Source organism: Microcaecilia unicolor, chromosome 10 (assembly GCF_901765095.1).
Source record: "Microcaecilia unicolor chromosome 10, aMicUni1.1, whole genome shotgun sequence".
Taxonomy (NCBI): Eukaryota; Metazoa; Chordata; class Amphibia; order Gymnophiona; family Siphonopidae; genus Microcaecilia; species Microcaecilia unicolor.
Window position 1 is genome coordinate 26,250,239 of NC_044040.1, and position 144,179 is coordinate 26,394,417.

The 144,179-nt window shown below is 43.7% G+C and overlaps 2 protein-coding genes across 3 annotated transcripts; one reads left to right on the plus strand and one right to left on the minus strand.

Annotated features, from left to right (window-relative positions):
* Nucleotides 1–1,422: 1,422 nt before the first annotated feature.
* On the minus strand, nt 1,423–83,409 carry GOLGB1 (golgin B1). 2 transcript variants are annotated; one of them, XM_030217061.1, is made up of 20 exons: nt 83,341–83,409; nt 81,906–82,002; nt 79,236–79,382; nt 78,371–78,514; nt 73,706–73,885; nt 72,332–72,454; nt 59,029–59,142; nt 54,055–54,753; nt 51,750–51,918; nt 51,538–51,611; nt 44,895–50,350; nt 38,469–40,410; nt 38,017–38,195; nt 32,376–32,541; nt 29,809–29,946; nt 22,516–22,671; nt 18,159–18,256; nt 12,198–12,332; nt 5,856–5,949; nt 1,423–3,701 (listed from the first exon to the last, which is right to left on the minus strand). In XM_030217061.1, the coding sequence occupies exons 2-20, from the start codon at nt 81,993–81,995 to the stop codon at nt 3,567–3,569; spliced, it is 10,239 nt and encodes a 3,412-aa protein (XP_030072921.1). In that variant the 5' UTR covers nt 81,996–82,002; nt 83,341–83,409; the 3' UTR covers nt 1,423–3,566. The 2 variants fall into 2 exon arrangements, with proteins under 2 accessions (XP_030072921.1, XP_030072923.1); XM_030217063.1 differs by lacking the exon at nt 12,198–12,332.
* A 24,587-nt stretch (nt 83,410–107,996) lies between these two features.
* On the plus strand, nt 107,997–117,642 carry GUCA1A (guanylate cyclase activator 1A). Its single transcript, XM_030216603.1, has 4 exons — nt 107,997–108,194; nt 109,308–109,457; nt 114,702–114,792; nt 117,515–117,642. Exons 1-4 carry the CDS (start codon nt 107,997–107,999, stop codon nt 117,640–117,642), a joined length of 567 nt encoding a protein of 188 aa, XP_030072463.1.
* Nucleotides 117,643–144,179: the final 26,537 nt, after the last annotated feature.

A 144,179-nucleotide genomic window follows, 5' to 3' on the forward strand; every position in this document is an offset into this window, starting at 1 on the left:
AGAGGCAAAGAGTCAGATTGCAGCAGTAGCATGGAGTGCCTTGGGACCCCTGGAAGTGCGAGACCCTATGCAACCACCCCTAAGACCGGCTGGGCATAAAGGACAAATGCTCGACTGAAAAGAGCATTTGTCCTTTATGCCCAGCCAACCAGGGTATAAATGTTTCTAAGATCAATCAAGGAATACACAGCATTTCACTTTAAAATATATATTTTATTTTATACAGTATACAATTTTTTTTAAAGAGTCTGTAAACATTAAAAATTTGGTCACTATATAAAGTAGAACAAAATAGAATACAAGGAATCCATTCGGTAATCTCTACAAACAATTTACAGGAAGGATGGTAGGACTGTGTATGGCTTTTAGTATTCCCAAATTCATTTGAGGCCGAAGCACTTCATTATCAGTATCAAACTGGTCACAATATTGTCAGATGCCTGACATACATAGCAGAATATTTAACAGGGGGTGAAACAGAGAAATTAGTTTGTTTGGCCGACATCCTCAGAAATGATCTGTCATTTCTGAAGCAATGAAATGTTACTAAATGACTTGTCTGATGCAGTGGACTGGATATGTCTCACAAGGTTTGCCAGCCAGAGCACACAAAGTGGGTTTCTGATACTCGCCAAACAGTCATTAAGGATTTACAATGAACTAAAGAATAGAGCCTGAACAATCCGGGACCATGGCTGTATCCTTGTTTTCCTTGTGGTTTTGCTCCATTCGTCCCTTTTGGGTTTGGATAATTTCAAGTGCCTACTGTTTGCAGAAATGGCATTTTCAATAACCTAGCCCTTCTGCAAATCACAGATAGTAGCCAATTATTATCATCCAAATGTGGAACCATACACAGGAAAGTCAGAAATGCACTGCAGTCCTGTAAAAATTCAAGACCACTCAATGCTCATAGCAGGGGCGTAGCCAGACTTCGGCGGGAGGGGGGTCCAGAGCCCGAGGTGAGGGGGCACATTTTAGCCCCCTGCCACTGCCGACCCACCCCTGCTGCCGCCGCCGCCACCAACAAAGGGCTGCGTCAGGGGCTACAATAAACAAACACATCAAATTATAAAATATGAACATCATAAAAACACAATAAATTGTGTATATAGATATACAAATATATGATTTATAAAATAAAAAAATATATAAAATTAAAAAATATAAAATATAAAATGTACATATAAAACAGACGTTTTATATGTACATTTGATAATTTTATATATTTTTAAATTTTATAAATCATATATTTGTATATCTATATACACAATTTATTGTGTTTTTATGATGTTCATATTTTATAATTTGATGTGTTTGTTTATTGTAGCCCCTGACGCAGCCCTTTGTGGGCGAAACACGGCCTGTGTCGGGCAACTGTTTTACATATGGTATCTTTAATAAACTCCTTTTGATGTTATACTGATCTGCTGGCTTATTTTCCACGTTGGACTTTGCAGATCACTTGCCTTGTTGTTTTTTTTGGGACCTTCTGTGTACCACTGACAGGCAGAGCAGCAGCTTCTCCTGGATAAAACATATACATATTAAGTGGAGGCAAGTTTCTGTCTTACAATTATGGCACCTTCTCCGCACCCATCTGAACACATGGTGCCCTATGATCGTGCGGGAAAGTGCACTAGGAAGTATGCTGCTGCTGCCAAGTGGTCATAGTCTTATACCCTGGTACTTCTCAAACCCTTTCCAAACCCATTAAAAAAAAATGTTTAGACCCAACCCATTTGCTTCTTCAGATTTTCATCAGATGGAAAACCTCGGTGCTCATTTCTGGTGCTACAGACAGCCCCTCCTATTTACCACCCCACCTTTTCTTGTCATAGATTGCTGGTTACAGGAAGAGGGTTTGAAGGCCGAGCCACAGTTCAAAAGGGAATTGCAAAAATACTGCCTGTTCGGCATCTTGCATTAAATTGATGTAAGAATGAACATGGTACCCATACTGGCAACTGGACCTACAGTAAAACAAATGTATTCCCGAATTACAAGGCCTTCTGGAAATCTTATCAAGGGCCTTAACAACCAAACACCTATGTCCATACCATCCACATACAAATACACACATAAAAACATTTAAACAGATATTTCCGTCCAAGTAGTTCAATTGCACTTTGATATGAAGAAAAGTAGTTTGAAACCTGTACTACAAAGAAAAGCCCCTGAATTTAGCTCCTTCACACGGAATCATCAGCATTATGTCACCATTAAATCTAATGAGCAGCACAAAAGGGTGTAGAGTCTTGAGTCCACGAAAATGTAAATATTGTACTCCCCACCCCCACAAGGAGGAAGGAGCATTTTCTCTTTTAAGGCTTTCATTATTTTGGGGAATCATCTCTACCTGGGAAGGCACATTATCTCTGCACGTACACACACCCTGCACACATTCAGAGGTGCACAAAATCTCCTCTGCTTGAATATATTCACATAGGAGCCACCGAAGGCTCCTCAGATCCAGGCCTGCAGAAGGTGGTAACAGGGGATCATCCTATCATAGTAAACACTAACATATTTTTGCACCTCAGTTCAAATTCCAGGTCTCGGGCTATGAAAAAGACTGGGCTTGATCCCACTCTTATACTCCCACAAACGTTTAAGACCTCTTTTGGAATTGCAGATCTACTCATTAAATGGTCTTGTTTAGCAGAAGTAAACGTTTCTGATCATAACTTTAAGGGTATAATGATTTGGTTCCAGGTTCCTCTGGTTCAGGTGCCTCCTTTCACTGCAATACTATCTTTCCTTTATAAGAACATTAAACACCACAGCAATCATGTCTCTGTAGATATAAACACCAGTGACGGCAAAACCCTTGTGCGTAATGAAAGCTACCTGCTTTCTATGAAAGACCCTCAAGATCAAAGAAAAACCTACATATTCCCCTCAGTAAACAGCTAAAGATAGACCGATTTCTTGTTTTAACTGGTACATTAAAGGACAAATAGAGAAGTTATATGTAGTGAGGCTGCTCTTATTGAGTCATGGCACCACATGACTTGTCTGTCTCTCCTTCTCCCGACAGGACCTAATCAAATTGTCTTCTGTTTACCGATGTCTGCCAGGAAAAGCAGCCAGTTATCTACAAGCATGTGTGTGAACAAACTCATGCTTAACCAGGGGCAGAAACTAGTGCCAAATCCACACTGCCCTCTATCTTCTAAGAATGAGAGGTCATACATTTTGTGACATTACACAGAAAGTGCCATTAACAGATGCAGGAGATTCCTTCAAGTGCAATTTTTTTTTTGTCAGTAAGGAATAAAATGGATGATCTCTGTCCTCAACATACGGACCGATAATTATCCCACAGTGGCCACTGCTTCAGCCCATCACGGAAAGGGGCAGCTTTTGGATAAAACACGGGACTATACACCATGTGTCTATGATTTTTGGATCTCTGGGTGTGACTGAATCTCCATCTGTTTTGCAGGAAGCAGCCATCACACCAGACTTCGGCGAGGCTGAGACTAGGAGATTGATGTTTCAGGCTGGAGAAGAATCAGATCAATAAATACACCAGATCATCCTGGCTGAGCAGATTTGGGCTCTCACAGGTGACCAGTGAAGCAGAGAAAGAGGAGGATGTGCACGACCAGGAAGTACACAGCCAGCAGCAGCGGTGTTCTTGTCCGGGAATAGAACATGTACTGCAGGAACCGTCTCAGGCCAGAGCTGCTCCGGGGCTGAAACAAGAGGGGGAAAAAAAAAAAACAAGAGAAATCATGTAGTGGCAGAAGTAATATTCTGTTCAGAGAGACAGGCATTCTTATCAGTAATGCAAAAATGAAAAACGCCTGTATGACGGGATTTTAAGCTCCAGAAGAGCATCTAGAAAATGGAATTTTAGGTCACAGTTCACACCTTATTAACTTGGGATTTATTACAACCCCTAAAAATGGAGTTTCTTTTCAAGCACAGGAGGAATTTTATTATTATTTAGACAATGACCTCCTAACTTCAAGAGACACCTTGATCTGAGCCCCACCGCAAAAGAACAGTAATGTACAATTTTGTACAAAATAGGAATTTCTTTTCTAAAATTGTTATTTTCTGTTTAGAGGACTACACTTCTGATGCTGTCATTGCTGCAACCATACGATATATAAGTTAGTGGGGATTCCTTTTTGGCAGGTTTCAGAGCCGCATAAAAGATCCCTACTACTTGCAATGCTGACTTGCTGATAAAGCATTCAAAAATCTTCAGGAAGAGCTGAAAGGCGTTATGGGAATTATAGTAGCGCAAAGTGAACCCTGATTGTCATTCCAAAGTGAGATATAAGGGGTGATTTTATAAAGGTTTCACATGTGGGAAAGGGCTTTTACAAAACTGCATGGCTGAACACACACTTACATGCACACAAGTATATGTGCTGCTAAGATCACGCCATTTGTGTTTCCAGGGATGCAGATTGGAAGGACCAGACATGGAGCAACAATGTACATGTGTATTTTATAAATAAACTAGCCATTAAGCCCGTAACAACGGGCTAGTTTTTTTGTTTTCCTATGGCCTCCCCCCGTCCACCAACCCTGCTCTCTCCCCTGCCTTCCCCCCAGCGTCTGTTTCCCTCAGTTCCGCCCCCTCCTTTCCCGATTTCCACGCCCATGTCCAAGCCCTCCTCCCTATTGGGCTGTACTTCTGGTGGAGGCGGGGCTTGGACTTCTACACTCTCAGCGTTCCGACTCTACTGCGCATTTGCAGGTGAGTCGGTCACTTGCCGTTTATATGTTTGATCAATCCAAAATTAGGCAAAAATAGTAATAATGCAAAATAAGAGCAGAAACAAAATAGTCAAAACATCAAAAAAAGAATTCCATATAGCTCACTCATTTAACCAACAAATTAGTTGTAAGATATGGTGCCTCAGTGATGCAAATCCCACAATCGTTCTTGTCAAGGGGATTTCTCGTGCATCCAGTTCTGCATCAGTACCATAATTTTACCGTCATCATTTTAAGAATTTGTTTGGAAATTTTCAGCTTTTTTATATTGTCTTTGACATTTTCAACTTTTTTATAACATTTAAATACTGTGAAAACAATAAATCAGAACAGTTATTTTCAAAAGGGGAATCAGTGTCGACACGTGTTTCGCCAATAGCTGTTTCAAGGTGCTCCTCTTTCCGCACTTCAGACTGAAGTTAGTGTCGGCACTACACCAGCGGTTTCCAAACCTGGTCCTGGGGGCACCCCAGCCAGTCAGGTTTTCAGGATACTCACAATAAATATTCAAGAGAGATTTGCATGCAGTGCACGCAAATCCCTCCATGAATATTCATCATGGAAATCCTGAACACCTGACTGGCTGGGGTGCCTCCAGGACCAGGTTTGGGAACCACTGCTCTACAGAAACATCTTTAAGGCTGCTCCAGAATTTACCACACACTGGTTCAGAGGTATGTTAATAAATGAAAAGCCTGACCTACAGTGTCCTCACCAAAATCCATAGAATTAAAGTTTGCCCCATGAAAAAGATTTGCTGAGCTGTTGCTATAAATGCTTAGAGTCTATTGGCCCTTGGTAGCATCTTTGTGACACTGATATACTGAACATCAATTTTTGAGAAACCTCTTGGAAATGGGAATACTCAGCAAGGTTCTGGAGGAATATTTAAATGATGGGCTTCCAACCAGATGCTCCATAGAAAGGTTTATAGGGTAGAGTTATTCACTAAAAGCTTCAAAACAACATTTACAGATAGGACATATTCCCTTGTTATGATCACAGCATTAAAAAATATGATGTATTATATATTTATTTTACTATGTGGAACAACTTGGGTTTTAAAATGCGTGACTTACTATTTCTTATCTTCTTTTCACAGTGGTTTTTCTTACCTTGCTAAAAGTGCCTTCCATAGGTTCAATCAGCAGCGAGTGCTCATGAGATGAAGATATCTCAGGATCCTGGTTGTCAGCCCACACATTTGACCTGCAAAACAAGGTCACACATACTAACCCATCAATCCCACATGTATAATCACAAAGGAGAAATGAAAGAAGACAAAGGGGCTCATTTTCACAGCACTTAGACTTACACAAAGGTCCATAGGCTACTAGGAAACTTTGTAAGTCTAAGTGCTTTGAAAATACACCTCACACTAACTTAAGACACAACCCACACCTGTTCAGTGATCCTACATCTGTAACCACATAAGTATTGCCATACTGGGAAAGAGCAAAGGCCCATCAAGCCCAGCATCCTGTTTCCAACAGTGGCCAATCCAGATCACAAATACCTGGCAAGATCCCAAAGAAGTACCAAACATTTTATACTGCTTATCCCAGAAATAGTGAATTTTTCCCAAGTCCATTTAATAAGGGTCTGTGGACTTTCCCTTTAGGAAGCCGTCCAAACCTTTTTTAAACTCCACTAAGCTAACCACCTTTACTACATTCTCTGGCAACAAATTCCAGAGTTTAATTACACAAGACATATGAGACATGACATTTTTGGTTACACCCCCTCCCCACGCTGCCCACCGACATATACAAGAGGCCTGTTCATTTAAATATTTCTATACACCGATCCCAAACCTATGACTAGAATTAATAAGTAGTCCATTGCATCAGTGCATGCAAAAGCTGTTTATGTATGCTATTAGTAAACAGGTGCAAAACAACGAAGATAAAAACCTCTGCAGATCCCATCAAGGTCAGCACAAAGCAGAGATGGCAAAAACAGAGATGAGATCACAGGTCCAAATAGCAGGAGCTTTATTAACGGACCCGGCACAGCCGTGTTTCGGCACAATGCCTGTGTCAGGGGTCGTTAGCTTTCTGAGGTCAGAATCCAACACAACACTCACGAAAGAGTAAATGCCTCACAAATTAATTCTTCATGAGTATCTGATTCCAGAAAGCTAATTGGTGAGGCATTTGTTGTTTTGCGAGTGCTGTTCCAGACTCATCACATGGCAGACTAGCATGAAGGGCGATGAAAACAATAAACAGGACGGGACAACTTCCTTATGAAGAAAATGCTAAAGTGGCTAGGGCTCTTCAGCTTGGAGAAGAGACGGCTGAGGTGAGATACGATAGAGGGCTATAAAATGAGTGGAGTAGAACAGGTAGACGTGAATCACGTGTTTACTCTTTCTAAAAATACTAGGACTACGGGGGCACACAACGAAGCTATTAAGCGGTAAAAGTAAAACAAACCAGAAAAAATATTTCTTCACTCAATGTGTAATTAAACCTGGGATTCATTGCTACAGAATGTTGTAAAAACAGTTAGCTTGACAGGGTTTAAAGGGTTTGGATAGTTTCCTAAAAGAAAACTCCGTAAGCCATTATTAAGATGGACTTGGGAAAACCCACTGCTTATTTCTAGGATAAACTAGGGTTTGTGGAAACATATACATCAAGCAATGCTATTTCTTACTAAGGGGACGTCTCATCCAGTCACTCAGGCAATTGCAATCACATAAGTGATGTGCCTGCAGCTGTGACGATTTTATAATCATAGACAGCCCCCAACCACCTATAGTGCAACAAACTATCCCTCAAAAAAAATCTTTCATTAGTGCTTTGTGAGACATCAATATCTATCCTAATTTCCTGTTATCATTTTACTTATCTTTTTCTACTGTTGCACCACTGTTGCACAATGAACTGCTGTTAAAGAAATGAGCCCGTACACGAAATATTTCCCTTGACAAAGCTGTCAATGTGAAACAGGCTCCTGTCGGGATCTAGTGTACATCAAGAACGCCTTGCAGGTAAGTGCCACAACTTTATATCTAGCACAATCACAGAAAAATATTCTGTTGGAAGCAGTGATATAGCAAGCCATAATTGTTTGGTACTTGATATGATACAATATGAACTGGGTTTAATACTGTGAAGTTTGTGGCGTCTTCACGTATTTTGTTACTGACACAAATTCAAGCAAGCGTGCTACTGAGAAGACATTTTTCTATAGAAGCAATGGTGCAACAGTAGAAAAAGATAAGCAAAATGATAATAGGAAATTAGGATAGATATTGATGTTTCACAAAGCACTAATGAAAGATTTTTTTGAGGGATAGTTTGCTGCACTATAGGTGGTTGGGGGCTATGATTATAAAATTGTCACAGCTGCAGGCACATCACTTATGTGATTGCAATTGCCTGAGTGACCTGATGAGACGTCCCCTCAGTAAAAAATAGCATTGCTTGATGTATATGTTTCCACAAACCCAGGCCCGTGCCAAGGGTCTATGCCGCCCCCCCCCCCCCCCCCCCGCAGACGAACTGTTGGCGCCCCCCCGCAGAAGAACAGTTGGCGCCCCCCCCCCCCCCGCAGAAGAACAGTTGGCGCGCGCGCGCCCCTCTCCTCCCCCCCGTGAAGATGATCGCTGCGCGCCCTGGGGGCCTTTAAATCTTTTACTTGCAGTCGCAGCAGCGTCTGTGAAAGCGGAGCGCTGCTGACGTCTCCCTTCCCTTCGCGCTCTTGGTTCCCTCAGTGTCCGCCTTCTTCTGACGTCAGAAGAAGGCGGGACACTGAGGGAACCAACGAGTGCAAGGGAAGGGAGATGTCGGCAGCGCTCCGTTTTCAGAGACGCTGCTGCGACTGCAAGTAAAAGATTTAAAGGCCTCGGCGGCGCGGGGCGAGGGTAAGCACTGCAGCGGCGCCCTCCAGAGGTGGGCGCCCTCCTGCGGTGCTTACCCCGCTTACCGCATCGGCATGGCCCTGCACAAACCCTAGTTTGTGCGAGTCACAGAATATAAAGGTGGAACATTGCCATATAGACTATTTTAATGTGAGCAAGTGCAAGGTGATGCATGTGGGAAAAAAGAACCCGAATTATAGCTACGTCATGCAAGGTTCCACGTTAGGAGTTACGGACCAAGAAAGGGATCTGGGTGTCGTCGTCGATAACACACTGAAACCTTCTGCTCAGTGTGCTGCTGCGGCTAAGAAAGCGAATAGAATGTTGGGTATTATTAGGAAAGGTATGGAAAACAGGTGTGAGGATGTTATAATGCCGTTGTATCGCTCCATGGTGCAACCGCACCTTGAGTATTGTGTTCAATTCTGGTCGCCGCATCTCAAGAAAGATATAGTAGAATTGGAAAAGGTGCAGCGAAGGGCGACTAAAATGATAGCGGGGATGGGACGACTTCCCTATGAAGAAAGACTAAGGAGGCTAGGGCTATACAGCTTGGAGAAGAGACGGTTGAGGGGAGACATGATAGAGGTATATAAAATAATGAGTGGAGTGGAACAGGTGGATGTGAAGCGTCTGTTCACGCTTTCCAAAAATACTAGGACTAGGGGGCATGTGATGAAACTACAGTGTAGTAAATTTAAAACAAATCGGAGAAAATTTTTCTTCACCCAACGTGTAATTAAACTCTGGAATTCGTTGCCGGAGAAAGTGGTGAAGGCGGTTAGCTTAGCAGAGTTTAAAAAGGGGTTGGACGGTTTCCTAAAGGACAAGTCCATAAACTGCTACTAAACGGACTTGGAAAAATCCAAAATTCCAGGAATAACATGTATAGAATGTTTGTACGTTTGGGAAGCTTGCCAGGTGCCCTTGGCCTGGATTGGCCGCTGTCGTGGACAGGATGCTGGGCTCGATGGACCCTTGGTCTTTTCCCAGTATGGCATTACTTATGTACTTATGTACTTATATTTCTAGGATAAACTGCATAAAATCTGTTTTTACTGTTCTGGGATCTTGCCAGGTACTTATATTGGAAACAGGATACTGGGCTTCATGGACCTTTGGTTTGTCCCAGTACAGCAATGCTTATGCTCTTATGTCACCTGCAATATGTAGAAAGCAGCATCATCATAGATGAGCATTTATTAGTCTCTCATTAGCATCTCTTGAAAAAGACAAGATTTCAGAGGCATACTTTTCACAAATTACACCCTAGCACCATGATGATGTGCTGAATGCATACAGGGCTTGATAAGGTATACTGCACGCTTACTAGTTCAAGGGATAAAAGGGATTTACAGATTTTCATCAGATCACAGCAAGGGTTTTCAACCCAGTCCTCGGGGACATACCCAGCCAGTCAGGTTTTCAGGATATCCACAAGGAATATCCAGGAGATAGATTTGCATAAAATGGTGGTAGTGCATGCAAATCTATCTGGTGCATATCCATTGTGGGTATCCTGAAAGCCTGAGACCAACAAAAAGAGGGTCCAAATCTCCCGCAAAAAATGCTGAACGCACAAAACAAACGGAAGAAACCCCAAAAGACCAGACTGAAACCACAGATGGTAAGAGCACCAAAAAAGGTTTTTTGGGACCCTACACGGTCCGTGTTTCGGCCAAAAAGGCCTTCCTCAGGGGTCTTCAAATTGACGCAGATGTTTCTCCGAAATTCTCATGAAGCAGAAAGACATGAACTCAGGCTTCAGTGTCTATGCTCCGTTTCAGATTGCACCAGAGTTCATGTCTTTCTACTTCATGAGAATTTCGGAGAAACATATCTGTCTACGTCAACTTGAAGACCCCTGAGGAAGGCCTTTTGGCCGAAACACGGACCGTGTAGGGTCCCAATAAACGTTTTTGATGCTCTTACCATCTGTGGTTTCAGTCTGGTCTTTTGGGGTTTCTTCCGTTTGTTTTGTTTTATCCTGAAAGCCTGATCAGCTAGGACTGTGTTGAGAACTACTGGATTACTGATACTAATCCAATTTTCTTCCCCAAGTGACCTCTCATGCCTCCCATGTGTTTTGTTCACTTGGTGCCTCCAGAACTCCCTTTCCTACCCAATTAATTCACTGCTTGTATAGTAGAGGCTACAGAGAGATAGGACATATCCTGGGTCTGGCTGAAAATAGATACAGCAGCATCTGAAGTGTTAAGCAAGATGGGGACTGATGTAGTTTTACTGTCCAGAGGAATATGAGAGAAAGAGAAAACACAAAACAAAAACCAGAAGTGCAAACTGGTTGAAACTTCCATTTATTGGCAAACTGGTCAAGTTGTTTTTTGTTTTTTTTAAACTGGGTAACCAAGGAATAAGATCAATTTAGTATGGTATAGTTGCTATTTAGTTAAGCTGTCGATACAGTCCCAAGCTGCAGGCTTATAAATAAACTGAGCAGCCTAGGAGTGGGACCTAAGGTGGCTGACTGGTAGACAACAGAAACAGTGGTAAATGGAGAAAGAAGGGATTATCAGCAGATTATCCTGGAGCTGATTCTGTTCAGTATTTTCATAAGTGATACTGTAGTGGGATTAAGAGCACAGGTCTGCTTTTTTGCAGTAGAACACTAAGATCTACAATACAGTATTGTAGAGCAGGGGAGTCCCAAAGCCTGTCTACAGGCTATACCTCCTTCAGCTTGGGACCCCCCAGGGAAGTAGCCCTGTTTCCCATCCCCTAACACCAGCCATGGGGCTAGACAGTAAGAGTCAGTGTGAAAAAGTGTAGGGCCAGATCCCTGTTGGGTGCATAAATCCAAGGGGAGATTAGGGGGGGGCGGGGAGAGAGGAGGGGCGAGTCATGGATGGACACCGAGGAAGAAAGGGGTCTTGGGGTCATCATATCTCATCTCGAGAGATTACTAAATTTCAAAAAGACAGCAGCTAAAGCTAGAAAAAAAAAATGTTTGTGTCATGCCAATTTTTTTTTTCCGAATATGCACAACTGCTACTAAATCCAAATTATGAGATCATTTGAACATTTAAATGCCTTGTATGCATTAATCCCAGATCTGAAAGAGATGCTGTCACACAGTAACATCTGAAACAAAAAAGCAACACTGGGCCTTCAGGATTGAGATGATCAAAGTCTCTTGTTTATTAATTGACGGATAGACCCGACACGGGCCGTGTTTCGGCGCACTGGCGCCTGCCTCAGGGGTCTTTGATGTGGAATGGAGTCTCAATTACTCCGAGAGCCTAATCAGCATGGACAACGCTGTCAGTCTAAAAAAAACCCGCCAAATAGCCTGACAACGTTGTCCATGCTGATTAGGCTCTCGGAGCAATTGAGACTCCATTCCACATCAAAGACCCCTGAGGCAGGCGCCAGTGCGCCGAAACACGACCCCTGTCGGGTCTATCCGCCAATTAATAAACAAGAGATTTTGATCATCTCAATCCTGAAGGCCCAGTGTTGCTTTTTTGTTTCTGTATTATTTTGTATGCTGTCTTACCCTCTCTTTTCTGTCTGTGGACACAGCAACATCTACCATCTGAAAACAGGCACAAGACATGTTCCCCACCTTCTCATTTGCTCTTCTGCTGCAAATAGAGCATCTTCAGTAGACAGTCTCAGGTTTCGTTCTTCAGCCAACTGCCCCTCCACACGTCTCAGCTCTTGTTCCATAATGCCTTGATACTGTTTAGCTTCTGATAATCTAACAGGAAGAGAAACTGAAATCTACCTTTACCCTCCCACAATCTCGTTCCAACATTTTATCTGCCCTCTCCCACTACTTCAAGAAAAACCAGCCACTAGGCAGATGCTCAGAAGCTACATATAATAATACCACTACCTCACTAATACCAGTACCTCACTTCACAGCCATATGTCTGGCAGTTCCAGCTGTTGTACCAAAAAATTGACACCCTTATGGCCATCGTCTTTTTTTCCCCGTTTGGGTGGGAAAGATCAGCTTTAAGACTGAAATCTCCTAAAATTAATTTATATTCTGGATATACTACTACTACTATTTAGCATTTCTATAGCGCTACAAGGCGTACGCAGCGCTGCACAAACATAGAAGAAAGACAGTCACTGCTCAAAGAGCTTACAATCTAATAGATATACTACCAGTAATGCTAGCAAATCAGAAAAGAATTTATGCTAGACACATTAGGTGCATAAATGTTGCAAAATAAATGAGTTTAAATCCTTATAGCTCACATTGGATCTGTTTATGTAATTGGAAAGGAAACTGTTTAGCCAATAGAACAGCTGCATCTTTTTGTCTGCCACTAAAGGTGGAATAACTCCACTCCTCTCTTCAGCCTTTCATGCTGCGAAGCTGTTAAATGGGTTTCCTACAGACAGGCAACAACATTCCACCTGTTCTTTTTGTACGAATGAGGGTCACCTCCAGCTAGACCCTCTGATATTTCACAGAGAGGACCGTTCCGGTTCGGACTGTAGTTCTGCCTCATGGATAACAGAAACTGCACACCACGTTCCAAAGCCTTTCTCCGCTCAAACACACTCATTCCTTCCCAGTCATCCTGGCCCATACACGCCCCTCCCTCCCCGTCCATATTCTTCCAATCAACTCCCTCCAAATCTACTACTAACAGACAACCCATGAACCCACCAGCGACATCTTTTTCAGTTTGTAGCTCTTCTGCCTCTTTCCCCAGTAAGGCCAGGTACAGGTACGGGTTAGCAGAGCAATGGTTTATCAGTCACAATTCACCATCCTCAACTTGCTTAATTATCAGCTTTAGCTGGCTTCTTAAGGTGTACCGCAGCCTAGACTTATACAGCAAAGCTGTCTATATCATCAGTGATCTCCAGCAGGAAAATTTCCTTGTAATGCCATCAAATTTCCACAATCGAACCCACTCCTGTTTGCAGTGCCCGGTTGATTTAGAACACGAACCATTGATGAAACATTAAACAAAGTCAACAATCATGCATGGCAAAGCCATATTATTATTCCAATTTCTCAGTTCCATTCTAATTGTTATTATACATGTATGACTATAAATTGTTACATTTTTACGCCTATATTACATATTGTAATACTCAATCCTCATTTATGTTAATACTACTTAACGTATACTATCCTGCATCACTTCTTGTACTGTTATTATTTACAATAAGTTGATAGCCACATTGAACCTGATCTATTGGGATATAAATGAAATAAATAACATTATAGGTATCTTTTCCATCCTCTTCACAGTAAGATATAATCCTGAGTGCTGCGAAAGGTCCCGGGGGGGGGGGGGGGGGGGGGGGGTAAAACATGAGCACAATTCCATAACACAGTCCTTGCTGGTTGTACAGTTCCATTATTACAAATAGCCCAAGCTGTCTATTGGCTGTTATACTAAGCAGAAACTCCCCACCCTGATATCTATAACTACCATTGCTGTATCCCAGTATATAACTGGGTTAAATGGCTTGTGTGTTATTTTGCTGCTAGTCCTGCCACCAATTAGAGGTTTAAAAGAAAAAGCATGAAAAAGTCAGAGGCTGGTACTATGCAGAAATCAACTCAGTTCAGCCATGACCAAGTATTGCAATGCCTGTGCAGTTGGGTATGCTGCGCTTCTTGATGGTTTGTTCAAGCCATCCATTAAGGTCCTGGCATCATCATTATTCACCAGTGTTACTAACTTTCCCGCAAGCCAAACTTGAAGCTTCGCTCTATGATGTAGCTCTGTGCAGTAAGGTTCTAGGTCTTTTCTTTGGGCTGCAACTTGGATAGAGTAATCATTAAATAATAAGATCTTATTACCTTTGTATTCCAAAGAGCCTGATACAGCTTTTAATATCCGCTCCTTACTGAGCCAGCTGACATAGCAGGTGATAGCCGTTTTGTGTCTGCAGTCCACATCTCCCTTAGGGCCACACCTACTTGTCTGCTCACAACAGAACGCCAAGCCTGACTGTCGTAGTCCAAGTTGCTCTGGTAGCCAAGTATTGAAAAATGTGGAAAGGTCCGGGTCAAGTACACTTTCTGGCAGATCTACCAATCTTAAATTGTTTCTCTGATTCCTGCTTTCTTGCTCTTCAAATCACTCCTGCAATGCCTCAGCTTCCTTGTGTAGTGCTTCCAGTTGTGCCATGCAGTGACCATCGTCCTCTTGAATGGACAACCTTTGTTCCACATCTAGCAGCCACTCGTTACAAGAGTCAAACTATTCTTTTATTTCCTCTACTGCCAACTGTAGTACATTTAACTTGTCTTCGGGGGTCAAAGTAACATTGTGTGAAATTTCTTATGCCTACTCTCCCGCTGGTAAAGTGATCCCTGTAGGCCCTTCCACCATCTTGCTTCCAACTTGGTCGCAATTTTTCACAGGCACCATTTTCGACTTTGGTGGTCATTATCTCCAGCTTTGTGGTCAATATATTTCACAATTGAACGCCCAAGGGCTCCGATTGCATCGGGACTGAAGGGCCATCTGGATCAGGGTAGAAAGAGCACATATTTTCCAAATAAGGGCGGAGTAGTCTAATGGTTAGTGCAGCAGGCTATGATCCTGGTGACCTGGGTTCAACTCGCACTGCAGCTCTTTGTGACCTTGGGCAAGTCACTTAACCCTCCGTTGCCCCAGGTACAAAAACTTAGATTGTGAGCTATCTAGGGACAGAGAAAGTACCTTCATATAATGTATATAGTGCTGCGTACATCTAGTAGCGCTATAGAAATGATTAGTAGTAGTAGTAGTAATCGATGCTTCTGCAGGAGCTCTGATTGCCTGCATCTGCTTAGGCAATGTGTATCACAAGACACTCCTCTTCCCATTTTAGTGTTGTGGTCTCCACTTTATGGAATAGTTTACCAATTGGTATTTGCACTAACAATTCATTCAGAAAATTCAGAGAGACTAAAAACCTATTACTTTACTCTTGTCTATCACAGTTCTTCGACTTCTCTGTCTTAATTTCTATTATGTCACCTGCTGAGTTCACCGACAACCCCGATACACTCTTCAAGGCACAGTCACAGCTTCCTTTTGGGGGGGGGGGGGGGGGGGGAGAGTGAGTGTCAAGGAACTGAAGGATAACCAGTGTTCCTGCCCTGAGCTACTCTTCCACCTCTCAGTCAATGAGAGAGAGCTCCTCTGGTGGTGATCTGTGCCACTCATGTGATGGGAAGAAATACGAAGGATCTCTCCTTGAGAAGCTCTCTGGCTCTTCATCAATCCCATGAGCACTCTGACTGACTTTGACTCATAGAGAAATCAGTTGATGAAGTCAGTCTCCGCTTGTTTTGCATCACTGACTGCTAGATCAACAAGGATTCCCAGTGCATCGGTGAAGTTTTCTCTCCAAAAGCCCTGGAAATGGACACCAACCAACACGGGCGACCTCGACTCCGAGTCCCCTCCGGGCCTTAGTGTTGATGCATCCCTTTCAGGCAGAGCATGGGTCTCCAGTATCTCCTTCACCCTCAACATTGACAATATCGAAGCCGCACCATTGCATCAAGTGAAGAAGTGCTCCATCTACTCCTCAAATTTATGCATGAACTACTCCTTGAAGCTTGCCATTAACAAAGAAGTGGGCATCACCTTAGGACTGACAAATGTCCTCCTGAATCACTTAAGATGTATTGGAATTGGGGATCTCTGGTCTGTGAAGGCTGTCATGCCCTCTCCAAAGACATGGAGGATGAGTGGTCCTTCAAGGACACTGGTGACATCAGTGCCTCAGTGCTCTTGGTATCACGCTTCGATGTGGAGAAATGCTGAGACACCTTAGCCTCCACTCAATGTCCTGCATTGTGCTTCCTTGGCAGATGAGATCAAATCTTTCTTCTTTGGATAGGAATCAGATGACTGTTCCCAATGTGCTACACTGATGGTTGATGTTGAGGGTGATTGAGGCACTCTTGATGTTTGTGAATCCCCAGTGTCTGATGCAGCTCTTAGCCTCACGGAGACTGATGCCAATGTACCAGTATTACTGAAAAACTTTTCTTGCAGCTTTTTTTCTTTGCCACAAATCCATGTCTTTGACATCTTCAGATACAATGAGAGCTCGTGGTCAGGTTCCAGGCACTGTAGGCACTAGAATGGCTATCCATAATGCATATGGTCCTGTTGAAGTAGGAACACTTCTTGAAGTCACAGAGGTCTTGTTTTGGGATATACCATCTGGAAAAATAGCTGCAGTGAAATCAAATGAGTCAATGGTGATAAACATTCCCTGGCTGTGAGCTCGAAGCCTATAAACAACCTGTATTAAGCTAATGTAAAAAAAAAGAAAAAAAGAAAAATTAAAATAAAAACTTGAAATTCTATGAAAAAAACCTAACTGAAGAACTACCAGGGAGCTAAAAAATACAAAGAACCAAGTAACAGTGATAGGACTTACAGACAGAAAAAGTGAAAAAGAAATCCCCACCTTTTAAAAGCATGACAAAAAGGGTAAAACACAGCTCTGTGGAACAGACGAGACTAAGGAGGTCCCATGCAACAGCGGCAGCAACTTTCCTTAGGCAGCTTGCAAACAAAGTATGTTCATGTTTCCACTGAGAACTGATGCAAAATTCACATGGTAAAATTATTCCCTTTCATAAGTATCTTGCATACAGTGTCATAAATCTGGTTAGTTTTAGTTATTTAGAGCAGCATTTTTAAAAAGCTGAATTTTAAGAACTCTGCAAACATTTAAAATCAAACTCTGTTTGCGTCTATTACTCGTGCTTTATGACTTCCCACGTGGGTTACTACAATATTTTGTACATTTTAGCTACTGCATAATTCAGCTGCACAGATGTTGGTAGCTGGTCTTGTGATGAATCACATTATTCCTATATTTAAAGCTTTCCACTGGTGGCCAGTAACCTACTGCTGAACATTTAAGCCACTCTCTTCAGTCTGGTCTTATATGTTCCTGACCCAAACTATTTGCATATTTTGCAACCCTATCTTCCCTTATGCGACCTGATTTCTGAACTGGTGTCTTCATTTAGTGATATGGAGGCAGGCTTTTTCTTATGCAGATTCTTCTTATCCGGGTTAAGCTTGGGTGGATCCTAAACTCATGGATATTTGGAAGGGCTTTTTCAGCTTAGCCACTTTTTTTTGCTGGATGCAGGAATTCAGTCTATTACTGAATAGGATTTTCATTTTTGAGTTGATTGTTAATTCCAGTTAATTGTGGGGAATTATTTGTACGGTCGTTATATGTTGTTATTTTTATTGCTATTTGTATTATAATACTTTTCTTTTACATTTTTATAAAAGTTACTTTACATATAATTCCGCATTATTGTCTTGGGAGTATTTTTGAGAAGGTGTTTTTGATCTCTGCCAGTTACAAGAAAAGGTTTACCGATGGCATTGACGGAGAATATTCAAGAAAAGGGATTGAACTGCTCAGAATAAATGGAATGACCGGAATAACATTCACATTAGGATTTTAGCAGGGTCTCTGGAACAGCAATCCAAACAATTTCAAAGTCAAGAACAGAGAAAGCAGGTCATCTTTGCAGGGAGCCACCACACTCTGTATTAGGAGCAGACCCTACCTTAGCTGAAGTTCCTTCAGGTCCATGGGGCAGGTCTCAGCTTGTGATTCATTTTTCTCCTGAGGTGCTCCTGGAGCAGAATCTGTCATAATAGTTACCTTAAAAAAAAAAAAGGGTTTCTTTAACATAAAATGTACTAATTGGTCAAGGCAATGCAGAATCAAGGGAACTGGATGATTCAAGGAATAGTCCATAACGAATGGCAGAAAAGTATTTTCTTCAAAGTGAAAGAATTAAGATACCATATACCCAGAGACGGATCACAAGTTTGCAGGCCCCTGGGCCGACTAGCATATAGGGTCCCCCCTTCCCCTTTCCCAGCCTCAACTCCCAAATACATAGTTTTACTATCCATCACACAAGGAACATAATATACACGCAACTGTGCAAGTATTTTAATTTTACACACTTATGCATATAACATCAAGTTGTGATTTATTTATTAAATTATTATTTTATGAAGCAACAACAACAAAAATAAAACATTCAACACTGGAAGTCCCCCCCCCCCCCCACATATCTCACTGATCAACCAACAAGACATATTGTGGTTCTTCAGTACGTGACCCATTTAAACAGCGAGTCATATCCCTTCCCTAACCCCACCACCCCCACTCTAACCAACATGATTTAAAGTTAAACAAATGCATTTAACATCAAGGATATAGCTCACTGGCTGTTGTACATGTAATTAGTAATTGCTGTCTAACAGATTAACACTAGGATTAGTGCTCACGTAGACATAGGGGCCTACAGTACAGTATCTTCACAGGTGTTGACATCTTGCTTTTCTCTATGAAAACTTAACCACCATGCTGCACAGAGTACATAAGTACATAAGTAGTGCCATACTGGGAAAGACCAAAGGTCCATCTAGCCCAGCATCCTGTCACCGACAGTGGCCAATCCAGGTCAAGGGTACCTGGCACGCTCCCTAAACGTAAAAACATTCCAGACAAGTTATACCTAAAAATGCGGAATTTTTCCAAGTCCATTTAATAGCGGTCTATGGACTTGTCCTTTAGGAATCTATCTAACCCCTTTTTAAACTCCGTCAAGCTAACCGCCCGTACCACGTTCTCCAGCAACGAATTCCAGAGTCTAATTACACGTTGGGTGAAGAAAAATTTTCTCCGATTCGTTTTAAATTTACCACACTGTAGCTTCAACTCATGCCCTCTAGTCCTAGTATTTTTGGATAGCGTGAACAGTCGCTTCACATCCACCCGATCCATTCCACTCATTATTTTATACACTTCTATCATATCTCCCCTCAGCCGTCTCTTCTCCAAGCTGAAAAGCCCTAGCCTTCTCAGCCTCTCTTCATAGGAAAGTCGTCCCATCCCCACTATCATTTTCGTCGCCCTTCGCTGTACCTTTTCCAATTCTACTATATCTTTTTTGAGATACGGAGACCAGTACTGAACACAATACTCCAGGTGCGGTCGCACCATGGAGCGATACAACGGCATTATAACATCCGCACACCTGGACTCCATACCCTTCCTAATAACACCCAACATTCTATTCGCTTTCCTAGCCGCAGCAGCACACTGAGCAGAAGGTTTCAGCGTATCATCGACGACGACACCCAGATCCCTTTCTTGATCCGTAACTCCTAACGTGGAACCTTGCAAGACGTAGCTATAATTCGGGTTCCTCTTACCCACATGCATCACTTTGCACTTGTCAACATTGAACTTCATCTGCCACTTGCACGCCCATTCTCCCAGTCTCGCAAGGTCCTCCTGTAATCGTTCACATTCCTCCTGCGACTTGACGACCCTGAATAATTTTGTGTCATCGGCGAATTTAATTACCTCACTAGTTATTCCCATCTCTAGGTCATTTATAAATACATTAAAAAGCAACGGACCCAGCACAGACCCCTGCGGGACCCCACTAACTACCCTCCTCCACTGAGAATACTGGCCACGCAAAAGGTAGTCTACGTAGATATTGGTAAATGGAAGAAAAGCAAATATATTGCTTAATTATTTACTACTAGTAAAAAAGGCCCGTTTCTGACACAAATGAAACGGGCGCTAGCAAGGTTTTCCTCTATGTTTGAGAGAGTGTATGTGAGAGTGACTGTGTGTGAGACAGAGAGTGAATGTGCGAGTGTGTGTGTGTGTGAGAGAGAGAGTGAGTCTGGGTGCGAGTGTGTCTGTGAGAGAGAGTGTGTGTGTGTGTGAGAATGAGAGTGTGTGCAAGTGCATATGTGAGAGAGTGTGTGTTTCACACAGATACAGTGTTTGCGAGACAGAGAGTGTGTGTGAGACAGACTCTCTGTGAGACTGAGTGTATGAGACCAAGAGAGTGTGTGAGTGACTGTGTGACACAGAGAGTGAATGTGATACAGTGTGAGATGTAGAGCGTGTGAGAGACAGTGTGTGTGAGAGAGAGAATGGCACTGACTGTGAGAGAGAGAGAGTGTGTGTGAGAGAGAGTGTGTGTGTGACAGAGATACCTCCCCCTCTCTGGTGTCTGAGCGTTACTGTGCAGGACGCTGAACTCTGGCTGTGCTTCAAGGAACTGACCAATCCTATTTAATAGAATGCACCTCCAACATTCTGAAGCCGAGAAACCTCGTGTGGTTGGTCACTTCTGCTTGTGACGAACCCGGAAGTACGTGATGTCAATTCAGGAGATGGATACAGAGAGCAGGAATGCCTCAGCCATGCAAGTCAGCTTCAGAATGTTGGAGGTGCATTTTATTATATAGGATTAGTGTTATAGGGTACTGACATAAGCATTGATAAATGGTAAATGTCAGGGTTTCAGCAGAGTTTATAAACTGATTTCTTACATTCATGAAAAACACAACTACCGGACTGTACAGATAGGCTACTACATACAGCCCACTTTGATAGTGAGAAGAGATCCCAAGGCATTTGAGCACCTGGGCTCAGCGGGTCCATGTGGGGATCTGTCCCTGCATACACCATATATACTTTCACTTCAATATGACTAAAAAAAAAATGTACGTCGGATCTTCATAAGGTAACACTGACTTTTCCTTCGTGCATCGATTCTGTTACCATAATTCCTCAGTGATCCACATACCTATAATTGTATATCTTTATTTAATTTTTGTTAAACCTTTTTGAAACTTATAACTTTATCTGAAAAGGTTGCTTATCTGACCTAAATGTGTTATTTCCCTCCCTTAACCCATATCCATTCCTGGGAATGTTTCTTCTAAATGTACCTATAAGTATTTGTGTTGTGAAAAGAAGAGGGCAATTTTCAGACAGCCAATTTACATATGTAAATTGTTATGTAAATCTTTTGAAAAAAAAAAAAGTCCTCCCTGTTCATATCCCTGCCTCTGCTCACAGTCCAGTATAACCACATTATTGAACAGCGACTAATCTAAAAGTTTTCAATGAAAACAATTCCACTATTTTAATAGGAAACTTGTTCCAGTAGGTAGCTACCCTTGGCTGGGAAATTCTTCTAGCATCAATCTCTACTATTGTGATATAAATTCTATTATTATTTAGATTAAGCTCACATTTTTTTTTCATTGGTAATTCAAGGTAAGTTACAGTCAAGTATAGCAGGTATTTCCAGAAGGCTTAAAATCTAGGGACTTGATATACTAAAATGCACTAAACATTAATTAGGGCTGCCGGACAATTCAAAGTTTTAATAATGAATCATCTCACAATTAAAATTTTTAATCTTGAGTTAACTGGTCGAGAATCGCTGACCTCGCCTGGGTTGCGGGCAAAACCTGCAATGCAAACAGGCTTCCTCTGTTGGCTTTGAAAGCCCTTCTGCAGTCATGTCCTTCCTTCTCTGATGTGGCTTCCTGTTTTCATGGCTGCAAGAAGGCTCTCAGGGCCAGCAGAGAAAGCCTGCCTGCATTATAGATGCTGCCTGCAACCCAGGCAAGTATAGTGATACTGGACCAAGACTGTTATTAAAATTGCTTAATTATGCAAAATAATTAACTAGTTAATCGCATTAGTTAACTCAATCCACAGCCCTAATGTTAATATACACTAACATGCACTAATGTGCATTACTTAGTGCAGGTCCCATTTTTGGCAATGGGATCTATTTACTAATAATATAGTGTTATTATGTGCTAAAATGCGCAAAGTTTGAAGGCCCTTAGAAACTTATCCAACAAAATGAGGATTTTATTCCTGTAGTAGGATGGTGAAAATTCTCCTCTCATGTTACAGTATATTTTCTGTATTCTATACCCATTGTCCAGATTTATTCCCACTGCTACACAAGCAACGGAGGGAGGGCACTGGCTAGGGTTTATGCTCCCTGTATTTTTGATTAGGTGTAAGATGACTAGTATTTACTATTTGGTTTTCTCTGTCTAGATTTCTCTCACCATATCCTTGTTCTGAGGCTGTTCCTGCAGTTGTCTTTCAAGAGCAGCGCAATGGGCCAAAACTTCACTGTAGCGCTGATTGCTCTCCCGGAGGTTCTGGCTGCTGCCCCGCAGTTGAATGATGAGTGAATTCTTTTCCTCATAAATATGAGAAAGCTACAGAGAAAACACGTCCATTAGATTATACACAATTGTCTCGATTGGAAGAGAGTGTGCAATTACAGGAGCTGCATTATAAATTTCTCATGCGTATATACATTCACCTTTCGAGAGCAAAAAAGATGGGCTTACCCATGGATGGGAAGACCTGATTTATGATTTTTCTTTTCCCTGGCTTCTTTATTCCTCCTGCGTGCTGGTCTACCTTAAAGGTGGTCTTCTGTTGGTTCCCAGCAGCATCAGCATTGCACATATGCTGCCTATGGCCTGCTCCAAAGCTTTTCATAAGACCTGTCCTACCCAGGCAGAAACAGGATGTGATGTCAAAGGAGGTGGGATGGGCCTGAGGGAAAGCTTGGGAGCAGGCAGCTAATGTGCAATGCTGCTGGAGACCAAGAGAAGACCACCTTTAAGGTAGACCATCATGGGTGGAGGGATTGAGAGGGGCGGAAGGTGCTGAACCCTGGGTGGAGGCAGAGAAGTGAGCTGCAGACCTGTGATTAGAACTAGAGAGGTCACTCATAGAAGCTATGACAAAGGCAGTGAGCTCCAGCAGTCACAAGAAGAGCTTGGTACTGCTCATGGGGGAGGGGGGAGGGGGGGGAGAAGAAAGAAAGAGAATGATAATGGACCTCAGGAAGAAAGAGCTAATGAACCCGGGCAAAGATGAGAGAGAGAGGGAAGGAAGAGAAATAGAGAATCTCCCTCCCAACTCCCAGATCCAACATCAGTCCTTTAGGGAAGGGAAAGGGGATGGGATTTGATATATCACCTTTCTGTGGATACAATCAAAGTAGTTTACATATTATGAGCAAGTACTTATTCTGTACCTGGGGCAATGGACGGTTAAGTGACTTGCCCAGAGTCACAAGGAGATGCAGTGGGAATTAAATAATTTCAACTGAAATGAAAAAAAAAAAATATATATATATATATATATATATATACACACACACACACACACATATACACACACAGTGAGCACTTAGCACATGCAGTTGGCAAAACTAACATGGGACGCTTCAATGTGCTTTGCATTAGGCTATTTTTGCTGTGTTAGGTGTGTTACCACCCGATGCAGCTTAGTAAAAGGGCCCCAGAGGGATTTGATACAGAACAGCTAAAGGGAGGAAAAGCAGAGGGAGAGAAAAAACCTCTAAGGGGCCCTTTTACAAAGTTGCGCTGAAAAATGGCCTGCAGTAGTGTTTAGAAATGCAGTTTTTATTTTTGCCATGGATTTGTACTTTTACATAAAGTTTTTTTTTCCAGTGACGTCACAAAAAAATCTACTTCCGTTTTTTATCGGAAAACTACTGGTGCCTACATAAGCTACAGCAGTGTACCTCTGAAGTGACCAACATTTGGTTTCAAAATTGACGACAGCTTTAACCCGAGTCCCTGAGGAAAGCCATTTGAAACCCGCAGTGTTGGGCGATTCCAGGGGACAGCAGTCTGTTACTTTTGCTCTTTGATAGCCCTGAGCGTCAAGACAGCGAGGACGCGGGCTCAAAAGATAAGTTCCGTTCTAATCATTGATTTTGTAACTTTAGAAAAATGGCAGTTGACCACAGCTGGTGAAGGTTTCACAGAGGCACAATCACAAGAGACACTAATAGCACTTAATATGGTGTTAAAGGAACAGTAGCCCAATGAATGAAGTGCTATACCACTTGGCAATAGTTATTATAACTGTCAAAGATACTGGATATTTCTGAGGATACTTTTCTCAAAAATATTTCTGAAAGAAAAAAAGAAACAAGATTTGGTAGCAATTGTCCTGGTTTTGACAGTATTATCTCCAGTAGTGTAGACATGTGTTTTGGGCGCACGTAGAATCATTTTTCAGCGCACCTGTAAAAAAATACCTTTTTAAAAAATTGTTGCCAAAAATGGACGTGCGGCAAAAATGAAAATTGCCGCGCGTCCATTTTGGGTCTGAGACCTTACCGCTAAGGTCTCATGTGGTAACCGGGCGGTAACTGTCTATGCGTGAAAATGCCGAATACCGCCTGTGTGCCAGAAAAAAAGAAAAATTACTGGAATGCTTAGTGGACGTGTCAAAAATGAAATTACCGCAAGGGCCACGCGGTAGCCGGGCAGTAACTCAAAATTGACGCGTGTTGGGCCCTTAAGCTTGTTGTTTTATAATTTGGGAGAAAGGAGGTAAAATCTGAATCAGGAAATGGGATTACATAATAAAAGACAAGTCAGGGACCAACTAGGGGATACAGGAAGGAAAGAAGTGGATAAGTTCAGTGTTTGTCTATACAGTGCTGCTAGCTGCTTATTGGACTGCTGTTAATTATCACTCCCTGTCCTATTTGCCATAATCGTTCTCTCTCTAACACTATACACTGCCATTAAACATCCACAATGTTCACACGTTTTGGGGACGGTTTTACGGAAATTGAAACTGGTGAGAAACTTATGATCTTTGTCGTCCCCCTTCTCCCCCACTGCTAACTCCCGGCTCCGTTCCTTCTATCTCGCTGCTCCCTATGCCTGGAATAGACTCCCTGAGCCAGTACGTCAGGCTCAGTCTCTGGCTGTCTTCAAGTGTAGGCTTAAAGCCCACCTCTTTGCTACTGCTTTCGACTCTCTTACTCAACACCCTCACTTATCACCCCTACCACTGCAATTTCCCCACCCCTAGCTGTCTGTTCATTTGTCCAATTTAGATTGTAAGCTCTGTTGAGCAGGGACTGTCTTTTCATGTTAATTTGTACAGCGCTGCGTAAGTCTAGTAGCGCTATAGAAATGTTTAGTAGTAGTAGATCTTTCCGAATTTCAAAATAATTAGAGAATATTAGTGCAAGCATTAATCAAGCCACACTCGGACCTATTGTGATGGACACAAATGTGGCATTAGCTAAACAGCATTTACAAAACGTATTACCACTACTTATTTCTTGCTGCAGCAAGAGTGAATTGACGAGTCCCATAGAAATGTTCCACTAGACCACTTCTGACCCAGTTGCCATTAGTTTCCAATACTGGCACAGTTGTATTTTAAGTTCACGACATTAAATTTTCATATTTAATGTGAGAAGGGACTTCAGAAGTTACAGGAGAAGATAGAATGGTATTCTCAGGAGATGACAGGTCAAGAATGGGGAACAGAATCATAACAGAGCTTTTCCTGAGGGAGATTAATATTAGGGGGTAAATATTGTTAACGGTGTTTAGGATTCCAATGGATGCTGAAAAATCAACGAAAGAAAGGGGTGAACGTCTGAGCTCTTCTTGTCTGGTTTTACTTTTTTTTTTTATTTTTATTTGTACCCCGCACTTTTTCCCACTCATGGCAGGCTCAATGCGGCAGGCAATGGAGGGTTAAGTGACTTGCCCAAAGTCACAAGGAGCTACCTGGGCCGGGAATCGAACTCAGCTCCTCAGGACCAAAGTCCACCACCCTAACCACTAGGCCACTCCTCCACTCCACTCGCGACTGTTCTCGTTTCTAAAAAAAATTCTATAATGTTTATTATACAGCACAATTCTATAAATGAGGCCACAATTTAGGTGCCTAGAAACTGTGTGCTGAGTGCTAATTTTATAATGGAATCTTTGTGCCAAGACTCTGTTAAGATATTAGCGTAAATCGGCATCAACGTGGCTACATTTAGGCTCATCCACTAATGCCATGTCAATAACTGGTGTAAGTGGGCATGCCTAAATGTAGAAATTTAGCATTTAACTTATAGAATTCGGTAAGATGTGTGTGTAAATTTATTATTTATTAGGATTTATTTACCGCCCTTTTGAAGGAATTCACTCAAAGCGGTGTACAGTTAATAATAGATCAAACTTGAGCAATTAACCATCTCTCTGACCTCATGTGCAGCTTTCTTCAAATCAGTCACCTTACTTTCTTACCCATCTATATGTTACAACTTTGCCTTACCCTTCACTATCAATTATAATGCTATAACATATTGTGTTGACATTGCCATACTTTGTATTAATTGAATAATTTTACTGCTGCAATTGCCTAATATTATCTCAGCTAGGGTAGGAGTGGATAAACATGTCCCGCTGCAGTGTGTGCAGCCCGAGTCACTTCTTGTGTGTGTGAGTGAGTCTAACAAGTTAGTTTCTTCTTCCATTAAAGGCCTGCTTGAAAAGCCAAGCTTTCACCTGCTTCCTGAAGTAGAGATAGTCTTGTGTTGATCACAGCCTTTCAGGCAGTGCATTCCAGAGTGTGGGGGCTACTCCGGAGCAGGGGCGTATCTGCGTGGGGCCACAGGGGCCTGGGCCCCCGCAGATTTCGCCCTGGCCCCCCTCCCCGCCGTCAACCCTCCCCCGCTGCTTACTTTTGCTGGCGCCGAGGTCCACCCGCAATCTCCGTTTTTCGTCTTCCTCCGTGGCCATGCTTCCAGGAAGTAACGCTGCAGTGCTGATTCGTTGAATCCAGTTCGACGTCTGACGTCAGACGTCGAACTGGAGTCAACGAATCAGCACTGCAGCGTTACTTCCTGGAAGCATGGCCACGGAGGAAGACGAAAAACGGAGATTGCGGGTCGGGACCTCGGCGCCAGCAAAAGTAAGCAGCGGGGGAGGGTTGATGGCGGGGAGGGGGTGGAGAGAGGCGGCGGCGGCGGCGGGGGGGGGGAGGGAGGCAAAAATGTGCCCCCCCTCTCTGGCTCCCCCTACCGCCGGATTCCAGATACGCCCCTGCTCCGGAGAAGGCTCGCTTGGGGGTATCACATCGTGTAATGTCTTTTGGAGAGGGTGTGGTTAGTGACAGTCCTTGGGAGGACCTTAGTGTCCTTGGCATTGTGTGGAGGATCATCCTATTCTTCAAATACTCGGGGCCAATTCATTTCAGGGCCTTGAAGATCAGTAAATGTTGGCTCTGCCCATGTTCTTCCCCTGTGAACACTCCCTTACATTTACGCACTGAGGAGATTCTAAATATGGCGCCTAAAAAAATCCACGCATAAAACATTGTTGACTAAGCATATTCTATAAGAGACGCCTAGACTTAGGCACGGTATATAAAATACACTTAGCTGATATTACAGTGCCTCCATTCACACCAACAAAAACATGGCACTATAACTAAGCGCTTAAATTTCGGAACGCTCATGAAATGCCCATTTCCATGCCCATAATCACGCCTTTTGCCTGCATGCATTAAAATTTAGGCGCAGTGCGTTACAGAATACGCTTAGGGAGCTGTGTGCGAAAATTCTATTACTGCCAATTAGTGCTTGTTAAGCCAATTAACTTACACACACTGTTACAGAACACGCTTGGATTTTGCTGCGGATCTCTAGGCACGCTATATAGAATCCGGGGGTAAGCGAGTCTCATGCGTCATTTATAGACTAGTGCTGAGTGCTCAGCTAGAACTTATGTGCATAAGAAAATGGGGATCTATTAATTATGTGCCCAATTGGCACCTAAACTTAGATGCCGTATGTTGGACTTATCTTTTCTCTTGTCCATTCAACTCAAGACTACATCTAGTAGCGCTATAGAAATAATAAGTAGTAGTATTGGTAGTACTTTCCTATTTGAAATGAACTTTATTCTTGCCTCTGAATTTGGGAAGCTCAATTTTCAAAAGACTTTTCTTTGGTTAAGATGTAATTATTGCAAAAGTTTGGAAAATTGCCTCGTCAATGTAGATAAAAATGACATTTCTGGTTGAAGGGGAAGGTGGGGGGAATGGGAGCTCTGGAGTTAAAGTACATGCAGAGATTCAATTTTCAAATCTCAGCATGTACTCTCGCCCCCGCCCCCCAAGACTTGACCCGCACATGTAACAGGTGCCAAGCCCATAAGTATGCTTGCACCCACAGATTTTTGCAGATCCAGTTTTGAAAGGGAAAGTCCGCAGGGTGGTCCCACTGAAACGGTTCTTCCAAGTCCACGTGAATTCTGGAAACGGGCCCCTTAACATTTTTGATATAGTGGTTGATGGAAAGGGAAAAGAAGGTCCAGCTTTCCTTTTAGAAATACGTATTTTTCTTTGGGAAGTGCAGGGTGCTGATGAAGGAATTTGTTTGTAGCAGCTGCAAACTTGCTAACTGTTGACTGTAAATGCGTCAGGGATAAACAGCAGCTGTCTCCATACGTGAACCATATTACTATGAAGTTCTTGCGTTTCTCAGTGCAATGCCATACTGACATATATACCTGCATTGTAATATTTTGGTTTTATTTTATTTATCTAAATAAAGGTAACATAACTCACAAAGGGTATCATTATCACACAGAACTCTGAGTCTTATGAGAAGACTTTACCAGTCATGGTAACAACGACTGATACCAGGGACTTAAAGAAATGCCACTATGGTGGCACTGAAGTCATTAAAACAGAGAAAGGTTAATAACTGTTTATCCAAACTACTTTATAATTTACTTTAACATTTATGAACTTTAATGTAACACTACTTTGCATTTCTCATTCCGGAAATGGCGATCGCCATTACGCATAATGTAAGCCACATTGAGCCTGTAAAAAGGTGGGATAATGTGGGATTACAAATGCAAAAAATAAATAAATAAACGTATGAAGACACATATAAACTGAACTCACTACAAAAATTAAATATCACAGCAGGTGTGGTTGCTGCTTTAATTTCTGATGGTAATAGAAAACTTACAGGCCAAGGTCTCGGTATAGCATAGGACCCAGGAAATGAAGGGCACGAGCTAGTATGGTTTGTAAAACATTGGTTTTAGAACTCAAAACAGTGTGTAAAACCTCAGACCATGCTTCACTGAGGGTTAAGTAAAGCTTTGAACGGAGGATGCTAAAAGATATGGTGCCAATATGCTGAATTATAGAACTGCTAATTAACTCCAAACTCCAAAATAAACTTTAATCCTTTTCTTTTTACCATTCTGTGTATTAATTTACTTTGGCAACACATGCACAAACTGTTGTACCAATAGAATTGCTTGAATCTGAACCACTTTGATCCAGTCTTCATTACTTTTCTCTCTAATTCTCTAGCTTTTAAAAAATATAGGCCTGGCTTAAAATACTCTTCATGGATTAGACCTGGTAGAAGTAAGGTTACTTGTGTGGGACAGATGTGACAGCAGCCAATCCTAGTGCAGAATTCTTCCTAGATAGAATGTGACTTGGTAGGAAGCTGCAATACAGAGCAATTGAAGTACCTTGCTGTTCAACTGCTGGATTCTCAGCTCTTTCTGGTGTAACTGATTCAGGGAGTCACTGAGCTGGGATCGAAGATGGCCAGTCTCAGCGTAATCCCCCTGATGGGCATCTGTGCAGCTGGCTGTCTCGGAAGAAGCCTGAATAGAAACACAAGAAAAATAAAATAAAGCTTTTTCAATCGGTCACATTATGGGGCCAGTTTTTAAAATTGTGCACACACGTAAACAATTAGTTTTGACTCCCAGTTTTGACTCCCTAAATTAGTGGAGGAGTGGCCTAGTGGTTAGGGTGGTGGACTTTGGTCCTGGGGAACTGAGGAACTGAGTTTGATTCCGCCTCGCCTCACCCCATGCTTGGAACAAACTCCCTGAGCCCATACGCCAGGCCCCCTCCCTACCCATCTTCAAATCATTGCTCAAAGCCCACCTCTTCAATGTCACTTTCGGCAGCTAATCACAACACCTCTACTCAGGAAATCTAGACTACCCCAATTTGACATTTCGTCCTTTAGATTGTAAGCTCTTCTGAGCAGGGACCGTCCTTAGTTGTTAATTTGTACAGCGCTGCGTAACCCTAGTAGCGCTCTAGAAATGTTAAGTAAGCAGCTCCTTGTGACTCTGGGCAAGTCACTTAACCCTCCATTGCCCCGTGTAAGCCGCATTGAGCCTGCCATGAGTGGGAAAGCGCGGGGTACAAATGTAACAAAAAAAAAAAAAAAACAATACTCTTACTCAAATAGAGCAGACTACTGAAGTAGGCCCCAGGCCGAAACACAAATTCGTGTAGAGTCGAGTTTTTTATTCAACAAAATAATACATTTTACACCATTAAAGATTCAACTTTTGGGACTCCCCTGTCACCTTTACTTTTGTTTTTCTGCTTTCGGAAAACGGGGAACACCAACAGCAGTAACACCATGCTCAAACTCTGTTTCTATGGTGATCCAAAGAAAATAATGTTATTAACAGTAGAAGAATTAGCTTCATGACCTCAAAATGGGATTCTCCATAGACCAGCAACTAAAATTTACATATCCAGATATCTACCGGTTTATTTTAATAATCAGAAACCTTATCCAAATGCCTTTAAAATGTCTCAGTTCAGGAAGCTAGGGCATATACTATACAAACGAGAGCCATAGTGTCTAGGTTTATTAAGTTTTAATGCATTTCAGTTTTTCCTCTGATCTTGCTTGGCAAAGGTTGATATTGTACAGTGTTCTTTTCTGTACTACTTCATACTCTTAATTTTTCCTTTATAAACAGAAATTAAAAATTTTAAGATATCCTCAGAAGCTTAGCTGAAATTGGGTGGCGGAGCAGGTGGGGGGAAGAGGGTTTGGTGGTTGGGAGGCTAGGATAGGGGAGGGCAGACTTATATGGTCTGTTCCAGAGCTGGTGATGGGACTGGTGGTTGGGAGGCGGGAAATACTACTGGGCAGACTTATACAGTCTGTGCCCTGAAAAAGACAGGTACAAATTCAAGATATGAGTTTATCTTGGGCAGACTAGATGGACCATGCAGGTCTTTTTCTGCCGTCATCTACTATGTTACTATGTTGTTCCGTATCCACTGTATTATTTCTGTCCCATCTTTAAAGATACTTGCAATATTCCTCATCAGATTCTCATCTATTTATAAATTTTTATGTCCCACTATATCCATTATAATGGTCAAATAATTAAAATGTAACTACAGCTTTTGTTATTTATGAACTGTGGAACCCTTTCAAGTTCCGTTCGCATCTTTGTTCCCTTATGCTGGAATTCCAACACCAGATACACTGCTCACACTTCAGAAAATCTAATAACTACAATAGCAGTGATTATTGTGTAAATGAGGGAAAAGTCTCAACTACTACAGCTATATTCACACATTGGTGTTCATTTTATAGCATGTAGAAAAAAGTCATCACCGACTGAAAAACCCTCAATTGTTTGTTTTCTCTTCTTTACTTTTTATTGAAAAATTTTTAAAATTTTTTTTAAATATGATATCCTCTGAATTGAATAACTGTAATGTCTAAGTGGAACTAAAAATAAATTGTTCACTTATTAGAAAAGAAGCATAGCCGTTCACTTATCTTGTCATATTATCTTTTCGATTCCGCGCCTGTTCCATCTCAGTACTGCGCCGGGAACCCGCTCACACCAAGGTTTCAGCGCCAGCGCCGATAATCTTGTAGAACGCGGACAATAAAAATTAAGTAAAGCATGCCTGGCGCTGAAACCTTGGTGTGAGCGGGTTCCCTGATGAAGATATTCGAAACGGGACCCTAGGAACCGGCGCAGTACTGAGATGGAACAGGCGCGGAATCGAAAAGATAATATGACAATTCAATTCAGAGGATATCATATTTAAAAAATTAAAAAAAAATTTTTCAATAAAAAGTAAAGAAGAGAAAACAAACAATTGAGGGTTTTTCAGTCGGTGATGACTTTTTTCTACATGCTATAAAATGAACACCAATGTGTGAATATAGCTGTAGTAGTTGAGACTTTTCCCTCATTTACACAATAATCACTGCTATTGTAATTATTAGATTCTCTTATGCTGGAAAACTTACCTGTCTTTGGTACTGCTCATTAATGACCTTTGGCTTGGAAAAATTAGACTTCATTTCATGCAGTAGTCTCTGGAGGTCACTGATGTGCTGGTCTTTGTCAGCCAGGGCTGTCAGGTACTGCTCCTTCAGTCTCTCACCCTGGGATTCCCAGAATGCCTTCTCCTCTCTACAGAAAGCACAAAGTAAATGTACTTAACACTACGACTCTCCAGTGGAGATAGCTAAGGGCTGTCTACAGCCCTGCCTTAACTACCAAATCACTCCCAGGCTGGCAGTCAGGAGGGTCTCACTTACCCTCACCTTTCATAAAGCTGTGCTAGCGACTACTGGTGCAGTAATACCAACACAGTTCATTCAAAGTGTATCAGCTGTGTCGGTATTGCGATGCGGCCTTGTAAAAAGGGGGGTTAGTTAGCCGATATCACGGGTCAAGATCAGAATTTCAAATGAGGAACTAGAGATTTTAAGGGCAATTCTATAACCTAGATGACCACATTTTACACAGTATCTGGATAAAACAGGACCCTACTACTACTACTTATCACTTCTATAGCGCTACAAGGCATACGCAGCGCTGTACACCATACACGAAAAGACAGTCCCTGCTCAAAGAGCTTACAATCTAAATTGGACAGGTAAACAGAAAAAGAGGTAGGGGAATTAAAGAGGAGGGGATAGAAGGGTACAGGGGCAAGTGAGTAGTGGTTAGGAGTCAAAAACAGAGTTAAAGAGGTGGGCTTTTAGCCTGGATTTGAAAAAGGCAAGAGACGGGGCTAGACGTACAGGCTCGGGAAGTCTATTCAGGCATGAGGTGCGGCGAGGTAAAAGGAACGGAGTCTGGAGTTAGCAGTAGAGGTGAAGGGGACAGACAAGAGAGATTCATCCACAGAACGGAGTACTCGAGAGGGGGCGTAGGGAGAGACAAGAGTGGAGAGGTACTGGGGAGCGGTAGAGTGAAGGCACTTATAAGTCAATAAGAGAAGTTTGAATCGAATGCGGAATATTTTTCCAAATAACCCAAACACAAATGTACTACTATTAAAAAAAGTTATTACTACTATTAACAAGTGTTTTTTCAAGATGATGTAAAAACTGGATGGTTCCTGTTTTCAAAATAATCTCATTCAGGAAGTGTCCATTAAGATCCATTTTAGCAAAATGGAGTTTAGCTAAGACGATGAAGTTATGATTTAAATTTTCGCAACAAAATAAGGCATAGGGTGCAAAGCGTTTGCTAAGGGAGTTTCCTAATAAAGGCTGGACTAATGTATCGTTAAAGGTCATACTAAATGTTTAAACAATTGCAAACTATTTTAAAACTATGCTGGTAAATGTGTAGAATAGTAATGCTTACGTTACCAGTGTACGTGCTAGCAGAGCATGTAAGCATTATTTTACAAATACTCAGGTAACTTACATAGCAATATTTGCAAGGGGGCGAATACATGTGTGAAGCATGGGAGGGAATTAGGCAGCGGTCCCACTAACACAGGTAACTTACAGAACACTGTACATTATGCGCATCCCTGCTGCATTTAGGTACCTGCCCTTATGCCAGCTCTAGGCCTGGTGGAACTGCAGGTACCTAGATGTTAGGCATGCCGAAACTGGGTTACACTAGCATTCCATAATGGAATCTTGGTACCTATATTCTATAACCATGTGGTCTTAAAGACTACGTCAACAATGAACAACGTTGCTGCCCACTTCACTTCAGTAATCTCTCTGCTAGTGTTTCTCTGTACTCCGATCTCATGCCAGCCATCTCTCAAGTCCCCCACCATTTCAGATTATTTTATTTATTTCTATCTATATATATTTTCTATACCGCACAATCTACCATTCTCAGCTGTATATAATAAAACATACAACGCATTTTAAACAAAACCATACAAAAAAAAAAAATCACACACAAAACACACAATACTCCTTTCTTATTATCAATCCAAAGTTCACATCACATCACATCACATCACCAGGTTACCTTTTGGCAAGGAAACATTATATACAGCCTGATTAACTACTCATATAGTCTGAGAAAGCACACTGAAAAAGTTATGTCTTTACCACCTGTTTAAACTGATCCAAAGATCTAATCGCATTGAACAAGGTAACTTATTCCACTATAAAGTTCCCATAACATAAAAAATTGAGGCTACTACTACTACTATTTAGCATTTCTATAGCGCTACAAGGCATACGCAGCGCTGAACAAACATAGAAGAAAGACAGTCCCTGCTCAAAGAGCTTACAATCTAATAGACAAAAAATAAATAAAGTAAGCAAATCAATTAATGTGAACGGGAAGGAAGAGAGGAGGGTAGGTGGAGGCGAGTGGTTACAAGTGGTTACGAGTCAAAAGCAATGTTAAAGAGGTGGGCTTTCAGTCTAGATTTAAAGGTGGCCAAGGATGGGGCAAGAAGTAGGGGCTCAGGAAGTTTATTCCAGGCGTAGGGTGCAGCGAGACAGAAGGCGTGAAGTCTGGAGTTGGCAGTAGTGGAGAAGGGAATAGATAAGAAGGATTTATCCATGGAGCGGAGTGCACGGGAAGGGGTGTAGGGAAGGACGAGTGTGGAGAGATACTGGGGAGCAGCAGAGTGAGTACATTTATAGGTTAGTAGAAGAAGTTTGAACAGGATGCGAAAACGGATAGGGAGCCAGTGAAGGGTCTTGAGGAGAGGGGTAGTATGAGTAAAGCGACCCTGGCGGAAGATGAGACGGGCAGCAGAGTTTTGAACCGACTGGAGAGGGGAGAGGTGACTAAGTGGGAGGCCAGCAAGAAGCTCTAGTCTATACTGTTGCAAACGTACTACCCGTAAGTAGGTACATCTAATACATTTGCAGAGCACATTGCAGGGATCTCAATGGCTGATTTAAGTGCAAGCTAGCAACAATTACAGATGGTACAACGTTAGTTACTACTTTAAATACCAACAGCAGAAATTTATATTGAATCCAAAATTCTACGGGCAACTAATGTAACTTCATCAGTATTGGAGTAATATGTTCAAATCAACTCAATCCAAACAAAATTGAAGCAGTAGGTATCTCTCTGGCCCCTCGGCAGTATTAGGCTTGTGCCCCTGTGTCCATCCCAACATCATAGTAACATAGTAGATGACGGCAGAAAAAGACCTGCATGGTCCATCCAGTCTGCCCAAGACAAACTCATCTGTGTATACCTTACCTTGAATTTGTACCTGTCCTTTTCAGGGCACAGACCATATAAGTCTGCCCAGCAGTATTTCCCGCCTCCCATCACCGGCTCTAGTACAGACCGTATAAGTCTGCCCTCCCCTATCCTCGCCTCCCAACCACCACCCCTTCTTCCCCCCAACTGCTCCGCCACCCAATTTCAGCTAAGCTTCTGAGGATCCATTCCTTCTGCACAGGATTCCTCTATGCATATCCCACGCATGTTTTAACTCCGTTACCGTTTTCATCTCCACCACCTCCCGCGGGAGGGCATTCCAAGCGTCCACCACCCTCTCCGTGAAAAAATACTTCCTGATATCTTTCCCGAGTCTGCCCCCCTTCAATCTCATTTCATGTCCTCTCGTTCTACCGCCTTCCCAGCTCCGGAAAAGATTCCCGATGCAAGTCTTAAGCTACTGTAAGAAGATGTTATTGGAGTCTTACTGTAGTAACCACTTGCTGCTGCGAGAAGCTCAATTGTCATTTGTCTTTGCAGCAAAACTATATATAGATGTATAGTAGAGAGCTACATGGGGACAGAAATCCAACCCGTTCACGCCTGTCTCCACTGGAATCTAACCCATCCCATCCGTCCCCGTGGGGAATCTAGTCCGTCCCTGCAGCAAGTAATCTCCTCTATCCCAGCCCGCCAAGACCTTGGCGTGCCATAGTCACCTTGACCCCTCCCCCTCAAGAAAGCCAGATTCTATAAGAAGTAAAAATAACATAAATCATTTTCTTCCGTACTCTGCTAAGACAGCAGACGTACAGATCATCACAGGACCCAAAAGCAGTCCAAATTCCAAAACAAGTCAAGTCAGAAACAACACAGTTTATACCTAATAGTTCAACCACCCTTACGATTCACCTTTGGGATTAAAAAGCAAAACCATGTACATGTAAGGACTGGATAAATGAATTAAAACAAATGCCCTTAATTTGTAATACTTGATGCAACATTCACATAGCAAGCAGCCTGAGGCAACAGATCGATTTTCTACTGAACATAATTAACTTTGTATGAACTTGGCAGCTAATAGTGTTCTGAACTGGACAATGTTGGCACATTTAGACTGATGCTGGACAAAACTTCTGCATGAAGGAAGCCCTTCTCTAATTATTCAATTGACCTTTCTGTGAAAAATAGTAATAAAAAAGGCAACTGCATTTTTATAATATACCACTGCAATTCACAAAACAAAAGGAGCAAGTTCCCACATGCCATCTATTTGTTTAGATGCAGGCACAGATTTTAAATGCTCCCAGGTTTCAACTTAATTCATGTTTAATGCGGGATATAATAGATTGATAGAAACTCTGAATGTTGAGCGTGATTCTCATAACATGTCTGTTTTACTGGCCCTTTAACAGGAGAAAAAAAAAAATCTCTGAACGAACACATGCTAGGGTAACCCTATAACCAGCCACTCCAAACAACACACTGATTACGATTTACAACAAATTACTACTCTACCTATGAAAAATTATTCCGTCATTATACTTCCTCTGTGTACATTCATATGCTGCACAAGCTGGCATGTTTGAAAATATAAGGGAGATTAAGGGGCTCATTTTCAAAGCACTTAGACTTACAAAGTTCCATAGGTTACTATGGAACTTTGTAAGTCTAAATGCTTTGAAAATACGCTCTAAATAAAAATGCCACCAACAATAAAGAACGACAATGTGGATGCAGCAGGTCATAGGTTCACTCGTTTTGTTTTGAGTGAACGTGATGACAGCGGTGCAAGGAAGGGGAAACAGACTTACCCTTTTACCTTCCCGGCTCCATCCATCCACCTCCCCTCCGACCCTGGGTGCCCTCCCGGCACATAGCTCGAAGCAACCCTGGTGGTCTAACGGCTTCTTTGGGACAGGAAAGATCCCCACTCTTTCCTGCCTGGTACCGCAGCGCTGATCCTCTCCTCACTGCCTTTTTAAAATGGCTGCCGAGACTGCCAGTGGCGGCCTCGCAAGACTTCTGTGGAAGTCACGTGAGGCCGCCCGCTGGAAGTCTCGGCAGCCATTTTAAAAGAGCAGAGAGGACAGGATCAGCGCCGCTGCAGTGGGCAGGAAAGAGTAGGGATCTTTCATGCCCCAAAGAAGCCACCAGACCGCCAGGGTACCTCGAGGTATGTGCCGGGAGGGCACCCTGCGCTCGGGGGGAGGGAAGGCACTTCTGCGGGGATCCTGCAGGATCTAGGCCCATCCCTATGGGATTCCCACGGACTCGGATCCATCCTCGCGGGATCCCCGCAGACACGGAGGAGACCCCCACTCCCGTGCAGCTCTCTAGTGTATCATGCACCTGTTCCCTACATACTGCCTGAAGCGAAACTAGAGAGAATGCAGTTAAGAAGGTCTGTAAATTTCAGACGGAGCACAATTATGCAGCAGGATGACAGTAAAAGGGGCAGATTAACATGGATCGGTGATCAGTTCTAACCTGAGCTGCTGGAGCTCCTGCTGCTGGAAGGTATTATCCAACCTCAGCTGCTCCTGGAGGTGCCGCTCCTTTTCTACTTGCTGCTGACTTGCCTGTAGCTGGGCATTTAGGCGAGCAATGTCAGACGTTTCCTCCCCAATCCGCAAATACTGCTCCTGTAGGTTCTTTAATTCCTTCAGCTTGACATGAAGAAAAGAACAGCCAAAGAAGCAACAAATGTCTCATCACAGAACAGATTTGGGTACTAACAAACAGAGGAGCCATTCTCTAAAATTCACACAAAGGAATTGCAGCAAGTACACAAACATACATATAATTCACTCACAGAATTAAGAGGCTTTCATACACACAGAATTTAATCACATTTAAAATATACCATTTGAAGAGCAAAATGTGTCAGTTGTCGCAGGATGTGATGGGATAGAAGAGAAATTAGACGCTCAATGGCTTACCAGTCTGTCTCTGTCATTCTGCAGTGATGAAAGAGCATTTTTCAAGCTCTGAATTTCTGCTGGGCTAGACAGTGTTGATTGCTGCTTCTTGTCTTCCAGCTTCTTGATCTTATCCAGCTCGCTCAGTAGTCGATCCCTTTCATCCTGCAGGCTTGCCATAGCCTTGGAGAATGATTGCAGTTGAGTAGAAGCAGCCTCCAACTCTGATGCTAAATGGGTTTTTTCTTCATCCTTGGATCGGAGCTGGCGGCTTAGCTGATCAATCTGGGCAGACATGCTGTCTTCAGTTAAATTGCTCGTCAGGGATGTAAGATCAGTACTTAGAGAGTCTCTTTCCTTTACAACAGAGGTGTGCTCTTCCTTTAGCTGAGCCAATTCTTTCTCAAGATTTTGAATCGTTGAGTGCTGGACCTCTAGATCTGTCAAGTATTTCTTTCCCAGTTTTGTTAGTTCTTCCTGGGTTTGGTCTCGGCTGTCTTGGAGAGAGCTCATGGACTTCCCAAAAGACTGGATTTGGCCTTTCAGGTCTTTGTTTTCTTCAGTTACGGTAAGGAGTCTCTGCTCCATCTCCATTAGATCTCTAGCCAACTCTGCCACCCTCTCTTCTGCAGTTTCTGTCTCACTCCTCATGATTCCTGTATCATGCTTCAGGCTTTGTAATTCCTTCTCATGTTTTCCTTCCACCACCTGCACCTTATTGGCAGCCTCCTCCTTCACATGGATTATTTCCTCTTCCAACTCTTCTATCCTCTTCTGCAGGCCAGAAAGATTATTGTTCAGCCTCTGAATGTCCTGCACTTTTTCCTTTAATTGTGACTCAAGCTCCAAAACTGTGTTACTTTCTTTCAAAGCCATCACATCGCTGTTCAACTGAGAAATGCATAACTTCTGAGTCTCTGCTTCTTCTGTCATTTTCTGCTTGTCCTGTTGAAGAACGTTAATAGTCTGTTTGAGATCTTCCACGACTGTTTGTGAATCTTTCAGCTGTCCATCCATATTGGCCTTTGCATCCTCTAAAACATGTATTTGCTCCAGTTGTACTTTGAGAAGTTGTTTTTGCTGGGAATCCTTCAAAGTAATCACATGGTTCAAATCCTCTCTGTACCTCACTAGTTCAGCAGCCAGCTTGGCATTTTCAGAGTTGATATCATCCATCTTGCTAAGCAAACTTCGAATTTCCTCTTTCAGTGTGTTGTTCTCAGATGCTGCCTCCTGAATAAGCTGGTCTTTATCAAGGATCACATTTAGGTGACGTTCCTCAAGCTGCTTGTACTCTCCAAGCACTTGATCCCGGTCATCCTGAAGAGAAGACATTGACTTGGTAAAGGAATCCAAACTGGCCTTGAGCTGCTTGCTTTCCTCTTTCATGGTCTTCATCTTTGCAGTAAGGCTAGTGAGCCTACCCTGTAGTTTCTCTCTCTCGGCTTCCAAACGTCCTCTCTCTTCTTCTTTCTCTCTCAACCTGTCCTCCAGCTCCTTAACATCTTCTGCATTTTGCTGCTGAAGTTCTAATATGTTTGCTGCCACAGCCTCCTCCTTGGCAGCAAGTAGGCTGATAATCTTCTGATCTTTTGCCCCTATCTCTTCATGCAACTTGTTGATTAACTCTTTGGAAGTAAGGAGGTCAGCCTGAAGCTGTTCACAACTGAATTTATACTCCTGCAATTGGGCCTCTTGCTTCTTGACTGTTGTTTCTTTATCTTCTCTCATTTTCTCACTCTTGGAATATGACAGAGTCATTTCCTCCAGCAGGACTCTTAATTTCTTGTCTTCCTCAGCCAGTTTCATTACATCTTTCTGGCAGTTACTGTGTAGTGTACATGATTCATTCAGTTGTGACTGAAGCCCTTGGATTTCCTCCTGAAGGGTTTCCAGTGCTCTTTGGTGACTTTGGACATTGGTCTGTAGTTTTAATTCCCAGTCTTGCTTCTCATGTTCCAGTCTAGAGTAACGGACAACAGGGATCAAATTCATTTCAATTTAACAAAGAAACAGAGATTGTATGAATTTTGATACCAACAATTAGAGCTTATTTGAATATTTCTGCAGTGTCATGGACAAATTTATATAATCTAAAATCATCATAACATCACATTTTTTTAGATGTCCTTTCCATTACGTTTAAGTACATTTACAGTTGTTGCAAACTCCATGGCAAATAATATGCCCCTCCTCATCGCACATGTGATAGATACAATTTCAATTGGAAAATAATAGTCTTTGATAGCAGGGGCGTAGCCAGACACTCGATTTTGGGTGGGCCCGGGCCCAAGATGGGTGGGCAGAAGTACTCCGCAAGTGATTTGGTCTCTCCCTCTCTCACCTGCATGCCATATGGTCTCTCACCCTGCCCCCCCCCCCCAGCATACCTTTTAAATAGCAGATTTTCACTGGTAGCGAGCAGCAACTAATACACACTGCTCATGTTGGCCCCACACCCTTCTCTCTGATGCAACTTCCTGTTTCCGCATAGGCAAGAATACATCAGAGAAAAGGCTGTGGGGCCTGTGTGAACAGTATGTATCAGTCGCTGCTCACTGCAGGTGATGATCTGCCATTTACAAGGTATTTAGGAGAGACAGTTGTTGGGAGTTTTCGGCTGCTAGGGCTTGGGGAATCCCTGCCAGCCACATCATAGATGTGCTGCTACTGGGTGGGCCTGGGCCCACCCGAGCCCACCCTTGGCTACGCCACTGTTTGATAGTCTTTCCTAGTTTTCAGAATTTTAATTTTGGTGTGTAGTATGAATGTTGTTTAGTATTTTACTTTAGATGTGTTTTGTGATGTGTAGAGAATATTAATTATTGTATACTGATTTGTAATTGTTAATACAGATTTTTTTGAAGACTGTATTAATGTTTATATTTTCCTGATTTTTTAGTAATTAATGTTTGGAGGAAATTTAGATTATTTGATTCTTATTTAGATTTTGATTTGTCAAGATAAGTTTTTCACAGAAAGACGAAGACGGGCAACAATACCTCGAAAAGCTAAGACAAACTGGTAAAGTAATCAGGAAAGCAAAGATGCAAATGGAAGAAAATATAGCAACTAAAGTAAAAAAAAAAAAAAGGGGGGGGGGGAGTCTTTTTTTTAAGATATGTTAGTAATAGGAGGACAAATTCCCCCCCCCCCCTTCTCAGCCTCATAATGCCACTTTGAATTTGTAGAAGCCAATAAGGATAAGGTGGAATAGTTTAACAAATGTTTCTGTTCTGTGGTGTTTTTTTTTTTTTTTTGTTGCATTTGTACCCCGCGCTATCCCACTCATGGCAGGCTCAATGCGGCTTACAGATGGAGGGCTGGGAGCAGGACTACAGTAGACCAATGCAAATAGGAATGAAGTGCAGTAAACCTTAAACGATTTTCACAACATTGTGTTCGTGAGAAGCCAGCTAAAGGCAAAAAAAGTGAAGGTGATGGATTACATACATCTGAGGATACTGAAGGATCCTGGAGAAGTTCTGGTGACTGGTTTTTTTTTTTTTAGCTTTTCAATGCTTCTCTAGAGTTGGAAGAAGGGCAGATATGGTCCTTCTCCATAAAAGCAGAACTAAGGAGGAAGTTGGGAACTACAGACCTTTTAGTCTGGCCTCTGTGACTAGTAAATTAATGGAAACACTTCTAAAACAGTGGATAGAGAGGTTTCTGGAATCCAATGGATTGCAGGACCCAGGTAGCATGGTTTATTAGAAGTAGGTCTTGTCACACTAATCTGAAACTTCTTTGACTGCGTGACCAGAGAGTTGAATTGAGGGAGAGCAATAGATGTCAAGCACTTAGATTTCAGCAAGCCTTTGACACAAGCTCTGTACAGGCAGCTTATAAACTGAGTGCCCTTGGAATAGACCCTAAAGTGACTGACTGGGTTAGAAAGTGGTTGAGCGAAAGGTGACAAAGGGTAGTGGTAAATGGAGTTCACTCTGAGAAAGGGGGCATTACCGATAAGTGTGCCATAAGGATCAGTTCTTGGTCCAGTTCGTTTTAACATTTTGTAAGTGATATTGCAGAAGGGCTATCTGGAAAGGTTTACTTCTTTTGCAGATGATACCAAATTCTGCAATAGAGTACATATGGTGTGGATAGCATGAGGGGAAAGCTTAAAAAATGGTCCAGAATTTGGCAGCTAAGATTTAATACTACAAAATGCAGGGTCATACATTTGGGCTGCAAAAACCCTAGTGAGAGGTACAGCATAGGAAGAGAAAGACTTCTGTGAACAAAAGAAGAGCAGGACTTAAGGGTGATCATATCTGATGATACTAAGTTAGCCAAACATGTAGAAAAGGTGATGACAAAAGCCAGAAGGATGCTTGGGGGGCACAGGAAGAGGAATGGCCAGCAGGAAAAAGGAAGTGATAATGCCTCTGTATTACTCTCTGGCGAGACCTTATTTAGAGTACTGTCTACCGTTCTGGAGGCCTCACCTTCAAAAAGAGAGAGTAGTCCAGAAGGCGGCTACTAAAATGGTCAGTGATCTTTATCACAGCATATGGGGACAGAGATCTCAATATGTATACTTTGGAAGAAAGGCAGCAGAGAAAAGATACGATAGAGACATTTATACATCCATGGCATAAATGCAGATGGTGAGTCTCTTTCAATGAGGGACACAGGATGAAGGTTAAAGGGGACAAACTCAGGAGTAATCTAAGGAAATACTTCTTTTCTGAAAGGGTGGTGGATGCATGGGACAGTCTTCTGGTGGAGATGGTGATGAAGTCTGAATATGAATTTAAGAAAGCGTGGGAAAAGCACATATGATCTCTACAGCAGAGGAAGGCATAGTACACCATATGGATGGGCAGACTGGATAGTGTTTTTAAATTAGGGTTGGATGGACCCAAGAAGACCCTCTGTGGTGGGTTGGCAAACTAGCCATCTACCAGAGAGGTTCCTCTGAAGGCTGTCATCCATGAGGTGTTTGCGCTTATCTGACTCCCAACCGGTATATGTATGCTCAGGTATTATCTTACTAACCATTTTTTACCCAAGAGTTTAACTAAGTTTCTAGATATTCTATAGGAAAGAGTGAGGGAACAGGTTGCAAGAATAATCAGCTTTATTATAGCTTTCCACAATAGTACAGCAGGATCAGGTATACAAGTAGATGGGGTGATCGGCCGGACGGACAGCACCTCGGTCTAGCACATCAGGAGATCTTCTAACACGCCCAAAATCTCCCTGTCTTTTATACTCTCCTGGCCCCATTCTAAGTAATGGGGCCCATTAGGCTTAATGTTAAAGTTGTTTACTTAAAACTAGCTTGACCACAAAGATGCTCACAGGAAAGACTCCCTCCCCTCTTGGACAGTACTTTTCCTTTTTCAACTATTACTTCCTTATTTTATTAACACCTGGCATTATTCTTTAGAAAAACAAGTTTTTTCTAACCCAAATACAGGCATACGAGAATCCATTTTGTAGCTGGCTTCCATTTTGTTTTCAGCTTTTCTTAACCTAACTTTTCCACTTTAGATTATTTAGGCCTTAGCCCAGGCTAGAAAACTAGGCCATACTCTTCCAGCAAGCTCCTAGTCACACAAGCCATAACATTGTTGACTTTACCAGGGTTTCTATATGGCCTGAGCTTTAAGGTTCAGCCCCCTTCAGCCCTCCACTATTCCAGTGGGGGTCTCTGGCTGTATTATATCTTATCAATAGGCTATGTGGTCTTTATCTACTGCCATGTTTCTATGTTAATTCTATAACTGGGTGCCTCCCTGTCACCCAAAGGCCACCTGATAGGAGCCTATTCTATAATGGAACTTGGACTTCCAGGTTCTGTTATAGAGTACAAGTGTAACCCAATGTTGGTACACCTAATATTTAGGCACTCCAACTTATACCAGCCATATAGCTGGTGTAAGAGTGTATGTGTGTAAAGGGTGGGGGTGAGAGGTGGGCTTAAAATGTTGCAGAGACACACAAAACAAACAGTATTCTGTAAGTTACACATGTTAGTGGGAACCCCACCTATGTCTCTCCCTGTGTACATGCCCTTGTAAAGAGGCACCACGCACGCTAAGTAGGTATTTGCAGAATAGCGTCTAGGTGCTAGCATTTACCTGCACACATATGCACGTTACCTTTCTAGACATTAATGTGCATAACACACACAAAAAGCGGGCACCTAGATTATAGAATCGTCCATTGTGTTTAAAGGTCTGAGACAAACTCTTCAAGACAGGGTATTAACTATCAATAAACACACATGCCCAGGGGATACCATTGCTTAATCATACCCCCTGCAAGGCACATTGCTCCTCTCAAGCTGATGTTCACCAGTACCGAACAGTTACATTTCCTGTTTGAAATAACAGATGTGAAAGAATTTTGCATGGCCCTACTTCTGCCTCTTCCATGTATGGACAGAAGCGGCAAGTGCACCATGACAATTAGATGATCTTGTTGCATCATAATTACCTGGACACTTTAATACGTAGCTCTTCAACATGAATGGACATCTGCTTCACCTGATCCTTCAGTACAATGCACATTTCTTCCTTGGCTCTGATCTCCTCTTCCTTTTTCTGAATAGCATCAGTGAACTTTGTCTCCCATTTCTTGGTTTCATCTATTACCCGATCTCTGTCGTCTTGGAGAGACGACATACTTCGAGTAAAAGCAGCTAGCTTGGCCAGTTTTTCATTTAGGGACCCCTGAAGTTGCTTAGCCTCCTGGTTCTTACTGTGCAAGGAATCTTGAAGGTCTCCGATAGTCGCTTCCATGTGATCCTTTTCTCTCTGTACAACTTCCAGTTTTTCTTGCACATTCTTCAGCTCCTTCACATGCTTAATTTTTTCTTGCTCTATTTTTTTCTCAAGTTCTTGATCCTTTTTCTTCATTTGACTACTAACACTTTCTTTGTGTGCCTGCAGCTCTTCTTTCAGTTTGAGGCTGTCTGCGAGAACCCTGGCAGCCTCACTCTGGGTATCATCCAGGATAACTCTGAATGAAGCCAGTTCAACCTGTGCTTTCTTTCTATCTTCGATTGCTTTGGCTTGGATTTCTTTTGCCGCCTCTTGCTCTTTTTGCGATTCATTTTGGACAAATTCCAGAGCTTTTACAGTTCGCTCTAGGCCAGAGATTTTCTCTTGATACCTAATGCAATCCTTCTGCAGCTGTTTCACTTCCTGCTGCTTTTCTTTCAGCAACTCTTGAAGTTCTTTTGTATGTGTTTTTCTCCCCTTTTCTTCTTTGTGAGCAGATTTCAACTTCTCCGAATACTCTTTCTGTATCTTTGATTCTGCCTCTGCTTTTTCTCTCTCTAATTGTCTCTTCTCCTCTTCCAGACTGCATATTTTTCTTTGGAGGCTCTGCAATTCTGATTCCAGGCTGTCATTTTTGGTCTGGAAATCTGTGGCATCTTGCTGATAGTTTCCAATACTTCCATTGAGTTCTGCTAGTTGGTTCATGAGCCTTTCTTCCAAATCATCCTTCTCAGCTTCCAGTGTTTCTTTCAGCCTTGTCATTTTAACCAGTTCATCTTTATAATGTTTGTTATCCAGCTCCATCCCATTCACTGCCTCCTGAAGCGCTTTAAGTTCACTGCATTTGACTGTTAATTGACTTTGTAGAGCGTTCTTCTCCTCTCCCACATTCTGGAAATCGGCTTTAATGATGGATATTTCTTCTTCCATGGCTTTTTTCTTCTTTTCTAGTTCTGAAACTTGTTCTTTGAGCTGATTCACTTGCTGGATATAAATATTAATCTCATCGTGAGAGATAAATTCAGTTGGTTTTAGTTCTTTCTGCACTGTAGATGGGTCAGAAGATTCTGGGCTTACATCTTTACACGTCTGCTCTTCAGTTAACTTTTCAGGATCTGCTTCTGTTCCAATAGCCTGTTTTGCTTCTATCATGACTTCCTGGGCAAGATCAATTTGTTTTTTCTCTGCTGCTTCTACACTTTCCTTCAACTTAGATTCCGCAGTCTGTAACTGGTGTTTCAAATCTTTCAACTCTTGAGAAAGAGAATCATTTTCAGTCTTTGTAACTGTGAGCTGATGCAAAATTGAGTCATATTCCGACTTCATTCTCTCCAACTCCTCGTTAGACTTGGACTTTTCTGAGGCAGAACTATCTTCAGCACCATTATCCTGCAACTCTGTTCGTAGCCTCTCATTCTCCTCTTCCAGCTCCAGGATCTTCTGTTGCTTGGATTTTGCAAACTTTCTCATCTTCTCCTTCATTCCCTCTATTTCCTGTTCCGTTTCTTGCAGTTGTTTTTCTACTACTCTTTTTTCTGCTTCCACATTTTTCATCTTGCTGAAAAGTTCCTGCTTCTCCTGTCTCACAGTCTCTATGGCACGCTGCATTCTGTCTGTCTCATTGCTGACGTTCTCATAGGACTGCAACAGCATGTCATACTCTTTTTGCAAGTCTTTGTACTTATCCTGATACTCTGATCTTTCAGTGTCCTGGGAATTTCTGAGACACTCTCTTTCTTTTTCTATGTTTTCTTTGTCCTGTGTGATGCCCTCTAAAGCAAGCTTCAAGCTTTCACAAGAAGCATCCAGATTTCGATTCTCTATTAGGGCTTTGTCAACCTCTGCAATTAGTTTTTCTCTTTCTTCCTTAAGATTAGTTATGGTTTTTAGCAGTGTATTGTTTTGTGTAGCCAGATCAGACATGCTGTGTTCCACATTCATTAGCTTGTTTGTAAGATCATCAATAGTAGCCCTGGCTGCCACTAGATCCTCTTTTAATGACTTGGTTTCTTTAAGTGCCTCTTTCCTAGAGATTAATGCAGCCTGTAGCTTTCTTTGCATTTGATGATTAGACTTCACTTCTTCAGCCTCTTCCTCTTGTTTCTGTTGAAGCTCAACGACTTTAATTTGGAACATTTTGCTTTTCTCTTCATACTCCTTGACTTGACTCTCCAATTGAGTCTGCAGAGCATTGATCAAGTCCTCTTTCTCTAGCACTACCTTCTGCATATTATCAAGGGAGTCATTTTTCTCTCTGAGCTGAGTGCTAAGGAGCTCGGCTGCCTCACTTTTAATACTTACAAGATTTCTTAATTCCTCGACTTGCGGTTTTAAGTCTTTTAGATCTGATAGACTTAAAACCTCTGCTTGACTACGTTCTAGGTCAAATGTTAAACTTGATACACTGGTTTCTGCTTTATCACACCTCATCTTAAGATTCTCTACCTCTGAAACCATTTCGGTAATGTGCTTTTTTAAATGAAGGACTTCATCTGATTTCAGTGCAAGATCATTTTGCACAGAACTTGCCTTTAACTCAAGTTCTTGTTTTTCTGCTTGTAACTTTTCCAGCTGTTCTCTTGGCAGCTCCTGAGACACGTCTTTAAACTTTAAAAAGTTATCGTCTCTAAACGTATCTTCTATTTCTGAACTAGAAACTTCCACCCACTCCTGTCCCCAGCCAGAATCTTGGGAGGTGACCTGGGGCTGTGATGTTAAACTAGATGCTTGTTCATTCGAGGACTGAAGACACACTACTGTTTCATTAATACCACTTAATGTCCCTTGGCTTTCTCTATACTGTTCCAATTCTCTTTGGAGCTCTCGCAAGTGCTCTTGGATGCTCACTTGATTTCGTGTTTGGTCATCAAACTTTTCCTGAAGCAGGTTATAATCTTCCTTCTGCTGTTTCAGCTGCTCTCTGTGGTGTCTGTCCTTCTCTTGGGCCTTTTTTATCGTATCTTTGCGAGATAATAATGCCTCCTGAACCTTTTTTTGAAGTTGCTCATTTTCTTGTTCCAGGCTTGAAATTCTACGTTGCATGTCCATCTGCTGGTGCTCTTTTTGACCATCAGAAGCCACTGGGTCATTAGTGACAGTCAAACCAGCATCTTCTGTGCTCTGGTTACATGTGGTCAGTTTTTGGATGACAGTTTTGTTTTCCCTGGCTTCAGCTTCCAAAGACTTGATGAGATCAGTTTTATCCTGCAAGTCTAGTGTCATTTCTTTGATCAGAGCTTGTAGTTGCTCTTCAGAGGCTGCTTGCTTTGCCAAGTCTTTGCTTTTTTGCAGCTCTAATTCTTTATCAGAAAGAAGGTAATTCAAAGATATTTCCGTTTCTTGAATTGTGCAAGTCTTGTGTTCCTCTGTATGTACTTTTGCTGGTTCATGGCCATCTCCTTCTCTGGTAGAGGCATTTTCTTCAGATCCCCTCTGAAGCAGCACCACCTCTGTTTTGAGTCTGTCAACTTTTTTCATCAGTTCTTTCCTGTTGATGAGCGCTGCTTGTAATTTCCGTTTTAACTGTTCATTCTCTTTCTTCTGATGTTCCAAAAGACTGTGTAACTCTTCTTTCTCTACTACCAACTTATCGCTCACGTCACCTTCTTGTCGGCACTGTACATGTCTCATTGCTTCCAGCTGAACCTGCAGCTCTTCCTTCTCCTTCTGTAGCATCATTATACGTTTGTCTTGCTGGACCTGATTATGTCTTATTGCTTCTAGCTGACCCAACAGAGCTTCCTTCTCATTAATCTCCATCATTTCATGGCCCTGCTGAAGTTGTTCCTGAGGCTCCTCTTCTTTTTCCAATACATCCTTAATTTCCTTGAGCTGTGGAAGTTCTTTTTGGAGAAATGAACGCTCATTTTCACTAAAATTTTCTGTCTTATGTCCATTTCTCTCTTCATTTTTCTGTAAGGAGATAGCATGCTCTTTAAGACGTTTTATCTCTTCCCTAAGAGTATGCTTTTCTTCGTTAAGCTGAACAATTTTCTCAGACATGCTGTGACTTATTTCTGCAGCCTGCTGATCTTTCTCTAACACAGACTGTTTAAGGACTTCCATTGTTTTACTTTTTTCAGACAGCTGCTGTTCCACCATTGCAGTTTCAGTTTCTTTTGAAGCAATCTTTTGAGCAAGTTCTTCCATTTTTAAAGAACCCTTTCTCAGGTGTTCTTCTAAACCAAACACCTCTTTCTCCTTTTCCTGGAGCTGGTTTTTCAAATGCTTTAACAATGTTTCCTGTTCAGAAAACTGAAGCTGTATTTGATCCAGATCTTTCTGCAGAGCTTTAATTTTCAGATCTTTAGATTTAGATTCATTTTCCAGACTAATTATCTGCTCTCCCAGCATACTTTGCTGCATACTCATATTTTCATAGTCTGACATTCTCTGTTTTTCTACATCACTCACATCATCCTTTAGTTTTCTAACCTGCTCTTTCAGCTCTGATACAGCACTGGTGTCCCTTACTTGAGATATAAGGCATTCCCCTATAGTCATGCCATGAGATGCTTTTTTAGAGTCTTCATTGATCGTCTGGCATTCTAAGACTGACATATTTAATTGATATTTATCCATTTCTTTCTCCATATCTTGACGGAAGAATCCTTCTACAATTTGCGGGTCTGGAATATGCCTTTGTAATCTATGGCTTTCTTGATCCTGGGATGTGTTGACATCTGGAGCAATGAAAGTGTTCTCTTCTCCAAGCCCTTGTCTTGCCTGTAGTTCCTCTGAAGAGCAAAGAACTTGCTCTAGGTGAAAAACACCATTTTTTTCTTCAGACATGGTGCTCTCTGGCATCTCTACATCCATCAGGGAGGTGCCTCTCTCATACTGCAATAGTGAGGCCTGTTTTTCTTCCATTGTCTCAACTTTACTTGTTGCAGGGTATACCACGGAGTCAGTTTCTGTCTCCACTTTCTGCTGGTTTGCTACTTCCTCCATCTGACCCTCTGGACTACTTTCAACTTCTGTCTCAACCCATCTTCCTCCTCTGTCTTGTAGCTGCCCTTTCAGCTTTGATATCTCTTCTTGCGCATCTTGCAGATCCATCATCAGTATAGAAAGCTCTTTGGTCCTGTATGTAGTTACATTCAGTAGCAGATCACCTTCGAAGCCTGGCCTGCTCGTCTCACAGTGTTGTACCAGTTCAGCTGTACCAACCTACATCAAGAAACATTGAAAACCATTTGAAATACTTCAGGAAGTTCTCTGAAGAAGGCACTTAAACTAGAACCTTTTTGAAAAATAGAAAACCTTTACTAAAAGCATGAACCTTACATTGACTAATGCAAACAATTTAATTTAAGCATTTGGTAAGCAGATCTCAATAAAAATATAACATTAGTTTCTGTGCCATCAGGGTTTGACATATAACTTTCCTGTTTGGCAACATGGATTATCATTAAAAGTATTCAACTACAATATCAAGAGATCAACTAAATTTTCATATATCTAAAGCATCCTGAAACTGAAAAGAGATATGCTCTTATTTAAGTACATTTTCATCCCTTATACTTTTTCTATAATCATTTCATCCCAAGTTATTTAATAATCCACTTGAAATATTTTTCACATTGCATATAAAATATGAAATTTATACAATCAAGTTGAAGTGGAATTCATATGAAAAGATATAATATACTTTATACCTGGGAAGAAATGTCAGATATGGGAAACAGGAGAGACAGAGGATCAAGGAAGCAGCAGTAAACAGAAGGGGAGAGAAATTAGGATAGATAAGAGGAGAGGAGGGATGTTCTGGAATCTTGCTGGGAGTGGGTTGTTGAACTGTTTTTATGCAAAATAAATTGAGAACCTGGTTTGCTATTTATTACTGAAAATAAAGCACAAGTTATTAGGAATGTTTGCAATGCAAGAAGTCTGGGTTGAATTCCCAAACCCAACTTCTGCTTCTGGGTCTGCCCAGAATGGAATGATGTGGAAGCAGTGTTTACAGCTCCTGTGAGAGAGTCTCAACCTCACACATGGGTAACACGACAGAGACTAGGGCCTAGTACTAACTTACTAACATGACCATCTCACATAGTAGGGGGGAAAAACCCCTAAGGCTGGAAAGCTAAATCGAGCATACAACTAAGTTTGGTACAGGGGGCTTGTTTTTCAGTGCAGAAAATAGTGAGAGACCTACTACAGTCCAGGTATGAGATCAGAGCAGAGCAGAAAGCTCCAGAACAAAAAAAAAAAGTCATGATTGCATATTATGAACCACCTGTCTTATGGGTCAGGATCTTTAAAGAACAGTGACAGAGGACACGGTTGGGAACAGAAGACAGCAGGCAAGGGGAAATCTCATCAACACCTTTTTCCATCCCGACATACAGGTTTACCTGCAGTAATTCTTCTGCTGCCCCCACACCTTTATACTGAGATTCCAGAAGTGAAAGACGAGAGTTCAACATCACTGAAACATAAAAGAAATATATATATATACCTGTGACAAAAACAGCAAATTTCAGAATACAAATTGCCAAACCCTATAGTAACAATTTACTTAACACCTATTCTCCAAGACTATGTAGTTAAAACTATTTTACTGTACCATTTTCAGCTTTCACTTCCTCCAAATCAGCCACGTGAACAATCAAATTTTTCTTTTCTTCTTCCAATTCCATTACTTTCCCCTGAAGTAAAATCACTTCTTGCTCCAAAACCATTTGAGAGCTGCTTTCTTTTTCCTCCAGATTCACCTCTCCGTGATCTACAATCTTCTGCAAAATATAAAGCATAAAAAGAGCCAATCAGGAGTGCTCATTCACGACAGAATTAATAGTCAGAGGCCACTGGAAATAGATTTATACCACCCATATCTACAGTAGTTTGTCTGCATGTTCTGCAATTAGCTGGATTTTCCAGTATTTTTATTATCGAAGAATCCATCAACAGGAAAGCAAAGACTGCCCAGCAAAGTCAACACATCTTTAACAAAATGTGTAAAATAATTCAGAAAGATCATGTAGCCCCTGTTCACACTGACTTACAAACATCAGTATTCCGAGGTCAAGGCTGGACACAAAGACACTATAAACTAGAAAGCCTTCCAGCTTTATGAGGTAAAGGATCTGACTGCTCAGCACATAAATTATTCGGAATGACGGTACAGGAAACCAAAGGCAGCATTTCGGTGATTAAATGAACCCCTTAATTGAATTTCCTGGGAGATTATAAATGTTTCTTATCAATATATGTGACAACCTGTTTAGAGAGAACTTATGATTTAGGCTATTCATAAATTACAGAAAATTTATATGTAAACCAACGTGTATTGATTTCTCCGAGGACAATCAATTATAATAATACATTTCTCAGCTGATTTACACATATTCTTTATAGATTTTTTTTTTGGGGGGGGGAGAGTGCTGAACATGGGAGGAGGGCAGCCTTCAAACAGCACAGTCTGCAGTTACTTTTACCTGTGGGTTTTCCACCAGTTCTCAATGGGAAATAGAAACATACTTTCCTTTTGAAAATTATCATAGGAAAAAATGCCTACAGATACTTGGCATGCTTTTTTTGCAGGTATTTTTCCCCTTGAATTTAACAGGTGTAGATATCAAAATGCTTACTCCTTAACGGGCAAAAAATGTACATGTCGTTGATTCTACTTTTAACCAGGTAATGGCTGGGTAGTATTCAGACAGTGATTTATCTGGGTAAATGGCTTCTTTTCTACTGTATCTGTGAATTGAAATACAGACACAGGTCCTTAAAAAAAAAAATCTACCAAAATACAAAACGAATTAGTTAACAAAGAAAGAAAAAGAAAAAAATTCCCTTGAGAACTAAAGAGGGAAATTAATCAGACATTAAAATGTTACTGTTAGGCAAGGATTAGAGCAGGGCTAGGCAACCTTGGTCCTCGAAGGCTGCAACCTAGTCAGGTTTTCAGAATTTCCCCGATGAATAAGAGTGCGATCTGTTTACATGCATGAGGTTGCTCACCCCTGGATTACAGTGTTTCTATAAGGGTCCCAGTGAGACCACTCTGCTCACTGAACTTCGCTGCACAAAAATTCTTACAAGACTTCTCCTGTATTATCCAGCCAACCAGTAGCGTAGCCAGTTTAATTTTTAGATGGGCCTGGAGGTGGACTGGGTGGGCACAGGCCTCGCATTTCCTCTCCACCCGCTACCCCCCCCCCCCCCCCCCCCCGCGACAGCCCCCTGCACATGGTCAGTTCTGGTCATTTTTACTGACCTAAAGCGCCGTTCTCCCTCCAGCACCGGCGATTCCCATAGCCAGCCTTCTGCCAGCGCGCGTCGTCGGAGCCTCTTCTCAGGCGCGTCCCGCCTACTCTGCAACTTCGTTTTCCGCAAAGGTGGGACGCAGGAAGTTGCAGAGTAGGCGGGACATGCCTGAGAAGAGGCCCCGATGACGCACGCTGGCAGAAGGCTGGCTATGGGAATCGCCGGTGCTGGAGGGAGAACGGCACTTCAGGGCAGTAAAAGTGAGCAAACCACGTGGACGGGGAAAGCGGGCAGAGGCTGGGTGGGCCTGGAGCAAAAGTGGCTGGGCCTGGGCCCGTCCAGGCCCACCCGTGGCTACACCCCTGCACCCAACACATCTCCCAACAGGTTAACAGCTTACTTATACTGGGACATGTTCACCACCTTCTTTTCCAAATAAAGTGTTTAGTTCTGCTTTGTCTACTGTTAAATAAAATAAATAAAATTGAAATTTTAAAAAATGTTACATTAAATTTTCTAGAGAATTATCTGACAATCCCATCCACCAAATAAATATGAAGTAGTTAATCCTTAAAAATTTCCTACTGATTTTAGGCGCTAACAGCAGTCAAGCTGCTGCTGGTTTGGGAAGAGACAGGCAATACCCAAAACTTATATACCTGGGAGTTTTCCTGCAACTCTTGCTCAGTAGTGATGACTTTTTTCAACTTCTCCTTTAGGTTCTGCATATCACCTCTGTGCATCTGATCCTGGACATTTTTCTCTGACTCCGTCTCAGCTTGGACTCTCCTTGCCTCCTCCAACTGCTCCTTAAGACTCTGCACCTCCTCTCTGTGCTTCTGATCCTGAAGCTCTCTCTCAGACTTCAGTTCAACGTGGACCGTCTCCGTCTCCTCCAACTGCTTCTTAAGACTCTGCACCTCCTCTCTATGCTGATCCTGAAGCTCTCTCTCAGACTTCAGTTCAGCGTGGACCGTCTCCGCCTCCTCCAACTGCTTCTTAAGACTCTGCACCTCCTCGCTGTGCTTCCGATCCTGAAGCTCTCTCTCAGACTTCAGTTCAACGTGGACCGTCTCTGCCTCCTCCAACTGCTCCTTAAGGTTCTGCACCTCCTCTCCATACTTTTGTTCCTGGATGTTCCTCTCAGACTCCACATTAGCACAGACTCTCTTTGCCTCTTCTAACTGCTCCTTTAAACTCTGCATCTCACCCTGCAGTTGGTGAAATAATTGTTCCTTCTCTTTCATGTCCACTTCTGATTTTTCCACCATGGTCTTAGAAGCTTGTCTTTCTGTGTCCAGCTCAACTTTCAGGGATCTCGCCTCATCCTCCATCTTACGTAATTGCTGCGATAGAATCTGTAGAAATCGGGAGATAAAAAAAATACAATCAATAAGCGTTCTAACCAGAAGTAAAGGGCCTATATTCCAGGATACACACACATATGCACATCCACAAATATGCATGGAGCTGAAAAATACCTCATATCCCTGTTAATTCCTCCCTTCCATCCCAACATGTCCTGAAAATTAGGTGTGGATAAGACACCGAATTCCAAAGTTATTTGAGGGCGTAAAGATACTCATGCACGCACTGATCTTGTAAACCTTCTTCCCTTTCGTAAACTATTCAAAATGAGCTCTATAAGAGTTTTTAGCTGGTCAAAACATGACAGCAGATATCATCTGCAAAGGTATAAAATACAAGACCTCCTATGCATCCAGTTTCTCCTTTTTTGGTCAGCCAGCTTTGGAACACTCTGCCAAGATCCATCCGAACAATCAACGACCATCTACCATTCAGAAAAATGTTGAAGACCCATCTCTTCAAGAAAGCTTACCCTAATGACCCAACTTAACTTTTTAAGCCCACCCACATGATTCCTGCCCCGACGATTATTATACCTTTGACCATGAGGCATATTTTCAAAGCACTTAGCCTTCCAAAGTTCCACAGGTTTATTTATGACATTTATATCCCACAATATTCCCGCCCATGGGCAGGCTCAATGTGGCGTACAGATAATAGCAAGACAAGGGATCTATTGTACAAGGTCTAAATGCCAACTCAGGTGACATTAATAAATCTTTTTTTTTCTCATAAAAATAACTAAGGATTATTAGTTATTTTTCTAAGAAAACTATTTAGAAAACATTTAGGGGAGAGCTTTGTTTTGTGTCCATGAGGCAGTGCAGTAAAAACAAAAATTAAGGAGCTGGGGAGACTGCTGTGCGTGGCAGGGCCGCACATTCTCAGAAATTTTCACTAAGTTCCGAGCTCTGGGAGAGCTATTTCATCCTGTCACCATTAGATAACATCACCCACTTCTATGCCTGATTACATTTAACGACAATTAATGTGTGTTACTTATGGACTTAAACTTCACTTTCCAGAAACAGCGTTACAGAAAAATACCAGTTTCAAGCCCATCGTCATGTACCTTGGATGATTGATCTTAGGCATCGCATTCCTAACATGGTAATATCTAACAATAGCTCACAATTTGAGAGTCCTCAATTCCATAAACCATTACTTTTGTCATACAACACTTTGTCTTCATCCTCCTAAAGTCAGTGGCCTTATTGAGAGCAGCGTCATAGACATGAAAATTCTTCCAGGGCCATCTGAAGACTCCAGTTTAGGCCCTTATCTTGATGAGTGACAGCTACTCAACTTGAAACATGGTCTCATATGAGCACAAAAACTCAAAACTGTAAGCTATGGACAGAGATTAGGTCCATAAAAGATTCATAATTTATGCAGGCAAAAAGTGTATTATGATTTATATTTTTGGTGGTAAGTACTGGGTAAAATTAAAGAAATAAAAGAGAGCTTGCTGTGTGTCAATAACGTGACATATATGGGCAAACAATAAAGCATACTAGAGCAGCACTTCCCAAACTGTGGGTTGCACCTCCCCCCCCCCCCCATGCTGTGTTTGGGATTGGGGGGGGGGGGGATCACAGTTGGAAAACGTTTCAGCAGTACTGTGCTAGAGGTGCCTCTTCATCCACTCCATCAGAATCAACTTTTAACATCTAAGCACAAGAACGAAAAATAAACTAGGCTGGAAACTTTTCATTGCGATATCAGAGGATCTTAACATGAATGCGCATTTGTTAGGACACCTTAAAAAATTTAGTGTGTGCAAAATTGATTTAATGGATCAAAGTTCAAGGCAGGTTTATTAACAATGTTGAGGAATACTAAGGAAAAAGAATCTACCGTGCAGTTGATTGATTAGTTTTCCTTTTTAGTTAAAATAACCAAAGGAAAACTAATCAATCAACTGCATGGTAGATTCTTTTTCCTTAGTATTCCTCAACATTGTTAATAAACCTGCCTTGAACTTTGATCCATCCTGAAGCCCCCTGTAAAGTAAAACTGTTGAGAACTGAAAGCTGTACCCTGACTTTGAATTAGTTAGGACTGAGTGATGTGAGGAGACGGTTAAAAAAAAAATTTGCCCTCTCCTCACCACGGTAGAAAAAGAACTGAGGAGACAGTGTTCTCGCAGCAGGTGGGAAGGCACTCACGCAATCGTGCTGGAGCGTGTCTCACGCTCCACAAGCTCTGTTTAGACTTTTGTAATTCTCGACTGGGCGACGTGGGTCAGCGACACCCACTTGTGAGAATATATAAGCCTGCTTGTCCTCTGAGAAACCTTATTACTGAAGCCCTTTATAAAATGAATGGCAAACAGATTTCCGGTTAGTCAACAGCACTTTCTGTCCACATGTAGAAGACTTCAGGAATGCACAATTAGGACTTAGTTTGCGCATGCTCTCAGAAAAATAAACCTATCGGTTAATGACCTAGAGCTTACCAGAAAAATCAGAGTAGCCAAAGCCAACTTACTACTACTACTTATCATTTCTAAAGCGCTACTAGACATACACAGCGCTGTACACTTGAACATGAAGAGACAGTCCCTGCTCGACAGAGCTTACAATCTAATTAGGACAGACAAACAGGGCAAACAAGAGGTAAGGGAATATTAAAGTGAGGATGATAAAATAAGGGTTCTGAACAAGTGAATAAGGGTTAGGAGTTAAAAGCAGCATCAAAAAGGTGGGCTTTTAGCTTAGATTTGAAGACGGCCAGAGATGGAGCTTGACGTACGGGCTCAGGAAGTCTATTCCAGGCATACGGTGCAGCAAGATAAACGGAACGAAGTCTGGAGTTAGCAGTGGAGGAGAAGGGTGCAGATAATTTAATTTACTGGGGCCATCTGTTTAAGAGTTAAATAACTTCTCTTCCTCCCTTCACCCTCCCCATTTATTCTCTCATCCTTCATCGGATATAGGTAGTTACAGGGCTCTAAGGTTTGCTCAGATATACAATTCTACTTTAGGGTACTTTTGTGTTGTAGCTGTAAACAGAAATCTCAAGCAAATAAAGTCTGTATGAAAGCTTTTATAGGACCAACATAAGCACTACAGATGCTATTCAATTCAGCAAAACTAAATATTTCATAGAACTTGGTGAACAATTAGTGGATATCTAACATGTTTCACTTTAGAATTCACAGCACTAAAAAAAAAAAAAAAAAAAAAACATACTGTGGGCTGAAAACCCACTAGTTTCCAAATCATGCTTCAAAAGACTGATCGAGCGTGTCTATATAGTTTTATAACTATACCACGTAGCATATTCTTCCATTTTTATTCAAATTGATTTCCAGTACAAAAGAAAAGAAGAAACAGAGAAACGGGAGGTACAAAAATGAGGGAAAACAACACAAGGACATGTACTACTACTACTACTTAACATTTCTAAAGCGCTACTAGGGTTACGCAGCGCTGTACAGTTTAACATGGAAGGACGGTCCCTGCTCGAAGAGCTTACAATCTAAAAAGACAAATGTACAGTTAATCCTATAGGTCAGACAGATTGGGGCAACCTATATGTTTGAAAGGTTAGGTTCCGAATGCAGCATTGAAGAGGTGAGCTTTAAGCAAGGATTTGAAGATGGGTAGAGAGGGGGCTTGGCGTAGGGATTCAGGAAGACTGTTCCAGGCATAGGGTGAAGCAAGGGAAAATGAGCGGAGCCTGGAATTGGCAATGGTGGAGAAGGGTACTGAGAAGAGGGATTTGTCATGTGAGCGGAGGATACGAGCAGGAACGTAGGGGGAGATGAGGGTAGAGAGGTAGGGTGGAGCAGCAGAGTGAGTGCATTTGTAAGTAAGGAGGAGAAGCTTGAATTGGATGCGGTATCTGATCGGAAGCCAGTGAAGCGACTTGAGGAGAGGGGTGATATGAGTATATCGGTTCTGGCGGAATATGAGACGTGCGGCAGAGTTCTGAATGGATTGAAGGGGGGATAGATGGCTGAGTGGGAGGCCAGAGAGGAGCAAGTTGCAGTAGTCGAGACGAGAGGTGATGAGAGCGTGGACGAGAGTTCGGGTGGTGTGCTCAGAGAGGAAAGGGCGAATTTTGTTGATGTTGAAAAGGAAGAAGCGACAGGTTTTGGTAGTCTGCTGGATATGCGCAGAGAAGGAGAGGGAGGAGTCGAAGATGACCCCGAGGTTGTGGGGAGATGAGACAGGGAGGATGAGGGTGCCATCAACTGAGATAGAGAGTGGGGGAAGAAGAGAAGTGGGCTTAGGTGGAAAGACATGTGACCACAATACCTGTTTCTGATGATCGGCATTCTCTAACTCCTGCTGCAACATCTCCACCACTCGAGCGCGTGCGAGCAGTGCCTCTTCCTGCTCTTCCTCCTTCCTCTGCAGGGCCTTCAATGCCTGAGGGAGAGACGCTGGTTATAATACCTCACACAATGCTACTACTTTACAGTATCTGTATAGGAACAGCAGTCCGTAACACCATTTGGGTTTTAAACGTGCAGAATGTCTACATCCTGATTTTACAGCCAGGGTGTTACACACTTCTAAAACTAAGAAATGAATATGACAAGGAGACATGATCTTGATATGTTTTGTGTGGAACAGAGGCATGCCTAAAAAATAAACACATATTCCCCATTTCAGATGGAGAATGTACAGCTATGTCAAATCACAGAATTCCTCATATGTAGTGGAGGTTTTCAGCACCCTAAAAGTGTGCGTGTGTGTATAGGTTTGCTGTGTTTGTAGATTTAACCTACTAAAAAGAAAGTTTCAAGTTTATTAAGGGACTTTCTATCCTGCTCATCAATTACATGTCTGAGTGGTGTACAATCTAATAAGAAAAGTCAGGCAAACAAAACAAGATAAACGATGGGGTTGACGCAATAGGAACCTGAGTAGAACTACAACTGCAAATAGGAAATGATGTGGAAGGAATTTTATGTCATGTTGAGGGTTTTCATGGAGTGGAGTAGCAGTGTAGTGGTTACAGCACTGGGCTAGCAACCAGGGAAGTCAGGGTTCAAATCCCACAGCAGCTCCTTGTGATCTTGGGCAAGTCACTTAACCCTCCCATTACCTCTTGGGCAAGTCACTTAACCCTTTACCTCGGGTACAAACTTAGATTTCCAGGGACAGGAGAATACCTACTGAACCTGAAAAGTATCTTGAAATGAATTACAACTGAAAAAGGCATGAGTGAAATCTCCATTCCTCTTCCCCATCCCTCCCTGCCTTACCAAAGTTTACTAAAGTTGTGTTTTTTTAGTAACCGATAAAACCACGCATACATTTTTGGGTGGCACAGAGACTAGATCTTCAGAGTCAACTTGTGAATTCTTTGCTTCGGTCTTCACCGAAGATGATGTGGGGGAGATACCAGTGCAAGAAATGGTATTCAATGCTGATAAGTTGGAGAAACAAACAAATCTCCATAAACCCAGAAGATGTAATAGAGCAATTTAACAACTGAAGAGTAGCAAATCTCATGGACCAGATGGTACACATCCCAGAGTACTGACAGAACTGAAAAATGAACTTGCAGAGCTATTGTTAGCAATATGTCATTTATCTTTAAAATCAAGCATGGTAACGGAAGATTGGAGGGTGGCCAACGTAACGCTAATTTTTTTTAAAGGGTTCCAGAGTTGATTTGGGAAATTATAGACCCATGAGCCCGACATTGGTGCCAGGCAAAATGGTAGAGACTATTATAAAGAACAAAATTACAGAGCATACACAAAGGCATGGATTAATAAGACAGAGCCAACTTGGTTTTTAGACAAGGGAAATCTTGCCTCACCAATCTGCTGCATTTCTTTGAAGGAATGAATAAACGTGTGGATGAATGTGAGTCAGTCAATATTGTGTATCTGAATTTTCAAAAGGCATTTGACAAAGTACCTCATGAACAACTCCGGAGGAAATTAGAAAGTCATGGGATAGGAGGTAAAGTCCTAGTATGGATTAAGAACTGAGAGTAGGGTTAAATATGGGATAGGAGGTAAAGTCCTAGTATGGATTAAGAACTGAGAGTAGGGTTAAATAGTCAGTATTCTGAAAGGAGAAATGCAAATAGTGGGGTTCCCCAGAGGTCTGTGCTGAGACTGTGCTAGGACTGCTAATTTCTAAGAAACAAGATGGCAAGCAATCTGCAAAATCCAACGTGGAGACAAACAAAGCAGATCAATCAGTGATATGGTTCAAAACTTTATTTTCAGAGATTTGCCCGACACAGACTGTGTTTCGCCCACAAGGGCTGCGTCAGGGGCTAATAGTCCAAGCAGGACATGAGACTGAAACGTAAAAAACCAGCAGGGTGCTTTCCTCAATCAAGGTGAGGACATCAGCTCAATACACAGGGTAAGTCCGGTCGCATCTCTCAGCTGCTGGAAAGCACCCTGCTGTTTTTTTTCCAGCAGCTGAGAGATAAAGTTTTGAACCATATGGTAAAATTATGTATAATCATACCTGATAATTTTCTTTCCATTAATCATAGCTGATCAATCCATAGACTGGTGGGTTGTGTCCATCTACCAGCAGGTGGAGATAGAGAGCAAACTTTTGCCTCCCTATATGTGGTCATGTGCTGCCGGAAACTCCTCAGTATGTCGATATCAAAGCTCCATCCGCAGGACTCAGCACTTAGAGAATTACACCCACGAAGGGACACTCTGCCCAGCTCACCACCGCCGAAACGGGGGAGGGGAATTAACCCAGCTCATCCCCACACAAGTGGGGGAGGGGAATCCGTCCAGCTCATCCCCGCGGAGCGGGGGAGGGACACCACACCCGCCGATGCGGGGGGATCTGGCTTATCCTGCAACCGCAACCGCGGGAGGAGCTGACTGACCCTAACACCGCCGAAGCGGGAGGGGTACAAAGCTGCCCTACAGCCGCACGAAGCGGGAGGGAGTGCCGGCAGAATTTATGTCTCAATCCAGCCCCGTAAAACGGAGGGGAGAGGAATGCAGCAGCTCACTGTAACACAAACTCGTCTCAACTCTTGAAGAATCCAAGTGAAAGAAGAACTTGAACACGAAGTCCTCCTGAAGTAACTGAAGGCTAAACTTGAACCTAAAATTCAACCAGAATATAAACAGTACAGATATCTGGGAGGGGCTATGGATTGATCAGCTATGATTAATGGAAAGAAAATTATCAGGTATGATTATACATAATTTTACCTTCCATATCATCAAGCTGATCAATCCATAGACTGGTGGGATGTACCGAAGCAGTACTCACCCAGGGCGGGACATAGAAATCCCTGACCTCAACACTGAAGCTCCAAACCGGGCCTCCGCCCGTGCAGCCACAGTCAAACGGTAATGCTTGGAGAATGTATAAGCCGAAGCCCAAGTTGCCGCCTTGCATATCTCTTCCAAGGAGACGGATCCGGCCTCTGCCATCGAGGCCGCCTGAGCTCTCGTGGAGTGAGCCTTCAGCTGGATAGGCGGCACCTTCCCCGCGGCCACATAAGCCGCTGCAATGGCTTCCTTGACCCATCTTGCCACTGTAGGCTTAGCAGCCTGCAGACCCTTACGAGGACCTGCAAACAGGACAAACAGATGATCCGATTTCCGGAAATCATTGGTCACTTCCAAGTATCTGATGATGACTCGTCTCACATCCAGATATTCAAGAGCGGACTCCTCTGGGTAGTCCTCCCTACGAAAGTAAGGGAGACAGAGCTGCTGATTCACATGGAAGCGAGAACCAATCTTGGGCAGGAAGGCAGGCACTGTGCGAATAGTCACTCCTGCCTCAGTGAACTGCAGAAAAGGCTCTCGACATGAGAGCGCCTGGAGCTCGGAAACTCTTCTGGCTGAAGTGATAGCCACCAAAAGACTGCTTTCAACGTCAGGTCTTTCAGAGATGCCCTCGACAAGGGTTCCAAAGGCGGCTTCTGCAATGCTCTTAGCACCAGGTTGAGATTCCACGCAGGCACCACTGAGTGCAGAGGAGGGCGCAGGTGATTAACTCCCTTGAGAAAGCGCACCACATCTGGCTGCGAAGCCAGGGAAGCACCCTTCAGGCGGCCCCTGAAGCAAGCCAGAGCCGCTACCTGGACTTTAAGGGAACTGAGCGACAGGCCTTTCTCCAGACCTTCTTGCAGGAACGCCAACACTGAAGAAATTGGAGCAGTGAAGGGAGAAAGTGAGCCTGCTTCACACCATGCTGCAAAGATACGCCAAACCCTGGCGTAAGCAGTAGAAGTAGAGCGCTTCCTCGCTCTCAGCATAGTGGCGATGACCTTGTCTGAGAAGCCCTTCTTCCTCAGACGCTGCCGCTCAATAGCCAGGCCGTAAGACCAAAGGGAGAGGGATACTCCATCACCACGGGACCCTGATGTAACAGGCCCTGCTCCACTGACAACCGCAGAGGATCGTCGACTGAGAGCCTGAACAAGTCCGCATACCAGGGACGTCTGGGTCAATCCGGACCCACCAGGATTACCCTGCCGGGATGCTTTGCCACCCGGTCTAGCACCCTGCCCAACATGGGCCAGGGCGGGAACACATAGAGGAGCTCTTGTGTCGGCCACTGTTGGAGAAGAGCATCTACTCCCAGGGATCGAGGGTCCCGTCCTCTGCTGAAAAAGCGCGGCACTTGGCCATTGGCCGATGACGCCATCAGATCTAGGCTCGGCTGGCCCCAGCGCTTCGTGATGTCCAAGAACGCCTGAGCAGATAGTTGCCACTCTCCGGGCTCCAAGGTATGGCGACTGAGAAAGTCCGCCTTGACATTCATGACTCCGGCAATGTGGGCCGCTGAAAGCTGCTCCAGGTTCGCTTCCGCCCACTGGCAAAGACTCATAGCCTCCTGGCTAGAGGGGCGCTCTTGGTACCTCCCTGGCGGTTGATATAGGCCACAGCCGTGGCATTGTCCGACAGGACCCGTACAGGCTTCAACACCAGTACCGGGATGAACTCCAATAACACCAACCGAATGGCTCTGAGTTCCAGGAGGTTGATAGACCACTTGCCTCTGCAGGAGACTAGAGCCCCTGCGCTGTCCTTCCCAAGCAGTGGGCTCCCCAGCCCATCAAAGAGGCGTCTGTCGTGACGACAATCCACTCCGGGGTCACCAGAGGCAATCCTGCAGACAACTTGTCTGTCTGCGTCCACCAGCTCAGCGCCTTGCGCACTGCTGGGTCCACGGGAAGGCGCACAGCATAATCCTCCGACATCGGAGTCCAGCGCAGCAGCAGAGATAGCTGTAGTGGTCTCATATGAGCCCTGGCCCAGGGCACTACTTCCATCGTGGCCGTCATAGAGCCCAACAGCTGCACGTAGTCCCAAGCCCGAATAGGAGAGGCTACTAGGAACTAGTCCACCTGAGCCTGAAGCTTGACAATCCGATTGTCTGGCAGGAACACTCTGCCCACTTGGGTGTCGAATCGAACTCCCAGATACACCAGGGACTGAGTCGGGCGCAGCTGGCTCTTCTTCCAGTTGATGATCCATCCCAGGGAGCTCAAAAGAGCAACTACCCGGTCCATAGCTTTGCCACACTCTGCATAAGAGGGGGCTCGGATCAACCAGTCGTCCAGATAAGGATGGACTTGTACTCCTTCCTTTAGCAGGAAGGCCGCTATGACCCCCATTACTTTGGAAAAGGTCCGCGGAGCAGTAGCCAACCCGAAAGGGAGGGCTCTGAACTGGAAGTGTCGTCTCAGGACTGTAAAACGCAGAAAGCGTTGGAGAGGAGGCCAGATGGGAATATGCAGGTACGCTTCCTTGATGTCCAAGGAAGCCAAGAACTCTCCTGCCTTCACTGCCGCTATAACAGAGCGGAGAGTCTCCATGCGAAAGTGCCTCACTTTCCAGGCCCGATTGACCCCTTTGAGGTCGAGGATAGGCCGGACAGAACCTCCTTTCTTTGGAACCACAAAGTAAATGGAGTAACGTCCCTTGCCAATCTGATTTTTTGGCACCGGAACGACCGCACCCAGGCGGATCAGGTTGTCCAAGGTCTGCTGCACTACCACAGCTTGACCGGAGACTTGCAGGGAGAGAGTACAAACCCGTCTCTTAAGGGTTGGCAGAACTCTAGCTTGTAGCCGTCTCTGATGACTTCCAGCACCCACGCGTCTGAAGTTATAGTGGTCCACTCGCCCAGAAACGAGGACAGCCGTCCTCCAATCTGCACTGGGGCGTGGACCAAGACCCCGTCATTGGGTACGAGACCCTGGGGGAGGACCGGAGGGAGCACCTCCGGGACGGCGGTCTCTGCGAAAGGAATGCTGCTTGGGGGAGAAATTCCTCTTGAAGGAAGAGGGGGCAGAGGAACCCGACTTGCCCGGGCGGTACCGATGGGCTTCCTGCAACCGTCCTCTGGAGGTATCGGGACGAATACTAACCCGAGCCCTGACCTCTGGTAATTTCTTGCCCTTAGACGTGCCGAGATCGGTCACGATTTTGTCCAGCTCGACCCCAAAGAGCAGCTTGCCTTTAAAAGGCAGTCTAGCCAGGCGGGATTTAGAGGCGTGGTCAGCAGACCAATGTTTCAGCCAAAGCCACCGCCACGCAGAGACTGTCTGAGCCATGCCTTTAGCTGAGGCTCTCCAGACATCATACAGCAAGTCTGCCAAATAGGCTAAGCCCGATTCCAGGGCCGGCCAATCAGCCCTCAAGGAATGATCCGAGGGGGAAGCCCGCTGCACCATAGTCCGGCACGCCCTGGCCACATAGGAGCCGCAAACTGAGGCCTGCAAACTTAAAGCAGCTGCCTCAAAGGACGACCTTAAGGCCGCCTCCAATCTTCTGTCTTGGGCGTCCTTTAGGGCCGTGCCACCTTCCACCGGCAACGCTGTTTTCTTAGTCACCGCAGTGATTAAAGAATCCACGGTAGGCCACAGATAGGCCTCACGTTCACTCACAGCCAAAGGATAGAGGCGGGACATAGCCCTAGCCACTTTAAGGCTCGTTTCCGGGACATCCCATTGAGCCGCAATTAAGGTGTGCATGGCATCATGCACGTGGAAGGTTCTAGGCGGGCGCTTCGTCCCCAGCATAATGGCAGAGCCAACAGGGGCTGAGGGAGAGACGTCCTCCGGAGAGGAAATCTTCAAAGTGTCCATGGCCTGTAACAACAGGTTGGGCAAATCCTCTGGGCTAAAAAGCCGCGCTGCAGAGGGGTCATCCGCTCCATCCGAGCGGGGATCTATCTCCTCCAAGGAATCCGCAAAGGATCGTTGGGAGACCTCAGACACGCTGCCCTCATCTACATCGGAGGAGACAAAAGTCCTCCAAGGCCTGGAAATCAACCCGAGGGCGTTTACCTCTGGGAACCTCAACCTCTTTATCCGAAGAGGGAGCAGGGGCAGCGTTTTGCATGAGGAAAGCCTGATGCAGCAGCAAAACAAACTCGGGGGAGAAACCCCCCAGACTGTGCACTTCCGCAGCCTGGGCAACAGCCCTAGACGCACTCTCAACCGGCGCTCGCAATAGCGGGGGAGAGACATGCTGTGCATCCAAAATGGCGTCCGGCGCGAAACTCCGTGAAGGAGCCGCGCGGGAAGAACGGCGCTTAACTTTAGCCGCTTTTGTGCCGTCGCCCAAATTAAGGGCGTTCATGGCATTAATGTCTCCAACCTCAAGGGCGGCCCCGAAGAAGCCGTCCGAGCCGCGTGGCCGGCCAAGATGGCGGAGGCGAGGAGCGGGGGATGGGCGTTTATGGCGGGAAAAAACCGCCACGCCGGAGGAACGACCGGGACATTCATCGGTCACTAAACTATCACCCATCAAGGGCGAATCAGGTTGTAAAACCCCCGCATCCCCTCTAGAAGCGCTCCAGCGATCCGGGGAGCGACCCTTTGCGCCCTCGCCCTCCGACGCCATTGCCACGAGGAGAAGAATCGGGGAACCCCCTGCCCGCTATAAAAAGGTAAAATTACCTGCTTGCCGCTCCGAGCTGTAACGAACTGGTGTCCCAGTGAGTAGCTGCAATGAACGTTTAAAGAAACGTCGAATTAAACGCCTTTAAAGACGTTTAAAATTTTTTTTTTTTTTTTTTTAAACGGAGCCAGCGGGAGGGGGGAGAAAAGGAGGGACCTGGCACCACCAGGTTTGCACTTGCTCAAAAGAGCCCTCAACCCCAGGCCTCAACAAAACCTAAGGATTAGGCTTGGAGGCCTAGCCAGAGCTGCTGCTGTGTGTGACCACCACCTGCTGAGATAGAGAACATACTGAGGAGTTTCCGGCAGCACATGACCACATATAGGGAGGCAAAAGTTTGCTCTCTATCTCCACCTGCTGGTAGATGGACACAACCCACCAGTCTATGGATTGATCAGCTTGATGATATGGAACAATGATTGATCTGCTTTGTTTGTCTCCACTGTTAATTTCTAACACATTTATAAATGATCTAGAGATGGGAATAACTAGCTATTCAAAGTTGTTAGATCTCACGAGGATTGTGAAAAATTGCAAGAGGACCTTACGAGACTGGGCACACCAATGGCAAATGACGTTTAAAGTGAACAAATGCAAAGTAACATAACATAGTAATATAGTAAATGACGGATGCACGTGGGAAAGAGGAACCCAAAATATAGCTACGTTAGGAGTCACCACCCAGGAAAAGGATCTAGATGTCATTGTTGATGATACGTTGAAACCCTCTGCTCAGTGTGTAGCTGTGGCTAAGAAAGCAAACAGAATCCTAGGAATCATCAGGAAAAGAATGGAAAACAAGTTAGATTGTATTGCTCCATGTGCAACTACACCTCGAATACTGTGTACAATTCTGGTCATCGGATCTCAAAAATGATACAGCAGAATTAGAAAAGGTACAGAGAAGGGTGACAAAAATGATAAAGAAGATGGGACGACTTCCTCATGAGGAAAGACTCGAGTGGCTAGGGCTCTTTAGCTTCGAGAAGAGATGACTGAGTGGAGATATGATAAAGGTCTATAAATACTGAGTGGAGTGGAATGGGTAGACATGAATCGTTCACGCACCCTTTCCAAAAATAATAGGACTAGTGGGCACACAATGAAACTACAAAGCAGGAAATTTAAAACAAACTGGAAAATATATTTCTTCACTGACCGTGTCATTAAACTCTGGAATTTGTTGCCAGAGAATTTGGTAAAAGCAGTTAGCTTGGTGGGATTTTAAAAAGGTTTGGCTAATTAAAGTCAATAAATATTTATTAAGATGGACCGGAAAATCCACTTATTTCTAGGATAAAGCAGCACAAAATCTGTTTTACTCTTTTGGGATCTTGCCCTGTACGTGTGACCTGGATTGGCCACTGTTGAAAACAGGATACTGTGCTTGCTGGACCTTCGGTCTGTCCCAGTATGGCAACTTATGTTCAGATCTGACAATGAAGTAGATACAGGGAAGATTATTTGGACATCATCTGTGTAAATATAATATGAGAGAGCCAAGAATTTGAGTTCAATGATTAATGAACTAAAGAAAATGTTAAACAAGAGAGGAGAAAGCAGCAGATCTCGGGGAACTACACACCCAGAAAATGAAGTGAAGGAAATCTCAGATTGCCTTTTGACTGCTTAACTGCAATTCAAACAAGTGGGGGCTCATTTTCAAAGCACTTAGACTTACAAAGTTCCATAGGTTAAAATGTAACTTTGTAAGTCTAAGTGCTTTGAAAATATGCCTCATAGTAACCCAGGTTAGAACTGAACCAACAATACCTATCGACTAACTTATGTAATAATAGCTTGTGCTTTACCAAATCAAAACAACCGAGCGGTCTAACTGCATTCACACTGTAGGAGTACCTTTATCCAGCAGTGTACTAAGTTCTCTGAAGAGTGCCAAAAGACAAGTTTCAGTACTGGTTCTGACCACATCCTCCAGCAACAGACTCCACAGCTTAATTATGTTTTATGTGAAAAAAAGAGTTTGTAATAAAACTGTACCGAATAGCTTATTTTACTATTTGGCCGAATATGAATAATGACAAATATTATTTAGCCGAATACGAATAATAGGCATTGAACCTTAACAAATAATAAAAGAAGCAAAATGAAATCAGGGCTAGATTATATATATGGCGCCTGAAAAATCTGCGCAGAACAAAAATATGTGTAGGCGTATTCTGTAAAGTACGCCAAAATCTAGGCTAAAATCCCACCTTTTTGATGCTGCTTTTAACTCCTTAACCCTTACTCACTTGTTCAGTACTCATGTTTTATCATTCCCACCTTAGTAATTCCCTTCTCTCTTATTTGTCCTGTTTGTCTGTCCTAATTAGATTGTAAGCTCTGTCAAGCAGGGACTGTTTTGTTTGTTTGTTTTTTTTAATTTGTACCCCGCACTTTTTCACACTCATGGCAGGCTCAATGCGGCAGGCAATGGAGGGTTAAGTGACTTGCCCAGAGTCACAAGGAGCTGCCTGGGCCGGGAATCGAACTCAGTTCCTCAGTTCCCCAGGACCAAAGTCCACCACCCTAACCACTAGGCCACTCCTCCACTCAAATAATAGTTCTCTTTATGTCCAGTGTACAGCGCTGCGTACGTCTAGTAGCGCTATAGAAATAATAAGTAATAGTAGTAAATTTTATAGAATAGGCTTAAATTTCTATGTGGGATATAGAATATGCCGAGCAGCTCTCTATCTGACCAAATTTGGTCACATCCATTTAGGCCATGTTTTACTTGGTGTAAATTCCGATGCCTAAATTAGGTGCAGATTGGGTGTTTTCTATAATAATGAACATAGATTTCAGAAATGCCCAAACACAGCCCATGGCCACCCCCTCTTTCAACTATGCAACTTAGAATTTAAGCTTAATACATTACAGAATACACTTAGCGAGTTGTACGCATAAATCTTGTATATTCCTTCCCATGTTAGGCCTATTACTAAGGGCTAAGGCCTGTACTAAGGCCTCAGTTTGGTTCTCACAAGATGGCCTAACAAGTTAGCATCTTTGCAACATACAATGCTTTTCTCAGGAGCTGAGATCATGCCTTTCATATAAGGTAACCTTGGCAGTTGCTGACAGGCTGGGGACACAGTGTGAGCCTAACATGTCCAGAATGTTTCATTTGGGGAGATAGACAGAGAGAGGACACAAGGGTATTGTTCTGGTTGTGCACACTATACAGATAATTAGCCAATGGTCACCAAGTGTGCATGTGCACATGTCAGGAGAGACTGATATACCCATATATGGTACAGGCTACCTTCTGATTCCAGTTTAGGGGAAATCACATGATTTATGAGAAATGTAACTTTCAACAGTATATATGTAATGTCCGGGACAGTGTTAGCTGAGCAGTGTTTTGTTATTCAGAATGCGTGCTGCGGACTGACAACCTGCTCCAGGGAGAGAACTATTATTTGTATTTGGCTCTGTGAGAAACCAATAAAGGTAATTACTGGTTGCGCCTAACGGAGTATAAGTTCTCTTTCTTCTTATTATTTTTTTCCTGTGTTTCCCCCCTCCCTGTGAGGGCTAAGGGACGGGAGGAAGTAACACAATCTCAAGTAATGCCAACTACTGCTAATTGCTTATTAACATCCAATTAACAGTGCTGATTAGATAGTGAACTAATTAAGTTATGCGCATTGTTATAGAATACGCTTTGATTTCTGCATGGAAATTCAGGCGCCATATATAGAATCCCAGGGCAAATTTTTATTTCAGTAGAATTTAGCACAGTAGAGCCCTGGATTATTTGTATTCGAATTTAAATCACTATTTGGCTGAACTTGAATAATGTATTTGGGGCTGAATCGAACTGAATATGAATACTCAGAAAAGTCCTAGTTTCTATGATTTGTTTTCCAACTGTTGGTCATTAATTTTACAGTGTTCATGTAGAAGGTTAAAACAACTGTTCCCTATTTAACCATTCCACCCCACACCTGATTTTATACATTTCTATCATATCCCCTTCTCAATTAGATCTTTCTCAAGCTGAAGAGCTCTAACCTGTTCATCATAAGAGAAGTGTTCTATCCTCTTTATTGTTTTTGCTGCCCATCTCTAGTTGCACTATGGTGGCAATTATGTTGCACACCATCCACACACACAAAAAAACATGTTTGAGCTTGATGGTACTCTATTGTTTTGTTTTTATTACATTTGTACCCCGTACTTTCCCACTCATGGCAGGCTCAATGCGGCTTACATGGGGCAATGGAGGGTTAAGTGACTTGCCCAGAGTCACAAGGAGCTGCCTGTGCCTGAAGTGGGAATCGAACTCAGTTCCTCAGTTCCCCAGGACCAAAGTCCACCACCCTAACCACTAGGCCACTCCTCCACTGTTGCTACTATTTGAGATTCTACATGGAATGTTGCTATTCCACTAGCAACATTCCATGTAGAAGTCGGCCCTTGCAGATCACCAATGTGGCCGCGCAGGCTTCTGCTTCTGTGAGTCTGACGTCCTGCACGTACGTGCAGGACGTCAGACTCACAGAAACAGAAGCATGCGCAGCCTTCTACATGGAATGTTGCTAGTGGAATAGCAACATTCCATGTAAAATCTCCAATAGTAGCAACATTCCATGTAAAATCTCCAATAGTAGCAACATTCCATGTAGAATCTCCAATAGTATCTATTTTATTTTTGTTACATTTGTACCCTGTGCTTTCCCACTCATGGCAGGCTCAATGCGGCTTACATGGGGCAATGGAGGGTTAAGTGACTTGTCCAGAGTGACAAGGAGCTGCCTGTGCCGGGAATCGAACTCAGTTCCTCAGTTCCCCAGAACCAAAGTCCACCACCCTAACCACTAGGCCACTCCTCCAATGTTCTTAAATACCGAGCTACAGTTACAGGGATGCATAACAATTTTAAAACTAACATATATACAATAAACTTCACATGCTGAAATACAGGCAGCCAGTGTGCAGAGACTTTAGTATAGACATCATATGATCTCTTCTACAATATCCCATGAGTATTCTACCAACTGAAGTTTGTGCAAACTACAACACCCTCCCAGAACTCGCAGGTAGTCCCAAGTATAATGCAATGCAGTAATCTAAATGACATAGAACAATACTGAACAAAAATCTTCATAAGGCAGTAAATATTGCAAAACGTTGTAAAATTCTCAATTTAAAAAATACAATGCTAACCACTTTCTTAATCTGATACACAGATCTATTAAACTAACACCTCCTGAGATCCAGAAAGCTTTCTAAACCCGGATACACTGGGGCCAACATTCAGAAGGCGGGAGGTAGCCGGGCTGCCTCCCGCGGTCAGCACTGAGCCTGAATGTTCAACGCTGGGCCGTTTCTGGTGACCGGCTTTGAAACTCAGTTTTATTTTTGGCTGGTTTCAACTTGACTGGCCAAGCTGAAATTTAGTGCTGGCCGGTTAAGTTGGAACCGGCCAAATATAGGCCTGCTGTTCACATGGCCAGATTTGGCGATGTGTATAGCTGGTTATATTGAGTGATATAACCAGGTACCCGCTAAAGCGCTAAGTAGCAATATTCGGTGGGAGAGAGCTGGCCATCTCCTGCTGAATATCGCCAGAAAACCAGCTAAGTGCCTCTTAAACTGGCCAGGTGCCATTCCTGGCCGGTTAAATGGTTTTGAATATCAGACAGCTTGAGATGGCTTTGTTTACGACATACCTGCTGCATTTCGGCACCAGCATTTGATTGGGCAGCTACCTGTAGAAGCTCCTCCTCATGGCGATGGACCTGCTCCTGAAAACGGGAATCTTTCTCCTGGATCACCTGCTGCAGGGAGCTCAGCTGCAGAACAAAGCCAAGACCAAAAACCACTCCTTCAGAACACACTATGGACTTTAAGCCTTTTTTAATTCCTGGATTTTTAAGCCATTACTGCGAGATTCTGTTTGTTGGATGCTTGCCTTACTGCTTTATTTCAGGTTTATGACACATAGGCTAAACTATGTAGAATAATTTGTAAAAATGAAGCCCATGATCTCCAAATAAATATGATGAACAACATTTTCCAGCGGACTACCCAAATTATTTTGGTATGTTTTCCATATCTTGAACAGCATATAAAAGTAGAGTTGTATTTTTCTGTTTCTCCCCTTGTTGCTGCTGCTACTGCTATCTTGTTTCCTAAATTATATATAGCTCCATTTTATGCAGAGGAAATCCACAATAAGTTAGGCATGAGATAGATTTCCATACAATGGAGGCAGTGAATGCAAATTTATCTCATCCATATTCATCTTAAAGAAACTTGACTGGCTGAGTGTAAAGAACCACTATTCCAAGTATGGTCTGTGACTCTGGGCAAGTCACTTAACCCTCCATTGCCCCTGGTACAAAATAAGTACCTGAATATATGTTAACCGCTTTGAATGTAGTTGCAAAAACCTCAGAAAGGCGGTATATCAAGTCCCATTTCCCTTATTCATTCTAAAATGAGGTCTAAACCAAAACATCTTGGTTTTAGTCCTGGACGTTTTTTGTTTTATTCCATTATGGCTGTAAAACGTCCAACTGTTAGGCATGCCCTAATCCCACCTTTGAAATGCCCCCTTGTGATTTGAACGCACTTTTGACAGACTTCATAGAAAAACGCCTAAAAATGGGCTTTGAAAATACTGATTGGGACGTTTTTGCGAGAAAAACGTCCGAAAGCTGCTTTATGCTACTTTTTAGATGTTTTTCTCTTTCGAAAATGAGTCCAATTGTGACACAGGTCCATCTGTAATTGTGCTATCCTCTGATGGACATTGTTATATGGAAAATGTTAGGCCTCTGGCCTTTTTACAGTGCTTGATTTTGTTAAAAAGAGTATTGAACTTCTAATTGAACTTCTATCCTCTGGTTCCTCTTTCTCCTCTTCTATGGAAAGCCCTTGGTCCATCCCTACTGATATTTGCTGCTGGACCTCCATAATCCTTCAGTGGCTGCCATCCCCCTCCCTCTCCCCTGATGAGTGCCAGCTCTGTGGGTGCTTCAGCATTCATCATATCCGTTTGCTGCTGATCATCTTGTGGTCACATCTATGCCACACTTTACCTGTTCTGCATGTTGTGCCTCAGCTTGTTTTAGACTCATGTTGGTTGACTCCAACTGTTCTTTCAAGCTGGTGACCGTTTCCTGGAGCTCCCTGCACAAACCCTCCTTTTCCTGCAAATTGAGCTTTAACGCCTTGAGTTCCTCCTGCTGTTCCTCATGGAAACTGTGCTCTCCACTCAGCTGGAAAGACAAACAGTAGTGTAATAAGATAGAAAGCTAATCAGCACCACCTTTACCACCAAAGGCATTACCACCAATACCAAAGCAGTGAATGCAGCTGAAGACCTACAGTCTATCATATCGACCTGATTTCGGCAACATCTTACAGTTCTTTAGTTGTGACATAGGGGAAGGCAATATGAAATACTATCATAGCAATCTAGACTACAGTAGAAAAATGTTATTGTTCCCTACATCAGTACCTAGAGTCCAAGAAAATCTTGTTACCGTCTTAAGAATTTTTCCAACTCCCCCTTTTAATACACTTATATCTTCGTCCACATAATACATCACCTTACATTCCAAAACCCCAAAACTGTTTCACATTTTCACATAAAATGTACATATAAATAAATGAAAACAATGAGCCTTTAAAGAGATTAAACGTGGCACTTTAGAATGGACATCAAAGTCAGACATCGCAAATGGACGTCCATCTCGTATGTATTTTAGAACAGGATACAGCCTACACGTGAGTGTGCTGAAAGCGTCCTGCATGAACATCCATTTTGCAAACTGGAACATCCAAATTATTAACGGGAGAAAACAAGGGCCATGGACGTCTGTGTGGCAGTAGAGGAGCATCCACCTTATAAAATGACCACACAGACATCCATGCAGAGCAGAGGGATAGCCTAATGGTTACAGCAGTGGGCTCAGAAATAGGGAATCCAGGTTCAAATCCCCCTTTCAGCTGATTTTATTGTGAGCCCTCCAGGGACAGAAAAACACCTGTGTACACCATTTCAATAGCCTTCAAGCTTGCAGGTGTCTTATAAATTCAGGACCAGTAGGTATTTTTCTGTCCCTGGAGGGCTCACAATTAAACAAACAAAAAAAAAAAATAGCTGAAGTGGAATTTAAATCTGGGTCCTTGAGCTCTCAGGTCCACTGCAACCATTAGGCTACTCCTGTATCTCCTACATTTCTCGTCAAGAATGCCCATAACACCTGAAGCCATCATACAGCTTGGTATCTCTTGCCAGTTTCACATTCAGGTATAACAGCAGACTTTTCAGAAAGATTGGGGGTGCTAAACCCAAACTATCCATGTTTGGACAAATTGAAGGCATCTGCTCAATATTGGGGGTGATCAAGCACCCTCAGCGCAAAAGGAGGCCAGACAAACTGACTCCAACTAGCAGACCTTCAAAGGAATCCACACCTCTTGGGTAATCAGGAGACATCAGTTCAAACAAACTAAATTATTACACAGGAATATGCTGGAAAAAGGGAGTTCAGGGGTATAAAAGGACATATTCACGCCCAGGCACCCATATCCCTCATAATGCAGACCTTTTTTTCTGAGAAAGCCATTTCCATACACACATCCCCCCTTCATTCAGCCCCAACAGAAGGACAAACTCTCTCATTCACTGACAGACACACAGAATCAGAAAGAAAGGCATACTCAGACACAGAGAAGCAGTGCTGTAATACCTTTCTGCCCTAAATGCTGTAAACCAACTAAGCCTATTTTTTTAATAAAACACCTTCTTCCAAGCCACACCAGTGTGTTGTATTATTGTGCTACAAAACCCACTGCCCCTAAGAAGCGGACCCAGGACCAGAGCAAGGAACCCAGACCCAGAAGAGAGTCAAAGCCGACATCTGACTTCTGGAGGCCATAGACCATAACAGACATCTATAACCAAAGTCATAAAATATGTAAAGCTAAATTTAGTACAGATTATGTAGATGAAAAAACGATGTTCAAGTCATGACATTAAGTCTCCAGTATATTTTACAAGAGGCTAGCAGAATATGGAGTCTTTTGTAAAATACATGGAGACAGAGAAAAAAAATACATGTTATTTGGCAGCATGCACAGCAGAAATTTTGCAAAAAAGTACCATCTCTCAGGGCTCTGTATATGTAAATGCATGTGTGAGCAGCAGATTTTACGACTTGCATGTGTCAGTGCCAGCATTCACTTAAGTAAATAGCAGATTTTACAAAACTGCACAACTAAGGGTAAGCCAATAAAGGAGTTGAATTGCATAACTATGCTTCTTTATCTCAAGGTTTTCTTCCAGTGACTCTACAGAAGCCATGGTAACCCCTATTTTTAAGAAAAAGGATGATAGGGTGATAATTAGCTAAAATACTATTTCAAATTTGTATTTTATGGTCAAACTGACTGAAAAGGTGGTGGTTTCACAAATTGATGATTTGAAGAATCTAAATTTTGGATATAGCTGAGGCTGGATTCTGAAGGAATAGTGGCACTATGTTGGTATCTACGATGGATGATGTATATTTTTGGATGGATAAGAATGTTCCTCGTCTTCACGTGTCATCAGACTTACCATCCACATTTGATTTAGTGGAACCAGCCATCCTTTTGCAAAAGTGTACGACAGAAGATCCTTTCTTGTGGAAATATCTTTTACAGCTTGGCATGAAGGTAGCTGGTCTCAAAATTAAATTACGGAAATGGGGTATACTTCAAGGTTCACCATTATCTCCATTACTTTTCTATGTTTATCTTCAGGCTTTGAGAGACTTAATTTGCAGTTTTGACATCAAAAGTAGTTTATGTATACAGATAACATCAGTTTGTTGTTTCCATCAGAGAGAAATAAAAGATTCCGCAATAATTAGGCTAAATCAAGTTGGATAGAAGGTTGAAATCCAGTGGTCTTGTGGTTAATTTAAGTAAAACCACTTTTTGGATACTGGTAATATCTCTCCATCCAACATAAGTGTGTTTCTCACAGTGGATCAGAGATTGGTCTGGCAGTGATCTGAGGGTTTTGGGGGTTTTATTCAGCCAAGGTGGGATTGGGAAAGATCAGACAGCTTCTGTTGCTGAAAAAAACATTTTTGAAATTAAAAGTAATTAGGCACTTGAAACCTCTTTTGGATATGTGTATAAGTAAGGGGGCGTGAGCGGCGGGCTGGACATTGAGTTCTACAGCAGCATGCTAACACAGTATCCTGGGGCCACCTTCAAAGTACCCTTGTCTGGCGCCGATGATAAGCCCCCCCGAAGAGTGCCCCGCGGAAACAGTCGAGCCCCAGACGCGGGAGACGGCAATAGCGGTGGAGTAGGGACCATGCCTGCCTTCTCCTCCTGTTTTGAGCTGGCTCCGGTGGCCGCAGCTAGCCAGTTCACGTCCAACGCCCAGGTCACAGTGCGGCACTTAGAAAGAATCGTGCCTATTCGTATCATCAACGAAGCAATGGTGCCGGCCGTGGGGCCTGGTGGCGATTCCTCTCCAGACAGGATGTGCTTGGCCTCTGTCCGCCTCCTCAACTACACTGAGCCCCTGATGCCCACCACTGCTTCTTCTTGGCTCGCCAACAGGACCGAGGAGCCCCCTAGCCAGTTTCACGGTCCCATCCCTCCCAGCTTCAGGGCCCTCCCTCCCTCCCAGTTTCAGGGTCCCTCCCTCCCTCCCCATGCAGCATCTCCCTTCTGTAACCCACCATGTCCACTATCTACCTGAGCAAGCATATTTCACCAGCGACACCCCCCAACCGGCGTGCACACAACAGGCAAGAATTCATACCCGGGGGGGGGGGGGCTTGGTTGATGTGGAACTGGGAGGGAGGGGGGCCCCTGGCACACACTCTCATTCTCACACATACACTCTCTCTCTCACAGACACACTCGCACCCAGTCTCACTCTCTCTCTGTCACACACACTCGCACATTCACTCTCTCTCTCAGAGTCACTCTCACACACACTCTCTCAAACACACTCCGAGGAAAACCTTGCTAGTGCCCATTTCATTTCTTACAGAAACGGGCCTTTTTTACTAGTTGTCAAGAAAGTAGGATGGCGATCTAAAGCTTTTCAAACAATTGGTCCAAAGTTGTGGAATAAACTTCTCACTGATTAGAGATGAAAAACAAATGATATTTAGAAGGAAGTTAAAAACATTTTTCTGTTCCCTCATTCATTTGTTTTTAAAATATTTAAATGTAAACATACCGTTATTATGAAGGAATCTGAATTTCTTTTTTTTTTATGTCTTTATTCCAATTGTTACTGTTTTCTCTATTCATACTTTGATTGCTTTATATGTCTGGAAACCATTTTGAATGATTGAGTTGATCAGGAAAATGGTATATAATATAAATAAACAAATGGTATTTTAATCCAAACATATATATAAAGCGAGAACTATTTTACCAACTTACATGATATGTCTTGAGAACTGGATAAAAAAAAAAGTCTATGCATTCTTCCACTAACGTGTACTTTAAGTCATATTTAGGGAAGGACTCCTGGGGGGGGGGGGGGGTGGAGGAAGGTGTAAGTCAGGGAGAAAACAAATTTCTTTTCTGCTCCTGAATTGGGCAGTCAAATGCTTTAAAATTCATTACCTCTTCCTATCCACACCACTACCAACCATGCAAGATACTGGGCAAAAAGGAACACCATAGTGAAATATACTATAGATACGGTTTAGATACAGGACAGGCCCAATCCTTACCTGACCAGGTGACTGCTGAGGCTCTGCAGGCATCCCTGGCGCTGCCTTCTTCAGCTCATCAATCTGTTTATTCAGAGAGGCCATTTTCGCCTTTGCCTGAAGTTTTAGCTTTGCTAATTTAGCATCTCCCAGATCCTTTTCCTCCTAGGAAGGAGAAATAATTTCAGCACAAAATGATAATTAAAAAAACATGCACACACACATTAACAGAAAGAGTGACTGTCATGTTCCCGACTTATTTCTTCCTAGGAAGAAAGTAGCATGAAAATGTAGGCTGCAAAAATTGGCAGCCATGGAAGGCTAAGAGCCCTATTTTAACTAGACTGGAATTAAAGCCCAGGTCAGGATGTGTTCAATTCTGGTAGTATTTTAGAAAAGGATTTGCTGACAGAGCCTTTTCTAATAGAATTTCCATGTGGAAGCTGTAATTAAAAGGATTCTAAAATAACCCTTTTAATGTCTCCTGAGCTATATCCTCCTCCTGAACAGAAAAAAAAAAGGGGGGGGGGGAACCCCAAATAAAACTATCAATATGGAGATACTTAGAAATTTGCAAATTCAAAGCTTAGGAATTCCAAGATCTCCAGGGGAAAAAACAGGAGGAGTAATGGATTTAAAAACAAACAAACAAACAAAACCAAAAAACCCACATGTGGGGTTGTGCTTATGAGGGTTCTGCCTATGACAAACACAAAGCTGAAACTTTTCTTCAGGGAACTTGAAGCATTGCTCAGGGCACTGGCTCCCAGCCTTGTTCCTGCATCTCTCTTTTCTCTCACTAAGTACACTGCTCCACTTTGCCTCTCTGCTACCTCTCTCTCCATCATCAGGATACAACAGTTTGCCTTTACAGCATACTCAGTACCTTTAGTGCTGCTTCTTTTTGCTGTAACTGGGCATCTTTATCCCGAATCAGCTCTTTCATCTGGACTACTAACTGCTCTGTGTGTGCCAGACGTGCCAACACATCCTCTGACACCATGTTCTCCACACCAGTCTCTGGCACAGGTTCCTGCGAACATGAAACAGTAAAGTATGGAGAAAAAAGCCACAACCACACACAATTCACCAGGCCAATAAAATGTCCTCAATCTGAGGAGAGGGAGAAAAAACAAATCTGTAATTTGTAGATTATTAGCTATACTTGCTTTTTAAAATGTAGGCAAAAATAAAATAAAAGGGTTCAAAAATCCTCCAGGTTAATTTGTTCCCAATTTTCAAATTATTTCAAATGAATTCTCTTCCTACAATTTCAGGAAGGGAGAAAAAAAAACATAGAAAGAACAGTGCAAATGTGTACAAAACAATTTCTTTAGGTCGGAGGAAACGCTAAATAGGTTAGGGCTCTTCAATTTGAAGAAAAGATGGCTGAGAGAAAATATAAAAGAAATCTAGAAGTTCATGAGGCGGTGAACGGGTAAAATAGGAAATGGTCATTTACCCTTTCAAATAATATTTAGACTAGGGGATATGAAGCTAATAGGTGGCACTTAAAACTTACTGGAGAAAGTACTGTCTCACCCAACACTCAATAAGTTGGGGCATTTGTTGCCAGATGACATGGCTAGTGGGTTCTATTTAATTTAAACATTTATATCCCATCACTTGAAACTAAGTGGATCACAATACAACAGCAGAAATAATATAAGCCACACAAACAACAACGGTAGAGTTGGACCAAATCATACATGAGAACTAAGGGCCATTTTTACTAAGCCACATAGAGGCATATTTTCAAAGCACTTAGCCTTCCAAAGTTCCATAGAAACCTATGGAACTTTGGAAGGCTAAGTGCTTTGAAAATATGCCTCATTGGTGCCTACATGCACGCCAAATCGGAGTTAGTGCCCGGTTACCGCGTGGCCCTTGCAGTAATTTCAATTTTGGCGCGCATCCGCTATGCGTGTCTGAAAAATAATTTTTATTTCCTGGCGCGCCTAACGGAAGCACGTCAAGTGGCATTTGACGCGTGTAGGTCATTACTGGCCAGATTCTTTACCGCTAGATCTATGGTTGGCGGTAAGATCTCAGACCCAAAATGGACGCGCGACAATTTTGATTTTGCTGCCCGTCCATTTTTGGCAAAAAAAAAAAAAGAGGCCTTTTTTACAGATGAGCTAAAAAATGGATCAGCGCGTGCCCCAAACCCCCGCCTACCCTACTGCAAGCCATTTTTCAGCATGCTTTAGTAAACCTTTTTACTCTCTTCTGAAATACATGGACATCAGAAAATGAATGATTCATCACAATCTCTTAAACTTATGGTTATGTGGTCTTCTACTATTGAAACCTAGTAACCAAATGTTGTGTGTTGAAGGGTTGCTGTCTGTCAACGAGCCACTTGATTTCTGTCCTTCTGCTTCAACTGACTTGTTTTGATTACAGGGCTTCAGTTTCTTCACTGCACTGTCCTTGGTCAGAAAACAAGCAGGAACCCACTAAACTAGTATAACTTTGTTACTCAAATGCAGGTGAGTATTCACAACAGTATTATTTTATCCAGCACTAACAACCTGGATAGATAGATTGGTATTTTCTCGTGTTTTTTTTCTTTTCTGAACTTTAGATCATAATTCTTGCTAATGAATTAATTTTCTATGGAAAATTTCACCTTCATGTACTTTACAGAAATCTGTCAAACTAATTTTCTTTTTTTTTTTTAATTAACCATAAACACTGGAAACAAGTAGGAAGCAAAAGGGAAGGAATCTATATTAAAAAAAAAAGATTAAAAATCATTAAGAAAAGACAGATGGCAATTAAAAATATTACAGGGTTTTGGTCTTCAGAGGCAAAAGGCACAACACTTAGGGAAGTGGTTCCCAAACCTGGTCCTGGAAGCATCCCAGCCAGTCAGGTTTTTGGGATACCCACAATGAATATTTATGAGACATATTTGCATGCACTGCTTCCACTACATAAAAATATCTCTCATGAATATTCATTGTGGATATCCCAAAAATCTGACTGGCTGGGATGCCTCCAGGATGAGATTTGGGGACTTAGGGGATCCTTTACTAAAGGTTAGCGCAAGTTATCTGCCACAGGATCTGTTTGATTCCTATGGGCCCTGCTGCAGAAAACCTGCACTAATCTCTCTATATAATAATTTGTTCATCTGCATCCCTGGATGGCTGGATTCGTAACCGTATGCAAATGAGCTTACGTCAGCTCGCCTCCAGCGTTCCCTTCCCTCTTAGTGTCCCGCCCTCACGGAAAGACGAAATGACGTCAGAGGAGGGCGGGACACTGAGAGGGAAGGCTGGAGGTGACATGACCCGAGCCTGCCGCTGCTGTGACCTGAGGTATGGATGGGAGGGGAGAATCGCTGAACATGGATGGGAGGGGAAAGGTGAATCGCTGGACGTGGATGGGATGGGAGGGGAGAATCGCTGAACACGGAGGGAAGGGGAGAGAGACGAGAAAACGCTTAGACGACAGCCTTCCTAGGGCCCGTTTCAATTGTTCTGAAACAGGCGTTTTTGCTTGTCTTTAATAAAAGACTCCCTCAGTTAAGAAAATAGGAAGCACTCACTGTATTAGCAGATTCTGCTTCTCCAGCATCCCCATCTCCTGACAGCTCATGTAGAACAGTGTTTGCAATTCCTGAGAGACGACTCAACATCTTTAGACTGGAAACAAACCAATCACACAGATATTACATTACTTATATTGTTTGTTGACTCTGTACTTCCTCTGCGCCTCTGTCAAGTGAGCAAAGAAGTATTGAAGATCATGGCTTGTGGTTGCATAACAGAAAGTGGTGTTGGACATCTATAAATTGTGAACGGCATGGTAAATGCCAAGGAATATTTATTTTGCTCACACCTTTTTCAGTAGTAGCTCAAGGTGAGTTACATTCAGGTACACTGGATACAAGATACTGTAGAAGCGCACGATTCCATCAGCAGAAAAGCTTTTTTTCCAGATAACTACTTATTTATTTATTTATTTATTTTTGGTACATTTATACCCCACATTTTTCCACCAGAGCGAGCTCAATGTGGCTTACAATATTACAAAAGATTACAATGCAAGGAGGGTAATGACACAAAAGTCAGAAGGACGGGAAAGAACATAAGGATAGTACACGTTGGATAAACGGTTACAGGCAACGTGAGGAAGGTGGAGACATACATTTATAACTGTAATAAACATTATAGAATCTTTGTGCAGGAAGCCACTAATAACAGCAACACTATGGGCCTTGTTTACTAAGCCGCGCTAGAGGTGCATTAGCATTTTTAGCGAGCCCTAACCGTGTAGATGCCCATAATATTCCTATGGCTGTCTACACGTTTAGCATGCGCTAAAAACGCTAGCACACCTCAGTTAACAGGGTCCTAAATAAGCATACATTAAAAAAACAAACAAAAAAAAAGGAACTTAAATGAATGCAACCATACTGAAATTCCACACTGCAAACAACCTGTTCCAGACGTTTGCACATCACCGTATAAACACATGTAAATCAAATATGGAAAATACTACTAATAGTTATAAAAGGGATGATGGTTTACTAATTTCACCTTAAATTCCCACACAACATAACTATGAAACAGTATGATAATGTTACAAATATTGAGCTATAAAACAGGCAAAGAGATGTAGGCAACCTGCCTTACCAGATGAACATAAAACAGAACATATATAAAAACTGACGTGCAGTATAACGTTATTTTAATGAACTTATACTCTTAAGCTTGCTATACCATAAGGCATAAACAGAGACTGTATAACCGGACATGGAAGGAAGATTCTGTCTGCAGACACAAGTGTCCATTTGTGACACATTCCTTTGCTCCTTTTCTGCCCACACCTATGAAGTCACCCATTCCTTAGGTAAAAGTGTCAACCTACAAACTTAAATGTGGTTTTATGATGACACTTTGATCTACAGACCAGCGGGGATTTCAGAAAACGAACAAAACGCTACTCTCTGTCCTTTGTCCAGCTTTTCCCGGACTCACCGCCACTAAATCCCGGACTTCTGTGCTTGAGATCCAGCAGCAGCACCGCCCCTCGCCTGCCTCGGCCACATCAGCACACGGGAACCAGAACCGCACTTCCGGGTTGCCCCAAATCCCGCCTTTCTGCATGTATTTTTGTTTTCATTTAGTCTCATTTAAAGCGGCCGCAGCGCGTTAGCCTTCCCTTTCCAGCCCTCTGCGGCTGCGCAGACTGGTGGGCGATGAGAGGGGAAAGAAAGGGTTAACTCTTTTTCGTTTTGCTTTGACTGCCGGAAGTGTTACTGTTTGCTTCTTGATATGGGCTGCTAGGTGGGAAATTCTCCAGCCCAAGCTTCCCGACGGGCTGAGGAGCGGGGGGAGGGCGGCCACCCATGCAGGCGCACTAACTGCCTCCGTACTCCTTAGTCCAGTGCTCACTCTCGTCTCTCCACTCACTCACTGGCTGGTTGGGGTTGCCATATGTTACTGACAGCAGCAGCACAACACAGGTTAGCGTCAGCGTGACGTCAACTGTTATAGCCTCTCCCATTGGACATCTAGAATGAAATGTGAACTCATTTCAAGCCTCATTCTGGCTATCCAATAGTATCGCTACTCTTTTCTCTCCTATTGGATGGAGCCCCAGAATGCATTGAACAACGAGAGAAGCTATTACAGCACCAGAATGAGGCTTGAAATGCAGCTGGAGAAAAAAAAAAATCCTCGTTTGAATACCGCCCCTCCCACCCAACAAAACAAAACCGGAAAGACACGCTAAAAGTAGCTCAAAAATCAGCAACCACTCTGAAAATCGCCCGCTAAAGCCAGCCCAATTGGGCAGGAAGACGTTTAAAATGTTGAAGCCGATTAGGTAAATCTCTGTTTTCCTTTCCCCGTGCAGCCGTCGTTTGCATACACTCAACAACAAAGCAAGCTCAGCTGTTGCATCCAGGTTACCAGCCCCTCCAAATTACACACTTGAGTACTATTTATAATAAATTACTACTCTTATCTATGAAAAGTTATTCAATTATTATACTTCCTCTGTGTACATCCATATGCTGCACAAACCGGCATGTTTGAAAATATTTAAGCGAGATTAAATAAAAATGCTAATAAAGAACGACAACCACAAGGGATACCCTGGCGTGTGTTATATTCGTTCAGAGATATTTTTTTTCATGTTATGAGAAGCAAGTGCTCAACATTCACTATTTATTTATTTACGTATGACATGATTTATATCCTACATTAAACGTGAATTAGTTGAAAAGCATTTCAAATCTTAAAGATGGCACGTGGGAACCTGCATCTTTTGATTTGTGAATTGCAGTGTTATATTATGAAAATGCACTTGCCTTTTTTTTTTCTATTGCTACCATTTCACAGAGAGGTATGAGGGAAGGGCTTCCTTTATGAAAAAGGTCTGCCCAGTCAGTTTAAATGTGCCAAATGGATGGTGATGATTTTTATGTCATGATATTTATATATAGACTAGTAAAAAAGGCCCGTTTCTGACAAATGAAATGGGGCTAGCAAGGTTTTCCTTGGAGTGTATATGTTTGAGAGAGTGTGTGTGAGAGAGAGAGGGAATGTGCGAGAGTGTGTGTGAGAGAGAGGGAATGTGCGAGAGTGTGTGTGTGTGTGACAGAGAGTGTGACTGGGTGCGAGTGTGTCTGTGAGTGTGAGAGTGTATGTATGAGAATCAGAGTGTGTGCCAGGGGCCCATCACTCCCTCCTCCCTCCCTCCGAGTTCCAGGGTCGTTTATAAAAGAAAAAGGTTTTCCACTCAAGGGCTCTTTTAGTAAAGGCAAGCTCCTAAGAATCTGGGAGGAGTTAATTGCTTTACTTGCAAGGAGCTCTGCACCCCAGCTGACCTTGTTAATCACCCAGGGCAAGCACTCCAGGTGCCTGAGAAAACAATTATCTTGCTCAGCTATTTCTCTCTGCTTGTTTTACTACTCTCTTTTCCTTTGTGTACTTGCTGAGAGAGGGCGGGGCAGACAGTCTGTGGCAAACCGGATATCTATGTCACCTCAAGTTTCCGGCTGGAGGCTTCAATGAGAACGTTGGAGGTGCCTTTTATATATAGAGATATGGGAAGCTTCACATAAAGTAAAAACCTGTCAAATAAGAAAACAACTTTTGTCCTCCACCTTTTAAGGCACTGCCTGCCAACTGAAACAGCTTTAGACTTCTTACAGATGGACCACCCCGCATAGGCAGTCCCTTATTTTTAATCATCTTTTTTGCTATTGTTTTCAATAGTGTTTGCTATTGTTTTGGTGAAACAGTGTGTCGGCAATCTCTGCCTACTGGCTTCGGCCCGTACAATGGGCTAGATAGGCGCACATCTTGGCTTCTGTTTTTATCCAACCTCCTTGCTTCTTGGGAGGAGAGCTCAAGCCTTATCAGTGTTGCCAGGCCTATAGTATCTATCACATTGGAGCCAGTACAAATAAAATTAGATGTAATGCTTTTTTACCTTACTTGGATGCCCAACAGCTCTGGATTGGGGCCAGAGGCGCTGATTTGCAGTGGTTTATGGCTACTGCTGTGCTGTGGAGAAGCTTAGGGAAGTTCATAAAAACGAAAAGAAAAATAAAATTGCAGACGGTGAACCTGGAAGTTCAGGTAGCAACTCAACACCAGAGAAGGTGGCGAGAGGCTGTAAAGTTAGAAAAGAAACAGGTGAAGCAGTGATTCAGTGCTGTAGAAGTGGAGAGGGGAAAAAAGAACTGTGGAAGTGGCCTCTGCTGCCCTGTTGGAATAGATGCTGTTTAAATAAATAAATAGTATAGCAGTAGTGACAGGAAGTGCTGAGAGCAGGAGCAGGAAGCACTTTACCTGAGGCCCACTCTTAAAGGAGCAATCTGATTTTAAATGGGAAGGGCGCCGCCATTGTTGCCAGGTGGGCGGTTTTACCGCCCAATTGGGCGGGTTTTCGCCAGCGGCGGCGGGAAAATTTCGCCGGTCGCGGGATGCGGTTTTTTGGGCGGTTTTCCCATCGCCGCTGTGCGAGTTTGGCGTTTTTTCCGGGGCTTGTATTGGTCCAATTCGGTCCAATAGAAGCTTTTCCGGGGCTTCTATTGGTCCAAATTGGACCAATAGAAGCCTTTCAGGGGCGGGGTTGACGTCAGGGATGACGTAGGGGGCGGGGCTAGTGACATGAGAGGCGGGGTTCGTGACGTGGGGGCGGGGTTAGGTGATGCGGGGGCGGGTTAGTGACGCAGGGGGTGGGGTTCGGTGATGCAAAAGACGGGGATTGGCTACGGACGGGTTTACGGCTGTTTCGGGCTGGGAAAATTTTTCCCAGCTGGCAACCCTGGGCGCCGCCCTAAAGTAAGATGTCTCCTACACAGAGAGACAGACTAGATGGACCATACAGGTCTTTATCTGCTGTCATATATTATGGGCCTGATGCTCAAAACGATTTAAACAGCCAGGAGAAGTTAACTGAGCATTTTTCGCAGCCCTTAACATGAATACTGCAGCTGAAAATGCCTGGTTTGCACCCACACTGAAACAGGCTATTTTAGAGACATTCCAGGAGGGGGAATCGGCACTTAGCTAGTTAAGATAACCATATAAATGCTGTCATTTGCTATATTATTATGTCAGGCGAACAAACAGTGGATCCAATAAAAGTCCTCTCACAATGAGTGTCTTCCTGAACAAGGTCTTTTTTCATTTTTTGGTCTCCTGTATATCGGTATATCATTTTTATTTTAGCTTACTTTATTTGATTTGATTTTATTTTTCATTTTTTACACACATCTATTTAGGCAAAATGTTTCCTGAGATCCCTATTTACGTTTTGGGGCCTGTATGTGACAAGTTCAATTGGGTTAGTTCTGCTATATATGTTCTAAGATTATTTTATGTACAGGGTGTATTTATTCATTCATATATTTGTTTTAGATATCTCGGTTAGCAGTATATGTGCTGTTATTCATCTGACCAACAAGGCATTATTTTGCATCAGACACTACTAGGTATGTTTCTCATTCTTGTAACACACTATCATGTCCACTTGATTGTTTTGGTAGTTTTATCATGTCTATGTGAGTTATATCATTTTATTTCTTAATACTATTTTTATTCACTCATATTTGGTTCAAGGGTCATATGTATATGTTTTTAAGTGTTGATGTACATATTTTCTTTTTATGTATATTATATGTTTATGTATTTTATTTTATTTTTTTATTTTATTATTTATTCATTTTCATCAAACATTCAAGAAAACATCTTGGTCGGAAAAGAACATAAAGAGTAAAAAAATATCATATAACAATAAAGATTAACAATCTATAAAGAAATCATTACTACTCAAGTCCATAAACTGAGAATCCAAGATTCAGGAATACAAGGAGAATCTAGTTAAATTTGAAAATTAACAGGATTAAGCAAGTGCCATTGAGGTGTATTACTTATTTATTAAGCGTTGTCCTTTTTTCTCGAAGTTATAAGAGCTGATGCATGCGTAGGCTCTGTAAACACATATTTCTTTCCATCAAGTCTTACTATACACTTGCAGGGGTATCTTAAAAAAAAGGTACCCCCCAACTGCATTATTCCAGACTTAAGGAGCAAAAATTGTTTCCTCCGTTTCCTTGTCTCCTTAGAGACATCAGGAAATAATAATATCTTATAACCCAAAAAGGGTTTTTCTCTATTACGAAAGAAAAGACGGAAGATCCAACCCTTATCCGGCAGCAAAGCAACGGTAGCAACCAAGGTTGCGGCAGTTGCTAATTCAGAATCAGAAGTCTCAAGCAAAAGAGATACATCTATTGGAGTTTCAGGAATTTGATTCAGTTCTTTTCCTGGGACATAATAAACGGAAGTAAATGGTGGCAAATTCTGGTCTGTTACATTCAAGACATCTCGGAAATATCTCTTTAACATATCAAGAGGAGGTATTGTCTGTATCTTGGGAAAGTTTACAAATCTTAGGTTGTGACTTTTAGTATAATTATCAAATGTTTCCATCTTTTTTCGAAGATTAGCCAAGTCATTTATCATCAAAGGTTGTAATGTTTCCAATTTTGCAATTCTTTGCTCAGCCTTTTCGGCTTTATTGTCCATTTCTTTAGTTTTTCCCTCCAGCTGTCTCAAGTCTTTCTCTAATAAATTTACTTTTGGGGCAATTTCATTTGCCTGTTTCAGAAAAGTTTGTCCCAAGGCAGAAACCAAATCCCATAATTTATCTAAAGTTACCTCTTTTGGTTTAACAATTAATTCTTTAGGCATTTCAAACCTCTCAGATGCCGTCGCATGGATCTCTCTCTGTTCCTCGGTACCTCTCCCCGCATTCCACGGTGGTAGCATTTCTCCAACTTGAGATGAAAGCGAGTCCTCCACTCGATATTCTTCCGGGTCCCTCACATCTTCGTTGGGAGACCCGATCGAGTCAACAAGAAAGGAGCTTGCTCCAACCGGTTGGGGAGGCGGAGTCCGCATAGCGGGACTAAGGGTGGTTTCCAAACCAGGGGAGACCGTATCTCCTAACATGCCGGACATCCCAGCTGGTAGCGTCCCGCTGTCGAAAGCAACACTCTGTGGTCGAACGAAGCGGTCAATAGGACCAGGTAAGGAGGGAGTAGATAGCGGGGCTCTGGCTGCTACTCGCCCTCGTCGTTTAGGCATTTTGGGAACAAAAGTAAAGCGCGACTCACAGCGCCTCAATAGACTGCGGCCATCTTGGATCCTCGTTGAGACTCCTCCCTGTATGGGAGAATCTTTACATGGCGTGCAGAGCCTATGTATTTTATTTTATAGACCCCTGACACAGGCCTTTACGGCCGAAACACGTCACGTGTCGGGTCATTTGTGCAGATTTGAATAAAGACCTTGTTCAGGAAGACACTCATTGTGAGAGGACTTTTATTGGATCCACTGTTTGTTCGCCTGTCTTTTGTTCTTCTGTGGAGAGATCACCTTCTGTGGGTGTTTGCTATATTATTATGTACCAGCTCATAAATGTTTATGTGGCCATTTTGACCTGTGGATGTTTTAGATGTTAATTTTTCCCAAATGGATGCTCCTGCCGTACATAACTGGTGCATACTGTAAATGTCCATTTCTCCATGTATTTTAAAATAGGCTCCACATTGACGTCTCAGCACGTCCTGTGATAGTGCTCTTTTAGTGCATGGAATCCCGTGTTAGGCCTACCGTACGTTAGTAAAAGGGCCCCTAAGTATTTTCTACGTTTTATTTTTTGCAGGTCATGTGCTAATGTTGCCATTGGCATGCGGTACCTATAGATAGTTAATGGAGCAGTACTTACTGCCTCCTGCATTAACCAGTTACAGGGGAATTCTATAAATGCCGCTTAAAACTGTGCACATAAATTTAGGCATGCACCAATTTGCGTGTGCAATTTAATTGAGTAATAAGCCTATTAGTGCCAGTAATTGGGCGATAATTATTAGTGCTCACTGGCTATTGGCTAGACGCTATTCTATAAAGATGTGGCGTAATGTTCTAAGTGCACAAGTGAAAAGTGGGCACGGCCATGGGAGGGGCATGGGTGGGTCAGGGACGTTCACGAAAGATGGGTGCAGTATTAGAGAATTTGGGGGATCCGCACCTAATTTAGGCTCAGAATTTATAGCAGTTTTGGTTGGCCAAAAATGGGTGCGGATCTTGGCGCTAGGTGCTATTTTGTAAATGGCGCCCAACTTGGAGAGCACAAGAATCCGAATGTGCTAGCTGGTCAAGGCTTCCCGCCAGGGGCGTAGCCAGACTTTGGCGGGAGGGGGGTCCAGAGCTCAAGGTGAGGGGGCACATTTTATTTATTTATTGCACTTGTATCCCACATTTTCCCACCTATTTGCAGGCTCAATGTGGCTTACATAGACCCGTTATGGGATCGCCATTCCAGGGTAGAAGGTACAGTTGGTGTTACAAAGAGATCAGGATGGAAGAGAAGAACTAAGCAGACAGTGATAGAAAGGCGTCATTCTGAGTAAGGGTGGGGTGGTGAAGTGTTGTGGTTAATCTATGGATTTTTGCGATAGGCCTTGCTGAAGAGATAGGTTTTCAGAGATTTGCGAAAGTTAGTAATTTCGTTGATTGTTTTCAGTGCCGCCGACCCCCTCCCCCATCATTTTTACCCCCTCCCCCCGCCATTTTTGACCTCCCGCCGCCACCACCTTTGACCCACCCCAGCACCAACCCTTTCGACCCCCTCTTCCCGCTGCTGCAAACCCTCCCCCGCCGCTGCCGTCGAGTATCTTTGCTGGCGGGGGTCCCCAACCCCCACCAGCCGAAGTCCTTTTCTCCGGCGCGGCCGCGTTGCTGGTCTGGAAGGGCAGGCTTCTGTTTCTGTGAGTCTGACATCCTGCACGTTGTACATGCCGTTAGACTCACAGAAACAGAACAAAGCCTTGCGCCGGGAGAAGAAGAGGACCTCGGCTGGCGGGAGTTGGTGTCCCCTGCCAGCAAAGGTAGTTGGCGGTGGAGGGTTGGCAGCGGGAGGGGGGATCGAGCGGCGGGGCAAAGTTGGTGGTGGTGGCAGCGGCGGGGGGGGGGATCGGCAATGGCTGGGGGGGGGGCTAAAATGTGCCCCCTCACCTCAGGCTCTGGACCCCCCTCCCACCGAAGTCTGGCTATGCCCCTGTGCAGTTGTTGAGAGTTTTCAGCTGGTGGGGCTTGGGATCCCTGCCAGCCACATCATAGGTGTGCTGCTACTGAGTGGGCCTGAGCTCAAAGTGGGTGGGCTGGGCCCACCCTTGGCTATGCCACTGATTGCATGGCTATGCCACTGATGGCATGTGAGTACTGACACTTTTTTTTTCTATTAAAAAAAAGCACTGCTTATCACTATTAAATCAGAACTGACTGTGCCTGCCAGATCAGTCTATATTAAGAAATGCAAGGTTAGAAGTTGTATCCATGGACACGGCTAATTGAGGACCACGTGTAATCCTCTTTCAGCATTAAAACCTTTTGCCTACACGTGAACAAGGCGTAGCCGGCCAGAAGCAATTCTCCAGCTGCCTCACTGCTCATTGCTGCAGTAGGGAAAATCTGACAGGTAAAAGTCCACAGAAAGCAAGTGGATGCTGATACGGAGCTGATCAAAAAAGATCAGACGGGTGCCTTCTGTAAAATAAAATACCTAGCTTAATTACAGCATTTCAGGCAGTCCAAAAATATACCTAGCAAACAGAAGGAGGGACAGATATAACTCCAACACATCTCCCAAATGTTTCTTTTGGAAGCTGCAATGAAATATGGCTGAGAGTCATATTTATGTCAATATTTACTTTATTGTTACATTTCAACCACTTTGGGGTGTATGTACTGTGGCCACCTGATATAGATTAATATATAAAATTTTGCTTCTATTTTATGTGTATGAAAAATGTGCCAAATTCTATAAATGGCGCCTTAAAAATCGGCACCGAAAAACCACGTGTTTAGCCTAATATGCTCATGTGCCATTCTTGTGACTAAAATTTAGCTGCATCCATTTAGGCCACCTAAAACCAGGCCTGAATACCTGCACCTAAGTTAGGCACAGATCAGGTGTATTCCATAATAGTGCGCACATTTTTTTAAACGCCCACAACCCATCCTGTTCAAACTTCTTCTACTAACCTATAAATGTACTCACTCTGCTGCTCCCCAGTATCTCTCCACACTCGTCCTTCCCTACACCCCTTCCCGTGCACTCAGCTCCATGGATAAATCCTTCTTATCTGTTCCCTTCTCCGCTACTGCCAACTCCAGACTTCGTGCCTTCTGTCTCGCTGCACCCTACGCCTGGAATAAACTTCCTGAGCTCCTACGTCTTGCCCCATCCTTGGCCACCTTTAAATCTAGACTGAAAGCCCACCTCTTTAAACATTGCTTTTGACTCGTAACCACTTGTAACCACTCGCCTCCACCTACCCTCCTCTCTTCCTTCCCGTTCACATTAATTGATTTGATTTGCTTACTTTATTTATTTTTTGTCTATTAGATTGTAAGCTCTTTGAGCAGGGACTGTCTTTCTTCTATGTTTCTGCAGCGCTGCGTACGCCTTGTAGCTCTATAGAAATGCTAAATAGTAGTAGTAGTAGTAGTAGTAGCATGTTAGGGACAGCAGTTGGTCACCTTCCTCAGAGGAAATAGTGAGAGCCAAATACTACAATTCCCAGCAGCCCCTGAGGGAGACACAGAGTAGAGCCAAAGACTACAATTCCCAGCAGCCTCTGAGGGAGACACCCAGTAGAGCTAGGGACTACAATTCCCAGCAGCCCCTGAGGGAGACACAGAGTAGAGCAAGTAAGAATTATTCACACTACCAGTCCCAGAGGGCTAAGGGGAAGGAGGAGACTCTGAGTAAATTCAATCAGGGGAATGAAGAGCAGCTGGGAATGGGCAGGGTAGAAGAACCCATGGCTTGGCAATCAGGGGACGGTGGGGAGAAAGAGAGAGAGGAGAACCTGGAAGAGGAACCCATGGATATCTCAGCTCTTGCCAAAGCTAAAAGTAGAGAGTTAAGAGGGCAGATGGCAGCCTGGTTCTCGGGCTTGATGCAGGGAGGCAAAAGGTGGCTGCATCAGAGGTGGGATTAAGGAAGGAATGATTCAACCTGGGTCAAGTGGGAGTTTGTCAGGAGTTGGTGCTGACAGTGAAAGGGTGGGACCCGTACATTCCCCTGGCCTGGTAATAGGTGGACAGGGGGAAAAAAAGGTTGAAGCTGAAAAGTGAACTGTTTAAATTGGGTTTTGTGCTGCAACACTGACTCCCTAATCAGGAAAGTTGAAGGAACCTGAGAGAAAAGGTGGGGAGAAGGGAGCGCACAGAGACTCTCCTTCCCTTCCATAGGAAAGGGGAAGGGAGAGAGAGAGGGAGGGATTGCTTCAGAGGGAGTTTGGAGCTGAGTGGGGGAAGTGGTGGTGGAATCTGGGGGGCAGCTAAGGGGGAAACTGCCTGACTGTAAAAGCGAAGAAGTTGAGTGGGATAGCCCTGAGTGTGGATTACAATATAGCTCTCCCTGTGGTCCGGTGGATTGCAAAGGACCTTGTATTCCAAACCCCCAGAACACGGAGGGTAAAAAGAAAACTTCCAGATTGTAAAAGTGCAGAGATCGAGCAGGGCAGGCAACAAGCTGTGAGAGTCCTATCACACTCCTCCGTGGCTGGAAGTTTTACACCAGTTAGCGCACAATAAGTGTAACATACTAGTGGGCAGATGATCAGAAACAAACATGGGCTAGAGGCTATTAGCACCATACTAGTGCCTGCATTTGCTACCGCCCCCACGCACGTGAAACAGTGCATGCATGGGCTCTGAAAGCAACTAGCATGCAAATGCATGCAAAACAGGGCTTTTAGCACAAGTAGCATGCAAGTGCATGCTAAATGTATTCCTTCCCAATGATAAGCGAGCAGCGCACTGTCCACAGCAAACCCTTTTGCAAGCTCAGAGCTGGCGTTAGGGTTTGCAGACTATTGGGGAAGAATGGTGAGCCCTGTCCAGCATGCATTTTGCATGCTAGCAGGCCCCCTATTCCTCCCAATACAGCATCCCCCCTCCCCCCACCGCAGGAGCAGGAACCCTGACCCCTCCCCCCCAGCGACATGGGAGCTGGAGGTCTGGCAGACCTCCAGTCCTTCGACCCCCCCCCCCCCCGAAACAGGTTTGGGGGGGCTAGAGATCCGGTGGGTCTCCAGCCTCCCTAGCATTCCTTCAGGTAGAGCCCTGGTGGCCCAGTGGGCCGCGAATCAACCCCCCCACCTGGTGGTTTTGTGGCCCTCTTCCCCACCCCCCTCCTGTACCTTTTTTGGAGGAGGGAGGTGGACTCCCTCCTCTTCCATCAGCGCTGCCTCAAAAATGGCGGCACCCAGCCCTACCCAGTGCATCCTGGGATGTGCTGGGCGGGGCTTCACACCATATAAGGGAGAAACTTATGTAAAGTCCTGGGCAAAACAAACACTTTTTAAAATCTGTGTGTCTCTGAGCTTCTGCAAAGCCCAATAGGGAATTTTTTTTTAACATAGACATTATTTGCTATATAAGATGGAGGATGCACATATAGATTTTTGACCCACTCGTCACATCCCTTTGAAATCTCTTCAGCCTAGTGATCGACACATGTAAATAGTGCTTTATGCGATCTACATATGCAAATGCTGCTATTTACATGCGGAGATTCTTCTTAAATAGAGGCTGTAAGGTGGTATTTCATAACTTACAAATTTTGGACTAGATTCTATAAATGGTTCTGAAAACAATTAGCATTAAGCACTTCTATAAACGGCTGTAAACCCAAAGCGGAAAACCCATGGAAATGGCTAGCATGGCGGCAACCTGGTAGTAACCCAGTGGTAATCGGGCAACGCTGCGTGCGGCCCGGTTACCACCACCTCAGTGGGTGGCGGTAAGGGCTCCCTGCCTCATGGCCACACGGTGAGAGTTATCTCACTGTGTGGCCATTTCTTTTGGGGTGGGGGTTACAGGTTGCAGGAAAAAGGGCCCTTGTACGCAGAAGCAGAGCCAGGTTGACGGTGCGGGGGGGGGGGGTGAAAGAGGACTTCCACCAGCACCGGCGCACATTTTCAATGCAACACGTTGAGAAAAAAATAGGCGCCGGCGCCAGCAGAACTCCATTTGAGGGAGCGGCCGCTTCCCTGGCGCCCTCTAGCTACGCCACTGCTCGCGCGAGGGCCGTCCCTTGTGCATAGGGAAAAAAAAAAGCCCCCTACCACAAGCACAGGGCCCTTTTTCCCACAGCTTAGTAAAAGGACCTCTTAGTTTGCGTAAACAACCCTGGGCCTAATGTTCAAAGGATTTATGCTTCCAACTTTGAGAGTTTTTATTTTATTTTTTTGTTACATTTGTACCCCGCGCTTTCCCACTCATGGCAGGCTCAATGCGGCAGGCAATGGAGGGTTAAGTGACTTGCCTAGAGTCACAAGGAGCTGCCTGTGCCGGGAATTGAACTCAGTTCCCCAGGACCAAAGTCCACCACCCTAACCACTAGGCCACTCCTCCACTTGAGGTTCTACATGGAATGTTGCTATTCCATGTAGAAGTCGGCCCTTGCAGATCACCAATGTGGCCGTGCAGGCTTCTGCTTCTGTGAGTCTGACGTCCTGCACATACGTGCAGGACGTCAGACTTACAGAAACAGAAGCCTGCGCAGCCTTCTACATGGAATGTTGCTAGTGGAATAGCAACATTCCATGTAGAATCTCCAATAGTAGCAACATTCCATGTAGAATCTCTAATAGTATCTATTTTATTTTTGTTACATTTGTACCCCACGCTTTCCCAATCATGGCAGGCTCAATGCGGCTTACATGGGGCAATGGAGGGTTAAGTGACTTGCCCAGAGTCACAAGGAGCTGCCTGTGCCTGAAGTGGGAATCAAACTCAGTTCCTCAGTTCCCCAGGACCAAAGTCCACCACCCTAACCACTAGGCCACTCCTCCACTGTTGCTACTATTGGAGATTCTACATGGAATGTTGCTATTCCACTAGCAACATTCCATGTAGAAGTAGGCCCTGGCAGATCACCAATGTGGCCGCGCAGGCTTCTTCATGGAATGTTGCTAGTGGAATAGCAACATTCCATGTAGAATCTCCAATAGTAGCAACATTCCATGTAGAATCTCCAATAGTATCTATTTTATTTTTGTTACATTTGTACCCTGCGCTTTCCCACTCATGGCAGGCTCAATGCGGCAGGCAATGGAGGGTTAAGTAACTTGCCTAGAGTCACAAGGAGCTGCCTGTGCCGGGAATTGAACTCAGTTCCCCAGGACCAAAGTCCACCACCCTAACCACTAGGCCACTCCTCATAAATTGGTCTCTTTTGAAACTAGGGTTGAATGTATAAATTTATACTCGGTTTCACTAAAGTCCTAAATTTAGGGGCATAAAAGTGGGTGACAACACGGGCGGATTTGGGGTGGGGGAAAAGTTAGGAGCTTAGTCCCGATTTTCAGCAGTAGGCTCATAAATTAGGTTTATTAATCTAGTCAAATGAATGGCAGGCCTAAATTTATAAGCATAACTTTTAAGCTCCTAAATTAGGATGAATTTTCAGCTGCAAAGTTATGCTCATAAGTTTGGCCTAACTCAGGAGCATAATTTGAGGAGCTCAGCATTTGTTGGATATCAGACCCTGTGTTTTTTTTTTTAGATGGCTTTGAAAGTATAATATCTCTCTGTAACTGATTCCAAAGGATGGGCAGTATCTGAGTCTTAGTTTGTCTAATTTCTTTGACAGAGAGAATTCAATGAGTTGTACTCTCACATATTCTTAACAATCTAATTGGTGCACATCAGCCCAATATGGTGGCTAAGTATCCTGGCCCAAAATCATTTAGCGGTCCTTCTACCAAGCTGCGGGAAAAAGGGCCCTGTGCTAGCGGCTGGGTCGTTTTTCCCACGTGCCAGGGCCTTTTCTACTGCAGCGGGTAAAAAGGCCCCAGACTCACGTGGCCATGAAGTAAGAGCACTCTTCCCACGTGGCCATGCAGCGGCTTCCACAGTAACCCTGTGGTAACCAGGCAGCGTGCGACGATGACTAATTACCGCCGGGTTACCGCCGTGCAAGCCATTTCCGGGGGCAGTGGCGTACCAAGGGGGGCGGTGGGGGCGGTCCGCCCTGGTTGCACATCGCTGGGGGGGTGCCGCGCGTGCCTGTCTGTCATTCGTTTCATGCTTCCTCTGCCCCGGAACAGATTACTTCCTGTTCCGGGGCAGAGGGAGCATGAAACAAACGACGGACAGGCGCGCGCGCGGAACCCCCCCCCCCCCAGTGGTGTGCACACGGGGGAGGGTTCTTTCACGGGGGGGGGGGGGGTCCTTTCGCGCTTCCTTCCTTCCTTCTCGTGTGCTTCAGCTGTGTCAGAAAAGCTGCCCACATCTGCACGGTTGTTATCCTCCCCTTTCCAAAGGACAAAGCAAAGCAGCATCCGATGGCGTGAGCCGATGTGAAGCCCCCTGAAGGGTAGCCCTCCGTCTCCGTGCAGCAGCAGGCGGACGGTGAGCAGAACCTCTCCCTGCGAGGAGGCCGGTGGTAGCTTCCGGGATGTGGGGATTGGCCGGTTTCAGCCCTTTCCCGCCCTCCGCCTGCTTTTCATTGAGCACAGCTGCAGCGGCTGGAGCAGGGAGTGCAGAGGTGCTGGGGGCAGCTCGCGGGCGGCTGCAGAGACTGTTCAGCATGCAGAAGGGGGCAGATCACGCTGCATCCAGGGGGGGCACTGCACCCAGGGGGGGGCGCATCAGCGATCCACCCCGGGTGTTAGCCCCCCTAGGAACGCCACTGTCCGGGGGTGTTCTTTCCCCCCCGGAAATGGCGCGTGCTCGGGGCGGGACTACCGGTGGCAGCTGCGTTGGGCCACCAGTAGTCCTGGAAGAGCGAGCGGTAAGTCTGCCTTGCGCTTACCATCGCTCTGTAAAAGGGCCCCATAGAGCTCTAAAGGCCAGCATATGTTTCTGGAAGGACATGCAGTGCCACCGTGGAACAGTGGCGTAGCCAAGGGTGGGCCCGGGTGGGCCCAGGCCCACCCAGTAGCAGCACACCTATGATGTGGCTGGCATGGATCCCCAAGCCCCACCAGCCGAGAACTCCCAACAACTGTCCCTCCTGCATACCAGCCTTCCCTCTGATGTATTCCCGCCTAGGTGGAAACAGGAAGTTGCATCTGAGGGAAGACTGTGGGCCCAACATGAGCAGTGTGTATTAGTTGCTTATCACTGCTGGTGAAAATCTGCTCTTTAAAAGGTATGCGAGGTAGGGGGGATATTTGAGAGACCATATGGCATGCAGGCAAGAGAGTGAGAGGCCAAATCACTTGTGGGACAGGGCGGAGTTCTTCTGCCCACCCATCTTGGGCTCAGGCCCACCCAAATGTGGGCGTCTGGCTACGCCCCTGCCGTGGAAGACCTGCAGCTGTAGAAATCTAGCACTGGTACCAGAAGTTTGAAAGCGAGTGCTCCTCTGGACAACGTGCGCCATATGAATTCGAACAGTTCTTTGCATTTAGAGGGAAATAGGGAGCCAGTGTAGAGCAATTAGCATGGGAATTGCTTTCTCCTATTTATTTCATAAGAACATAAGAGTAACCATACTGGGTCAGACCAATGGTCTATCTAGCCCAGAATCCTGTTTTCCAAACAGTGGCCAAGCCAGGTCACAAATACCTGGCAGCAGCCCAAATCGTGGCAACATTCCATACCTCAAATCCCAGGGCAAGAAGTTGCTTCCCCATCTCTGTCTCAACAGCGGACTATGGACTTTTCCTCCAGGAATTTGTCCAAACCTTTTATTAAACCCAGATACACCAACTGCTGTAGAGCTTAACTATTCATTGAGTGAAAAAATATTTCCTCCTAAATTTTTTTAAAAGTATTTCCGTGTAACTGCCTCAAGTGTCCCCTAGTCTGTACTTTTGGAACGAGTAAAAAATCGATTTACTTCCACTCGTTCTGCACCACTCAGGATTTTGTTGACCTCAATCTCCCCTCATCAGTCTCTTTTCCAAGCTGAAGAGCCCTAACCTCCTTAGCCTTTCCTCGTAAGAGAGAAGTTCCATCCTCTCTGTCATTTTGGTCACTCCTCTTTGAACCTTTTCTAATTCCGCTATATCTTCTTTGAGATACGGCGACCAGAACTGAACGCAATACTCAAGGTGTGGATGCACCATGGAGCGATACAAAGGTATTATAGTATTTTTGGTTTTATTCGTCATCCCTTTCTTAATAATTTCACTACATTAGCATTCTGGCTGCCACGTTCTGAAAGATCTGAAGTTTGTTTACTACTTTTGTTTGGAGACCAATGATTTAAGTGAGAAAGTACTAGCGTTTGTACAAGCAGGGCCGGTCTTAGGCAGAGGCGACCAAGGCGGCCACATAGGGCCCCGCGCCTAAGGGGGCCCCACTCTGCCTCCGCTACAACCTCCGCTCGCCTCGGATGACCGTCCGCATCATTCATGATGATTCCGCGGCTCGGCCACTCCACTTCTGGGGAGGGGGGGGGGGGTTTCATGATAGCATTGTGCTTATTATTTCAATCAGTTTTTTTGTACAAGTTTAGCTTCATTTGTCTTTATTTGAAATTTCATAAATAAAAAAAATTTCTAAAAATGGAATAATCTTATCAATGGGGTGGAGCTAGGGTAGGGGCGGAGCTAGGGCAGGGCTAGGATGGGGCCCCACCAAATTGGTCTGCACAGGGCTCCGCACTTGCTAAGACCGGCCCTGTGTACAAGAGTCCACTGGATGAAGAACTGGATGAAGATATCTAACCATCTGTGCACGAGGATGTTTTTCTTCTTGGACACGGTGATATTCATCACTCCCTACCTTTAAGGAAGAACTGTATGGGATTTTTTTTTTTCCCTGAAAGGACTAAGACTGAGAGGAAGATGATAAGGTTGTTTGCTGTGATTTTTTTGACCTCTGTGAAGCTGTTGTAGTTATGAGGCTTTATTTGTGAACTGTGTGGTGCATTCATCCAACAAGACACTACTTGGTTTCTTTTTTTTTTTTTTTGTTTTGTTATAAATCGTGTTTATTGCAATCCAAACATCAACAGCTTACAATATTAATTCAAGTTACATGTCTTATAGAACACATTGTTCATCTTGCCTTTTCCTTTTATTCCCTCCTATCCTATTCCCCATCCCCCCCCCCCACCCCCCGCCTCTTCCTTCCCTTACCCAACCCTTCTCTATCAAGCATGAGTCAACAATTCAATATTTTGCTTCTTGCTACTGGTGTGAGGGAGTCCCAGAATGGGGCCCAGGTGTTACAAAATTGCACTCCTTTTCTGGAGGCCTAGTCTGGTATACCCTTCTTTTCCAAGGCGCATGCTTGGATCATCGCTGATCTCCAATGTGGAACTGTGGGACGATCCTCCGTCAACCATAGCTGCAGTATGGTTCTCTTCGCCATTAACATAGTTCTACACAAAAAGCTTCTAAATCCCACCGGTGTTGGTCTTTGCAGCCCGAATGCATCGAACAGTTGTCTTGGAGACTGCTTCCAGGATGAGTTCCAGATCTGTGTCACGTGGCTATGTAACTCTGTCCAACAGATTTTTATTCGAACACAGTTCCAATACATGTGCCCCAAGTGGGCCTTAGCACCTTTGCATTTAGGACAAGAGTCTGTTTCTCGCAATGTTGCTCTATATGCTCTGTAGGGAGAAATATGCAATCGAAGTAGGAATTTGTACTGCATTTCCCACCAAGCCGCGTTTGCCGTCATTTTGTACATTGCTTTTAGGCATTCCCCTCACTACTTGGTTTCTAAGCAAATCCCAAACTCTGGACTGGATTTCATGTAAAATGGTGTGTTGGAGTTTAAACAGCAAAACAAAAAGTACCAGGAGCCTTCAAAAAAAGGGGATAAAAACTTTAATCAAACGTTTAGATGAAACAATCCTAGAGTGGACCCGGCACGGTTCGTGTTTCGGCACACAGCGCCTGCGTCAGGGGTCACGAAATGTAGCACAGAGCGTTTGGCTGTGGACTGGAAGCAATATGCTGTGCGCCTGACACAGGCGCTGTGTGCCGAAACACGGACCGTGTTGGGGCCACTCTAGGATTGTTTCATCTAAACATTTGATTAAAGTTTTTATCCCCTTTTTTTGAAGGCTCCTGGTACTTTTTGTTTTGCTGTTTAGACCTTTGTTTGTACTTTGCTCCCTCCCTTAGCTATAGTGTTGGAGTTTAAAACCAGCAGTCTTCAAAAACAGTTCTTGAGAAATCTAAATTGGGGGAGCAAGAGGGGTACAATGGGAGGGCCTCCAAACATGTGTTCAGTCGTGTGCTGGTAAATTTTTAACAGGCTCTCTCCCTGGTCCACCTCGGCGCCCCCCCCCCAGTCCACCTCGGCGCCCCCCATCCACCTCTGCGCCCCTGCTTGCTTCGGTGATGTTCGTGCCCTTAGTCCTACCTTCGCGGAAAAAGGAAATGACGTCAGAATGACGTCAGAAGGCGGGACTAAGGGCGCAAACATCACCGAAGCAAGCAGGGGAGGCCTGGAGAGACGGTCAGCACGCAGCAGGGCTTTAAATCGCGTGCGCTTCGACGGAGGTAATTAAAAAAGACAGATGGGAGCGGGAGGGGAGGGAGGGGGCGAAGGACATCGTTGGACATGTTTCGGAGCTGCAGGGGCGGTAAGCATGGCCTGTGATGGCGCCCTCCTGCCATGCTTAACTCCCCTAATGGAGCCGGCTCGCCCCCAACAAAAACCGGCTCGCAAGAGCCGCTTGTTAAATTTTGACAGCTCTTGCGAGCCGGACAGAGCCGGCTCCAGCACACCACTGCATGTGTTGTGATGAAAAGTTTTCACTCGTGTAATGTTCTTTCTCATGTATATATTATATTTCTCAAAGAAACACACAGCATTAAAAAAAATTTGGGAAAAAGCAGTGATGGACACATGGATTTGGCTTTCCTATTTCACCAGAATGGCCAGATTTGCTATGACTGCCTGTCTGGAAGAGAGCATCACGTCAACAGGAAAACTGAAACTGTTCTGAAGCATCAACAAATAAAAATTAATTCTACCGAGTGCCTTTAATCAGCATCGCCGCTTCCAGTTTCTAAAAGCAATTTAAGAGAAAGAAAAACAGGAACCGCTTTTAAAGAGTGCAGAGCTCTACCAACAGTTTTATCGCTAATGCAAATTGGGTAATACTCTGAAATGGAATATTTTATAATGATCAAGCTTGGGATTTGAGATATCATATTGGTATGGTTAAGGAAGACAGTCAGCATATCCATCTTATGCATTTCATTTATTAGCATATTTATAAGACAGCCTGCATTTCAGTTTCGAAGAATGAAAAATTCATGAGGGCGAAAGTGGATCTGCTTGGTCTTACAACAGAATGACCAGATGAAAAGTCCAAAAAGATGCCAAGCTGAAGTGTATGTGATAAAGTAACATGATAGGCACCTAATGTATAGGTCCCAGAACCGGACCCAACAGCACAAAAATGCAAGGTTCTAATTTGCACCTGCTCTGATTTTGTTCATGTACACTGCGGAGGTAATTCGACAAGGGGCCCTTTTACCAAGCTGTGGTAAAAGAGGCTCTGATCTAGCGGCGGGGGCCATTTCTGCCGCGCGCTGAGGCCCTTTTTACCGCAGTAGGTAAAAAGACCAAAAAAATAAATGGCCGTGTGGTAAGTTCGCACTTTCCACGCAGCCATTTTGGGGGGAAGCACTTACCGCCACCCATTAAGGCATTGCCCGATTACCGCCGGGTAATCCCTGTGCTAGAAAATCAGACCTGATTTTCTGTAGCATTGAAAATGGCGCATGCTGGGAGTAGAGCTATTGCCGCCACCTGCGTTGGGCCGGCGGTAGTTCTGGTTTGCCAATCGGAAACACTTTAGTCAAAGGCAGGGGCGTAGCTTCATGGGGCCACAGGGGCATGGGCCCCCACAGATTACGCCCTGGCCCCCTCTACATTTGACCCCGCCCGCCCCACCGCATCATCAGGTATCTTGTTTGCTGGCGGGGGTCCCCAATCCCCGCCAGCCGAAGAGTCTTCTTCAGCGCCGGTCGACTCTGGCGCCTTCGTCTTGTGATCATCTGTTTCTGACGCCTTATGTACTGCACCGTGCATGTAGCCCCGTGCAGGATGTAAGGCGTCAGAAACAGATGGTGCCGAAATCAGCGTGGATTCTATAACAATGCGTGTAACTTAACAAACAACACGCTAATGAGCGCTGATAGCAGCACTTAGCAAGCAATAATGAGCACTAATTGGCACTGATTAGAATTTAGGTGCACAACTCGCTAAACCTATTCTGTAACAATGTGTGCTGAACGTCTAACGTGGGAAGGCAAAAAGGGACGTGGTTATGGACAGGGAAATGGGCATTTCACGGGTGTTCCAAAATGTAGGCGCCTAGTTATAGAATATGGCCCAGTGCACCTAAATCTACACACTGAGATTTACACCTGGTTTTTGTTGGCGTAAATGGATGCACGCAGATATTGGCGCTGAAATATCAACCAAGCATGTTCTATAATCGGCGCCTAGCACTGATTTCAGCGCCAATTTTTTGTAGGTACCATATATAGAATCCCCTCCTATGCCTCTTAGGTGTACCTTACAGAATAGTGCTTAGAGGGAATGTTAACTTTCACGCATGTGTGTGTGTCAGTGTTCTGTAATTTTACATGCGTAATATGCTCATAATTATACAAGCATCCTGCTGTAGAATTGTCTCCACAAGTGCATTTGTGAAATATATGTGTACATTGGAACTCCATCTCTGCTCTGCCCAGACCAGCATGCAAATAATGGAATAATTAGAGCCAACTCTAGGCTCCGCCCTTTCTGCCTCGCCTCACCCCATGCTTGGAACAAACTCCCTGAGCACATACGCCAGGCCCCCTCCCTACCCATCTTCAAATCATTGCTCAAAGCCCACCTCTTCAATGTCGCCTTCGGCACCTAATCACAACACCTCTACTCAGGAAATCGAGACTACCCCAACTTGACATTTCGTCCTTTATATTGTAAGCTCTTCTGAGCAGGGACCGTCCTTAGTTATTAATTTGTACAGCGCTGCGTAACCCTAGTAGCGCTCTAGAAATGTTAAGTAGTAGTAATAGGTCCACACGTCTCATGCGCATATACGGTTGTGTAATTGAATTTGTAGCAGTGGTTTTGCAGAGTCCATTGATCACAGTGACATCAGCTTCTGAATGGGGAGGATAGAGTGGAATAATATTAACTATGTTTTTATATTTTGTTTCTGTTTAGTTATTTTGTTTTTCTTGAATCTTTTGTGGAGATAATATTTTGGTATGGATGATTGGCATTTATTGTATTTTCCTGTTTGCATGTTTATATATGTGCTTTTGTTTATTACGTTCTGGCATTGTAGGAAATTTTAATTGTATTATAATTATGTATGTTCATCTTGGTGCTTGGCAAGGTATAAACATGCAAATAAATCAATACATCAAAGCCCTTTCCTGTAAGTAAAGCAGGAGTTATAAGCAGAGTAAAAGTACAATGAAGAACACCATCAAAAAATTTACATAAGTAAAAGTAAAAAAGATACCGCCTAATATAATACCTTTTGAGTAAACAATAAAAGTACTGTAACTACAGCGAATGCAACTACTGTTAACATTTTTATCCCAACAATTTTATTGCTTTATAATTCAATCTACTTTGCTTTTAGTAAAACTAAATGTTGAAAATGAGTGTCACTCACGTAATCCACCACAGCTACACAGGTGTTCAACAACTGCGCTATCAGGAAGTGGATTGTTCAGTCTGATAAAGACCTACCTTTTTAACAAGACGTACCATAATAATCAATAACAGGAACTCCAACACATCATTACTTACTAAGAGGGGCATAATCGAACAGAAACGCCTATCTCCATGGGCGTTAATCTCCGAGAACGGGTCCGTGAAGGGGCGGAGTGAACCGTATTTTCCAAAAAAAATAGACGCCCATGTTTTATTCGCCAAGGTGTGAGCTGGGCGTTTTTGCTTTTCAGCGATAATGGAAAATGAAATCGCCCAGCTCAAAAACGAATACATCCAAGGCATTTGTTCGTGGGAGGGGCCAGGATTCATAGTGCACTGGTCCCCCTCACATGCCAGGACACCAACCGGGCACCCTAGGGGGCACTTTTACAAAAACAAAAAAAAGGTAAAAGAGCTCCCAGGTGCACAGCACCCTTCCCTTGGGTGTTGAGCCCCCCAAATCCCCCTCAAAACCCACTGCCCACAAGTCTACACCATTACTATAGCCCTAAGGGGTGAAGGGGGGCACCTACATGTGGGTACAGTGGGTTTGGGGGGGTTGGACGACTAAGCATTAAGCAGCACAAATGTAACAGGTAGGGGGGGGGATGGGCCTGAGTCCACCTGCCTGACGTCCACTGCACCCCCTAACAACTGCTCCAGGGACCTGCATACTGCTGCTTGGGAGGAGGGTATGACATTTGAGGGTGAAAATAAAAAGTTGTGAAACATCATTTTTTGTGGTGGGAGGGGGTTAGTGACCACTGGGGGAGTCAGGGGAGGTCATCCCCGATTCCCTCTGGGGGTCATCTGGTCATTTAGGGCACTTTTGGGGCCTTATTCGTGAAAAAACAGGGTCCAGGAAAAGTGCCCTAAATTCTAGCTACAAACGCATCCATTATCGGCGAAAGGCGCCCATCTCTGTTCGGGTGATAACCACGCCCCAGTTCCGCCTTCACCACGCCTCCGACACGCCCCCGTCCACTTTGTCCGCGTCCGCGACGGAGTGCAGTTGAAAGCGTCCAAAGTTCGGCTTTCGATTATACCGCTTTATTTGTTTTTGTGAGAAAGACGCCCATCTCCCGATTTAGGTCGGAACTTGGGCGTTTTTCTCGTTCGATTATAAGCTGGTAAATGTATCGAATTGTTTAATCTGTCTGTTTTCTGATTGATTGAATTGATTATATCCATTATGTTGTTCTTTATGTAACCAATTGTTTTATCTACTCTTGATTGGTGATTGTCAGGATGTATTATTGTAAGCCACATTGAGTCTGCAAATAGGTGGGAACATGTGGGATATAAATGCAACAAATAAATAAATAAAAAAGTTCCTTCAAATCAGGCCAGGCTGCAATATTACTGTCGCCTTTTAACTGGGTCTGTAGGTATTGATCAAAGGAATCTCTGTCTGAAACACTTGACTTCCTCATAGCAAAGAGCGCTTTATCGTCATCGTTGTCATTATCATACGCATTAGTAATAGAGCTACTTCATCACTTGCATCTTCATCTTCATCATCATTGTCATGCTGTCCAATTACAGAGAAGGCTTTCACAAAGTTGAAATCGTTGTCTGTCGTTGTCCTATTTTTCGTCTGATGGCAAACTCTGAATATCTTCAAGAACTGATGCGAGAATGTCAAATGTATAGAAACTCTTCAGTCTTAAGGCCAGACAAGCAGACTTTTTCTCTAAAGATTCTATCAATCCAGTGGACTGACAGGCCAATGTAAAATTTTCCAAGGGATATCCAGCTGTCTGTTATGATAGAGACAAATGTCTGTTCATCAAGAATTGCAACCAGCTTCAGCTTCATCTCTGCTTCAAAGTGACAAGGCTCATCATTGTTCTGTTTGGCTGGAGACTAGTAACCAGTTCAACAAGCACAGGCAACGCTACTGTTCTCATAGGCTGTATTCCCTGGACACCAAAATTTAAGGTGAGATGTTCTACTGTTTATATGACGAGGTTTGCAATTGCAAAATCCTGTTCCAGGTTTTGCTGTTTCATTTGGTTTACTGAGGAATCATCATTTAGGTCTCTCTGCCACTTTTACTTTTTATTTGAACTGCAAGCATCAGAAGTAACTAGGTAAAAGTAGTAAAAATTGGTAAAATTATTACTTCGGTACAAGTAAAAGTACCAAGTTTTTCCTGTACTTCTTGGTCAGTGTGAGTTAATCAGATAAGTACCTCTCTTAACCTGTTAACTCATTGGAATATCAATCCCGGTGTTATTTATTATTTAACTGTGTAATTAAACTCTGGAATTCATTACCAGAGAATGTGGTAAAAGCAGTTAGCTTAGCAAAAAAAAAAAAAAAAGGTTTGGATAACTTCCTAAAAGTCCATAAGCCATTATTAAGATGAGCTTGGGGAAAATCCACTGCTTATTTCAAGGAAAAGCATCATAGAATCTATTTTACTGTTTTGGGATCTTGTCAAGTACTTGTGACCTGGATTGGCCACTGTGAGAAACAGGATGCTAGGCTTGATGGACGTTCAGTCTGCCCCAGCATGACAACTCCTATGTTCTTATGTGTTGAGGATAAATGATCCTTATGCCTCTGACATTCGTATTAATTTTCTTTTGCAGCTGAATGCTTTTCTATTCTCACAGACCGCTTCTGGTTCAGTGTCTGGTGACAAACCTTTGTGAGGATCCTCTGTAACCCCTAACTCTTCCTTTTCCTAAGCGATCCCACATGCTTATCCCATGCCTTTTAAAATTCTGACACAGCCCTCGACTCAACAACCTCCACCGGGAGGCCATTCCACACCTCCACCACCCTTTCCGTGAAATAATACTTTCTTAGGTTACTCCTAAGCCTATTCCTTCTTAACTTCATCATATGCCCCCTCGTTCCAGAGCTCTCCTTCAGTTGAAAAAAGCTCACTTCCTGTACATAAATGCCCTTGAGATACTTAAACATCTCTATCACGTCTCCTCTCTCCCTCCTCTCTTCCAGCGTGTACGTGTTGAGGTTCATAAGCCTGTCCCTATATTTTTTGTGTTCAAAGACTGCTTACTAATTTCATAGCCGCCCTCTGGACCGACTCCATCCTGTTTATATCTTTACGTAGGTGCAGTCTCCAGAACTGCACACAGTACTCTAAATAGAGTACTCTGGTGAGGCCCCATTTAGAGTACAGTGTGCAGTTCTTTCACCTGCTATTGAAATAGCCGTCTTTATTGGATTAAGTAACAGCTTTGCCGCTTTCTTGGGACACCATTTAGAGAATTAATGTCCCTTTGAGTCAGCATCTAATCAGATTAGAGGCTTACTGACAGCTCTGCAGGGTTGGTCTCCATTTAAAAGATGCCGGAGAAGCAGAGCGATAGAAAGTTGGGAAGGAAGCTTTGTGGACATTATTACCAAAGAAGACGACGTTTCTTCAAGACCGATTGACTTGCCACAACAGGATGGGCAACGCCAGCAGTTCCACCGTGGATGATCTACAGGCTGTAGAAATTCATCACTGGTACAAGAAGTTTATGATAGAGTGCCCCTCCGGACAGCTCACGCTACATGAATTCAAGCAGTTCTTCGGACTCCGAGGGCTAAGTGAACAAGCCAACAGCTACGTAGAACAGATGTTCCGCACTTTTGATATGAATAAGGTAGTGTGTGGATTCCATTTACACTGTGTTTGTGCAGAGAGAGAAGGCTGACCATCTCATTACAGAGTGGCGTAAAAACTAGTTTTCTTTCTCCTGATTCTTCCATTCATGATTTGTCAAATCTGTATGTAACTAAGAAATGTTCCTGAGTCGTAAAGGTTATATCTCAATAATGCAATAAGCTTTTATTCAAAATGGTTGGGACTGAATCCATTCTGATGATTATTTTCTTTCTGCCTCTTTCCCCCCCCCCCAACAGTCTGACCAGCCCACTTCCCACTACCTGACCCAACAGCTCCTATATCCTATATACTTCTGTTAGCAAGCCTGCCAATCAGGGGCGTAGCCAGACCTTACAGTGGGAGGGGGCCAGAGCCCGAGGTTGGGGGCACATTTTGAGTGCCGCCGCCCCCCTACCGCCACACTTCGAATCGCCTCACCTCCCCCCGCCTCCCCCTCCGCCTTGCGCCTCCTCACACTTCCCCCTTGCCTCGCAATACCTTTGCTGGCAGGGGTCCCTAACCCCCGCCAGCCGAAGCCTTCTTCAGCGCCATCTCTGGCGCAGCCGCATTCCTGCCCTGCTCTTCTTGCTCCTCCTGTCCTGTGCACGATGATGCTTCTTTACGTGAAACTGAGAAGGAGCGTCAGCGAGCACAGGACAGGAGAAGCAAGAAGAGCAGGGCAGGAACGTGGCTGCGCCGGAGACAGGCATTGCTGAAGAAGGCTTCAGCTGGTGGGGGTAAGGGACCCCCGCCAGCCAAACCAGGGGCCCGGACATAATTTGCAGGGGTCAGGCCCCTGTGGCCCCCCCATAGCTACGCCCCTGCTGCCAATTATGCATATAACATTTTTGAAACACAGATGAACTCAGATGAACAGCTATTCCTCCAAAACACCACCAGGAACTGCTGTTTAATTCGATCAGGTGTGTGCTGAGAAAATCCGCTAGTAATTACTAGTGTCTGAAAATCTGTTTATGTAGATTCAACTAATCTAATCAGAAAACTCCTTGTATTGTACATGCAGGTTCCAACTAAGCATTTGCAGTTTTTCCCAATGTGTTCACAGTAGAATAAATGCATTAATAAACTTATCATTATCTTGTTGTTGCAGGATGGATCCATTGATTTCATGGAATATGTTGCAGCCCTTAGCCTTGTTCTTCGGGGGAAGATAGAACAGAAATTACGGTGGTATTTCAAGCTTTATGATGTGGATGGAAATGGTTGCATTGAGCGACATGAATTATTGAATATCCTCAAGGTAGGGGATTGTCTGAATTTTGCCGCATCATCCTATTACCAAGAATGCCTTAGTCATGGTTCCACCCCAGTACCTGAATACTGAATTCTCCTCAGCTCCTGAAGGGCAAATACAAATTCATTTTTAACCTCTTAAACAACTTTTGCTGATTTTTAATTTTAATTACACTTTTTTAAAAAACCCAAAAGGGTTTAGCACGCTAAAAATAGGTGCGCGCTAAACGCTAGAGATACCAAGACTCAAAAACAGAGGCAATAAAATCTACAATTATAACTAAAGCAAGAAAAAAAATAGACCTGACTGTCAAAGACGCAATTTATTTTAAGCTAGACATCTTATGTCCCCTCACCAGGGCTGCTGAGAGACAGAGCCGCTGCCTCCCCCCACTCATGCCCCTGCCCCACCCCCCACTGTGGCCACCGCTGCCCCACACCCCCTTACCTTCCTGCACCTTCTCCTCCCTCGGTCTGTCACTCTCCTGCTCCTGTGTGCTGGGACCCGGGTTATTGTATTTAACACAAATCACCTGGGTCCCAACCAGTGTGTTTTTTTCTAGCAAAAAAGGTGCCGGTACTCAAATGCCAGGCCACTCTTCAGGGGTGGGGTGATCACTGAGGGACACACATCACAATAACCAGGCCCCCTGCAACCAGTCACAGAATCTATGACAAGGCAGAATTGGTGTGTAGAGCCTGAGCTCTTTTATTAAAACTTGGGGTCCATGGGTCAATTTTAGCAGAGTATGGAAAAAGTTCCGGTACTCAGTACCCCCAAGTACCCCCTCAAAAAAAGCCCTGGTCCCGACACACAGGAGCAGGAGAGAGACAGACCCTGGCACTGGGACCCTCATGGAGGCTGGGCCTAGGAAATCTTGCCCCCTTCTATTTTGTTGTCAGAAAAGCAGTGAGCTGGGCTGGCTCAATAAATATATATTTGCAAGTTTGATATTGGACTATACCTTTGCAGGGATACTTTAGGATAAAAGTGGTTCCCAAATGAGTCACTCCAGGTTTCAATAACAAAAATTGCCTCCTACGTCTCTGAGTTTCTCGTAAGACATCAGGAAATAGTCTAATTTTCTGTCCATGAAAAAGTTCATCTCTATGCTTGATTCAATAGCCAAGCCTTATCAGGAGATGAAGCCACCGTAGCAATTAGAGTAGAACTTACAAAAGATTCACTATCCAGTGTCTCCAGTATGGCAGAGACGTCCACAGGGGCATCAAGATTTTGTGGACCATCTGATTTCTTCTCAGAAGATTTTGACACAGGCAGATGATAAACCTGAAGAAATGGTGGAATCTTATCCTCCGGAACTTGTCAAACTTCCTTTCTAGGTATAATCAAAGTGGAACATGGAAAGTTCAAAAACTGCAAATTATCACTTCTTGCGTGATTCTTCAGTACTTCATTTCTCCTCTGTAAATTAGTTATATCCACAATAAAAGCGGCCTGGGCTGCTTTCAAGTCTTTAATATCCTTTTCATCATCGGCAATCCTCTTCTCTAGGTTTTGATTATCTACCTGGTCTTTATCCACTTGTCTTTCCAATTACTACTCTCTGTTGTAAATTATTATTTTGTTGCACCATCATTTTTATTTATTTATTTTATTGCACTTGTATCCCACATTTTCCCACCTATTTGCAGGCTCAATGTGGCTTACAAAAACCTGTCATGGCATCACCATTTCAGGGTAAGAGATACATTTAGTGGTATTAAGATATCAATGATAACAGTCGATCTGATCAAGCAGTTATAGAAAGAAGACGACCAAAGTAAGGGAGGAGTGTCGATGTGTTGTAGTTGGTTATGGATTCTTGAGGTAGGCTTTGGTAAAGAGATATGTTTTCAGTGATTTGCGAAAGTTTGTTATTTCGTTAATTGTTTTTCAAGTGGTTTGGAAGAGTATTCCACATCTGCGTGCTCTTGTAGGAAAAGCTGGACGTGTGTGTTAGTTTGTATTTTAATCCTTTGCAGCTCGGGAAGTGTAGATTAAGGAAAGTGCGGGCAGATCTTTTGGCATTTCTGGGCATTTCCAAGGTCCACTAAAGCCTTCCATATTAAATCTAGAGCTACTTCAGAGGGAGTCGCAGTTTGAAGCAAATTCGGATTGTCCTTTGTTTCTATCTCCAAAGAATCATATTCAGATAAATATTGCTCACCCACTGGTCCACAATTTGACTCTCTAAGAAGACAGCGAAGGTGACTCAATAAAACGATGATGCTGTATTGGTCTAGAAGATTTATTGGTCAACAACAACGACTCGATACAGCCGTGTTTTGGCCCACTGGCCTGCCTCAGGAGTCTAAGCATGAAAACATTTAAAACAGTTAACTACAAAGGTAAAAGTAAAATAGTACATTAAAAAATATAAAAAAAAACAATGACCATATAAATTCATAACGATATGTAAAAACCTGAAAATACATATAAATTATATAAAAAGATATGTACAATTGTAACCCCTTGCTATATTGGAACCATGGGTGGGAGGAGCCCACCAGAGAAAGTTATGAGTCCATCTAGCATTTGAGAGTAACCTGATTTGTGGAACCTTGGTGTAGGGTGGAGCAGGTAATTAATATATAAGGGAAGTAAAGACTGTAGAATTTGTCCTTGTAGCCTGTGTTTAAGAACTAGATCCCCGCCAAGTGACCCAGTGAAAAGAGAGAGCGTGTACCTGCTGAACCAACCCTGATGTTGAAGTGGCATCGGGGTCATTGCTGTTAATCCCCTTAGCCAATAGAGGAGCCGACCTGCGGGCTGAGATTGGGGAGTCTCACCGCAAACCGGGCTTAAGGTTAGGATGCTGTCTGCCCGCGGCTGGGGATTTCTTTCAGGGTAAATCCCTGGAAGACTTGGACAGTTAATGCTGGATCCAAATCTACGATGGTAATGGAGTTACATCGGAGAAATTGACTGCGGGGTGTCATCTTGCTACAGGTCAGGTGAAAGGGGTTTTGCATATGTGCAAAACCCAAGAAGGAAAAGTTATCTGCTCTTGTGACTTTGTAAGGTCAAGCCTGAGATGCCTTCATAACTGTATGCTGAGGACTATCATGTCAACCGTTACTCAGTTCTGATTTGTTAAATAAAGTTCAGTTGATTTTCTTGACTCTCCTGACTACCGTGAGGTTCCTGGGTTGGATTCGGAGGGAACTTCAGAGTAGTGAACACCCAGTCTTCCGAACCCCAAGGTCAGCTCTCGGCGGAGATAACCAGAGAGCCTAGCCTGACACGACACGGTAGAAACATGATCGTTAACTTTCAAAGCAATCCACAATAAAATTATAATACTGTCGTAACTATGGACAGAACAACACAGTTATAATAATGTATAGTGATACTGAACAGAACTCCCAGAATCTGAAACATTGATATCTTCTAATGTTGTTTGGATTGGTCTACCTGTATCACCTACTGTAGTGAAGAATGTCAAATTCTGTCTACAAACAGAAGGTTAATAGAATATAATCTCAATTCTAATTGAGTAAAAAAATTAAGGGGCCCTTTTACTAAGCCGCATAGGCGCCTACGTGCACCCAACGTGTGTCAACTTGTAGTTACCGCCCACCTACCACGAGGCCTGGGCGGTAATTTTGTTTTTTTACACTCGTCCACTACGTGCGCCGGAAAATAATTATTTTCCTGCACGCAGCGGAAACTGCACGGTAATCATCATTCTACGCATGTAGACGATTACCGCACGGTTACCGCGTGAGACCTTACCGCTAAGTCAATGGCTGGCGGTAAGGTCTCAGACCCAAAATGGACGCGCGCCAATTTTAATTTTGCCGCACTTCCATTTTCAGCAAAAAATTTTAAAAAGGCCTTTCTTTTTACAGTCACGCTGAAAAGTTGATCTGAGCGCGCCCAAAACATGGGCCTACACTAGCGCAGCCCATTTTTCGGTGCACCTTAGTAAGAGGACCCCATGTTTAAAGGAAAGAGCCCACAAGTCAAGTAAGCGAGTAATACAAATCATCTTACTGAGTGGCAGGGCCGCCGAGGGGGGGGGGGGCAAGGGGGACAAAATTCCCCGGGCCCGGGCCTCCAAGGGGGGCCCAGCGCCGCAGTCCCCTCCACCCGCCTGGGCCCCCCTGAATTCAAATCATAGCACCTCACCTCGACCTTGCTCAGTATGAAAGAAGCGCAGCAGCGGCAGTCTGCAGATCGCCTCCCTTCGGGCCTTCCCTCCCTGTGTCCCGCCCTCGCGCAAGTTACGTCAGACGAAGGCGGGACACAGGGACGGAAGGCCTGAAGGGAGGCGATCTGCAGACTGCCGCCGCTGCGCTTCTTTCACACGGAGCGAGGTCGAGGTGAGGCACTATGATTTTATTTTGTTACATTTGTACCCCGCGCTTTCTCACTCATGGCAGGCTCAATGCGGCTTACATGGGGCAATGGAGGGTTAAGTGACTTACCCAGAGTCACAAGGAGCTTCCTGTGCCAGGAATCAAACTCAGTTCTTCAGTTCCCCAGGACCAAAGTCCACCACCCTAACCACTAGGCCACTCCTCCACTGTTGCTACTATTTGAGATTCTAGCAACATTCCATGTAGAAGTCAGCCCTTGCAGATCACCAATGTGGCCGGCTTCTGTGAGTCTGACATCCTGCACGTACGTGCAGGACGTCAGACTCACAGAAACAGAAGCCTGCGCAGCCTTCTACATGGAATGTTGCTAGTGGAATAGCAACATTCCATGTAGAATCTCCAATAGTAGCAATATTCCATGTAGAATCTCCAATAGTATCTATTTTAGTTTTGTTACATTTGTACCCCGCGCTTTCCCACTCATGGCAGGCTCAATGCGGCTTACATGGGGCAATGGAGGGTTAAGTGACTTGCCCAGAGTCACAAGGAGCTGCTTGTGCCTGAAGTGGGAATCGAACTCAGTTCCCCAGGACCAAAGTCCACCACCCTAACCACTAGGCCACTCCTCCACACCAGGGGGGGGCCCAGCCCGGTGGTACACGGAGGGGGGGGGGCGGTGACGACGACGACCTCGGGGGCGGGCGGCCTTGCCCCGGGCCCCGCCCAGTCTCTCGGCGGCCCTGCTGAGTGGAAAGATTTGTACTACTCGCTTACTTGTCTGGTGGGCTTTTTCCTTTTGGAGCTGTGGTTCTACTTTGAGGGTTGCTGCATCTCCCCAGAGTGTTCTTAGAACACCTGAAAAAGACTGAATAATGAACGTGAAAGGAAAATATCTTCTTACACCATTTTCCTGCTCTCGTTTCAGGCTATCCGCGCTATTAATGGCTGTGACCGTGACATCAGTGCAGAGGATTTCACCAACCGTGTCTTTGAAAAGATCGACGCCAATGGAGATGGTAAGGACCCTTCTGCTGCCGTTGCGTTTTCTGCTCATGTCTTTGGGTATTTTCGCCAAAAATGTTTCTTGTGTATTTGAGGTAAACATAGCAATTTGTATTTTTGTTTCTTTTTGCTTTGATTTAAAAAACAAAAACAACAAACAAATAACATAAAGTTTGGCTCTGGGTCCCGCTGTCAAAAGAATACTCTTTGCTCCTCTTTCTATCCCTTCCAGCTTCCCAGATCTGAGTCTCTTTTCCCACCCACGGAGGTTCTTCACAGTCCTGGGATGTAGCTGTCCCACTGATGCACCTGAGGCTAAAACCACGTTTAATTGCTGACATACAAGTAAATAGTGCAGGCCTTGAATCGGACAGTGCCAGCTTGTATTACTGTATCAGTGGAACAGTAGCAGCTGGGAATCACACCCGTTCTGTCAAGATTCCGGGGGCTGGACAGAGGGTCCATACTGTGCCGGACTTTCATGATCAACGTTCTCTCTTCTTAAGGTTACCATATGGCTCCAGAAAAAGGAGGCCACATTGATCCAGTCCAGATTTTGCTTCCATTGAAAGCAATGGAAGTAAAACCCAGACTGGCTCCGTCTGTCCTCCTTTTTCTGGACAAAGAGAATCCACGTTTGTGGAGAACTCAATAGATCACACGGAGCAGCAAACAGAAGTAAAAAGAGTGGGAAAAGTGAACCAGGCTTATCCAAATAACTGGAACCAAACAAATAATTAATGATAAAATCAACACAGTTTATTAATATTTCCTTAGGAATGACTCGACACAAGGCTGTGTTTCGGCCTGATGGCCTGCATCAGGAGTCTTATGTCTTAAGGAAAGACTAATGGTCTAATCTTGCATTTAGGTACAGAAGGCTTGAAATGGCAACATTTTTTGCATCACTATTGCGTCTGTGCTTACTCAAGTGCCTCACGTTTTGACACAATGGTCTTTTTTAAGACCAACTTTATGTTGCCATTTCAAGCCTTCTGTTATTCAACCTAAATGCAAGATTAGACCATTAGTCTTTCCTTAAGACTCCTGATGCAGGCCATCAGGCCGAAACACAGCCTTGTGTCACGTCATTCCTAAGCAAATATTAATAAACTGTGTTGATTTTATCATTAATTATTTGTTTGGTTCCAGTTATTTGGATAACTGGTTCACTTTTCCCACTCCTTTTACTTCTGTTTCTCCTTTTTCTGGAGCCATATGGTAGCCCTACCTCTTCTGCTCCTCCCCAACTCTCTGTAGGCTCCCAGGCCTACCTGAATATCCATGGTGGTCTAGTCTGGTGCAAGAACAATGATAAAAGGAAAGGGGATAGGATTTGATATACCACCTTTCTGTGGTTACAATCAAAGCAGTTTACATATTATATACAGGTACTTATTTTGTACCTGGGGCAATGGAGGGTTACGCAACTTGCCCAGAGTCACAGCGAGCCCATTGGCTCCTGCCCATGGCCGTGCCACATCCAATAGAGCAGCCGTGACCTTTTACTATAGTATAGCAGGGGCGTAGCTATGTGGGGCCACGGGGGCATGGGCCCCCACAGATTAGGCCCTGGCCCCCTCTACATTTGACCCCCCCCAGCTGCTGACCCCCCCCCCACCCCGCACTGCCGCCATCACCCGCCCCGCTGCTGCATCAGGTACCTTGTTTGCTGGCGGGGGTCCCCAACCACCACCAGCCGAAGAGTCTTCTTCAGCGCCGGTCGACTCCGGCGCCTTTGTTGTGTGATAATCTGTTTCTGACGCCTTACGTCCTGCGCAGGGCTACATACAGGCCATGCACGGTACAGGACATCAGGAGTTCGAAACAGATCATCACACAGTGAAGGCGCCAGAGTCGACTGGCACTGAAGAAGACTCTTCGGCTGGCGGGGATTGGGGACCCCCGCCAGCAAACAAGGTACCTGGCAACGATGGGGGAGGGATTTTGTGGCAGCGGCGGCGGTGGGGGGAGGCAGCTAAACAGTGCCCCACCTCACGTTCTGGTCCCCCCTCCCGCCGAGGTCTGGCTACGCCCCTGTAGTATAGCACTGTATGGCTATAGTGAAAGGCACAGATGTCATATTGGATGCAGGCACAGCCATGGGCAGTAGTGGATGAGCATCACTTCTGCCCCAGTGGACCCTGCTAAACCACCATGGATATATAGTTAGGCCCAAGGGGACATATGGGGAGTCAAGGGAGCCATGGAAAAGAGTGTGGCTGTGGGAAACGGGATTGTCTGCTCTTATGGGGGGGCGAGGGGAACTGCAGGGATGGGGGTGCAAAAGTTTTCATTTTGTGTTGTCTCCCATGATTAAATTTGGTCGCGTGGAGAGGCGCTCGGCGTATTCTATATACCAGGCAGAAATTTAAGTCTATTCTATAAAATGTAGGTGTACTTTAGAGACTATGCCTAGTCGTATTTTTTTCCATGCAGAATTTTCAGGCGCCATTAAGCGTTAAGCACCGCTGAATATACCCGCTTAGCCCCGGAGAAATGATTGAAATGGCCAGGTGCCTCTCTTGGCCGTTTAAATTGCTTTGAATTATCGACCCCATAAATTTCGAACTTAGGAACATAAATCCTTTGGCGTTCCGAATGGTTATGGCGTGTGTTCATTTTGATGCCTAACCCGATTTGATACAGGTGAGCTACTTGAACTCAGACTGGCAGGGGAGGGTGCTGGGCAAGTGATCTGGATTCTGACATTTTTGTTCCTTGGGTTTGATACAGGTGAGCTGTCACTTGAAGAATTTGTGGAAGGCGCCCGGAAAGATGAAGAGTTTATGGAAGTGATGATGAGGAGCTTAGACCTGACACACATCATGACAATGATTAGAAATCGGAGACACAGTGTCTAATGAAAGAGAGATTGGAGGGCTGTGGAAAAACGAGTATTCGGCAATGGTGGGCTTGAGTATGGCAGGAACCGGGATGAACACTGACTAATTATAGTGGACAAGGTCTGAAGTCTTTGCAGGTCTTTGTGATAGGGAAAGAGAATGATACCTGCCTTTCATGTGTTACAGAGGGTGGGGCACTCTCTCTCTCTCTCTCTCTCTGTTTGTATTAAGCTCAGAGTAGGAGACAATTCTATTTGTTGCATGAGAATTAACTTTAGGTAACCACTTCACTAATAAGAAATATTGGACTTAAGCTTGTTTTGGGTGTGAGAGCTCCTTTAAGCCAGAGACTCCTCTGGCTTAAAGGAGACAGGCTTAGTTATGGTATCATTGAAGTACAATATTGAGAAAATTCCTTGTATGTGTCCATGGAGGGGTTATTTCCATTGGGAGCACCCCCAATAATTTTAAAAAGTTGGCTCCTATGGCTAACTTAACTGTATTTTGTTACAGGATACCCACCTGGCTTTGCTATGCCGTCACTGGGATGCAGGAGTTCTCATAGTTTATAAGAGACTAAAATATGATATTATTATTATTATTATTTGTAGCATTTGTATCCCACATTTTCCCACCAATTTGCAGGCTCAATGTGGCTTACATTTGCCGTAATGGCGGTTGCCATTTCCGGGTAACAGAATTACATATGGTATTACTTTAAGGTGCATACATACATGGTAACATACATGGAACATAACATATAAGGAACAGATCATGGTATATATATACACACCATGTGCATATATACATGATAAAGAAGAATAGATTATGGTATTGCATGAGGGTTCCTGTGTAATAAATTGGATTGTAACATACATTAGGTCATTGATTATAGATAGACCCTATTCAACATAAGGTTTAACGTGGTATTACTTGATCATTAGAATCAAAGAGGTTAATCAGTCATGTGATAAGAGATCGGTTTTGTATAGATCATGTGTAGTATTATTATTTAGTATCTAATATGGGTGTTTGTGGTATGCCTTCTTGAAAAGATCTGTCTTCAGTAGCCTTCGGAAGATGGATAGGTCTTGTGTTGTTTTTATAACCTTCGGTAGTGCGTTCCATAGCTGCGTGCAAGATCCTCTATTATTACTAAATGTACATTTTCTTTATAATTCTTATATATTTCCTAAATATCTCTTAATATGTCTGCTTGTTAAAATACTTTCATGTTCTATCATTATCATGTTACCAAAAATTCTCTGCTATTACTAAATGTATACTTTCTCATGCATTCTCACTATTCATGATGTATTGTAAGCCACATTGAGTCTGCAAAGAGGTGGGAAAATGTGGGATACAAATGCAACAAATTAAAATAAATAAATAAATAAATGTATGAGAAACTGGTCGCATTTGTGGATTTATACTTTACCCCTTTACAGTTAGGATAGTGGAGATTGAGGAAGGTGCGTGATGATCTTTTTGCGTTCCTAATAGGCAAGTCTATAAGGTCTGCCGTACAGGCCGGAGCTTCTCCGTGAACGATTTTGTGGACCAGGGTGCAGACTTTGAACGCAATTCGTTCTTTTAGTGGGAGCCAGTGTAATTTTTCTCTTAGGGGTTTGGCGCTTTCGTAGTTCGCTTTCCCAAATATGAGCCTGGCTGCTGTGCTTTGAGCGGTTTGGAGCTTCTTAATGTTTTGTTCTTTGCATCCGGCATAGATGATAATAAGTAAGAGGCTGTAATTAGCAGAACTTTGAAATATGGAAGCAGGAAAGTACAAGGAGAGCAGTGAGGAAATTATGGAGGCCACTGGCACTGGGAAAAATGCAAAACAAGCACTGATTGGTATAAAAACCAAAGGGTCATATAAGAGATGCAGAAAGAGAGGACAAGGAAAGAGAGGCTAATAATACCAAAGGTAGATCCAAGTGGGAAGAACTGGAAGTAGTATTAAATGGGGAGTACAAAGAAGAGCAAAACAGATGCAGGTAGAAAAGGAACACAGTGAAGTTTCAATTTCTCCTTTACCTTCAGGCTTGACCTTCTTTTAAACGTTGAGCAATGCTGCCATCTAGTGGCCATTATAAATAAGTGTCCCTTATTGATAGTATGTTTGTACTTTTTACCGTTTGACAAGGATTAGTTTTAGGGCCCTGTTTACTAAGGCGCGTTAGCATTTTTAACCCGCCTACAATTAGTGTGCGTGCTAACCATGTAGGCACCTATAGGGATATTGTAGGCACGTACACTGTTAACACGTGTACATGGTTCACACGTGTTAAAAACGCTAACGCGCCTATAACGCAGCTTAGTAAATAGGGCCCTTAATTTTTAAAATGTATCAGTTTTATATCCCATATTATCCAACTGACAAAAAAATATGTAAAACGCAAAGGACAAAATATAATAAAAACTAATAATAAGTTAATAAATAAATAAAAATTGTACCTCAATATAATAAATAGTCCTTAACGGTCAATCAGCCACATCTGATACAGACAAACAGCTTATCCATAACACATCTTTAGTTATAAGCCTTTTCAAATAAATGTTTTGAGTTGTTTTCTAAATAAAGTTAGTGAAAATATCTGCTGTAATTCTACAGGAAGATGGTTCCACAGAATCGGACCAGTGATGAAAAACGTACAGGAGTGATCCTTCTCTACAGACCTGATGGCATGAGGGTACATCTAAAAGCAGTTTTCCTTGAGATCTTAAATTTCTACTGGGCCGATAAATTTTCAAACCGTTTGAAGTAGCAACTGGGGAATCATCCCATAAATCTTTAAATATCAACAATAGCATTTTAAACTTAGCCTGCCAAGTAACTGGAAGTCAATGTAATTTAATGAGTTACGGGGTAATATGATCCATTTTCTTAATGCCTCCTATCACACAGGCAGCAGAGTTTTGTGCTACTTGCAAAGCTCTTAGGGAGTCTTTTACCAAGCCATGGTAGCATTTATAGTTCACTAGCCGTTAAGCCCATTAGAACGGTGAGATTTGTGTTTTGCAAAATGTAATAATTCTCATCTCCATCCATCCATGTCCAGCAAACCTCCTCTCTCCCCTGCCCTCCCCCCCATGTCCAGCAGCCCTCCTGTATCCCCTGGCCCCCCCCCCCCCCCCCGTCCACCAACCATCCTCTCTCCCCTGCCCTCCACCCATGTCCTGCAACCCTGCTCTCTCCCCTGCCCTCCCCCCATGTCCAGCAGCCCTCCTATCTCCCCTGGCCTCACCCCATCCACCAACCCTTCTCTCTCCCCTGCCCTCCCCCATATCCAGCAACCCTCCTCTTTCCCTTGGCCTCCCCCCCCCCCTGCTCTCTCCCCTGGCTTCCCCCCATGTCCAGCAACCCTCCTCTCTGCCCTGCTCTCTCCCCATGTCCAGCAACCGTCCTCTCTCCCCCCTGCCCTCCCCCCATGTCCAGCTACCCTCCTCGCCGCCGCTCCCTCCCCCCTCCGTACTGGGCCCCCTGCACTGACATGAGAGCGCCTCTCACCTCCGTGTGAAAGTGCTGCAGGCAGCAGCAGATTGCTCTGCTGCTGCCTGCAGCGCTTCCACACGGAGGTGAGAGGCGCTGTCATGTAAGAGCAGGGGGCCCAATATGGAGGGGGGCGGGAGCGGCGGCGGCGATGACATCGGGGATGGGGGGTGGAGGTTGGTGCGCCGGCGATGTTGCTTCTTCTCCAGGCTCCAGCGGCAGCTTCCCTCTCTGTTCCACCCTCTGACGTCATCACGTCTTGACGTGAGGGCAGGACAGAGAGGGAAGTCTCTACTGCGCATTTGCGGGTGAGTCGATCACTTGTCGTGGTTTACATGTATTCAGGTACTTATTTTGTACCAGGGGCAATGGAAGGTTAAGTGACTTGCCCAGAGTCACAAGGAGCTGTACTGGGAATTGAACTCAGTTCCACAGGATCAAAGTCCACTGCACTAACCAGTAGGCTACTCCTCCACTAGCAATGTTCCATCTAGACGCCTGCCCTTGCAGATCAGCAACGCGGCCGCGCAGGCTTCTGTTTCTGTGAGTCTGACGCCCTGCATGTACGTGATATCTGCATAAATAGATTTATATGAGTTCCCCTAGTTTCTTTGATTTCTTATTAATGTATGGTAATCCACACAGAGGTTTTCTTATCTTTATTGTTAAAACTGTGGGTATATTTTCCTTAGATCTCATGTATAAATATATATATATATATATATATATATAAAATTTATTAACTAAGAAACAAAAATTCTGCAGCCTTATAGACATACATTAATTACATGGCACTATAAATAATTCATCCCCAGCCTCTTCCAGTAGCACCTGGAATCTAACATAGCTCCTTAAAAGTGAATTAGAATTCATATCCTGAAGTGCTGATTTTATACAGAAGAGCTGAAAGCCAGGACAGCAGTGTAAAATATCTTTCTTTTCCATTCAGCTAAAGGTACTAAATTATGCCTTCACATTTTATGTAGTTCTCTTAGTATTTATAATGCATAAGGAACACCTTCCTCCTATTGGAGATGGAAATGTGGTATTCTCCCGTGGTACATGTCAGCTGCTGATGTCAGAACCTCATTAATTAACCACTGAGCTTCAGTAGAGTTATTTATCGACTCCCTAGCTTTCTGTTGAAATAGACGTTGTCTCAAGAACGCTGATCTGAAATGCCTTTCTTAAAAAAAAAAAAAAAATGAATAAACCACGAAACTGGTCCGTCATCTAATTGATATGCAATAGGGAACATTTCATTAGCATAATGTGCTCGGTGCTGGTTTATTTCATTGTACTGCACTATATATAGTGCTGTCCCCTTCAAAGAAAAATAGAGTGTGGATTTAGTGATTGCTGCCTGAGCGCAGATTTAATAACATATCATGGCACATGACATTTCTGCTTTCTTTGCTCACACACCAATTTCTGTGTACTAGTCTTCCTCTGTCACGAGTTTTCAGGTGATTTAATTTCATGCATTGAGGCATTGACTTCTGGTACCTACTTTTTTTTTATAACTCATTTCATGAGTAGACATGAGTAGACCCTCCTCTCACCTACCAACACCCATTCTGTTAGAATATCAATGAAATGCTTTGATGTCCCCATGCATACCCCCACCCTCCCACTCTGTCAGTCAAAGTAATGCTTTGATGTTTCTCTCATATATACTATCTGCTACCACATTTGCTTATTTCCGATCTGACGAGGAAGGGCAACCTTCGAAAGCTAATCAAGAAATGTATTAAGTTATGTCCAATAAAAAAGGTATCATCTTATTTTCTTTTCCATGTTTTATTTTGTTTGATTTCTATTGATAACCATGAGTAGACACAAACTCCTGAGTTAATTAGGTACACGTATGAAATCATTTTCTCTGTGCATCCTTACCTGTAGCATACTTTTCCATTCCATGATTCTTAGGGGCAGGGCAGCCGAGAGACTGAGCCGGGCCCGGGGCAAAGCCGCCCCCGCCACCCCCAATCTCTACTGCTGTCGCCTCCCTCTCCTGCTCCTAGGCCGCCAGCGTCGCAGTCCCCAGTCTCCACCTACCTACCCTCAGCTCCCTTCTGTCTGCCATCCGACCACCTTCATTTAAAAAAAACAAAAAAAAATCTCTAAATCGGCAGCGCAGTGCCTTCTGTGTGAAAGAAGAGCAGGGGGCAGGCAGCGAATGTGGCTGTGCCGGAGACCGCTGAGCGTCAGCGTGCACAAGAGGAGAAAGAAGAAAGAAGAGCAGGGGGCAGGCAGTGAACGCGGCTGCACCGGAGACCGCGCTGAAGAAGGCTTTGGCTGGCAGGGGTTGGGGACCCCCGCCAGCCAAACCAGGGGCCCGGACGAAATTTGCAGGGGCCAGGCCCCCGTGTCCCCCCGTAGCTACGCCCCTGTAGCTATACTGCACATGAAATGGGTTATCCGAGTGGTTTACAATTTCAAAAATATGGGGAAAGCTATAAAGAGAGAGAATAAAAGAAAAGAAGAAAGTGAGAGGGAACTACGATACATAATAGGATTGTAAACTAGCAGGCCATCAGTAGTTATTTATGGACTCCCTGTTGAAACAGAAATTGTCTCAAGCATGCTGAGCTGAAATGCCTTAAAAAAAAAAACTGGTCCATCATCTGATTGATATGCAAAAGGGGATATTTCATTAGCATAATGTGCTCGGTGCTGATTTATTTCATTGCACTGCTCTGTCCCCTTCAAAGGGAAATAGAGTGTCCTGCGGTATTGCTCTGATCAGTGCGCGCCAATCCCTGTGCTGGAAAATAGAAATTCTTTTCGAGGGCAGGGGGTAGGCATGCCCTGTGGTAATCGGGCAGTACACAGCCATCACTGCACTTTACCCAATTACCGCAGGATTAGCGCGTGAGACCTTACTGCCAACTAAATAGGTGGTGGTAAGGACTCAGGCGGGAACGACTGTGCCAATTGTGAAATTAGTTTACATAGTATATTCAGGTACTTATTTTGTACCAGGGCCAATGGAGGGTTAAGTGACTTGCCCAGAGTCACAAGGAGTTTCAGTGGGAATCAAACTCAGTTCCCCAGGATCAAAGTCCGCTGCACTAACCACTAGGCTACTCCTCCACTAGCAACATTCCATGTAGAAGCCTGCCCTTGTAGATCAGCAACGCGGCTGCACGTACGTCAGACTCACAGAAACAGGAACCTGTGCAGTCACATTGCTGATCTGCAAGGGCAGGCTTCTACATGGAATGTTGCTAGTAGAATAGCAACATTCCATGTAGAATCTCCAATAGTAGCAACAGAATCTCAATAGTAGCAACATTCCATCTAGAATCTCAAATAGTAGCAACATTCCATCTAGAATCTCCAATAGGGAAAGGGAAATGGGACTTGATATACCGCCTTTCTGAGGTTTTTGCAACTACATTCAAAGCGGTTAACATATATTCAGGTACTTATTTTGTACCAGGGGCAATGGAGGGTTAAGTGACTTGCCCAGAGTCACAAGGAGCTGCAGTGGGAATCGAACTTAGTTCCCCAGGATCAAAGTCCACTGCACTAACCACTAGGCTACTCCTCCACTAGCAACATTCCATGTAGAAGCCTGCCCTTGCAGATCAGCAATGTGACTGCACAGGCTCCTGTTTCTGTGAGTCTGACATCCTGCACGTATGTGCAGGATGTCAGACTCACAGAAACAGAAGCCTGCGCAGCTGCGTTGCTGATCTGCAAGGGCAGGCTTCTACATGGAATGTTGCTAGTGGAATAGCAACATTCCATGTAGAATCTCAAATAGTAGCAACATTCCATGTAGAATCTCAAATAGTAGCAACAGAATCTCAATGGTAGCAACATTCCATCTAGAATCTCCAATAGGGAAATGGGACTTGATATACCGCTTTTCTGAGGTTTTTGCAACTACATTCAAAGCAGTTCACATATATTCAGGTACTTATTTTGTACCAGGGGCAATGGAGGGTTAAGTGACTTGCCCAGAGTCACAAGGAGCTGCAGTGGGAATCGAACTCAGTTCCCCAGGATCAAAGTCCACTGCACTAACCACTAGGCTGCTCCTCCACTCCACAGCAGAACTGGCCCCTTCATTAACTATAGCTCCAGTCTTTGCAGATATGTTGTACAAAATCACAAACAATTTGACCCTTCTAAACTTTGTTTGTGATTGTTCTGTCTACTTTCAACAACCATGGGCGCCTCTAAGCAGCTGTCTGAGCTTTTGAAAATAAAGGTAATTCACTCTTACAAGGCAGGGGGAAGCTGTAAAACTGTCTCCAAACATTTCCAGTTAGCAATGTCAACTATCAAGAAATATGGTTACAAAATGGAAGTTACATGGAACTGTTGAAGTCATGGCAAGATCCTGAAGTGAATGAAAAGTCTCACAGAGCTGCCCAAACACTGGTCAGATCTGTAAACAGAACCCACAGATCACTATAAATGACCTCTGTAATTGTCTGCAGGTTTACATCATAAAGATCTGTATGGGAGAGTTGTCAGAATGAAACACCTTATTTTTAAAACGTATGGACCTTCAATCTATGATTTTTTAAAACATTTTTACGCACTAAGAAGTCATTTTACAAAGCTGCGGTAAAAAGTGGCTACCCATTGACCTAGTGGTAAGGGCTCACGCTCTACCCACGCAGCGTGGGCGTGCTGCCGGTTACTGGATGTGGCATGCGTCAAACGCGGAATTACATGTATTTTACAAAAGACTCTACGTCAGCTGTCTTCGACAAAATACTGCCAAAATCGGACGTGTCTGAATTCCAGTTTCTATGATCTCTCAAAAATGCGGCTGCATGTGTATTTTCCTGTTATTCTATGCCCTTGTCACAAAACCATTTTCTGAAGTATGCAAACGAAAATCTTGATAAGCCTGAAACTTTTTGGAACAAGGTGCTTTGAGTGATGGCCACAGATGCAAGCGGCTCCGTGTTCCTATGAGGATGATGACCTGGATCAGAAGTGACCAATGCTGACCATCTCTCTTTGCTCTGTGACTGAATGGAGAAAGTTAATCCATTTTAACCTGTAGAAATGTATTTAGAAAACACATTCCAGGTGACACATTTGTATTGAACTAACCTCGTACATCCGCAGGTTCCTGACTCACGGATTAAATGAATATTGTCACCTGTGAGCCACCTGCTGTTTCTGAGCATTATCCCATGTTCCCAGGTCACATCTTAGAGGCCAGCCACATATCCTATTAGCCACTCCCCGAGTTTCCCCCCCCCCCCCCAAACACAATCCCCCTCTCAAAGAGTCACCCCACTCAAGTTCACTTCCAATCAAAGCCCACCCCTAAATGTTGATCTAATTATTATAAATAGAATGAATATGTATTTACTTATTTGCAAAGTTTAAGTGCTTGTTTCCTTACTCAAAAACCTTAACTGTTACTTATCTTGAAAATGTAAATGGTGGATTTATTATTTGCAGCACAATTAAGGTTTTTTAAGTTTTTTTTAATAATATTTTTACGTGATTTGATTACAGAATGTTTGTTGTAACCTGCATAGTTAATAGGCAGGCTATAAATTGAAAAATAAACAAACAAATTAATTAATTCTTGCTTGATACTGGCTTCTTTATTTATTAATTGGAATGTATGTTCCATTGGTAGTCTGAAGATTTAAATGTTTACCAGCAAATCCTTTCTGCTTTGTTAAAAAGTTTAAAAGCTCATTTGCTTAACATTTGCATAAATGTTAGTGTATGCTTTACAGAATTTCCCCCTTAGCCTTTGCAGATCAGCAACCAATCCTTCATAGATAAAGAAATGATTAATATTTGCAGATAAACAGGGAACAGTTTGTGCTTATTCCACATGTACCTGCAGAATTACAACATAAGTGTTGCCACACTGGATCAGACCATAGGTTCATCTATCCCTGTATCCAGGGCCGCCGAGAGGGGGGGACAGGGGGGACAAAAGTCCCGGGGCCCGGGCCTCCAGGGGGGCCCGGCGGCGCTGCCGCCAGGCCCGCCCTCTGTCGCTGCCTGGCCCGCCCTCTGTCGCTGCCTGGCCCGCCCTCCATCACTCCCAGAACTAACCTTAAGCCTCCTTTCACTTTGCAGCAAGCAGCAGCAGGTCAGGCCACTCCTTCCTTCCATGTCCCGCCCTCACCTGACGTAATGTCCGCGAGGGCGGGGCACGGAAGGAAGGAGGAAAGGTCTGCCCTGCCGCTGCTTGCTGCGAAGTGAAAGGAGGCTTAAGGTTAGTTCCGAGGGCCCGGCCCGATAGCGGGTGGAGGGGGGCCCGGCGACCTCAGGTGGGTGGGTGGGCGGTGTGGGGGCCCGGCGATCTCGGGTGGACGGCGACCTCGGGTGGGCGAGGCCCGACGATCTCAGGTGGGCGGCGACCTCGGGTGTGGGGGGGGGGGCCCGGGGGCAGCCTTGTCCCGGGCCCGGCTCTGGCTCTCGGCTGCCCTGCCTGTATCTTGTTTCTAGCAATAGGCAGTTCAGGTTACAAGTACCTGGCAGAGTCCCCGAAATGAGCAAGGTTCCATTCGACTTGCCTCTATTTGAGTTCTCTATTTTAAAAACTTGTAACCCACTTCCTCTACCATTCTGAGCAGGGAACAGAAAAACATACATAATATTATACACAAACAACATAAAACAATACTCCAGTTCAATTAAAATAACCTGCAAAAAATATAACTGAATCGTCACAGGGGGGAATTTTCTGGCTTAATTTTCCTTGTAAATGTGTTGTTAAATTTCAATCTATTAAATATGTTTTCTTCGAGAGTGATCAATTAGCAAACTTACTGGACTCCAGACAAGAACCAGCCGTAAACTCTCTGGTGCTTCCTCCATTAGTATCTACTCCGTGATAGGATAAGTGGGAATATGTTCTATTCATTTTTTCCTATGTTAACTCATTTTTGAATAGTGCCTTGCCTATAATTGTGGACTTTAGCAGTAATTATCATTTAATAGATTTTCTTTATAAAATATTTTCTTGTATAGTATGGTAATACTCCTTTTCTGTACAAGTGTTTCTTGTAAAATTCATTAAAATTACAAAAAAAAAAATTATATATATATATATATATAACTGAATCATCTCTCACCATCCAATCCCTAACCCTCATCACAATTCTCCCCCTCACTCAAAGGCCTACTTAAACAAATAAGCCTTAAGATGTTTCCTAAAATTTAAATAAGGAGACCGTTCGTACAATTCCGGGGGCAGGGAATTCCAAAGCGTGACAACTGCTATAAGAGAAATAGAAGCCCTAAAACTAGTCAATCTCACTGTATGAAATGAGGGAACAGACAATAATCTACGTTGGCTTCCAATTAATGCTCGTATAACCTTCAAAATATGCACAATAGTCCACAAACCAGCTTATAATCGAAAGTAATCGCCGGCTATTTCCCGACACAAATCGGGATATGGCCGGCGATTTCGCAAAAGCGGTGAAAAGCATATATTCGAAAGCTACATTTGTGATAGCTTCGCCGCTTTCCCTTCGCCTCGCCGGCGAAAGTTCAAAGGGGCGTGTTGGTGGCGAAGCGAAGGCGGGACATGGGCAGGCTTGGGCGTGGCTACCAGATGGCTGGCTTTCGCGGATAATGGAAAAATAAAACCCGGCGATAAGCAGTATTTCGCCGGGTTTACTTGGTCCTTTTATTTTCACGACCAAGCCTCAAAAAAGTGCCCCAACTGACCAGATGACCACCGGAGGGAATGGGGGATGACCTCCCCTTACTCCCCCAGTGGTCGCCAACCCCCTCCCACATTAAAATTATTAAAATACAAACCTTTTTTGCCAGCCTATATGCCAGCCTCAAATGGCATACCCAGCACCCTGACAGCAGTATGCAGGTCCCTGGAACAGTTGTTGTTGGTTGCAGTGGACTGCAGAAAGGCAGAGCCAGGCCCATCCCCCCCTACCTGTTCCACTTGTGGTGGGTAATGTTGAGCCCTCCCAAACCCCCAAAAACCCACTGTACCCACATGTAGGTGCCCCCCTTCAGCCCTTAGGGCTAGGGTAATGGTGCACACTTGTGGGCAGTGGGTTTTGGGGGGGGGGATTTAGGGGACTCAGCACACAAGGGAAGGGTGCTATGCACCTGGAAGCTAATTTGGTTGTTTATAAAAGATGTTTGAAGTGCCCCCTAGGGTGCCCGGTTGGTGTCCTGGCATGTGAGGGGGACCATTGCACTACAAATGCTGGCTTCTCCCACGGCCAAATGCCTTGGATTTCGCCGGGTTTGAGATCGCCGGCAGTTTTTTCCATTATTGCAGAAAAACAAAAGTGGCGATCTCAAACCCGGCGAAATCCAAGGCATTTCGCCGGCCCACACCGTATTATCGAAAAAAAAGATGGCCGGCCATCTTTTTTGAAAATACGGTTCCGGCCAGCTGTTGCGCCGCCGCCAAAATAGATCGCCGGCGACCTATTTCGCTGGCGACGTTCGATTATTCCCCTCAAAATCATCTACGGACTTGCTCCGGCTTACATGACTGACTTAATCAATCTTCCATTAAGAAAGTTGATAAGAACAGCAAGATCTTACCTAACCCTTCACTATCCCAACTGCAAGGGTATAAAATACAAATCATTTTACGCCGCCAGCTTCTCGTTTATAGGTATACAACTTTGGAACTCACTACCGAAAGACAAAACTCACTGAAAACTATTTACAATTCAGGAAAAACCTAAAAACGTATCTTTTCAAGAAGTCCTTCCCCCCAGAATCTGCCAAATCATACACCTCCAAACATCACGAAATGTCAAGAAATAGAAAAAAAATGACACTAACCCTCTCTTGCAAAATGCCAATCTTACTCTACTAATCTAACCTAAGCGATCATTGTACATCTGTATGATACGCCATATATCTAAATTTCTTTTGTAAGCGCTTTTTAGCAATATGTAAGCCACATTGAACCTACCATATGGTGGGAAAATGTGGGATACAAATGCAATAAATAAATAAATAAACACTTCTCTGCTGAGCACAGGCTACGAGAAGGATGATAAAGCTGAAAAAAGAACCCCAAAAAGTGAAGGTGCCTCCTAACTCAAAACCCTATAAACCATGGACAAAATCTTAAACCAAACCCTCCAGAGAATTGGTAACCAATGTAACAGCTGTAGCCCTGGTGAAATATGGACAAAAACATGACCATCCCAACACAAGACCAGCAGAATTTTGCGCACTCTACAATGCCTGAAGATGATAAGAAGACATGCCCCAAAACAGCATTACAATTGTCAAACGCAGGCATAATCAAGTTGTACAGCAGTTCTAAAATTGTCGACTGTCAATAAATCCTGCAACCGTCTAGCCATCCGCAGTTTAAAAAATAACCTCATAATAACTGTCTGTAAAAGTGATTTAAAAGTCAAGGAAGAATCCAACACTATCCCCAAATAACAGGCTTCACGCAAAAGTGGGAGGACTGTACCCCTCACTACAACCTCCTTAGGGAAACCTAATTGGGATGTCTCAACAAAAACAAAACGTGTGCTTTGGCCTTATTCATCTTCAGCCTAAGGGCACTCATCCAATTCTGAATGTGACCTAAACAGTCACTAAAAAACTCCACTGTTTTAGTCACTGACTTCCTTACCAGAAACAAATCATGCAGATCATCCACATATAAATGGAACTGAGCCCAAGATCAAATAACAACCTAAAAACAGGCAACACATAAAGATTAAATGGAATTGGGGAGAGTGCCAATTCCTGGTGAACCCTCAAATGTACCTCCTGCCATGTAGAAAATTCCTGTCCCTCCTGAACCCAAAATTTCTGATCCCTCAAAAAGGAGGAAAACCAACCAAGAACCTTCTCCTGATCCCCAGCATCCTCAAGTATTCCAGCAAGATCCCATGACCTACAGTATCAAAAGCTGCTGATACATCTAACAGAACCATCAAGAAATCAGTACCCCGATGAAAACCCTATTTAATGTAATCACAAACTGAGAGAAGCAAGGTTTCCGTTGAAAAATTCAGGCGAAACTCAAACTGATGATCATTCAATATAGGATATATATTGAAAAAATCTTGCAACTGAAGCAGTACCAATTTTTCAAAAAGCTTCGCTAGAAAAAGCAACAGGGACACTGGTTGATATCTCTCCACTTTCCTGGATCCAACTTTCCTGCCTTTAACAAAGATTTAACCCTGCAATTATCTGTGATACATACTCCTTCACCAACTTCACAACACCAGGAGAACAACCATTCAAAGCATTAGTATTGGAATGCAAATAAACTAGCACTTTGCTAACCTGCTCCTGACTGGTTAAATAGCACTTAGGGCTTTATTTACTAAAGTGCATTAGTGTTTTTAGTGTGTCGACACTTAGCACGCGCGCTAACCATGTAGGTGCCTATAGGGATATTGTAGGCACGTACATGGTTAATGTGCATTAAAAATGTTAACGCGCCTATAACGCTGTTAAGTAAACAGGGCCCTTAGCTAAGCACTAATATTCAGCGTAAGATATTAGCGCTTAGCATATAGCGGCTAATCAGCTATATTGTGTGATATAACTGGCTAGTCGCGAATATCCATCGCTTCACCGGCTAAGTTTAGCGGCCAAATTGGACCACATAAATAGCAGTTCTATCTTTGGCCACTATAAACTTAACCAGCCAGCGCTGAATTTTAACTTGGGAGTCCTTTTAATAAGCTATGGTAAAAAGTAGCCTGTGGTAGTGAGGGCGTGTGTTTTTGGCACGCACAGGGCCATTTTTTACCGTGGCTGGAAAAAAAAGGCTTTCATCAATGGGGGCCGTAAATGACCGTGCGCTAGAATTAAAGGTAGTGCATGGCTATTTACTGCTTGAGTCACTACCACTACCCATTGACCTAGCGGTAAGGGGTCACGTGTCTCGCTGCCAATTACCACTGGGAATGCCCCAAAGTAGAAAATAGAGACTTTAAAACACAAGCACAGAAATTTACTAAACAGCTGGAGGATCGGAAATATCCCCAAAAGACCTTGAAAAGAGCATATACCCGGGCGAGATACAATAATAGAGACTTACTATTGCAATGCAAGAGAGTCGGGACACACCTCGGGATCCGGTCATGACATTTGTTATGCGTTTCATACCAGGAGGTGAACATGCTGCTCGGATTATAAAACAACACTGGGATGTTATGCGGTCTCACCCTTTATTTGCTGACAGCAGATTAAGGATGGTGTTTTTGCGATCCAGAAACTTAAAAGAGATTCTGAGCCCGGCCGAATTGCCAAAGGAGATTCAACACTCTAGTGACGATATAAGGGGGCATTGGAAATGCGGAAAAATTAATTGCAAGACATGTGTAAAGACTATAGAGGGAGAAAACTTTTGACATGAGAGAAGCACATATGATCTGAGACATTGCACTACGTGCAGAACCCCATATATTGTTTATTATATCGTCTGCCCATGTAATAAGAAGTACATCGGGAAGACCAACCGATCGTTGAATGCGAGAATGACAGAACACAGATCCCGAATAGCTGCACGCAATATAGGGGCACCATTAAAACATAGTAACATAGTAGATGACGGCAGAAAAAGACCTGCATGGTCCATCCAGTCTGCCCAACAAGATAAACTCATATGTGCTACTTTTTGTGTATACCTTACCTTGATTTGTACCTGTCCTTTTCAGGGCACAGACCGTGTAAGTCTGCCCAGCACTATCCCCGCCTCCCAACCACCAGCCCCGCCTCCCACACCGGTTCTGGCACAGACCGTATAAGTCTGCCCAGCACTAGCCCCGCCTCCCACACCTGTTCTGGCACAGACCGTATAAGTCTGCCCAGCACTATCCCCGCCTCCCAACCACCAGCCCCGCCTCCCAACCACCGGCTCTGGCACAGACCGTATAAGTCTGCCCAGCACTATCCCCGCCTCCCGCCACCGGCTCTGCCACCCAATCTCAGCTAAGCTCCTTAGGATCCATTCCTTCTGAACAGGATTCCTTTATGTTTATCCCACGTGTGCTTGAATTCTGTTACCGTTTTCATTTCCACCACCTCCCGCGGGAGGGCATTCCAAGCATCCACCACTCTCTCCGTGAAAAAATACTTCCTGACATTTTTCTTGAGTCTGCAACATTGTGTCCAACATAACCATTCACCTGAGTCCCTCGAGTGTATGGCTATTGACCATGTGCCTTCTACCACCAGAGGAGGGAACAGAGATAGAAAACTTTTGAAACATTTTGGAGGATGTACCACCTTAATACCCTAGAACCCAGGGGTTTAAATACATATATACATTGGGGCTGTTATATGTGACATGCCGGGCAATATCGAACCATGGACTGGAAGTGTCACATAAATCACTAACCCTGTGTAGGCAAACAGCTAGGAACGGATAGGATAGGCTCACAGGAACCGGAAATACCGAGAAGACAGAGATATATAAATAGTTGCCAGTTCCTCAGATCTGGGTGGTTAAAAGAGAGGAAAGGCTGATTCGCTGTAAGACTAACGTGAAGTTCCTGCGCGTCAACTTTAAATGAAGAAGTAAATGAAGGTTGGGTTGAGGGATAGGAAATCTATTCTGTTGAATTTTATCTCTTTACAGGCCAGTGCAAGATCAACCCCTTGAGAAAGCCGCGTTGAGCGAAACAGGCACCTGTCGGGGACACATCTGCACCAGAATAATTAAGCTAAGTTATGCGTTTCCATTATAACAAAGAAGCACAGCCTATGTAAAGATTTAAAGCTTGACTCTAACACAAAGGTGTATAGTACACTATGAGTACAGATTGAATTTAAGATCACGCTCTTCCCATGCAATTATAAACGATAAGACAAGAAGAAAAGAAAAGAAGTCACAATAGACAGGAATGGCATAAGAAAATAAGGGAGGAGGAAGGGAACGTCTGTGATTATATCTGTCATAACATTGGGGCACGCCATAATTGGCGGTAAGCAGAGAGAGGGGAAAAAAGGCCCCTATGACTGGATGAGACTTTCCCCTTATAGAGTACAGATACACAGTATGATTTCCACTAATTAAAGTATTATATTTCTAGAATAAGCAGCATGAAATGTATTATATTGTTTTGGGATCTTGCCAGGTATTTGTGACCTGGATTGGCCACTGTTGGAAACAGGATGCTGGGCTTTGGTCTGTCCCAGTATGGCAACACTTATGTACTTAGGATTCTGAATAGAATCCTGCTACTCTTTAGGGTTCTAAATGGAATGTTGCTATACACTTTGAAATTCTGCATGGAATCTTGTTATTCTTTAGAATTCTAGAATCTTCTGCTCTTTGGGGTTCTACATGGAATGTTGCTATTGTTTGGGTTTCTGCCAGGTACTTGTGACCTGGATTGGCCACTGTTGGAAACAGGATGCTGGGCTTGATGGACCTTTGGTCTGTCCCAGTATGGCAACACTTATGTACTTAGGATTCTGAATGGAATCTTGCTACTCTTTAGGGTTCTAAATGGAATGTTGCTATACACTTTGAAATTCTGAATGGAATCTTGTTATTCTTTAGAATTCTAGAATCTTGCTAATCATTAGGGTTCTACATGGAATGTTGCTATTGTTTGGGTTTCTGCCAGGTACTTGTGACTTGGATTGGCCACTGTTGGAAACAGGATGCTGGGCTTGATGGACCTTCGGTCTGTCCCAGTATGGCAATACTTATGTAGGTGCCCAGTTATAAAATTACCCCAAAATTACCAAGGAAAGCATGTTAGCGAACATGACCTGTATAAAGTAGAAATGCACAGCGGCTACCGAGAGGGAAGAGAGAGATGCTGGGCTTATTAATGACTTTCAGACTACAACTCTCATCTGGTTTTCTTTACTACTAGCTCTAGATTTTTATAGTTTTAATGAAGAACAAGATGCAGTATCACCGTCCACAATTTATTTTCTTTTTATAAATATTTATTGCCACATGATAGGCACAGAACAGTAGTATTTTAAACAGTTGGTATATATTTAATAGCATAAGGACGATTATCGTTTAGCAAATAGAGACACGCCACATGCCACAGATAATTGGTTCCTTTCAAAAATGTTTTCAGAAACTCCCTGTAAGCAACAGAGCTAGCAAAAAAAAAAAAAAAGTCCCTGTTACATTCAGTTGTTAGCTAAAATAAACAAATTTAGGATTTTGTTCCTGAGAAACTATTTGTTTTTCCAAGCTCCTGTTTATTTTTACTTAAGAGCTGCCTGACCAAAGATACGATCCAAGTGACATATTAATTAGATGATCCTTCATCATCATACTTAGAAAAGAAAACGCGAAACTTAAAAACGATTAAGATAAAAACCAGTGAAATAATATCAGCAGATGCTATCATTTCTGTAAATCAAAAGGAGAATCCGTAATTTCTTCAATGTATAAATCTACATCATTGAATGGTAAGACAACAAAGCAGAATAGTGTAATGCCTTTATCAAATAGAATAAGATTTATTTTAAAAAAAGCGATGAGGTAAATATTCAGCTGACAGTTGTGAGCGTTTTTTTAAAAGCCAGCGGCGGCTTTATTCCCGGATATTCAATGCCAAGTCACGTCAGGGTAGCGGCATGAAATATCCAGCCTTATGTGGTTAAGGGGTCCTTTTCATAAGCTGCGGGGAAAAAGGGCCCTGCGGTAGGGGCCGTTTTTCCCACGCATCAGGGCCCTTTTTATCGCAGCAGGTAAAGAGCCCCCCCAAAAAAAATAAAATGGCCACTCAGAAAGATAACCCTTACCACGTGGCCATGTAGCTGCTGATTTATTAGAATCAAAATCAAAGAATATCTGATATTGGAGCATATGTTATAGACTGGACAAAGAGAGCAGCAGCAGTCATCATGAAGTTAATTCATGATGACTGAGGGGGGGGGGGGGTCCCTCAGGGATCTGTGCTGGGACCTCTGCTTTTTAACATATTCATAAATGACCTAGAGATGGCGGAAACTAGTGAGGTAATCAAATTTGCCGATGACATAAAGTTAGTCAAAGTCGTCAAATCTCGCAGGAACATTGTGAAAAACTACAAGAGGACCTTACGAGACTGGGCGTCTAAATGGCAGATGACGTTTCATGTGAACAAGTGCAAAGTGATGCATGTGGGAAAGAGGAACCCAAACTATAACTATGTCATGCAAGGTTCAGCGTTGGGAATCACGGACCGAGAAAGGGATCTAGGTGTCGTCATTGATGATACGTTGAAAACGTCTGCTCAGTGTGCTGCTCCGGCTAGGAAAGCAAATAGAATGTTGGGTATCATTAGGAAAGGGTTTGAAAACAAAAATAAGGATATTATTCTGCCATTGTATCGCTCCATGGTGCGACCGCACCTCGAGTATTGTCTTCAATTCTGGTCGCCGCACCTCAAAAAAAGATATAGTGGAATTGGAAAAGTTGCAGAGAAGGGCGACAAAGATGATACAGGGGATGGGACGACTTCCCTATGAGGAAAGGATGAAGAGGCTGGGGCTAAGGGGAGATATGATAGAGGTCTATAAGATAATGAGTGGAATGGAACGAGTCAATATGGAGCGTCTGTTTACGCTTTCCAAAAATACTAGGACAAGGGGGCATGCGATGAAGCTGCAGTGTGGTAAATTTAAAACGAATCGGAGGAAATTTTTCTTCACTCAACGCGTAGTTAAACTCTGGAATTCGCTGCCGGAAAAAGTGGTTAAGGCGGTTAACTTAGTGGACTTCAAAAAAAGGTTGGATGGCTTCCTGGAGGAAAAGGCCATAGAATGTTATTGAACAGAGAAGGGAATAATACACTATTTCTAGGAGGGGCGTGACAAATTGCTTGTTCTTTTGGCCGCTGTCAGTGACAGGGTGCTGGGCTCGATGGAACCTTGGTCTGTCCCAGCTTGGTGATGCTTATGTACTTATTGATGCTCTGTGGTCGCTTTCAGCTATGTCTGACTGCTTAGCATCATTTACTAACAATATTATACTACATATGACAGGATCATTCTAGTATAGAGGTGCTCCATGTATCTGACACAATGCTTCCAGTTCTGGGCTCTGCCCTCCCGATTGCCAACAGCCTGCGACTTTTAGGAGTGCATCTGGACTCACATCTCCAGCTGGTTGATCATGTACACTTGGTCTCCAAAAAAATGTTCCAGGCCATGTGGAGGCTTCGGCGCATCAGATACCTCCTTCCCAGAGACTTGTTTCGTACCCTTGTCCACTGGCTTGTCCTATCCCATCTGGATTATTGTAGTGGTATTTATGTGGGTTGCCAGGCCTCCTTATTGAAAACGTTCCAAACGGCTCAGAACACTGCGGCGAGGCTCATCCTTAGAGAAAGGCGTTTTGCACACGCCGAACCCCTGCGCTTTAAACTTCATTGGCTGCCTGTACAGGAGCACATTGCTTTTAAGATCTGCTCCCTAACACATAAAATCATCTATGGGGCTGCCCCGGATTACATGCTCCCCTTGATCGACCTTCCGCCTAGAAATGCCAACCCTGCTGCTCGGTCCTATCTCCACCTTCATTTTCCGAATTGTAAGGGTGTCAAGTACAAGAAAATCTTCGCCTCGTCCTTCCGTTATTGGAGTCCCAAACACTGGAACACGTTACCTCGTCACCTTAAAGCTCAAGTGGACCATGCCCTTTTTAAGAAGTTGTTAAAGACTTTCCTCTTTGCTAAGACTTATCCCCCCAACTTACCATGTTGATTGATGCATCCCTTGTCCCTTACCCTGCCTAGTTCACGCTGTTAGTTTCTCCCCTCCTATTTGCTTCTTTTATGCTTGCCTAAGCTTTTAACTTTGTACTCTTATTTAATTCTCTGTAAGCCACATTGCGCCTGCATGAGTGGGAAAATGTGGGATATAAGTAACAAATAAATAAATAAATAATCTGTCAGGGCTTTTTAAGATCAGCTAGTTTAATTCCAAGGACTTCAAATCCACTGTAATTCCCTGCTCACCTTTCAGCCCACATTCTCTGTGCAGTATCAGCGGTACAACATTTTTGATGGGTACCGAAAGGAATCTCATACTTTCATCTGAACTATTTGAAGAGGTTTTATATTGTAATCTCCTAAGCATCTAGTATCTGATTCAATAAAACAAGGCTTCTGAAAAGCCCTCATGTCCCTTAATCAATCAGCTTTTCAGGATATCCATTCTAAATTGCCTATTAGGAATGCAAAAAGATCATCACGCACATTCCTCAATCTCCATTTTCCTAACTGCAAAGGACTAAAGTATAAATCCACATACGCGACCAGCTTCTCATACGTCTACACACAGCTATGGAACGCACTACCGAAGGCCATAAAAACGACGCAAGATCTAACCATCTTCCGAAGACTACTGAAAACAGATCTTTTCAAGAAGGCATACCTTAAGCATCCATCCTAAAACTAAACTAAAGAACGAAACTATACACGATCTACACAAAACCAAACTCTTAACACATGACTGATTAACCTCTATGATATTAATGATTAAGCAATTCACTTAAACCTTATGCGGAATAGGGACTCTCTTTAGTTGATGACCTAATGCATGTTACTAACCAATCTACTACTCAGAAGCCTTCATGCACTACCACAACGTTTCTCTTCTTTACCATGTATGTATGCACGTTATATATATATATACCATGATCCATTCCATATATGTTATGCTCCATGTTTGCTACCATGTATGTAAGCACCTTAACGCAATACCATTTGTAACTCTGCTACCTAGAAATGGCAATCGCCATTACAGCAAATGTAAGCCACATTGAGCCTGCAAATTGGTGGGAAAATGTGGGATACAAATGCTACAAATAATAATAATAATAATAATAATAAATAAGCATGAGATAAATGTGCATATATAGAGTCTCCAGTATGCAAATATATCTCATGCACATGCATTGTGGATATCCCCAAAATCGGGCGAAGAGAGCACACGTCAAAGAAAGTGTGCATTCTTTGCATGTAGAAAGCACATTTCAAGCAAAGGGCACCCTCTTTACACATAGAGAGTACGCTTCAAGAAGAGTGCGCATTCTTTGCACAGAGTACACTTCAAGAAGAGTGCATACTCTTTGCGCATAGAGAGCACAGTTTAAGAAGAGTGTGCATTCTTTACACATAGAGCATTCTTCAAGAATAGCGCACGCTCTTTGCACAAAGAGAACATGCTTCAAGAAGAGATTGTGCTCTTTGCAAGAAAAGTGCATGCTCTTAGCACATAGAGAGCACACTTCAAGAAGTGTGCGTGATCTTGGCACATAGAGAGCACGCTTCAAGAAGAGTGCACGCTCTTTGCACATAAAGAGCACGCTTCAAGAAGAGTGCATGTTCTTTGCACATAGAGAGTATGCTTCAAGAAGAGATTGTGTTCTTTGCAAGAAGAGTGCATGCTCTTAGCACATAGAGAGCACACTTCAAGAAGAGTGCACGCTCTTTGCACATAGAGAGCACGCTTCATGAAGAGTGCACGCTCTTTGCACATAGCACGCTTCAAGAAGCGTGCGCGATCTTTGCACATAGAGAGCATGCTTCAAGAAGAGTATATGCTCTTTGAACATAGAGAGCACGCTTCAAGAAGAGTATATGCTCTTTGCACATAGAGAGCACGCTTCAAGAATAGATTGTGCTCTTTGCAAGAAGAGTGCATGCTCTTAGCACATAGAGAGCACGCTTCAAGAAGAGAATAGCTCTTTGCAAATAGAGAGCACGCTTCAAGAAGAGAATAGCTCTTTGCAAATAGAGAGCACGCTTCAAGAATAGATAGTGCTCTTTGCAAGAAGAGTGCATGCTCTTAGCACATAGAGAGCACGCTTCAAGAAGCGTGCGCAATCTTTGCACATAGAGAGCACGCTTCAAGAAGAGAATATGCTCTTTGCAAATAGAGAGCACGCTTCAAGAATAGATTGTGCTCTTTGCAAGAAGAGTGCATGCTCTTAGCACATAGAGAGCACGCTTCAAGAAGAGTACACGCTCTTTGCACATAGAGAGCACGCTTCAAGAAGAGAATATGCTCTTTGCAGATAGAGAGCACGCTTCAAGAAGAGTGCATGTTCTTTGCACATAGAGAGCACGCTTCAAGAAGAGATTGTGCTCTTTGCAAGAAGAGTGCATACTCTTAGCACATAGAGAGCACACTTCAAGAAGAGTGCACGCTCTTTGCACACAGAGAGCATGCTTCAAGAAGAGTGCACGCTCTTTGCACATAGAGAGCACGCTTCAAGAAGCGTGCGCGATCTTTGCACATAGAGAGCATGCTTCAAGAAGAGTATATGCTGTTTGCACATAGAGAGCACGCTTCAAGAAGAGTATATGCTCTTTGCACATAGAGAGCATGCTTCAAGAATAGATTGTGCTCTTTGCAAGAAGAGTGCATGCTCTTAGCACATAGAGAGCACGCTTCAAGAAGAGAATATGCTGTTTGCACATAGAGAGCACGCTTCAAGAAGAGTATATGCTCTTTGCACATAGAGAGCATGCTTCAAGAATAGATTGTGCTCTTTGCAAGAAGAGTGCATGCTCTTAGCACATAGAGAGCACGCTTCAAGAAGAGAATATGCTCTTTGCAAATAGAGAGCACGCTTCGAGAATAGATTGTGCTCTTTGCAAGAAGAGTGCATGCTCTTAGCACATAGAGAGCACGCTTCAAGAAGAGTGCACGCTCTTTGCTCACAGCATGCTTCAAGAGAGTGGGGGCTTTCGGTGACATTCAATCTGGAATGAAAAAAAACTGGAATAAAGCAACACAAATATGTTTTGTCTGCCCATCCCTACTTTTTAGCTCAGGCACTCAGTTTCCAAACTTTTGACCATTCTTCCAGTTGTTTCCTCATTTCCCTTTTGGTTAGTCTCTACCTCTTCCTGCATATTTGCTCTATCACAGTTATTTGTAGCATCTACAAACAAGCATAAAAACAATTATTACACTTCACAATTTCAGCTCCTTGGGCTAAATTTTGTATATATCAACAGTTTCAGTTTGATCAGCATGAGGTGCTCGGCAAAAATTGATCCCTTTCAATATCTTTCTGTTTTATTTCGAGGCAAGGTACAGTAGGAACCTCGTAAATTTAGTAATAAAACAATATTTATCTCATAGCCTATTAATACGTATTCATTAAGGGTTATGTTCTATGTTGCAAGGTGACAAAACACTTCTTCAAGAGGATCCTTAGAGGGGAGCTGTTAATTAATTGGTTAATTAGAGCCTGTACAACCCACATACATATTACTATGTAATGATGGTTTCCAATAATTAAGAGCAATGCTTAATCCATACTGTGATTTAATTCATTACCGTGACCATCGAGTGCTAAGAATTAAATATTTGAAATGATTTACGCAGATGAAACTTGTAAATATTATCATTTTGAAAGCGTAAATGTTTCCAGGATTGCCTCCGCATCATTAATTTTTATTTTAATTAATTAATTAAATGAATTATAGATTTTAGTCCTGAGTCTGATAGTTAATGTTCAATATAGTACTTTGCCTAGCTGAGTATGAAATTTGTGTGCTGATTGCATATAATTACCATATTGAATTAATTTATGTGCGTATCATTTCAGAAATCTTGAACTGAGGTTTCCACAGGCATTTTATTATTTGGAGACTCTAGATCAGTGGTTCTCAACCTTTTGACCGTTGGAACGCAGCTGACAGATGATGCTTATATATGTGTGACACACGATACACGCAGGACCATCACGATGTTAATACCTGGGAGGGGGGGGGGGTCATTCTAGAAAAGGCTCTTGATGATGTTCAAAAAGTTCCTATTTTCTGCCTATTTTATATAGGCTGAGGAACACAGTTATCAAGGGGGGGGATGGGGAGGGAGAGAGAAGGAGCTGGAGATGGAAAGGGAAAAGAAGTTTTAATGTTTGGTCAGCCGTCAGTTGCAATGCCGACTCGGTTAATCAGATAGCCTACCCTAACAATTCAGCCTAACCAAAGCCTGCCCACATGATTCTTATTGACGATTGTTATACATTGACCATGTTTCCCATTATCTTTATTTTTTGTTACATTTGTACCCCGTGCTTTCCCACTCATGGCAGGCTCAATGCAGCAGGCAATGGAGGGTTAAGTGACTTGCCCAGAGTCACAAGGAGCTGCCTGTGCTGGGAATTGAACTCAGTTCCTCAGGACCAAAGTCCACCACCCTAACCACTAGGCCACTCCTCCACTGTTGCTACTATTTGAGATTCTACATGGAATGCTGCTATTCCACTTGCAACATTCCATGTAGAAGTCGGCCCTTGCAGATCACCAATGTGGTCGCGCAGGCTTCTGCTTCTGTGAGTCTGACGTCCTGCACGTACGTGCAGGACGTCAGACTCACAGAAACAGAAGCCTGCGCAGCCTTCTACATGGAATGTTGCTAGTGGAATAGCAACATTCCATGTAGAATCTCCAATATTATCTATTTTATTACGTTTGTACCCAGCGCTTTCCCACTCATGGCAGGCTCAATGTGGCTTACTTGGGGCAATGGAGGGTTAAGTGACTTGCCCAGAGTCACAAGGAGCTGCCTGTGCCTGAAGTGGGAATCAAACTCAGTTCCTCAGTTCCCCAGGACCAAAGTCCACCACCCTAACCACTAGGCCACTCCTCCACTCCATTGCGACCCCATATCCATTCCTCTCCATCTTTCTACACCTACCTCCCAACGCTCGTTTCCTTCTGCACCCAATTCCTCCTATGTTCAATTTACTTATCCGTTAACCCCATTAATATTGCTTTTACTACAAATTGCTCACTCTTTTTACGACTTCGTAATTCTTTATATTGTTACTATGTAAGCCGCATTGAGCCTGCCATGTGTGGGAAAGCGCGGGGTACAAATGTAATTAATGAATAAATAAATAAATAAATAAATCACAGGGTCCCTATTGCCTCTGCTTAAGGTTGGCCCTGCCTTCAAAAATCATGCATGAAAGTGTACAAAAAATAGTGCTTCAATGCAACAAAAAGTGAGATTTTAACAGTCCCGTTATGAATATTTCAATTATATAATGTAAATCGTGATACACTTTTCTGAAAATGTATGCGATGAACTCCATTCATGTTCCTCTCCAAGCTCAGTTTGCACTGTTGAGTACTGTGTGTCACAACCAGTGCTTTGCAGTCCAAATCCATTGTTCACTGAATCTTCTATTGGTCATCCAAATGCCATAGGTACCCTGTTATAAAAGTAACCCTTTGCATTATGTTTTTGATTCTCTGTTCCTCCTATTTTTGGCAAAATCTGTCTGCAACTGAACATGCATCCTGTATGCCTATGGCTAGTTTCAAATTGAAACTGTTTGTGTATTTTCCTGCTAAGGGTAGAAATTACACGTGGTCCTTGTCTCAATGCAGACTGTTTGAAAATTACCCTTGAATGATTGCCATTTTTCATTTCATTGTGCAAGTCCGTGTGACGTGACGGCATTCAAGATACAAAATTAGATTAGTCTTTATAATACAGTTGAAAAGGTGAAATTTCTCCCTCCGTTATATTTCCAAATTTATATATTCCCCCACATCCTTTAACCTGTCCTAGAATTATCAAGGGGCCTTTTACTAAGCTGCGGAAAAATGGCCCTGTGCCAGAGGCAGGGTCCATTTATACCGTGCGCTGAGGCCCTTTTTACTGCAGTCAGTAAAAAGGCCAAAAAAAAAAGACATGATCATTTAGTAAGATTGATCTTATCGAGTGGCCATGCGTGGAGAGAGCATTTACCACCACCCATTGAGGTGTCGGTAAGGACTCCTGCACGAACCTGACAATAACCGGGTAGCGAGTGGCGCTGCCAGATTACCACTGGGTAACTCCCTGTGGAATCATTTTTTGAATTTGAATATTTCCACTAGCAACGGAAATGCCACACGCTGGGGGTGGAACTACTGCCGGTGCCCAAGTTGGGCCGGCGGTAGCTCCAGATGGGTGTATAGTAAGCCTGCGTTGGGCATACCTCCGCGTAGTAAAAGGCCCCTCAAGGTTTTTGGTGGAAAAGTGGCAGTAGCCATTTCAAAGCAGGGGAAAATTTAGCCTCTATTTAAAAATAGAAGTTTGTTTAAAAAAGAAAACAAACCAACCAACCAGTAGGCCCAATTTGAGCAGCACTTACCTGAGT

Bases quoted from the DNA above. Each gene is read 5' to 3' on its own strand.
- GOLGB1 (XM_030217061.1), bottom strand. From the start codon at position 81,995: ATGTTGAGTCGTCTCTCAGGAATTGCAAACACTGTTCTACATGAGCTG. The intron at 79,383-81,905 runs GTGAGTGCTTCC...TCATGTTCGCAG, and splicing joins AAGCAGAATCTGCTAATACA to GAACCTGTGCCAGAGACTGG. The intron at 38,196-38,468 runs GTAAGCCATTGA...CTTCATGTCAAG, and splicing joins AGAATGACAGAGACAGACTG to CTGAAGGAATTAAAGAACCT.
- GUCA1A (XM_030216603.1), top strand. From the start codon at position 107,997: ATGGGCAACGCCAGCAGTTCCACCGTGGATGATCTACAGGCTGTAGAA. The intron at 109,458-114,701 runs GTAGGGGATTGT...CTCTCGTTTCAG, and splicing joins AATTATTGAATATCCTCAAG to GCTATCCGCGCTATTAATGG. The intron at 114,793-117,514 runs GTAAGGACCCTT...GGTTTGATACAG, and splicing joins GATCGACGCCAATGGAGATG to GTGAGCTGTCACTTGAAGAA.